Source organism: Crocodylus siamensis, chromosome 9, assembly GCF_052110815.1.
Source record: "Crocodylus siamensis isolate JL-2025a chromosome 9, ASM5211081v1, whole genome shotgun sequence".
In the NCBI taxonomy this organism is placed as follows: domain Eukaryota; kingdom Metazoa; phylum Chordata; order Crocodylia; family Crocodylidae; genus Crocodylus; species Crocodylus siamensis.
The window spans coordinates 4,512,612-4,655,835 of record NC_143403.1 but is presented as its reverse complement, the minus strand read 5'-3'; the positions used below and the strand labels follow the sequence as shown (position 1 = coordinate 4,655,835).

The window sequence follows — 143,224 nt, the reverse complement described above, 5'->3', positions numbered from 1 at the left end:
CATTCCCAATCCTCAGAGTCACTTATTCCTCTAAAATGGAATAATGAATATTTAAAACGTCAGTGGCCTGAAGGATCAACACTTTTGGAAAGACATCAGGAGGCAAAAACTCCAAATTACTTCACTGGGGCTAGGACCATAGATACTTTGGTATGAACCTAACATATGGCTTGTCTGTTTGGGAAGTAGATAGTGCGTAAGTACCATTTGGTTGTGGATGTAATGGAAAGTGCACAGGGAAATAATATGACTAGATGATAGGAGCCATTAACATTGATCAATTAATTAAGGAGGATGCCGCTTCCACTGATTAAACCGAGCTTTTCATGTGAAGAATAAGCCGCTTGTCGGTCTGTTAGCCACTTCCGGTTGTAAAACTTGACTTTGTACTTCGCAGCATCGCCAACAAAGGCAAATCTCTGTAAAACACCTCAAATGTTAATAATCAATGGCCCGACATTGTGTCTTATTCCTTGAAAATTAAGCTCTCGACATGTGTTTGGATCCTAGAACTTCAGCTGCTTCGGCTAATTAGAAAGCTAAAAAAACACGGCTTAATGAATTCAATGCTTGTTTACGTTAAACTGCCAAAGACTTTAGCAATGAAAAAGTGTGATTTGGGGAACATCTGATTACAGGCCATGTGGAATTCCATATGTCAGAAAAGCTGGAAAGCATTTTTATTGAGCTATCGTCTAGAATGTGAATTAATTTCCTACTACCTCATAAGAGCTTCCAAGCAGAGCTGACAAAGGATTTGTCATAATTATTGCTCTGGCCACAATCATGATTATAAATGATACGTGTGTATATTTTGTTTATAACATTTCCAGTTCACAATTAAAACATCCTGCAATTTTCTTTTCTTCTTCAGTGACTGATCATCAAATCTACCATTTGTTTTCAGAATTAATACCTGTCAAATCTTTCTTTTGATTTCCTCTGCCAGAAAAAAAAGGCAAAAGAAAAGAAGTGTTTGAAAAATTTTAATGCGAAAGTGTAAGTATTGATATTGCGGAGACTAATCATACAGCGCTGCAGAAAGTCTGCAGAAACTTTTCTGCACATCATTGCTTCAATTTTTAAGCACTAAAGTCAAGCACCTTTATCCATGTTGCCCATGAATGGTTCCCTTGACTTTTCAGAAAATCACATATGGGAGACCCAAATCCTAGTGCCAGAGACACTTGTACACTAGTGGTTGTATGGACTCACATACCTAAAAGACTAAGTGTTAAATTTTACAAGACTGAGTGTGTTTGCACAGGAAGAACACGCTTCCAAACAGGAGGAAGAAATGGTGCCATGTGACTTACTCGATCAACCACAACTCACCATCATGACTTGAAAGAGAGGATCTTGCATACAAATAGTTGGATGAAATCCTTTGAATTGTTTGCTGATATTTACATGAGCAAAACTGCCATATCAGAGTAATCCCATTAGAGGAAAAACAAGCTAAACTGAATTTTATATGGTGTGAATGCAGGGTAGACTCTGAAGGGGAATTTGGTACTCAAGTAGTGCCTGGATCCCACGGCTCTCTGCTCAACTTGAACATTTCGATAGTGTCCCTGTGCATGCAACATGCATTCACTAGATCATCTTGACAAGAGCAGATTATGTGAAGCACCAGTTAAATGTTTCTCCAAAGCCACAAATAGGTGTTATAGCCCCAGGATCGCTAAGTAGGAATCCCTGATTCACTGTCTAATGAACATACTCTGGTCTCCCATTATTGACACCTGGAATTTGAGTCATCAGCCCTAATTATAAAACCACTTCTGGGAACTAAGCATTTTAAATGGTTCTCAAGACAAGGAGAAAGGGTAGGCTGCCGGGTGGAGCTCATCTTTCCACCTGTGCTTCTTATGAGACCATTTCGTGGCTGTTGGTGATAGCACCCTCCAGTTGGCTCTTTTAATGCCCTTCAATTGAGATGAAACCATTTCTAAGGTTGAATCTCCTTGGCCACACCTCTGACCAGAAGGACACTTTTTGTTTCTGGGTGGCTTATGATGTATGTAGCCATCTGTGTGCCAAGAACCAGACTGAAGATTTCCAGTACTTCCACCCAGAGACCAAAGAGCCCTTATGGATTTTAAACTATACCCTCTAGAGGCAAAAGACCCCATCTTTCATTCTGGATGCTGAGAGCTGTACAGCCCTGTCTGGAGACTAGTGGAAGGCAAGCTAAAAGGGGAAGCATCCCACTAAATATATATGCAGGCATCTTAACAAAGGGTGAGCTAATCTTTTTTTTGCACGGGTCAGCTCTTGAACTATGGGTCCATACCTAGAAGGGTCCATCTGGAGGCCAAGGGGATGACTCCAGACTATTTAGACTCTGAGTCAACAGCCCACCAAAGTAGCGTGGGGAAGGCACAGCAGTTTCTGCAGCTAACAGGACGCCAGGGAGTGATGTGGTTAGCTTCCTATCCAGCTGCCTCGGACTCTCAAGCCCGAATGACCTGGTGCTGGGTCAGCTGAGGGTAGCCTTTGGCATGAGCTTGGTGCTTGCACGCCCACCTCTGGAACCACAGCACGATGCCTTCTCTGCTCTGCTGTAGCTCCCAGCGCATTGCAAGTGAAGGGCCTTACATCTTCAACTAGGTGGCTCCTTCTCATAGGTTTTAAAGTGTGTTCATGTGATCAGTGAACTCGGTTCGCTCTGATTATGTTTGGTCTGGAAGGAGTCCAAGGAGCTCCCACTTGCATTTTGAACCCTGAGGCCCAAACCTTTAAAGTGCCAAGCAGCTCCAAACAGTCATGACCGACTTCAGAAGGAACTGAGGGTTTATGCCACTCTCTGGGTCAGACCGGCAGGCTGAAGGTGTTGCCGCTCTTGGTTCATCGAAGTAGCTGATGGCTGTGAAAAATAAGAAGTTAAAACGACCCTCTGGAGTTTGTCATAAGTATTTAATAGGAGACAGACAAACTGTCTCTGCCTATAAACCTAAGCGAAGGAAAAAATTGATAAAGTGTAATCCAATGTGGCACTATGAAAATTCTATAAATCCACCAAAAGGTCCATTTTTACTGTGTGTGTACGGTAGCCGTATGCCTTTCAAATACATTTTTACTGTTTGATAACATCTCCAGTTCAGTAACTAGAGACAGCCATCCTCTGCTTCTTGGTTAAGGTGGAAGAATAAACACTTCTCCAGCCCTCATCTGAATCACAAGTACCTTCTCTGTTCAAGCCCAGTCACGGAGAGACACAGATGTGATCCGAGTGCTATTATTGCCACAAGTATATTGCATGGGTTAATAAAAGCACTGCGGTGCATAGAAAACTCAGGATCCTAGAAACTACAACTGAAATGGCAGAAGGAATGCCAGTGCTGGTATATCTACCCAAAGGTAGTCCAATAAATATAATAAGTATGCAAAAAACATGTTTTGTCTGTAAATCAACTTCGCATTTTCCAGTCACCGTGTGTGTGTGTGTGTGTGTGTGTGTGTGTGTGTACACGTGTGTGTCAATTTAAAGCTGACTGCTTTGGATGCTGTTCAAACATCCATACATTTTTATCAGGTTTTTTTTTTTTCTTATGAAAGTTAAAAGCCTAATGGGATTGCTGCACAGAGATTGAACAGTTCCAAGGGAGGAAGTAATATAGGATAAAAAGAAGAGTGTTCAATTTCAAAGCCTTCTCGTAGAAAGTTTCAGAAAACCATGAACAGAAAACCCTTACGCTAATCGCACCAACTTACATTATACACATGGAGTCAGAAAAAGCATTTCCCTTTTTTTTTTTTTTTTTAGCACTTGAAGGAAATTAAAATAACATACTTGAAAAGAAGGTTTCGTTTGTGCTTAGTATTGCACGTAGGGGAAGCATGTTTTCAGCTCGCCCTGTTAAAAAAGGCTGGATAGATTTTGGTTCAGATACGATGGGCCAGAGCTGACTCTCCGGATGGATGTCAGTCCCTTACTTTAGACACGTGTGCCATCAGCTCGGGCTTTGGATATTCGGAAACGCTTTTTCATGTCATTATTAAACATCGTCCATGCTCCTTCATCTTCCTGATGCACCGTTGTCCAGAACATCTTTGCTTGATTTGGTGCCTGGGTTTCCCTCTGCAGATGGGACCATCTGCATCGGTTTCCTGACTCTTTGTCCCATCCCCATACGCTTCTGCAAACTTGTAAGCCATTCCAGACAGTTTTCTCTTTGGAGGGCCTGATATTTCTACCTCTCCAAAAAATGGTATCTGATATTTATTTGTACTACTTCACATTTCGCCATTTCCCTACACGGGGAGGGAGAACAGGAGGGGAAGTAAATTGTGTCCTACAGCGGTTTCTGAGATTCTCCGCAGGTGCCAGCATTTGAGAGGGTTGCTTAAAATTGTTCCAGTTATTGTGGCCATTTAATTTTCTGACAAGCAAAACCAGTTGGAACTGCTTTTCAAAATGTGCCTGTCCCTCCTTTGCATCGAAGTGATCAGCAAAGGCAAAACCCTGGCTCTGTCCTCTCCTCTGCTTCTCTTTCTGAGACAGGGAGGAAAGCGGGGGCACTTGGATTGAATTTAGGAAAGTGTCCATCTCATTCGGAGTCCAACGTAGCTGTTAGAAAAACTACAGCCAGGACAATAAGAAGCTTCCCACTTATCACGACCAATGGATGCCCCCCTGGAGTCAGGCTAAGGCAATTAATGAGCCTGGCATTGTGTCCAAAGATGGTCAAGACAAAGGCAGGTCCACACAGTGCCCCTCATTTAAACCAAGGAGGAGGGTAGCTTTAGGGTGCAAACAAATGTCAGCTCCCGCACCACTGCAGCAGGAGAGAGCTGGTTTGGAAGGCAGCCAGAACCCAACCCTCCAAGAAACCAAAAGTCACATAGTAAAACACTGGCAATTTATGTTGTGGTCCACTGGGCATCTCATCCGCCTGGACATGTCTGCAGCAGCCAGGAACCGGGGGAGAGAGCACACTATGGTCGTTCCACATGTGCTGTACCCCAAAAGGGAGGTATCGGGGCTGCCTTAGTGTGCTGCTGGGTTCACCCCACTGAGCACAGCCTGGAGGCCCAGTGTGATCCCAGCGGGCAGCTACCTTACAGCGTCTTTGGGACGAAGCAGGCGTGGGATGCGTTTTGCCGTGGCGTTCCTGCGTATGGTTTTTGGAGGGTGTAGATCTGCTCGTTAGAGTCAATGCCTAGAACTTGTGTGAGATTTGGGCTCTGGCACTGTCATTCTCAGCTGAAAGCTCCTGTTCCTGCAACTCCCTCTTCCCGAAAATGTAGCAAAGACTGAGTTGGTCAAGCCGCAGCTCTGGCTCAAATGCTAGATTACAGGCATGCTTTCTGATTGCACAATGTTATATTTCTTTCCCGGGGTTTTTTTGCTTGGTTTTCCTAGTGTGTTGGTGCTTTATGCCACCTGGCGCTTTACAGATGAATTGATGAGCTTTGTGTTCTGTATCAGCCCAATCCTGAAGGCCTCATTTGCACCCAGGCAAACTCCTGAAACCCCCCTCTGAAATAGCCCATGGGAGATTTGTCTTCCATTGGGGCCCCACTAAAAAACAGACAAAAGCTGTCAAGGTGCAGCATTACGTTGTTAACTATTCTTGTGAAGCGCGTGACTACTGACGTAAAGGCCTTCATATCGCAATGGTAAGGAAGTCAAAAAAAGTTGAATACTGCTCGGAAAGCAGAAGTCGTCCCTTATTATGCTTTGTGGCCTGATTGTGGGAAAACTGCTATTCCCATCCAGCCCATATAAATAGCAAGAAAATATATGCACAAACATGTTTGCTGTATCTGACTTGCAATTACATTCAAATATATTCAGAGGCTTTTTGTGATCATTTTTCTGCAAACAATGCTGTGGGCAGTAGGCACTGGCCTGAATGTTTGCAGACGATCTTTGATTCAACATGTCAATGAGAGTATTTAGGTTGTAAATGCACACCCAGTCTCTGAGTGTGTGCATGCAGCTACTTGATGGGAATGTGACAAGAGGAAATTGAATATAAAGTCGCTGGACAGCCAATAAATCAGGCTTATATCTTCCTTTCTACCTCAGACAGGAAGGAACCCAGCTATTTTTAAAGCTGTGGTCCACGTAGGCTATTTCTTGTGCAAAAGGAACAAGATTTGAAAAGCCCTAAAATTTCATCCCTCCTACATGTCTCTCTCACACTCCCCCCCGCCTCGGAGAGTTGCATGTGCCCAGTAATTTATTGAAGGAGGGTTTCTCTTTATAAAGATATACATGGTGACTGATTGAACTAAATTGTATTTACCGCCTGCTCAAAAGAGCAGTCTGCTTAGGGCAAAATATATTAATAAAAAAAATGTTTCAATCATGGGGACTCTAAAAAAACCAGTCAGGACTGATTCGCAGCCCAGTTGCGATTTGGAAAAAACGTGTTTAAATATGACAAATAAATGGTCTACGACGCATAGTTTGACTAGCAGTCCTGTAAATCTCATACGGTAATACTGCTCCATCTTTGGACAGTTGTAATTCATGTAATCAGTTATTCATACATGACCTCATTAGGGCTGCCTGGTAGAATTAATTCAGTCCAAACAATTCCCCAATGTGAATCTTTGCTGATTAACATTTTCATTTGTCTTCCCTTAACGAGCAAGTTACAGCAGAGGAAGAATTTGGGGGCTCTAAAGTTTCTTTTAAGAAAAAGTTAAACATTCCTGTTCAATTTGCTCTGGCGGGCTTTACGTTACATTGTCCTTAATGTTGCTAATTTGAAAAATAGTCTTGGAATTTTATTTTTTTTTCCTGTTTCTGATAGAGATCCAAGTGCTAATAAGGAGTTAAGTTACGTTTCGTAGTATGGTTTCTTAATTGCCAGTGCTGGCTGTAACTTGAACAGTTTAGAGATTCTGTTGATTATGTCAGCTTAAATATTATTATGTCCAATTCCCTTTGTGATAACCGAAGCTTTTGTTCTAGACCTTTGCACCATGTTCCTATTTTCTTTCAAGTGGGGTACCAAACAAATTGTGTGAATTTGGGATAGAAATGAGAAGTGCAATACCCCTGGGTCTGTCACGCCATTGTGGCTCCTTATAAGCCTGGTCCCTATTTTCCAGTCATTTCAGGGGAGATTTTCAGAGGTACAAATCAGAGGTGAATGCTGATGACTTAACAGCTTTTCAGTAGAAACTGGGCATCTAACTGCCCTTAGTGCTTTTGGAAATTTCTCCCTGTAATACTTTGAAGGTAGGACTTTCCAATAACTTAATGATATTAGACTCACTGGGCACGTCTACACAAGACACAAAATGTGCAGCAGCCTAATGCACATCACAGCAAAAGCTAGTCTACTACACATTGACATCACTAAAATGGTGTGCGCTGGTGCTACTGCACAGTAGTGCCAGTTACTGCTCATTCAGTTAGTACCTACTAAACTTAATGCGCATTAATGCATGTGTAGACATGCCCACTGAGTATCAGGCCTGTTGAGATGTGTTCCTAAATCACTTGGGTGATATTCAAAACCCCACTTTATGTACCTACAGCACCACCGCTATAAAGGCTTCACAGTATTTTCATCATCATCAAGATAGGCCCCCTCACCTGCACTTCTCAGACATGTTAGAAACCCTTTTAAATGAATTAACCCTATCTGGGTAGGTCAGAGATACAGTTGGACCGTGTTAAGTCTCAGTGATGTTGCTGGGATTGAAATAACAGAGGAATAGAAAGTATAAGTGATTTATGTATGCATAAAAGCCTAAGGCTTTTAGATTTAAAGCCACCTCTGAAGACAGGCCACGCACAAGGCCTGAATACTTAAAAGGCTCATGATAAGTCTATGAAGCTACTGGAGATTTAAGCCACAGATCCTGGGATGGATCCCCATGATTTCAATGGAGCTCTAGCAACTTACACCAGTTAGGAATCTGCCTCCACATTTTGAAATGCATTCTTGTGCCAAGGAGATATAATAAGCTTCTCCAGAACGGCAAAATGACAAGTTTGAACCAAGTCAGTGGAGGCGGCCCAGGGTCCGTGTGATCTGGCTCAGATCTTCAGCGTCGTAACCAGTGCGCTGTCTGGCTACCTCCTCGGTGATGGTTGGTCAGCAATATCCCATTTGTACGCTCGCGCCTTGGAAGTGCGTGCAGACAGACGATCTGTTAACTGCAAATCACCAACAGCTTCGCCGGCGGTTTGTTCGTTTTGAAAAATGGTGTCTCTGAAGGTCCAATATCGCCCTTAAGCTGCAGCTATCATTGTCTCATATATCAGCTCATTAAGAATACGGTTCCTCTCGATGGGCTGATTCAGATGATAAGAGACATCAAGTAACAGTCCCTGACAGGAGGAGTGTGGATAATACTGAGCAGTTTGATTGGACTCAGCTGTCATTTCCTCCCGGGTCCGATGCTTTCAGAGGAGTTCAGAATCGGTTCTTGCTGTCATTGCTCATTTTAAAATGTTGCTCACCGGAGTTCAGGGTGCATTTTTTTCTGCCCCCTCCCCTGACGTGAATGCATGGCTGTATCCTCTCCAGCGTCTAAACATCTCTGTGCCCAGAACACGTCCCCTTCAGATTCAAATACGGGGTCCGCGAAAGAAATGTGTTTCTAGTTTTGCTGGTGTCAGATTCGCAGAAATAATCTGAGTCTAAACTTTCCTTCCAGCCGATCCTGCTGTTCTCCGACTCATTTTCCAAAGGACAAGGCTCGACAGCCTTCAAATGTCAAGTTGCTGATTTCCTCCCACGGTATGACAATCTTTTTAATAAAAATGATAAGGACTCCTATTAAAGACTGCAGTCAGCTTCAGATTTCCTTGTCTGGAGTAGGCGGCTGGAGAGAACAAAAGGTACCTTACAGCGCAGGAAATAATATGAACGTTTGAAGGGATCTGTAAGGTTGAGGAATGTCCCTTTGAACGGCAGCCGTTGCACATTTCTAACATTTACATTAAAGAACAATATTTACCTTTACCATGGTATTCGCCATATCGCCTGAACCTAGGGAGCTACCACAAACGTCGTGATAATGTAGCAACGGTGAATGACAAGGGTCTAGCTTTCCTGGGTGCCCATTATATAAGTGTATGGTGGTTTTTTGGCTCCGTGCTATTTTTTGAATGTATTGTGTCTCCTACATCGACCAGAGGAAAGGGTTGATCTTATCACTCATTACACACGCCTGGCAGTCTGGTGACCTGGGGTGAAATGGGAACTTTGCCACTGACACGAGCAGAACCAGGATTTCCCTCCTCATATCGGTCAGCAACTCTGCTGCTGACTTCAGCGTGGCCTTGGTCAAATTATTTCACCGCTCTGTGTCCCTTTTCCCCCACCTGTAGAAGGAGAGAAGCAGTTTACTACTGCAAGAAAAGCAGCTGGAGATCCATGGAGAAATACTGCAAAAGGGTTGAAAGGTTATTTTTATGAAAGAAATATTTTCAGCAAGTGGAACGGACTGCTCTGATGTGAAGAGACTTTTAAGAAGATTGATATTCTCTTCTGAAAGAAAAAAAAAATGTTTGCAAAAATCTTGCTGGTCTAATAAAAGATATCATTTCTACTACGAGGCCTGACTGCCATTCTCTTCGAATGCACCTGTAACGGATGGCCTGGCAAAACACTGGCACTGATTTGCATCAGTCATTGTTTTTCATTGATTTTTTTTTCTCCTAAAGTGTTACAAGGTTTTCATCAGCTGAAAAATTTCTATCACAAGTTCTGTAATCACGGGCCTGATTCTTCTGTCTTTGAAATGAATGGCCATATTCCCAATGCCATAAGTAGAAGCAGGATCAGTTCTCATATAATGGCCTACTTTGTTTTTACTGGTTTATTATTATTATCAGTGACTCCTGTGTTACTGAAAGGTTTATTCATGCTGTCTGCCTGAATTTTTTTTTATTTCTATGCCTTGGGTAGGCGGGTGAGATCACGGAGCTGGCAGTGAGCGTTTAAGTGTTGCTTTTGGACCGCCTTGCACCTTATCAGATTGGATCAGAATATTGCATCTATTTGACAAAGCTGCAGCCATTTTATACACGCAGGGTTGTGCGTTTAGCAGAATCTGAATGGTAATGATCAGAGTATTCCCGCATGGATCTGAACGTGCATTTCATGGGAATAGCCGGAAATGCGTGTTCCTGTCTCTCCGGGCCTGATGCGTTTTGTTACCATGACACAAGGTCTTCGGAGGCATGCTCTCTGCTCAGATTTGGAAAGTGCCTTTTGGATTTAGTAGAACAAGAAGAAAAAGCACGCAACCCAGGAAGTGAAGAAGGAAAGAAGCCAAATTCAATAGCATGCTGTACGGAGCAGCACAACCAGGGCAGCGGTTTGTGCTGCTCTTTTTGCTCCATTTTCCTTGAACTCAAAACAAACTTGGTTAACTCAGACTTGCGAAGAAGAGGGGGAATTCCCCCTTTGGCCCAAATCTAAAATTCAGTGCTAAACTTCTGCCCAAATTCAGAACATTTTGACCAACACTTGTTCTTACCAAGTCCATGGAACAGACATGAAGATCTTGTGGGGGTCTCTTAAAATGAGGTCCTCTGAAAGCTGGAATGAAATGGTTTCCCCTCATTTTTTGCTTCTAAAGATGAGAGGCCTAGACTCATCCAAGGTCACTGTTGGCTTCAGTTGATGGTTGACGCAATACAGCACCCCTCTGCGGCGCTGGGAGCACCCCACCTCCCTGGGGAGCTCCTGACGGCCTCCTCCACCCCTACAGCCTCGCCCGGTCCTCCGGTTCAACAGTAACGAAACAACCATAAGCCAAACGGCTGTAACACAACAACAAGCCTCCTGGCTATAACATGGGAGCTAAGCTCACTTGGCTCTCTTGCAATGGCCTCCCCGTCAGGGTCCTTTCCACCCTTCCCATGCCGTAGCCGCTTGGGCGATCAGGCTGCAACAATCGGCGCTGCTCTGCCTGGCTCTGCTGCAGAGCTCCCGCGCCTCAGGCTGCCAGAAGGGAACTGCTGCTGGGCTTTGGCCGGGCTGTTTATAAAGGCCCGGCCCTGCCCCCTTCTGGTCACGTGACCAGCCTGGCTGCTCCAGCAACCAGCACCCGTGCTGTCTCAGGGAGCTTCAGCGGCCCTTAGTCCTTCCTAGGAACAGGGCACCCAAGTGCTCCTGTGACACACAGGGACTGGCTCGTCGTGCAAGCATCACGCCATTTACCTCGTGTGCCATCACCCGTTTGTCCACGCGCTTGTATCTTACCTGGGTCTATGGACCCCATTCAACGTGACCTCCCACCTTGCAGTTAATTGTTGTGCTTTCTAAACATACGTTAACATCTACTTCTTTTTTTGCTTGTCGTGGGGCACGTAAAAACATGAACTTTAATGTGCATTAGCTTATTTTGATGTGCATTAAAACTGCACCAAAACATTTGCTCTATCGCAAATGTGTATTAAAATAGGCTAGTGCACATTTTTCCAGTACCTCACAATGGACGGGATTTATACACGTACTTTTTTTGGCCCCGTGACATGCTGGAGATCTGCCACTTCGGAGCTGACTCAATTAATGGAGTCTGGTCCGCACACAAGCTGCCGTGCACTGCGCCACGCCACTTGCAATTGTATAAATGGCAAAATATGTGTCAGCATGCAGAAAATGGCGGTGGTGCGCTTTTGAACTAAAGCACCTCCTATGAGTTTAGTTCAAAAGTGCTCTGCTGCCACTTTCTCAACGCTGGTGTGCATTTTGCTACTTATACAACTGCACATGTTGCAGTGCCAGGTGCTTTTTATGCGTGCAGCACTTGTAGGTGTAAAAATGCCCAGAGGTTATAGATTTAATGTGCATTACCTAAAGCACATAAATGAACGTGTCGGCATGCCCATCGTGAATAGGCAAAGGGAGCTGAGAAATTCTCTTTACACTTCTCACCATTTATTGTGTCTGGAGATGAAGCCATTCATGTATTTCAATAAGGAATCCACAAAACATTCAACTTCTGAGGAGGTCGTCAATCTTATAAAGACAATAATGCCATCCCATGAACTCATTTGATTTCTGTTATATGGAAGATCTAGAGATACCATTTCCATCAATGTTCTTTAACAAGTCATACTGTGTTACATAGATGTATGCATGCGTGTTTCCAGACATGTATGAATGGAAATTTATCCAGACCAAATGGATATAATCTGGCCACGAATAAATTCAGGCTGGAAATGAGAGCAGTTGGAGGAGTGAGGTTCCATGACAGTCTTCCAGCAAGCGTATGAGTTATAAAATGAAGCTTGATTAGTTTAAAAGTGGGATTACATGACGTGGTCCATTATGACAGTCAGAAACTAAACTCATTCACCCCAAATATCTACCCCTTACCATCTTGCATTCTTTTGTCCTTGAACAAAAGTGTGAGTGGTTTTTGGTGAGGTTTGTGTGAGATTTAATTTACCAAAGATACAGTATACTATTCAGGCAAGCCCTCCATGAATTCAGGCTATGGTTTCATTTAGATTCACCAGCAAAGCAGGTTTGGGTTAGATTACTATCCGGGGTGAGGAAGGAAAAGAAAACTCAGGTGTTGCAGGAAGCAGGCATGGTTGACTCAGCCATTTGTGCTCTCACCTTGAAACCCTGGTGCAATCCAAGGGTTTTGCATTTCACTTCAGGTTTCCCAGTACGGTTCCATTTCAGCACCCCAAAAAAATATGACGCAAGTGTTTTGCTCTAAGATTATCCAAAACTGCGTGAAAGCAAGACTTGAAACTCTTTTGTACTGTATCTTCCTTGAAATAAAACATGACAATTTGTCCAGATGAAGATGATTTCTTTTTCCATGCTAGAGCATGGAAAATGTGAATGCTTCCACATTTCCGTGCAGAATGAACTATTTCACAAATGTATTTGCGTAGCCTGTATGGTTCCTATCCAGTTCCTACAGACAGTTGTACCAGTGAGCTTGGTGATCTCCACAGACCTACCCCTGCTGAGTAGGAAGATGTTGCTACCCTAGGAGAAAATGCAGATGCTGGGAGATTTTAGGTCTGTATGTTAGGTTCCCCTTACATTTGTAGTACACTTAACGAGGGTAATGGATTTAAAGGGTAGTATCCCTTTAAATTGTTTGTGAGCCCTCTAGTGGCATTGCTTGTATTCGTGGTACAGTGAAACACTGCAGTGCAGATTGTGTGTAGTTACTAAACACAGTTATTTGGACCCTATTTTGCCTCTGGGGTTCCTTCATGCCATACAGCAAAAGGTGAAGCAACACCTTGCCGGGGTCGTTTGACCCCAGTACTCTTTCCTGCCACGGCAGGGGGTCGGACTAGATGATCTGCTCAGGTCCCTTCCAACCCTAGAAACTATGAAACTATGAAACACGCAACCAGAGGCGACACACTTGCAAGCGTGCTTTTGCACGTCTTCGGCTATTTTAGTCCAACCGCTTTTGCAAATTCGTGGTCGAATACCAGTTGACAACAACTAGTCTCTGTGCTCTGTTCGTCTCCGTACCCGGAGCAGCCCGAGGCCCTGGGAACGGGGAGGCTGGAAGCTAAGCAGTGGGTGGCTGGCTGTGTGAAGGAGCATTATTTTTCTGAGTTTTGTTGGTGCCTGTCTGGGTGGGGACGTGAATGGAGAAAAGACTCTGTTTAAACAAACCTCTCGCTAACCTCGGTTGGCTCCCTGTCTCACATGGAAAGGCCGAGAAGTGAACCCGTCCAAGTTACTGGCACTGGTTCCCACCAATCATAGACTTGGAGGTGATTCAGTTGCTTCCCTCCTGGCTGTTCCTGTTGCAAATCACTGAAGTACGTAAGAATTTGGTTTTTAATTTGGCATGTGTAGGAGGAAAAGAATCCCCGAGCTTGGCAGTGCAAACAGGATGATCGCTGTGGGCTCTGTCAAGTGTGACATCTAGTGACCTAAGCCTCCACCCCGGATACGCACAACTTCTATTTCTGACTAGGGCACCGATCCGCCCTGTGGCTCTTGACAAGTCGCATCATCTCTCTGCGGGATGATGAAGGTGCGGGAGGGAGGAGTCTGTCCCTTTATACCCTGCCGAGCCAGATGAACTCTGATGGATATGATTACAGAAGGATGTTGCAATAATTAATGCGTGTGAAGTCTGTAACTCTTGGAGGCAAGCGCTAAACTCAAAGGGTTCGTACAAATAACTTGTCATCTGCGGCCTGAAGCTATGCTAATCAGTGGGAGTTGCCTGTTTACTTTACTGGGTCAGAACTCGGGTCTTCTAGCCCATGTACAGCCGCATAGCCGTCCATCCAAAGTCAGACCGATGGGGAAACTCAGACTTATTTAAAAAATATATATAAGTAGGAATGGAAGGGACTTCAGGGATAGACATTACACACAAACTGGTTTCAGTGATCAGGAATGGGTTTAAACCCGTAACAGAATGGATGTTCAGTGCACATAAACCAGTTTGAACATGGCTGCAACCAGTTTGAGATAAACCTGGTTGAATATAGTATCAGACTTCACTCATTTGGGTCGAACCGGTTGATGCAATGTCTGTCCCAGACCCAGGAGGTCATCTGGTCCACCTGAGGCTTGACTGCTATCTCAGTTATTATGTGGGGCTGGGCCAGTCCATATTTAAAAAGTCACCCCTTGCCCTCTACCAGGAGCACTTAGCCCTATTCCTGGCAAAGAAAAGAAATGTCGGGAAGAGACTGAAAGTACACTTATACCAGCTTTTGAAGTGTTTTATTAATCCCTCCCGTTCCCTCCAGCACAGGTTCATGAACTGACACCCACAGCCCTCTGCAAATGGGAGCTGCATCTCCTGGGAGTTTTGCTGAAGTCTCCAGTGTTGTAGCGACCCAGCAAACAAGCCAGCGCTTGGGAGGAATTGGTTAATATTAATAAATGATAACACCATGTGCATAGTGATGACATGTATTGGGTTCAGACTGGCAGCTACTCTAATGTAGCAATAAAGCAAGGAAACTTCAGAAAAATGACAGCTCTGCTCATTTGACTCCTTCGATGCACAACAGAGAGCCTGCAATGACCCTGGGATCAAGATAGCCGTTTTGGGATGGCCCTGCCTAGGGCATAGCCACAGGCAATGCTCACTCCTGCTTGGTGGTGATAGCAGACTGTGCCCAAAATGCTAGAGGGGGATGTGGCTTCACCTCTTCCCTGTTCCTTGCCACTCCCTGCAGCTGCTGAGAGACCCACGGGATGCATGGAAAATACACTCCCAGAGACCAGCTGCTACACGGAGATGCCTGAAGGCGCTCCCTGCACCCTGTTGCACGCCCAGCACACAGGGGCAAGCTGCTGTGCCAATCTATTAACACAGTGCTTAGCACCATTGAATGTCAATGGGGAAGATTTGTTAATAACCCAATTAAAGCATTCATCCAGCTATGACAAATCCTGTCCAAATATGGCTTGTGTTTCTTTAGTGATTGCTGTTGCCTAAGCCAGTACCGCACCGTGTTACTGCCTGTATAACTGCGTTCTTGTGGTTTGCAGCAGTTCCAGTTAAATCCAAATGCAGCAAAAGCACGACTGAATGCAACGTGACGTAGTCAAGTACTTACATCCCGAGACTGGATCGGGCTTTGTAGCAAAGGACTGGGCTTGATTAAATGACATATGGCCAGGGGATCCTGTGATCGTGTCCTGCCTCTGATCTGGGGGATGGCAGACAAGATGGCTTGGCGATGTTTGATGTCCTTCACGCTGTCCAGGAGGCAATTCAGCTCCTGGGGGAAAACTCATCCCTGTGAAGGGGATCCATGCCCTGAGCAAGGCCTGCTTAAGGTTGTTGGAAAGGTTAAATGGGGCAAGGAGTGTTCGCCATTCTCATACATACCCACTGGAGGGGAATGGATTTGATCTCCTAGCCAACATTTATCACCTAGGGAGCTCAAGGTCAAGCTTGTGCTATTACACAACAGCTCCTCTAGCAGGAAAAGGAGCACAGTTGTGATCACTAAACTCTCACCCCACGCAACCCTCCTGCTAGTGCTCTTTATGATGAGCCTCACTCATATTTTCCTGCTACCTCCTATCTGAAGAGACCATCCAATTCAAACTCCATTACATCAGGTGTTGGGGGCCTTGATAATGAAGATATGAGCTTATCCTTCCTGGTTAAAGACCAGCATTTTATTTGTACTACCCCATGATTCAACTGACAGACCTTTGCAGCTCTGCCAAAAATTGCTTTAATTTATGTTACACCGGTTTTGCATTCCCAGTCTAAGGATTAGCCCCTTGCCTATTTGAAAGGCTGGGCTGTCAGCCTAAGTCATATCATTTAATAGTTGTTTTTTTTAAATCTTCTATCCAGGAATATTAAGCCTTAACACTTGCTCCAATGCATTATTACATATTCCCATGGTCAACTGGCATCAGCGGTTCCCCTGGGTCTAGTGGGCTAACATACACCAGCATGAGCCAAGGAAGTGATGTGGCTAGCATTACACGCAGCTGCTGTTGATACCGCAGCCTGAATCATCGTCAGGTAGCTGGGTACAGTCAGGTCAACTAAACCACTGCCAAAAGCACCTCTAGGGCTGGGCTCAAACCTGCATTTCTGGAGTTATATCAAAATGACTTCCCAGCTTTACCACCACACCCCTTTTTAAATGCCATGCTCTGTGTTTATCTGAAAAGGAGCTAAACCTCAATGCCCTGCCTGCCCCATGTACCACAGGCTAAGGACAAAAGGCATGTGATTGTCACAGCATGGGTGCCACGAGGACAACTGAACAACGCACAATGCCATCGAACACTGCAGATGGGTTGATCCAAGGCCAGTCATAAAGCCTCTTCAGCCATGCAGGCCTGCCAGCATGCCCAGGACCAGTGAAATCTCCCCTGCGTGGGACGGCCTGCCATGCTCCAGCCCATACGGTGGATGATAGGTTCATGTGCGAAAGGAAGGGCTATCTACTGATCCCCCACCCCCTATTAGGAGAGAGGTTTGATTATCCCAATGAACAAATGAGGTCCTCTGCACTCTGTCTTGCCACCTAAGAGACCAGAAATGTTTTGCACAGTTTTGTGACTGCCCTGGGTTGTGCTCTGAAGATGCAGAGTCAGAGCCTCAAGGGATGTAACTCAGCGAGACCACAGAGTCCAAGGATCAGGGATCCCCAGAGTGGGCTGAGCTCTGGCCCAGCGGTTGATTCTTCTGTGGGCAGAAAATGTTTGCTACTGCAACATGAAGGGGAGGCACCAAATCACTCTGGTTATGTTGACGGCGGGTGAAAGGACGCAGCCAAATGCAACCGCGTGAGAACGGAAAGCTCTAGATATAATACTAGGATTGGTGGCATGATCACGGGCGTGTCCGCCCAGTAAGCAGGGACTGCAGGAAGCCCGCTCTAAGTGCAAATCAGGTATGACAGGTACTTGTCAGATAAAGAGGGATTCCTTTTTTTTTTTTAAAGCTTCTGTTTGTTGGTCAGAGTGATTTCCGTCCAGGACGATATCATTGCATCACTGCGGCAAATGGAAAGTCTTAACAAAACCCCAGTGTGCTGTTGGAGTCAACTTCTCCTTTTGAAAGAAACATTGCCTTGTGATCTGGGCACACGAATACAACCAGGGAGATCTGGGTTCAGCTCTGTGCTCTGCTATAAGTTTCCCTGGGCAATTAATTCCACCTCTCTGTGTTTTGGTTTTCCCAAGCATGAAATGGAGGTATTAATGCTTACTTACCACCCAGGGTAAGTGATCTGAGATCCTTGGGCCAAGGTGTTCAGCAGTTCAATCCGTTTCTTTCTATTGCTGTTGGACAGTTTTCTGGTATTGGCAGTCATTGGCAGGCAGTGAAGGAGAGCCAGGGGTAGGTATTGTATGCCTTGAGTAGTAAATACCAGCATATGTACTATGTATGTGTGAAACGTACAGTCTGTATTTGACTTTGATTGCAGGTTCTCCATGGCAGGAACTGTTTTCTTCCTCTCTGAGCATCTGCTGCAGTTTCTGAGCACCCTCAACTCTTGCAAGAAATTGGAAGTCATATACCTGCATTTGAACCAGCATCTCTTTTCTAGGCATCCCTTAAACCGGGGGTGGGAAATTATTTTGGGCAGAGGGCCGCTTACTGAGTTTTGGAAACATGTAAACCTAGTTTCAGAGTTTTAGCAAAGCCATTGAGGGCCGCATGACAGGCAGCCAGAGGCAGATTAATATTTATTTTCTAAATTTTTTAGGGGCCCTGTAGGCCAGATAGAATGGCCTGGAGGGATGCATCTGGCCCATGGGCCACATTTTGCTCACCCCTAAATGCTTAAACATATATTTTCAGTATGTGCTTATGCCTCACGGATGTCAATAAAGCTGCAATCTGTCAGTAAAGATGAAGATTTCAATTACATTTACTTTTAATACATGCTTAAGAGTAGCCCTCAATAGGAACCGATGTAAGCATGTGCCTGAGACCCTTTCTTGACTCCTGGCCTTTGTCAAGGAATAAGTCATTTTCCCTATCTCTGCAAACAATATCTGATTTTTCTATAGGTCTATGCCATGCTAACTTTAATATCCCCTTTAGGTATGTTCTATGCATAGCTGCTTCCACTGATCATTAATAATCTGGATCAACTCTCCTTGTTTCATGCATTCCCAAAGACTCAGACACTTTTTCTCCTACTCCCATAAGGTTAATTATGGTCCCCATAGAAATTCTTCTGGAAACATGTGAACCTGTTTTCAGAGTTTTTAGCAAAGCCTAAAATGCAAATAAGGAGGTGGGGGGGAGGGGACCCCAATGGGCTCATAAGGGAAAATATTGGGATTGCAATGAACCATAGTGTGAATTTTTTTGCTGAGTTCAGTCATTATTTTTATTCAAATTTCTTATATCCCTGGCCATAAATAAGACTCCTGAATAATCTCTAATTTTGGTTCCAGTATCTGCTTCACTTTGATTTAGGAGGGAATATTTGTGATCTGTCAAGATGATTGAGTGTATTTTATGGTGGCCGAATGAAAGATATGAAAGAAAGAATATAACTTTGGAAGAAAGCAACATGCTTTTCTTCAACAGAGGATTTCCTCCATGGAGACATCATCACAGACTGTCAGAAGCTGGGCACATCTCCAAAGGTTAGAGACAGGGCCAAAACATATAATTTCTGCTTTACAGAGGGCCATTTCTGTCTCTGAGCTTTTAAATACTGTCTCACCGCAGCTGTGAAACTCTGAGTTCTCAAAGTGCAGCTGGGAACCATTGTTATTAGTTACCTACAGGATATTTTTTTAATCTATAATCTATCCCAATTACAACTATCAGACGTGTTAGAAATGCATGTCAAAGTGTGCGTGGACTTCAAGCAAAACCTACAGTATGCAGTTTGAAACATATTTCTATGAATAACATTGTCTTCCCCTCTTGCAAAACAGTGAGTGTAGTTCAAAAGCACATGTCTGTGCCTCAAGGAGTCTGAGTTGTTGTGTTATGAATTATTATTATCTGAAGTATTATTTTTATTGCAATACAAAGCACCCAATACCCTGAATTGCTCAGGGACCCAGTGTGTAGGAAGCACATACTCTGTCCTTGTGATTTTATATGTGGAATTTGCAAAACACTGACTCTCCAGGACAGGTTGGACAAATCATTGGGATTTTTAAAGCATCATACACAGACGTGTGGCTTGCACAGGCAAGAGAAGCAGATACAAACAATTTAGTTCATGCACTCAAGTCAGGGTTGTGCATGTGCATGAACTTGAACTGAAACTTGGACTTGTCCATATGTGCCAGGAGTCTAATTCAGCTTCGTTGAGGTCAGTGGAAAGACTCATTGCCTTTCATGGAGCTCCAGACTAGGCCAGCCATGTTCTGTGTGTGCGCTTTAAGATACTGAGTTTGAAAAAGATCGGGCTGACCTATGCACCCCCGTGGTGAGCCCTGTTAGTCTGAAGGCAGACCAGAGTCTCCAACCTGCCTTTATCATGTGCCTGGGTAATGATGGAGCCATTGGCAGAGGCCAGATTTCTTTTTTCCACACATCCACCAAGAAGCCACCCCTGGAGTGAAGGGAATCTCTGCACCAGGGTCCTGCTGCATCCCCCACATGCGGTGGAAACAGCAGTTCAGCTGCATGCAGGTCCCTTCGTGACCTCAGGGAATGGAGAATGCATTTTCCCTTAAACGAATAAGAAGAGAGAGTTTGGAAGGGAAAGCCTGGGCTCTGGTCACAGAATCACAGACAATGAGGGTTGGAAGGGCCCTCAGGAGTCATCTGGTCCAACCTCCTGCTCAAAGCAGGACCAGCCCCAACTACATCATCCCAGCCACGGCTTTGTCCAGCTGAGTTTTGGAAACTTCCAACACCACTCTGGGTAGCCTGCTCCAGTGCTTTACTGCCCTCCCAGGGGGCAAATTCTTCTTAATATCCAACCTCAACTTCCCTTGCTGCAACTGGAGCCCATTGCTCCTTGTCCTGCCATCTGCCCCCCACTGAGACCAGTCCAGCTCCAGCCTCTCTGGAGCCCCCCTGCGGGGAGTTGAAGGCTGCTATTAAGTCCCCTCTCAGTCTCCTCTTCTCTTGGCTAAATAAACCCAGTTCCCTCAGTCTTTCCTCACAAGTCATGCCCCCCAGCCCCCAAGTCATTTTTGTTGCCCCCTGCTAGACTCTCTCCCATTTATCCACATCCTTTCTGCAGTGGGGGGGGACAAAACTGAACACAGGACTCCAGATGCTGTGCTGAATAGAGGGGAATAATTACTTCCCTTGATCTGCTTGCAATGCTCCTGCCAATGCAGCCCACGAGGCCAGTAGTCTTCTTGGCACCAAGGGCACACTGCTGGCTCCTGTTCAGCTTATAGTCCGCCGTCACCCCCAGGTCCTTTCCTGCAGAGCTGCTCCACAGCCAGTCACCCCCAGCCTGTCCCGGTGCATGGGGTTGTCCCTTCCCAAGAGCAGGACTTTGCACTTGTCCTTGTTTAACCTCATGAGATTTCTTTTGGCCCGATCCTCCAATGTGTCCAGGTCACTCTGAATCCTAGCCCTACCCTCCAGCGCATCTACTGCTCCCCCAGCTTGGTGTCACCTGCAGACTTGCTGAGGGTGCGCTCCATGCCATCGTCCGCATCGTTAATGAAGACATTGAACAAAACTGGCCCCAGGACCGACCCCTGGGGCACTCCACTTGATACTGGCTGCCAACTGGACATCGAGCCGTTGATTACTACTCTCTGAGCCCGATGCTCCAGCCAGTTTTCTATCCACCTCACAGTTCATTCATCCAACCCGTATTTCCTTAGCTTGCCTGCAGGAATGCCATGGAAGACTGAATCAAAAGCCTTGCTAAAATCGAGGTACACCACATCTACCGGTCTCCCCACTTCCACAGAGCCAGTCATCTCATCAGAGAAGGCGATCAGGTTGGTCATGCCTGACTTGCCCCCAGTGAATGCATGTTCCTAATCACCTTCTTCTCCTCCAAGTGCTTAGAAATGGATTCCTTGAGGATCTGCTCCATGATATTTCCAGGGACTGAGGTGAGGCCCACTGGTCCATAGTTCCCTAGATCCTCCTCCTTCACTTTCTTAAATAAGGGCACTGTGTTTGCCCTTTTCCAGTCACCCGGGACCTCTCCTGATCACCGTGACTTTTCACAGATGATGGCCAATGGCTCTGCAATCACATCAGCCAACTCCCTCAGCACCCTCAGGTGCATCCCATCCAGCCCCATGGACTTGTACACGTCCAGCTTTTCTAAGTAGTCCCTAACCTCTTCTTTCACCAAAGCAGTAATCTGGAGAAAGCAGGCATCCATCCCACTGCCCTCTTGCATACTAAGCAAGCCCTCAACCATTATGAGCTAATTCCCCACACCCATCAGGTTATGTCCATCTTCAGCCATTTCAGTACAGTACAGTGCTTTAAAGCCTTACATCATTTTCTTTTTGTTTTAAGGGATTTTTTGTTTTTTTGTCAAATGCCTGTAATTTATTACCAAATGTTCCCTCTCTACCTGTTTCAGGGGTGTCGGTTGTAGCCGTGTTGGTCTAAAGACATAGGCAGGCAAGTCCCCCGACACATGAAAGTTCCCAAAGAAGTCCTGCATCTTAGCCACTTACTACTTTCTTGCACATGTCCTTTCCCCCCGAGAGAGAGAGAGGAAATCCTCAGAAACAAGCAGGAAGAATATGCAAAGCATAATAAATTATGGAAGCAACCTATTTCATTAGCAGGCTGGTTGCTAAGCTCCCAGGATAAAACCTGGAGGAGTGATAGTGCCCAAGCGTTGAGGCAGGACTGTGATGGGGTCGAGTTTTGAACTCGGGTGAACCTGAAAGGTTACAAGGACACTGCCATTCGTCATGAGGCACAGAGTGATGGGCAAGTCAAAAGCCCTGATGTAGAGCACATGGCTTTGGGTGAAAAAACAAAAACTCTCTGTGTTTTCCTTTAAAATTCTCCTTGGAATGGGTTTGCAGTGTCAAGAAGCCATTCTCAGTTGCACTGCGGTTGGGTGGACTCGTGTATTTGTATAAGAGAGAAAATAACATCATGATGGTAACTAGCAGCCAGGGTCTATGACCAGCAGCTGTGGTTGTTGCATTTTCCCCTTTACTATGTTACTGGTGACTGGATGGGGCATCTACAGGAAAAAGTTTAATTGGCTGAAAGAGAAAAAATGGAGAGAAAAGATGAGCCTGAAACACATGAGCTATGCAACTAAACATGCCACTTACCTTTGAATGTCTTTTAATCCCACAATTTCCAGCGAGGACTGAGCATTGGTCCCTTCTGGACACTGCAATGCTGTGATGCACTTACTAAATACATGGCTTTCAGGGGAACGTCCATGACCTTTTTTAAAAAATCAGCAAAAAAGACAGCTGCTCCCAGGTTTTGCTTAATGTGATTTTTTTGTGTGTGCGTATCTCAGTCTTCATCTCAACTGAGATTTAAAGGTGTGTTGCTAGATCATCTTCACTAGCTTGATCTGACTAGCCCAGCCAAGAAGAAGCAAGTTGTTCTTTAACGTATGCTAATCTCAATTGCCACCCTGCTAAGGGGCAACACCCTCTGACCTGACTACAATTCATGATTAGTGTGATCTTCCCTGTATGGAGAACTGAAATGCAGGTGCTGAAAGCAAAGCCGGCCAGAAACGTGATTTTGCGGATCTACTGAAGTTCTCCCTTGTTCAGAGCAGGGGCAACAACTGATGGCTGGGAATTAGTGGTCGTAAACAGATAGCAATGGTGTGCAAAGCCTAATAGCAGTGTTTAACTCTGAGCAGGGAGGCAGTGCCAGTCTTTCAGAAAAGCACACTGGGTTTAAAGACAGACAGACAGAGATGCAAGTCACAGACCACGTGTCTGGATTGCAGGTAGCAATGAAAGGAAGTGGCCTACAACATGCTAGGGACGCAACGGCAACCCTGGGGATCCTTCTACGGACAACCAAATTTACTCAAGCTGAAATGGTTAGACTGGCTTCAGATGCTTTGGCAGGATCATCCCTAAGTATGGACAAACTACAGCAATAACGAGCGTGACTGTTGAGTCACCTAAGAGGATCTAATGATCCACCTTTAAACACTTCCCTAGGCAAAGCCTGAGTTTTAAGAATTACAAAGCAGGAGGGACCTGCTCATTTATTTCCATGGTGTGCAAATTAGGAAGCTGCTACCAATTTCAAGCTGTGGTCATCCAGCTTGTAAAGTCTTTGCAAAGGCTTGATCATTCAAAATGTCCCTAAAGTGTTACCCTGCTGTTTCAGTCATTCTTATCAAGTTGAGGCCACACATGGGTTAAAAAAAAAAGCTGGTCCACTTGCAAATACACAGTACGTTTATGAGACTGTGGAGGAGAAACCATCCAGTCTTCTTGTAGAGCCCCTCTGACCAGCCAGAAGCTTTACCAGACAAATCTTTTATTGCACGTTTTACTGCTTGAAGTGTAACAAACCTTGATTGTGTTTCTCTTATGTAAGCTAAGGTTAAAAGAAATTGCTACAATGGACTTGCTGTTTTCTGTTTGTCAAACCCATAAGTCAAACATCTCTGAATTAAGCTAAGAAAATACAAGTCAATCAAAGGTTTGAAGAAGCCAGCACATTGGAAAGGCATGCAAACTAGCAGAAATAGGACCTGTTTTCCAGCTGCAGGTCTGTATCCCATTGTCTGACTAAAGAGGAGGGAGCTCCAGCCTATTCAGCTCCTGTTTTATGTCTGCTGTTAATCCACAGTAATATGAATAAATACAGATTTACAGAGATTTATATTAAGGTAACCTGGAACTTGACCAGATTTTTTTTCTTCCAAAATTACATCATCATTTTGAAGGTTAATCTTAATCTTGAAAATCTTTCCGTCCCAACAGAGTATTATTTAGTATTTATGATATATCGATTGATTATTCCCATGTGTCTTTCTATTTATTGGACACATCTACATGAAATGCTTAATGCGCAGTAGCCTAATATCACTATGCAGTAGCAAGTCAGGCAAAACCTGTGCTAATACGCTATTGCACAGTGGTATTAGGCTACTGCACAGTAAGCGTCACAAAAAAAATGTGCACTGGCACTACTACACAGTAGCACAAATTACTGCACATTTAGTTAGTACTTCATTAAGCGAGTGCTAAATTAAATGAGCAGTATCTACCGTGCCTTAATGAACATGTAGACAAGCGCAGTACAGCTTCTACTTGTAATAACTATTTTCTTCTATGAACATATATGACCTGTTCAGCTTAAAACAATTATGATCTCTAAAGCATCAATTTAAAACAAATGGTCACTCCATTTCCCCACCTGTAAAATGGGGTTAAGTATACTGACCTCCTTTGTAAAGTAATTTTGAGCTCTATTGATGGAAAGTGTTATAAAGGAGCTATTCTGTGTTTGCACTGTTTAATACACTTGGGCGGATCCTCACAGAGGCCCCTGGGTTTTACTAAACAAAGAATCATTGCCAAGCTACAAAAGTTCACGCAGTTACTGTAACCATTGGACCAGTGTCTTGCTAGGTATGTGCTTCATTACCTTGATGATTTGGGGCCAGTCAGAGGAAGGCTTCAGGGTTTTTTTCCCCCTAAGATCACTCATTAAGTCAGTGGCGGAAGTGGAAAAAAGATTGTCCTCCTTTTCTATGCCGTGCAGCCTTCCTTTGCTCCCTTGAATGCACAAGACATTCAGAGGACGTGTTTATGCGATGTGTAAACGGCATGACTCTGAATTCAGTTTATTCGCTCTCTAGAGGCGACAGACACCAGCAGACCTGTCTCCGCCAGCAAACAGCAAAGGAAAGGTCATTTTTAAAGACGTTGGTGGGTGATGTACTTACCACTCGAGGATCTTGCCGATCACCAATGCCCCGATTGTGCCAGGGCCTTGGCTTATACTGTACTTGCACTTAGCACTTTGCAGACTCGAGGTCTTAAAGGAAATATGAGAAAGACGATATAGGATTATTTTAATTCCAAGACATTTAAAAGGCATTCGAAGGCACTCGGATGCCACCGTTACAGCTGTGACATAAGAACCTGGATAGAACAGAACAGGATTATAATGATGATATTCTAGCATTGCATTCATACGCATAACTTCAGGGAATACGATCCCTGTTGATCGCCTATTTACCATATTAATGAACAGAAATACAGCGTGGTGATCGGTATGCTTGCTGAGGCCTGAACAAGCAAAAAGACAGTGCTTGCATTTGCTAAAGATGAAAAGCGTTCCTGAAGCACTGAAAGATCACAAACCTATTACATACATGAAGTCTAATGAGAGGGCTGCGCCAATATAAATACAACTGTTTAACAGTTTATTTTAACTATCCAATGGGAATGGAGTTACTTAAATGGATTCACATTGCCAACTTTTTTTTTCTTTTTTTTTCCTGCATGGTATTTGTTAGAAAATCAGGATTTTCCTTAACTCAATGTCTTGTGGTCTCCTTAGCTTTGTTTCTTAACAGGGTTGTCTTTATGTTAGTTTTCTTTGGCTTCCCAATAGAAGAGTAACAGATTTCTTTTGAAGTTTTTATTGATGAATGAGCTCCTATAAATAACTCTCTGTGGCAGCAGCCTGATCTCAGAGTTTACTCTGGAATAATAGTAGCAACGGGAATGGAGGAAATTTATGGCAGCATGACATGAAATAGTTTAATGGGCTTCATACTGTTTAACTTAATCTTTACAGATGTAAAAACAGAAATACAATTATTTTAACAACTATTATTACATATTGCTTTTCTAATGAAAACACCGACTTAGTAAGCAATTTAAGATACGTAGAGAAGAATTAAGGTGGCCACCTCGCCACGGATTCAGGAACTGGACTCTTGCTACAGCGTGTTTTCAAACATCCATCTGAAGAACTGGAGTGAGCTCAGATATAACGTACGAGGAAAAGGCCCCACACAGGATCCTGCACACGCATGGACTCAAAGCTCTCAGCAGCCCTAAGCGTGCCATGCTCTGGACCCTCGTTCTGCATCGCACTGGTGGATGCAGATGCTCTGAGGAGGAGGAAGGCTGGCGACCTGGAAACCCAGCCTTTCGAGGATCCTTTGTGAGGCAGATGAATCCTCCTGGCGTTAGCAGAACTGGGGATGTTGCATTCAGCATTCCCCTGGGTTTCGTGCATCTTTGTGCAGCCTGTGGAAGACCTTCCTGGAGCTCAGCAGGCTTTGGAGCCATGTCTACATTGCAAGGTTTTTACTATGCCAGGCAGCAGCACCCTCAGGCAGACTGCATTGCTCTGCACAGGTCGCTTCCTCGACTGCAAGCAGCCTAGCCGCATGTCCGCAGCACTGATTAGCGCTCAGCTAATTAGCCAGTCCGAAGCACTGCATGGATGTGGTCACCCTGCTCCCAAATCAGGAGGTGCCACGTGACTCGTTTGAGCGCTTTGCTACTGGACATGATAAATTTACTATCAAGACCAGTCTTAACTACGAACTCTCGCACAATCGGTATCCCACCATCCCTTGAACAAGTGATAGGTGTTATATGGATGCTTCTCGCTGCCTGAGACATCACTGCGGGGCCTCCACCCAGATGTGCCAAAAGCACTTGAGTTGCCCAGGCTTTTTTGTGAGACCCGTATGGCTTTTGAGTGACAAGAAAAGTAGAACCAATGAGTAGATGAAAGCAGACAGACATCCAAGGCCCCAGGCCACTTTCCACCCACTTGGGCCGGGTGCAGCGAAACAAGGGGGAATTTTCAGTTCCTTTCATGAAGTCTTTTCTCTTGTAATGATGATATTGCCTGTGCTTTAAAGAGCTTGAAAAGCAGCAACTACTTAGTAACATTGGGACTGAGGAGTACAGGATGAAGGACTGCAAGGGGTCTTCCTCCCCTGGTGCCCAGGCCTCTGCAGTTGCAGGCTTCCCTGTCCAGTAACCTGTTTCATGAGTGTATTATGCAGCTCTACTGGAAAGCCACTTGGGCTTCTCCTCCCACTACTTCCCTGATGGTTACAGACCTGCTTCTAATTTTATTCTTGTGCCCACATTTTCCTTGAGCTCAAATAGCTCCCCCTCTCCCCGCCGCCCCACATGATTGCCCCCTCATTTTAACTAACGTCCTCCATCATCCAAGGTTTCTTAGATGGGGTCAGAGAGACTGTCAGGCAGGAGGCCTAGGAAACCAGGCACCCAGCTTTGGCATTGGATGGATGACGATCGAGGGAGACCTGCAGATGACTTCTGAGCGCTCCTTTTAGAAAGGAGCAGCATCTCCCTCCCCTTTCCTCCCCCTTTAGCACCTGCTGCTGATTGCAACATGTGTGCAGAGTGCCTGGAGGTTTTGGGCAGACCCTCGAGCCAGCTGTCCATGGCCCCCCATAAGATTATGGATTGCCTTCAGGCACTTTAGCCAGCTCCCTCCCAGCTGAATCGCAGTACAGCATTCGCTACTCATCCTATCAGCATGGTTGAACTGTGGTAGGTCAGGAGCAGGATTTCTCCTGCTTTTTTTCCTACTTGAACCAAATAGGGCAAGACTTATCCTATTTATGAACTGGGGTCAACATTACTGTCACCTCATATGGGTTCAAAAGGTGTCTGTGTACATGCATATGAATGGAAAAGAGTATCACATAATATAGAGGCCTGATATCCCGTGGCTACTTTCTGATGTCTCCATCAATAAAAAAAAGCAGAGTTCAAATACAGAATCCCAAGTGAGTGCTTCTTTCTGTTCTGGGTTTGCTTGGTATTTTAAGGCAACATATAATGAAGTACAATTCAACCTCACTGCAAATTCCTATGTATAACATGCCCCGTTTTTCACAAATCGCAGCAGCAAAGACTAATTATTTCACCATGAAGATGCAGCACATTGACTAACCCTGCAAAGATAACACCCGCTTGTAAGAAAAAAATGTGTCCCGATTGTATAGGAGCTTGTTATAATGAGGTTGTACTGTGTGTACCTCCATGTATGCCCAGCAAAGCAATGCTGACGGTAAGCAAAAAAAAAAAAGAAGAAAAAAATGCAGGACAAAACATGAAAGCTAATCTTGGTCTTTCGTCTGTGAGGTTAGGATGTTATAATTTTCAATTAAGCTGCCTTATTTGGTACTTTGATCATAGTGCAGCTGAATTAGATCACTGTAATGTAAATTAAGTCATCGTCCCACAGCTGAATGCCCTGCGTTTAGCTGTTCCAATAGTGTAAAAAAGAGCCAGAATGAACTAACCTGGGTTTCTGACTGAATCCCTGGGTCCCGCTCAGGTGAGATTCGACTGGATTCTCGGGTGTAAATCAGCATAGCAGTGTTGCACAGTTTCATTGTTACCTTTAAGGGGAATTACACAGCCGCAGCTCAAAACCTGTCAAAGCCCATAGACTTATTCTCACTAACTACAAGCTTTGAGACCCAGTCCACAATGATTTGTGTATCAATACTGCCTATTCATTTAAATATCAGATAATCAGTCCCTGATTTGTAGTCCTGCTACAGGCTTATCAATGTAGGAATCTGCTGTTTGGGTATTTACATTCTTCCAAGCAAAGGCATCTCATTTGGGTTTGAAGAATAATTGTGTTTTAATCATCTCTTAATGGTCCCAAGACATAAAGTAAACCAAACGTAACCAAAACAATTCCCTCGAAGTTATTCCTTCCCTTGGGCTGCCCTGCATTCTCTGTTTCCGATAGACTGCAAGCTTTTCAGAGCATCGTATGTCTGCATATTAGATCTCACAGAGTAACATGCATGTTTTCAGGGCTGGACATGTAATAATAGCGACTAGTGATGCTCTGTTAACGTTCTGCATAAGGCTTCATCACAATAGCTGGCTTCTATCATTGCATTTGTCCTTGAAGTGGCACTGTAATAATGAAATTAGCATAAAAATAATGATTTATTTGGTTCTTTCAAATGTCTATTTATCTGTAATGGGAAGCATACATTATGCACAACGCTTTCCAAGCCTCAGAAGTCGCTCATGCGAGAAATAACTTGCAAATTCTGACTTGATTTCCAAAAATGTGGGAAAGTTTATTTATTTCTCTGCGCATTCCTGATTTGCAGTGTGCTCTCTAAAAATGTCGCTAAGATGCAGGCTGCCCGAGCTCATGCTAAATTTAGCAACTGTATTTTAAATAAACACTCTTTACGCTTTGCTGAAGCTGCCTTTGAAGCTGGGTTAAAACAAATTGCATTTTCATGAACATTAACACTGCTTTACTTTGGAGTAAGCATGCATCCAAATTAGTAATAATGTATTATCCTCTGTAATCTGAAAATGAGATTTAGGGCCTAATTCTGCACTCCCGGAAGGACAATAGTATCGGAGCCCACATGTATTTTCCATGAAACACATTCCACTTCCTTCATTGAAGAAAAGCTATCTTTGAGCCCTTTAGTAAATAGCCCATCCACTCTGTAGGACCTCTGTGCAGTAAATTCACATTGATGCTGAATTTAGCACACGTATGCTGGGAAGGATCTGGCCCATTCTAAAGCACTTCATGATTTGTCTGGATAAAGCACTAAAAATATATTGTTGGGAGCAATTATGCAATGTCCAGCCTGATTAATGACATAACCTATTATTAGCCCCTTTTTTCCATCTGTTACTTCTCTGGTTCTGTGATCTCTTCTTCTTGGTCTTTGGGCTAAATCAGATGTGCTGCCTGTTTAATATCTGATTTTTTTTTTCTTGGGGGTTGGCACCTGGAATAAACGGAGGTATTGAATAGGTCAGGGCAGCTGTTCTAAGTGGATGGGGGCTGCATATCCCCTTAAGCTTCAGCAACAGGCCCCCATCACCATGCCACATCACCCCAAAATGTAAAAGCCATAGGAGGGAGGGAGAGCTGAAAGGCTCTTGTTACTATTGCAGATGGAGAGATGAAAGGAGTGGGAGCCCAGGGGTTGCAAGCCCTCATGGGCTTCATGTGGCCAGTGGGGTGCCAGTTGGGCAGCCCTGGAATAGGTAATAATCTACTCCATCCTGCCCTCTCCTGCCAACCCATGCAATTTATAACCAACCACCTAGGAATTAGCAGAGAATTTCTGGCCTAGAGTTTGAAGAGAGATCTCTTCCTATGCAACCAGGCAGAGAGTCTGTCTTGGGAGAGGCAGGAAAGAAAATAGTCTCTATGGGTTTTGTTTTGTTTTTTAAATAAATAGCAAAAAGTATGATCATATTTCGGTTGTCATCACAATTCCTGTGATTTCACCTTGGAAGGAGGTAGGATAGGCCAGCCATGGGCTCTTCTGACCAAGGGCTCGCACAAAAACAGCTTTGGCCCATACTTAAACACTTCCCGGGGTTGTTTTTAATATGTTATGGGAACTTTATGCGAACGGTCACTCAATGACTGGGAGCCCTACTTGCATGGAATGCAGTTCCCAAATCATTTCAAGGTACCGCTCCGTGCAAATGTAATGCCCCTTATAGAAAACTTGGTTTGGAAAGAAGTTATCCTGTGAGCCAAATGACTACATGTCTAGTGTGTTGTACTGTATACACTCTGTGCTCTCCCACTGGTGAAAAGTATCTGCATAACTCCAAGACATGAAACCTTGATGAGTTGAGCTAGGTCATTCCTACATAGGGGAATGGAGAGGCATATACACCACCCACACTGGCAGTGCCCTATTTATGCTGCATCCGAGAATATTTTTGACTTTTTTTCTCAGTGTTTCAGACTGCAGAGGTTGAAAACCCCATGTTGAAGATTCCACAGATAAGTTAAATAGTAGGTGGTGGATTTGAGCGCCGGCAGCTGCTCCCTTGCTATGAAACAGGTGTGAAATGAGGGCCAGCAAATTCCAGAAGCATGTCAAGATGCTCATTTATATTTGACATTTTTTTGCCCCAAGAGAATGGCAAAACTGTCAACGTGGCTGCTTCTTGGAACAACAATAATGTGTTCAACTAGATGCAAACGTGTGCACTTAAACGCATACTCCTGCATGTGCATTGATGGAGCCTGTGCATTATAGAGTTAGTGTTAGAGCATTATTTGGCTTATAGGTGGCATGTGAAAGGAGTGTACAAATAAATGATTCTTAACACTGGCCATATGTTTCTTTTATGCATATTCTTTCTCAGCGGCAAGCATTGATCAGCTGTCCACTCTCACTCCAAACTGCCACTCAGAATAATTAACCGATTCATTCAGAATGGGCTTAGTTTTGACACAAAAAAGATGTATTGATTTCCAAACTTAGTTAAATTGTTTAAAAATAACAGAGATGCAGTGGTAGCCTTCCTTCTCTCCTAAAATAAAATAAAACAAAACAAAACGACTCTACGAGCTGAGAAAATAAACCGCCGTAGCATATACAAATTAACACCACTCTGAAAAAGGGGTTAGGAATAAAAAAAAGATCTATGGTATGAAATTCTCGTTTCATTTTCAGGCCTGCATAAAACCTATTTACTGTCCACCCTGTCCTAAAGCAAGGAAGTGAGAAAGTCACTCAGCCATATTATTCTTTCTGACAGCCTAGCGGCAAGGGGACAGCCTGCAAAATTGAAAGGCTACCGGTATTAAGCTATTCCACTTCTTTTATCACAACTCACTAGCTTGCGGACCTCATTGCAACAGCATATCGTTGGGAGCAAAACTTCAGCTGGCAAAGTCCAAGCTGCCCTCTACAGACAAGCCATGGGCCACAAAACCCGTCTCTGATGTCTGCAGAGAGCAGGGCTGTTGGTTCAGCCTCCTTGATTCATCTCCATCTGGGTTACCCATGGGAGGAAGGATGGCGATGCCACTAAAGGCTGTTTCCTTACAAAAGGGATTACTGTTTCTTTTCCTTCATGACAAAGAGCACCCTCTCACAGGATGAAAGCCTGGAGCCATGGGACAGGGGAAGCCACCATCCTCCTCTTTCTCCACCCACAGACACGCTATATGCTACAGGGGAAAGCACTGGGATATAGCCTTGTCCCTGCTTCCAAAGTGGTGTCTAAAGGGCTTGTCTGGGAGCTAGATGAGCGCGAAACCAGGGAGTCGGGTGATGGGGACAAGGCTAAAAACCAAGAAATGTGTAAAATTGAATTTGTTTTTCTTTTAATGGGGATGTTTAGGCTGTGCGGGGAGGAGTGTTGTATGTGGATATTCGTAGGCCAGCCTGCAGCCAAAAATTATTCCCCCCACCCGTCCACTTCTGAGCATGAATGCAGTTGCTAGAGGGGTGTTGCCTTGGGGCAAACTGCAGCCTGATTTGGAGCAGTGCCTGTGAGATGGCATCTCTGTGGAGGTGTGCCACGGGAACCAGTTCAGTGTGGGTAAAAAGAAAATCCACAGTGACAAAAGGGGGGTGGGGTTCGGGGTTTTTGTCTTTGTTATTTTTTAAGGAGAGAAAAACCCTTGCAATTCAGAGCAAAAAGACCCAGCCTAGCAACTGTGAGCGCTGCAAAACCTTAGCAAACCAACAGATAGTCTGTCTGCTTGCATCTTTCTCTCGAACATCTGGAGAAAGGATGCTGAACTCAAAGGACATCTAACCTAGGTCCGGTAATAAGCTATGTTCCCACAGATCTCCCTCCCCTGGCAGCCGATAGCAAAAAAACCCACAGACTCCCACTTGCAATAGGATCTGCTTCTCGTCTTGCCCTGCACCCCCTTTCACCCCTGCTCATACGCACGCAAAGTGCCCATTAAGCACACTGGCAGATATATCTGTGTGAGAACTGTGCACGGTTTAAGTGACGTGGCCATATTCCTGACTCTTTGTGCTGCTTCTCGTGAGTGATTTTGCCACCCCGACTCCTGAAAGCCTTTCATGATGTCATCCACAATCCCAGACTAATCGGATCCTCTTCACAAGGTGGCCATTTATTTAATTCGCTACAACACCGGTATCACATTACACAAGTGAACAGCATATTAGACTAATAACCTAGAAAGGAGAAAACATTAACTCTTTCCACTCCAGCCATGGGGCTGCCTGAAACTGGACCAATTTATTATGCTCCTGTAATTCCTTATCCACAGTTTTAAAGTCTCACCTGTGAACCACGAGGTCAATTTAACGCCGCAGCTTTCCAGCGGCCTCAGCCAGCCAGCATTATGTTCGGCAACTCAAATAATATAATGCGGTCAAGTGTGTACCTAAAAGCCCTTTCTTGCAATTCAGCTATGGATATAACAGTGAATTTTCAATCTGGATATGTAAAAATACAAGGGGTTGTACCTGCCTTGGTACGATACGTATGACTAACTGGCTGTCTTAGCTTGCAGACATAGATAAGGTCAGGAATGCCTCCTACAGCTAGTGACTTTCTGTACTTTCCCACATTGGTTAAAATAAGAATTATTGGCCTATTCTGCTCAGCGACTGGATGCCAAGGAGTTAGGACATTTCAAAGGCAACCCAGAGAGTCCTGTGGGAAATGGTAAGGATTTTGAAACAGAGCTTTGTGGAGATAGCCAGGTCTCCGCTAGCCAAAGTGTTTGTTTAAAGTCTGCGCGTGAACGAGAGACAAGCCTTTCAGAGCAGTCACTGGCATCTCGAAGCCCTCTCATTAGCATCTCTCATCTTTTTCCCTTCGAATGCGCTGAGCTGTTCGATGCACGGTTGCACTCCAGAACAACCCCCTTCCGATCACCGCCACACCCCAAACACAGACCCTGGAAATCCAGGGTCTTGCACTTCTAGAAGGCCAGGTTTTTCTTCCCTCAACCCCTCAACATCATCCATAATCAGCTGCATGAACTGAAGATGATTTGGAAAGAATCAGCCATGTCATGGAACAAAATATTTTATTGGATATAGGTTTGGTTTCATAATAAAAACAGATGAATATAGATGCTTGTCAAAGGGCATCTACCCGTTAATATACAAAGCCTCTATTTATGGCAAGAAGACGAAATGCTCCTGACTGTCTATTATGTATCCAGATTAAAAAGAAAAACCTATGAGGAGCTGTTAGCTGCTTTCCTGTTCCCCCTGGATGCCTGTTTGCCTGGTCACATAGGCAGCTCCAAGACCGCTGGTTGCTATTGAGGTCAATTCGCTTTGCCAGAGCTGACCATGGATCCCAGCCATAGGAACTTTGCAGTTTCGCATTGTACATAATTAAGACCAGGAGTGACATCCAGAGCTGATTGCAAGCGAGCAGGACTGTACAGAAGGCAGATTATTTTAACTCACTTTGCTCCTCCGACCTGCCCTCATGCCCTTGGTTTGCTTGAGATGGCTGAGGTGCGTGCAGGCAGCGAGATGTATTGAGTGCAGAGCCACGCACACATGCACGTAACAGGGAGGGGATGCTTTTAAAAAAACCAAGAGACGCAAAGTTGCTGGACCAAACCGGGTCTGAATAGCATCAAACCATAAGCATTGTCACCGACTGGGTTAAAACCAGGTGCATCTTGCCCAGTCTCCTGGGAGGGCAGAGTGACCTGGGCAGGAGCAGGGACTTTTCCTCGCAGTCTGCAGCACTGGAAGTCAGGGACGCTCTAATTCAGAGGGGAATAAAACAAAGCCAAGCCCAGATCATGCAAAACCTCTGCTGTGTGCTGCACTGAGAACAAAAAAAAAAAAAAGGTTTGGGGTTGTTTTTTCAACCTCACAATTCGACATCGGGAGGGGGAGGTTGGAAATGCCCTGAAATCTGACCCTGGAAAGGGCTGAGGATGGAGGTGGGGGGGTCCATGCCCCCTCCGCCAACCCTCCCCCCCTCCCTTCTCCCTGTTTCTTCTACTGGAAATGAAACACCGTCTCGGAAAAGGGCAGCGGGAAGTAGGAGAGGAAGGGGATGCCGAGCTGGTAGAGTCTACCTTGCACCTGGGAGTCGAGGACCAGCGAGGCGTTGAAAGCCGGGCCGAGGCTGGCGGGGGCGAGGCCGGGCAGGCTGCCCCCCGCCCGCGCGTCCTCCTTGCGCAGCGCCGTGCGCCCCAGCAGACTGTCTATGCTGAAGCTGGGCGCCTTGCCGGGGGCTTTCGGGGCGCCGCCGGGCGCGGGGGGCTCGGGGCTGCCCCCCAGGCGCCGGGCCAGCGCCTCCGCGGGGGCGGCGCGGCACCGCTTGGCCGGCTCCGGGGGGCCGGGGGCTTTGGGCTTCCTCTTCCTGCGCCGGTAGTTGCCGTTCTCAAACATGTCGAGGCACTTGGGGTCCAGGGTCCAGTAGCTGCCCTTGCCCGGGCGGCTCTTCTCCCGCGGCACCTTGACGAAGCAGTCGTTGAGCGAGAGGTTGTGGCGGATGCTGTTCTGCCAGCCCTGCTTGTTGTCGTGGTAGAAGGGGAAGCGCTCCATGATGAACTGGTAGATCCCGTTGAGGGTCACCCTCTGGTCCGGAGCCTCCTTGATGGCCATGGCGATGAGGGCGATGTAGCTGTAGGGCGGCTTCTGGGGGGGCTCCTGCCCCGACGGCGCGAAGCCGAGAGCCGCGGGCAGGGCGGCCCGCTCCGCCCCGTACACGTACACCATGGAGGGGCTCAAGCCGGGCAGGGGGCTGCTGTAGAGGTGGCTCATGCTGGCCGCGGCCTCCCCAGACAGGGACAGGGCAAGGGACAAACCTCCCAGGAGTCCACCGGGGAGCAATCTGGGCTCCCGAGCCTGCCTGAGTCGGCTTCTCCCCCTCTCCCAGCTTCATAGCTCCCTCTCTCTCTCTCTCTCTCTTTTTTTTTTTTTAAGTTAAATAATTGTTGTAAGTTTGCTATTATATGTTGACTTAGCGCTGGAAAATAAATTGTCTCCGATAAACAGTCGTTTGTGCTCTCAGCCCACCCACAGTAATTAAAATTTCATTGCTACACCACTCCTGAGCTCGCTCCACGTGTCTCGCGGGGACCAGCCAATGGGTCTCCGGATCCTTCCTTCATCTGTTTAGAGAATTAGGCTGTTGATAAGTCTGCCCACCCACGTCGAATCAAGCTGTGTTTATTTGGAAAAATTTCCGGGCACCCAATATATAAACGCACGGATCTGATGTTTGAAATATCACGTCCACCCTTTGACGCTGCAAGCACACACAGGCGGCCCGGCAGGATGTTCGCTGCTGGAGCCCGGGGAGGGCTGGACTCAAATGGGGGGGTAAAAAAAACCCAGTGATGGGGGTGGAAGGAAGCACTGCAATGTGGCAGAGGGGGTGGGAGGGGTCACTCTGCGCTGCCCTGAAGGAGCCTGGCAGGGGCTGATTTGCTGCGGGCGCATTTTGAGCCTGCAAAGTGCTTCGGAGGGGAAAGGTGTGCGCCTTCCTCTTCTCTGCCGGCTGATGGAGGCAGGTGGATGCTCCCGGCAGGAGCTGGGCCAGGGCCGCGGGCGGTGTGATCCTCCCGGGGTGCCCCTGGGGCTCCTCGACGGGGAGCCCGGGCAGAGGGTTCGCATTTGTGAAGGCAGGCCTGTTGCTTTATATTATGTACTTTCCTGTTTATAACAAGGAGGGGGATTATAACAACTTTACAAGTGCGCGCAGCTGGCCCCTGCTTACATTAGGCATTTGGGATGCCCGGTTTTTTCCCTTCGCACACACGCTCTGGGAGGTTTTTGGTCGGGGTTGGGGTTTTTTTACGTTACTGGCTGATGCAAGGGCTGTCCTGGAGGGGTCCGCATGACCCGGGGCAGGGGGAGGTGTCGCTCCAAGCATCCGGATCCTGGCAAGCCACGGTGGAAACGCGGTGCGCTGGCAGCTCCCGGGCTCTGGATCTGCGCTGGGGGGTCGCCTGCCTCCCCCCGGGAGTGGGGGGGGGGGAGCTGCCAGATCCCTATGCCTCTAGAAAAGGTGTGAGTGCAGGATCGGGGCCTTGGGAAATGCGCAAGGATACGGGAGGGGGAGGGTTTGGTGGGAAAGCCCCCGGGGACCCGGGGGGGGGGTTGCCCCGAGTCCGCAGGGGAAGCTGCCGCCCTGGAGCATCCTCGGAGGGATGTGGCTTTGCAGAGCCAGGCGGGCAAGGTGGCCGCCCCCTCCGCCCCGGCCTCCGCCCACAGGCTGCCCCCGCCCCCGGCGGGGAGAGCCGCCTTTGCGAGCCAGGCCGGCGGGGGAGGAGCTGGGGAGCTCTGGAGCAAGCAAAGCCTCTCGCTGGGGGGCTGGCACAGCCCTTGGAAAGTGACTTCAGTGTGCGCGTGTGTGAAGCAGGCCGGGGGAAGCCGCCCCCCCCCAGCTCCTGGGTGGGGTTTGGGGGAACAGCACCCCCTCCCCAGGGGGGAGCCAGCCCCCCGTCCCGAGGCCAAGGGCACAGCCGCGTGTGCGCACCCGAGCCCGGTGCCAGCCTCAGCAGTGCCGGCGGACGGGGCTGCAGGGGAAGGGGAGGCGCCTTTCGGACATCGGGTCTCATCAGCATCTCTCCGTCAAACATCGTTTCACATAAAACTTCCTTGTAAAGGGGGATCTGCGCAGCGCTGCTCGGCTCCAGCTGCTTGCACTCAGCCGACACCTTATGGACATCTGCGGGGGGGGGCTGGACGCGAGCCGGCCCTTCCCGCGGCTCCTTGCACGGATCTAGATCCCCGCCGAGCCTCGGCGCGATCCTCCCCGGGAGCACGGGTCATTCAAACACCAGATCCCAGCAGATCTGCGAGGATCCCCCCGAAGTGTCTTGCCTTACTTTGGTAAATACCAACAGGAATCCTCCGGGGGGGAGGCAGACCCCAGCCCCGGCCGCCAGCGGCCCAGCTGGCCCTGCCTGAGCAGCCCCCTCGCCCCCTTCTCTGGTTCTTGGCCCGAGACATTCCTGCAGCTCGTTACATTATCTGGGTGGGAGCTGCCTCCTAAGTGTCTGTAACTCGAGACTTTCTAATGACTTGGAAATGACCACAGGCAGAGCCCGGGAGGGGGGGCCGGGGCCAGAGCGACATGCTAGATTTATATAATATACATTGCCTATACAGTGATATCCCAAAACGACGCCTATATGCACGGATTCATCTAGACAGAATATGACTTGATATATGACTATGTATGGACCGTGCGCGTGTGCATAGATCTATTATGGATCACATAGATCTATAGATCGCGTGTGTGTGTGTGTGTGTGTAATATGGATCACATATCTGTGGACCGGATCTCTTTCGCTCACACACATGCGTGTGTATATACACACACATATAAAGTAAGTGTGTGCATATGGATCACATATCTGCATATATTGATCACACGTGGGTGTATATAGCTATGTGCTATACTTTACAATATCGTGTATATATATACTATATTATAAAGTATAGCACATAGCTATATACACCCACGTGTGATCTATATATATATATAGCACATGTATATGCATAAATATGTGTGCATAAATATGCATAAATATATGGCATAAATGTGCATAAATATGTGTACAAATATAAATGCACATGCATGCATAAATGCATATGCATATATATAGCATAGCATGTATATATAGCGTGTGTGTATATATATGTATTGTAAAATAAAATATAGCACAGCTTACACACACGTGCGTGTGCATTATACAGCGGGGATACAGGGTCGCTTGGGGATCTCTGAGGGATGGGGGGGGGGCTATCTCCTGGCTCCCCAGGGCTCGGGCCCCTGCAAGGGGGCGGCTCGGGGGCTGGCTGCCCCCCAGGCGAGGGAGAAGGGCCATGGGGAGGGGAGGGGAGGGGGCTTAGAGGAGCTGCTCTTGCTCCCTCGAGGCGATGGGAAGCTGGGGCACAGGGGCCTGAAGCGATGCAAGCCGCCGGGCTGTGGCCGCAACGGGTGTCTAAAGATGCAGGGGTCTAAAAACAGAGCGCCCCTCGCCAACCCCCCCGCCCCCTTCCTGGAGGCTTCCCAGGCCAAGTGGCCCGGACCAGGGGCTAGTGACCGGGTCCCGTTCCCATGGGCCTGGACGGCTGGCTAAGGGGTGGCCGCCCGCTCTGTGCCACCCTCACCCCCCCTGCAAAGCGGCCTGTGCTGCCTTCAAGAGCCCCTTTCCGCGCGGCATTGCCTCCCCCAGCCTCAGCCTAAAACCCCCAGACCCAGCGGGGTGGGGGAAGAAGCTGCCAGCCCTCCCGTCCTGCGCGGCTGGCAGCGAGGATGCTCACTGGGGAGCCAGGGGGTCCGGATCTGCCCGGGGGTTGCATTTCCCAGGCAAAGCCCTGGCCCGTCGGCTGCTTTGGCAGCAAACCCAGAGGCGGAGCCCAGCCAATTTTGGACACGGGATTTCCCCCCGCCTTGGTTGTGTGACTAATCCCCGAGCCGCGGCGGGGGCAGGGCGGGCGGGATGCGCAGCCCCGGGGGGGCGACCCGTGGGAGGCCCCGATCCTGCCAGGGGCTGGCTCTGCCCCTCTCCGAGGCTGACCCGAGCAGGTGAGGTGGCTGCATAAAGGGAAGGGGAGGGTTGGGGGGTTTTTTGGTGGGGGGGAGCTGGCAAAATCCTGAAAACCTCAATCCCAGGGTTTTAAAATCCCTGGCACTCGAGCCCGCTGCCCCCGGGGCACCAGCAACCTAACTCGCACGGATTTCAGTGCGGCAGGAGCACGCCCTTGTGCATCGACTTGCGAGCCAAACACCCCCTAAAACTCATGCCCTGGACGGAGGAGGGACGTGTGTGCACGTCTGTCCCCAGCAAACCAAGAATCCGGATTAAGGGACCGGCCCATTTAAAGCGTTTTAAGCGGTGCTAGTTTTACCACGGCCCTGCGGCTTGCCTGCCTGGTGTGTGAGCCACCTGTCCTGAGCAGCAAAGGACAAGAGCAACCTCCCTCCCCCTTTCCAATCCAGAAATCATCTCCCCCCTTCACTTTTCACTCAAATCGGGACTAAACGGCGCTTTGCAGCAAACATTGCCGGGAAGAGCACCCCGGACCACGGGAAGCTGGGTGGGGGGGGCAGCTCTTGTTCCCTTTCAATCGTGTGTCTGCAGATGCAAAGACTAGCTCCTCTACGTGACTGCAATCTGCGCTGGGATCTCTCCTGGTCTCAACAACAAAAGCAGAAATCTGGAAGAAGCAGGGAAGCCCGTGGCGTGCTGGAGGGCTGGCAAAAGGCAGCGGTTCAAAAATAAATCAGGCTTGCAAAGGGAGGCGGGGAAGAAAAGGGGATCGTCAGACAGAGACAGTTGCATCCTTCGCACCCAAACCCCTCCGTGCTGGAGGCCTGGGCTTCACCCTCCTTCCCAGGGATGGTGTTCAGCCCAATAACGCGCCTCCTGACCTAAATCCTCCCTTGGCAAACGGCAGAGGCAGACGTCGCGTTGCTGTTTTATCAGCTCTCCCCGTGCAAATGCACAGCCAAGGAGTGCAACATGAGCGCGCAAAAACCGGCTTGCAAGCTTTATCCTGGGCCCCGACCACTGCTCCCATCCCCTCGGCAGCTCAAGGGCTATTCTCGCCCCCCGAGCTGTGTGCAGAGCCCGAGCCCGCGGCAGGGTGGTGGGGAGCAACACCGCTGGGAGCCCACGGATCCCCGCCTTGCGCTGTGCCCCGCACTGGCTGCAGCCCCGGCCCACGGGTGGAAATCAAGGATGAGCGATGGATTGTAATCAGCATCGTGGTCCTCTGGGGATGCGCTTTCCCTGAGGACCCGGCCCCGGCCGGGAAAGCTCGGGGCTGGGACACGGGGCAGGGGAGCGTGGCCCTGCTCTCCCGCCGCCGTGTCCGCTGTCCAGCAAAACGGAGCGGGTGCTGCCTCCCGGGGGGTGGGATGGGCACCCGGACCCGCCTGGGGCTCGTGCAGGCCGGCTGTCCACCCCCTCCACACTGGCCCTAAAAACCAACAGCGACCGACGCTGCCCAGCATCCAGGCAAGAGCCGGAGGTGCCCTGCGCCCCTGAGATGGTGCTCCAGCTCCAGCTCCAGCAAGCCACCTGAGCTGGAAAAGGGGCGTTTTGACCCGCTTTGCTCCCTCACGCACACACACGCACAATGGCAGGTCATTCCCAGCCCGCAACCCATCAGCCCCGCACCTCGAGTGAGCCCTGAGCTCCAGCACCTGATCCCCAGCTGGCTGCTTCTCGGATGCAAAGGGGTGTGGGGGAAGTCCATCAGCAAAAAAGCTGCACAAAGCCAACGAGGGGGGAAAACTAGAGCTCGTGGTATCTGAGCTACCCCCCCCCCCCCCCACACACACACAAACCTTTTCTTTTAAAATGTCTCCTTAGGAGTGTTATTAAGAGCCAAGAGGGACTAAAGCGGCTGGCAACATGGCCGAAAGCTTTATGAGTGTTGTTGAAAATGCAACTCCTGGCCTGTCCCCCCCCGGCCATCGACAGCATCAGTGTCTTCGGCCGGAATAAAGCCGGATCCAAAGCAATTGGGGTAATATGCCCACGACGAATAATATCATTTCCAGCCATCCCTCTGGTTACCCTTTCACCCCAACATATTCGGGGTGGGAGACAGCAGGATTTGTCCTTTCAGGAGCGGTGCATTATATTCTCCTCTTCACCGGGGAGGTGATAATAATACTAATAATGATGATAATAATGATGATAATACTAATAATGATAATAATAATGATGATTATAATGATAATAATAATGATGATTATAATGATAATAATAATGATGATAAGAGCACCGCATGCTTCTTGGCAGTCTGTGCCAGCAAATACAATTGCGGGGGGACTAGTCTAATTTTACTCAAACTTTCTGCAAGCAACGACAACAACAAAAAAACAACAAACCAAACCAAACCAAGCAAGCCCATGGTCAAAACGCTCGGAAAAAGTAGGCCATTTTTAAAATCCTAAATGCTGCGCCTTGGCAACATGCAAGAAAAGAGTGCGATCGCCTTTTTGTATTACTCCAGCCCGTTTGCCTGCTGCGCGTTATAAGAGATGGATAAGCCCTATGAAGAAGGGGAAGGCGGTAGCTTTCAGCGGCCGTTTAGGCGTCCAGCGTAAGAGCTGGGGCTGGGTCTAGGGGAGCAGAAGGCGAACACCGCGCCGTGGAGAGGGGGGTTGGTGGGAGAAACGATTACAAAGGACAAGGCGGCAAAAGCACCCTGCTGTGAATACAGAGGAGTCCCCGAGGAGAGCAGAATCAAAGGGGAACGTGCATTGCCCCGCACAGACGTGCTCTCAGCAGCTTTTTTGTTCCGTTTTAGGCAGAGGCTGTGGCTGCCTGGCAAAACTCAGAGCCCATCACGGGGCCTGCAGCTCGGCTGCTGAAAGGAGCCGGCGAGAAAGGGCGTACAAGAAGTGTCTCAGTCAGGACTCGCCGGGATCCCAGTGACTGTTTCATTCCCAGAACCTGGAGCCGGGGGAAAACCACCTCCCTCCAGCTGCAAGCTGGCAAATCCTCTCGTCTTTGCCAGGCAGTCAGCCACTGCTCCCATGCCAGCAAGTGCCTTCAAACTATGTCCCCCTTTGCAGCTGCCTTATTTTGTCGGCATTCAATTGTGACATGAACACATTAAAAATAATAATAATAATAATAATAATAATAATAATAATAATACCCGTTAAGTCTCCTTTGCATAAAAACCAACGTGTTTCACGTTTCTCTGCCCCAGGAAAGGAAGGGGGGGGGTGCAAAAACACGTACACACACACACATGCGCCAGACTTTGGAGCAGAAAAAACAACATGGATTTATTTTAAGGTAAGTACAATGAAGACCACATAAGACAAACAAACGTGAAGTAGAATAAAAACAAATAGTCCTTAGGAAGGGCCGGGGCGGAATCTATTTTACAAAACATCACACGTCGTAAATAATGGGGGGGGGGAAGTATCAGATACTTCGTCTTTCCCTCTGCCCCCAAATCCACCACCACCAACGACAAAAAGGAAGAATAAATTATCGCCTCGTTCAGTTAAAAAGAAAAAAGCTCTGCATGGAAAAGAAACTCTATGGCGTCATTGTCCAAAAGAAGAAGAAAAAAAGAAGAAGAAACGGCTTGTCATTGATGGTCAGTTAGGAAGGGACGGGCGACGTTAAAAAAAAAAATCCAGTGAACTCAACTTTAAATATTATATTAATGGCTCTGAACATCAGCCTGATTAGAAATCCACACACATTTTTTTTTACAGCACAATAAAGAGCACTTAAAAAATACCCAGGACATATATTTCTATATATATATATATATATATATGTATATATATATATACTTTTTTTCCTTTTTAAAACCGTATAAATGATCGCTGTGTATTGGTCCATAACTTATTTTTGTCTCAGCCCCCTCCCCCCCACCCCTATACTCTAGCATATAAATCTGCCACTCGGCTTAGATAATCATATATATATATATATATATACTTTAAAAGAAATCCCTTCTTTCTCTCTCTCTCTCTGTGTGTGTCTGTCTTTTTCTTTCCTTTTTTAAATTGTTTTTTTTTTTCCTTTTTCAAGTAGAAGTGACTTGTCTGGCTTGGCAAGGAAGGATGGAGGAAGGGGCAGGTCTAGAGCCCTCTCGGGGGCTCCCGGGTGCGCTGGCATCTTCCCGCGGGCTGCTCAGTACTTAGTGCAGTCATAGGAATAGGGGGTGGAGTGGCGGTATATGGAGGGCGCCGATCTATAGGGGATCTGACAGCTCGTGTTGCCGCTCACCTGGTGCTCGCCGAGGCCGGAGCTCTCCAGGCCGAGCCGGTGGGAGTTGAACATGTCCCGCACGGTGGGGAAAGTCTGCTGCTGGGCGCCGAAGGCGTGGCCGGGCAGGTGCGGCAGCTCCGCGCCGTGGTTGAGGTACCACGGGGCGGCCGCCTGCCCGCCGCCCGCGCCCGCGCCCGCGCCCGCGCCGTGGTGGCCCGCGGGCAGCGCGCCGTCCTGCGCCGAGGCCAGGCCCATGGTGCCCAGGGGCGGCGAGGTGCCGTCGGGGTGCTCGGAGAGGCCGTCCTCCAGCGAGGCCAGGTGCGGGGCGCGCTCGCCGGTGTAGAGGCTCATGGCCCGCATGCTGCAGTGGTAGCCGCCGCCCGCGTCCATGCCCTGGCCGCAGGGCTGGCTGTACAGCGGCGGCTGCGGCTGCGCGTAGCCCAGGGGCCCGGCGGGGCCCGGCCGGGGGCTCAGCTCGCCGGGCGGCGAAGTCCGCAGGGTCATGATGTTCTCCACGCTGAAGCCCGACGACAGCCCGTTGGTGGCGGCGTGGGGCTCGGGGCCGGAGCCGTCGGTGGAGGCGGACGGCGTGGAGGCCACGCTGCGGGGGCTGTCCCTCTGCGGGCTCAGCGTCTCCACCTTGGTGATGACCGGCAGGTCGGGCGAGGACGCCTCGCTCTTGATGACCACCTTCTTCTCGGAGGCGGACGAGGAGGAGGAGGAGGACGACGAGGACGGCTCCTTGGGCAGCTCCTTGGGCTGCTCCTTCAGCAGCCTCTCCCGCACCTCCTCCTTCTCCTTCGCCACGTCTTTCTTCTTGAAGCGCCTGCGGCGGCGCAAAAAAGACCCGTTCTCGAACATGTTGTAGGAGTCCGGGTCCAGCGTCCAGTAGCTGCCCTTGCCGGGCTTCTTGTCGTCGCGGGGCACCTTCACGAAGCACTCGTTGAGCGACAAGTTGTGCCGGATGGAGTTCTGCCAGCCCTGCTTGTTCTCCCGGTAGAAAGGGAAGCGCTCCATGATGAACTGGTAAATCCCATTGAGGGTGATCTTCTTGTCCGGCGCGTTTTGGATGGCCATGGTGATGAGCGCGATGTAGCTGTAGGGCGGCTTCACCAGGTCCTTGGGGGCGGCGGGCTGGTGGTGGTGGTAGGGCCCGTAGGAGCGCCCCATGCCCGCGGCGTAGGGCTCGGCGTGGCCCGAGTAGACGCCCATGGGGCTGGCCATGCTGCTGTAAGTCCCCGCGCTCCGGTAGTAGTTCGGCTCGCTCAAGTAGGGCACCACTCCCAGCGCGTTGGGGTCGGAGACGGAGTAGCGAGCCTGCATCCTGGACGAGCCCCCCTCCCCCGAGATGGCAGCCAGGAGGAGGCACCTACCCTCTGCGGAGGCCGGCGACCAGGCTCTCTCCGTTCAGCAGCCGTCAAGCAGCAGCAGCATCCTTCCAGGGGCGCCGGGAGGATTGTGCGGGGCGAGCTGGCTCTCGGGGTGCCTATATAAATTTTTTTGGGGGGGGGGGATGTCCCAGAGGCTGGGAGCGGGGAGGCGGGGAAGGGGAGGGGGGGGAACAAAAGTCTTGCAGAAAAACAAGAAAAACGAAGAAGCAAGGAAGGTTTCTTCTGTCACCTAGGAGAGATCTTGCAAGCCCCTTGCAAACTCAGCATCAAAATAAACTCTCTGGTGGCGGCTGAGTCCGGAGGGCGGGTGTGTGTGTGTGTGTGTGTGTGCGGCAGAGCCCCGCAACGCCAAACTCCCCTTCAAAGGGTTTGGGAAAGTTTCAAAACTTTTCTTGCTGAAGGCGAGTTTTTACTCTCCCCTGGCCACGCCTCCCGCCAGGGCTCGGGACCAATGGGCGAGCGCTCCGAGGCCGCGTCAGCCAATCGCGGGCCAGGGAGAGAATGCGGAATAAGATCGCTGCTTGGAGCGAGATAACACGCAGGGAGCCATCGGGGTTGCTTTTTTTTTTTTTTTTCCTAATTTTTTTTTTTCTTAATCCGAAAAGGGTTTTGTTGGGATTTTTCTTTTTCTTCTGTAAAGGTGTTGGATGCAAAGCAGCGGGTCGCAGCTGAGCCGGGCTGGCCCGTTTCACCCCCTGCAAACGTGCCCCTGGTCCAGCGGACCCGGGCTGCGGCGCACACGCGATGTCCATCCCGGCCTCCCGCCTCCAAACGCAACGACCGAGCCCGGACCAGGGCTGCGCCTCGTTTGCACCGCACCGCACTTCTTTGCCCCGCGTCTCCCGGGCTTTGCTTCGACTCCCCTAATGGGTGCAAGGTGGCACAGGGTGCGAAGCCAGGGTGGGTGGAGGGTGACGACCACCCCCCCCCCCGGTACATGTCCTGGGTGTCCCTGCCCGCTCCAGGAGCCGGACAGCTGGTTTCTCCAGCATTTTTCCCCCAAGGATCAGGGCAATTAAATAAAAAAGACTAGGGGTCGTTTGATTTTATACACAACAATTAAAACATCGAGAAGCAAAGGTGGAGACGGGATTTCTAGCCGTGTGACTCCCCCCACTCCCCTTTGCCCCCCCCCCCGGGTCTCTCTCCCTAATGATTTCATTAGAGGCAATCGGCTCCGGTTAATTAAGGACGCGAGCTGGAGGGGGGCGAGCGCAGGTATTTGGAAAAGCTGCTGGGAAGGGGCCGCCGGCGGCTGCCCAGCAAACCCGAAAGGAGTTTAAAGGAAAAAAAACCCTCTCTTTGGATGTGGATTTTCAAAGGGTGATTTGAAATGCGAAATAACGGATACACAATCGGCTCCACTCTCCTTTTCCTCTCTGCTTCTCTCATTTATTTGCAGGATCTGATTTTGCAAAAGCAGCGCAGTCCGGGGCTTTTCTTCTCGGGGAAATCGGGGCCGGTTGGGGCAGAGCAAAGGCTTCATCGAAAGCAAAGGCGATCTCTTCCCTCCCTGCGACTGGCTAGCAAATGCCCGATCCGCTTGGTGCTATCACACCCGGTTTGCTACGAAGAAATCTCCCCTGATTTGTGGGCTGGTACCCCTGAAAGCTAGGGAGCATCGGGAAAGCGAGGGGGGAAAGTCCGGGAAAGGGGAGCTCGTTCCGTATCCCTTTAAATTAAAATGCACCCTTGGTAACAATAAAATAAAATAAAATAATAACAATAAAAATGGTAATGATGGGAACTTGATTGGGAAATACAAGCTGGGCTCTGGCACCTCATGGTGATGAAGAGGGAAAAAATAAAACAGCCGTGCGTGTGTGGGGGTCATTATAGGAAGCAAATGGCCGGGTGATGTATTTTTTGTTCTGCAAAAGGCGAAGGATTATGACAGGGCTGCCCTTCAAACTAGCGACAGAGAAAGGCGATGGGTTGTGGCTGGAGCTCGCGGGTCTCGGCGTTGGTGCTCGGTGCACGGCGCTGTGCAGAAGACCGGGCTGCCCCAAAGCAGACGCTGAAACACGCAGGGGTGTTTTTTGCACCGAAATCCTGAACAGTTGGAAACGCACCCCGAGAGCTGCAACTGCAAAAGGCTGACCCAGCCGATTTTATTTTAGACGCCTGGAGAGATCGTTTGCTGGAAGTTGCCTCTCAAGAAACTGCCTTGAAATCTTACCTCCCAGGAGCTCACCAAGAGCAGCAAGCCGAGCATTACGCTTCGGCATCTTGCGTTTGGAAAATCGAGGCGAGCTGAAAGAGCACGACTTTCGACTGCAGATAACAACACCTCGAGCCCCAAAGGAGAGGACAAGAGAGAAGTCCTTTCAACCGAAGGAAAAATATCCCCTCTTCCTTGGCAGGGGCTGCTGCTTTCTCTCTTCCCCTGTAGGACTCGGGAGCAATATTGAGCCGACTTACTTGATCAGCAGCTTCTTGCAAATCCAGGGGTATTGTATTTATCCCTTGTGGACAGTCTTTAAAAAAAGCTGGAAACTTCCCGACACGACAAAGGTGGCGGGTGGTGTTGTTATAATGACGATTGGAGTCGCTACTATTAGTGTCATTGTCACTGTTAGCGCTGTTAGCGTTACTATTACTGTCACCGCGCGCGTTTCCTTGCCATTCTGGAGGATGATTTTTTATTTGTGTTTAAGGTGGGAACAACAAGAGCCGTGCAAGCACAGCTCGCGGCGGTGCGTGCTCAGCAGCAGATTTATGGCATTGTTTTGCTACTAAAATGCAGCAAAGCCCGTTGCTCCCGCGGCCGAGGGCAGCTCCGCTCCGGCAGCACCTGATCCCTCTGCTCACTTCGCGGGGTTTGGTGCCCTCCGGAGGATAAGCCGGAGAACTGAAAGTTTGGGGGGGTTTTCCTTTCCAAGGGGAACCCTTGAGTCTGTCCCGGTGTGGAAGTGCGGGTGCTGACACCTCCCGGCTCCCCTCCGGAAGGCAGCCGCCTCCGCTGCGTGTGCGCCCCGGGCTTTCGGTGCTGTGTTAGGACCCCGGGGCTATTTGTTAGCGGGTGAATGGGAGGGACGAGCTTCTCTAAAGAAGTCCGCTTTGCAAGAGGCGATGGAAACCACGGCTGCTGGTTTTTTTGTAATTCTCCGGGATACGTCTTTGCAGTCTCCTTTGCCTGGGGAAGCTGGCAAATAAAGAACATCTTTTTGCCGGGGTCCGGTTGGTTTAACACAAGATATCGCCTCTGCCACACGGACTGCTTCTCCCCGTAGACCGACACGGCTGCAGCCTTTATCCCGGGGGCAGATCCCGCACGTGCACCTGGATAATACTTAGCCTGGTGACTGATGCCACCGACTCGGGACCGTGAAACCTGCATCTGACCCGAGGCCAGTCGGTCACGTCCAACCCCGCCCGCCCTGAGGGACAGCCATCCGGTCATTGCTTCCCAAGCAACGCCGTGCAACTGTCCCCCGTGTACTAGCAACTAAGAGTCGTTTCGCAGCAACCCCGGGCCAACGTGGTCGCAGAAAGATGCTTCTTTTGCATCTTCGTTTGTCTCTGAACCAAATTCTTGACCTGCTTTTGTTGCTATCCTGTCCAGGTCTCAGGGTAGCAGCTGCAGCAGTTCTTCAGTCCCATGTGCCACCGGTGAGATGGATGCATGGACAGATAGATGGATGGATGGATGGATAGATGGGTGGATGGATGGATAGATATTACTTTTCTTCCATCTCCAGGGCAGCTAATAAAGCACATCCTTATTCTTCAGCGTTCATCTTTGGGAATGCTGCAGGAATTCTCTCTTCTTTTGCTGTTCTTAGACTTATTAGGTCCATTTTTGGGGGGCAGACGAGAGAACCGGAGTAAAGTTGTTCCACAAGTGGACCTGGACTTCAAGATCTTATTCAGTCTGTCTCTTTTCCTTCCTCCTCCTCCTCAGATTATTAACATTGCTAAGCAGAATTGCACTTTTCTCCTTCTACCTTCAATGCTCAAACCTGCATAGTTATTACTCTTTACTGAAAATGTTTAGAACATTTAGAAAAAGGGTTGTTTTTTTTTTAATTTTTAGAAATAAAAAAAAAAAACGTTTAAATATTCCTTATCAGAACATTTAAAGCAAACTCAAACACTTCGGTGAAGCCTGCCATATAAGAAGTATAAAATCAAATCATCCCACTTATTAGCATTGTTTTTCAAACAAATATGATGCAACTGCTTTTGAAAGCAAAGAAAAACTTTCCACTGATTTCTGGAGAAATACCGGATTATGGAGTAGTCTTTTTGAGCACATGGGATTTCAAACTTCTGGAATCAGATAATAGCTAAAGAGCAAAAAGATCTTACGTATTAGGGAAGTTCCTGGTTTAAGAACTTGCCCCAAAGTAGTAAGAAGTCCAAGGGCTAGAACATCAGCTATCCGTTGGTTTCTTGAGTTGTGATTTACCCCTCACTGCAGTAACTGAGCCTCTTAAATCTGAAGGCTTCGCCCCGCAAAGTAGAAAAGTGCTAGTTCCCTCATTGCACAACTGGCTGCCCGAGGCTCCAGGAAGCTCAGGGACTTGCCTGAGAAGCATTCAGTGGAGCCGAAGTCCTATGTTACTGCTCTAACCAATGCACCATCCTCATTCTCTTAATATGTGCCATCTCCAAAGGGAAGGTGAGACATGATCCAAGCTGTAGGCACCCACATGAGGAATGTATGCCTATCACAAGGTATCTTTCCAGAGATTATGTGGCTAACAGATTTTTTTATCAGAATGAAAGAGTGGTTGTAAAGCTGCTCTTCAATGGGGCCTTGTCCTAAACTCTTTACAAGGGACATAAAATCATGGGGAATCTGGCCTGAGTAGGAAGGGAAGGTTCCCAACTTCAAGGGCCCAGGCCATATGGGTGGTCTGCTGATGTCTGGATTGAGTCCCTCTAACCTCAGCCACATTCTGCTTTAGTGCAAGGGGTTTCCTAAGTGTATCCTGTTGTAGGGCCTGGGCTGTAGCTGCTCTTACTGAAGTGAATGGAAACCTTATCAGGAACATCAGTGAAAAGCCCAGGTTGACAGCGGTTGTAGCTGTTGGAAAGCATTTCACCAAACGCGTTCACTTAATCCATGTCCAGAAATCACCAGGTGAAGTACACAGGGGAAAGGTTCCAAGTGAGCTCATTTCTTCTACTTGTATTTGTACAGATTTATCCCGGGGAAAGGCTATGCAAAATCAACCGCAGCAGCAAGGAGAACATCCACGTCTTGTTGCCCAGCAATACATCTGTAACTCTTCAGGAAGGGAGCATCCTCATTTGTTCTGCTTTCTGGTTGGCACAGCAACAGTCAGCTCTGACTGCGATGTATATCAGGAGTATCCAAACCAAGCAGATTAGAAACCAAATGCATAGGACAGTCACTGCCCCAACTCCCTTTAACGTCAACCTAGGTTTCATTGTTCCCATGACCTTTCTCTTCCACTCCATTAGACAACATTCACATTCTTGAAACTGGCTTCACAGGGTAATTTTTTAAAAGATTTTAATTCCATACATAATAAATATATATGCTGTTTAAAAAACATTAAATAGTCTATTAACTCTAAGTCAGGATATTGCTCTTCTGAGTATGAAATTCAGTGTCAACTTTATAAATTACTCTATTTGTAACACGCTGGCTTTAAGGGGGAGAATAATTGCTCTGGGATTCATTTTTTTAAATCTGTTTTTTTTTTTTCCAAATACAGCACACAAGCAAAAGAAAGGCCGTGTTATTTCTATAACCTTTTCAGGCTATACTGGGCGCTCAGTTTTAAGCAGACAATCCCCACCTCCTCCCCGCCACCCAGTGCTACCTGCTTTGAAATCAATGGCACAGAATATCTCTTTGTATATGTAATCTGAGGAAGTGTATCACTGTTGTTCACGAGTTTGGGCTGTGCAACCATTTGTATTGTGCCTTTTAAATCTGATCTAATCCCCAACTGCAGACTGCCAAATTATAACATAGCACTTGCCCACCAAAGAAGACATTTCAAAAAAAGAAAATGGAGCCAAGAATATCACATCCAGAAAGTCTCCAGAGGCTACTTAATTTAAATGAAACATTCCACTAAGAGTCCTTATTTGGAATATGGCAAATTCAGTAACGACCCTCTACAGCCTCGACGCCTGGAAAAAGGTCTGTGATCTCCGTCATCCTGCTAGTTTTGAGCATTACACAGCTGCTAGACTTTGGTTACGCTCAGGAGCGGGAAGGGGTTTTAAAGCAGAACAGAACCCCATTGACTTCAACAACATTGAACCGAAATGAAAGATTTCAGGATCGGGCCCAGAAGTTGGTGCGTACATCAGACAAACCCGATACACGTTCCTCTCGCTTTATGCAGGTTCCGTATGTACGAATTCACTCTGATGCGATGACCCTTTTTAAACCAAAAATTCATGATCGGCGAGGTCCATTCACTCTTATGGGATGGGTGCAGTGCATTGTGGGAATGATGTGCACAAAAATATAGTCTGCCGTGTGGATCTGTGCTGCTCGCTCCTTGTCCGTGACACGTTTTAGTTGTTGCCACCCCACTTATGGTAACATTCGCCGCCACCCTGTGCTCGCATGTACTGTCAGCTGTCGGCGAGTCCCAAAACTGTCCTTAAAAGTGGTAGAAACGGGTCTGGGGGTCAGTAGGGCCGAGGTCTTGGAAGGTATCCCCAGTTGTTACATTGTAAAGTGGGTTCCCTTTATGCGAATTCGAGTTATGCGCTGGTTTCCAGGACGGCTGGTATTGCATAAAGCTGCACGCACACTGGTGTGGAAACAAAAAATCAGGAGGAGCTGTGCATGGAGAGCAGCTGAGCTTTTCTTTAATAAAGGATAAGGGACCTGGAACCGGAGCGTGCCTATTTTCTGCCTTTATAAAGATCCCTGGCCCGTCCCTTCTGCACTTTGCACGCTCCCTACCCCTCCTTCCGGGCCCGGCTTTCCAAGCTGAGCAGCGACGTGGAGCTGCTGTTATGTCACACGAGCGTAGCAGAAAAATGGCCTTTTGCTCCGAGAACTGAGCAGGGGGTGTCGATTTGACTCCTGCTGCAGATTGCTCCGTGGATGACCCGGGGGGTAGCACACACCTAGACTCCTGGAGGCCCCATGCTAAATTTTTAGTATGCCCCCCCCTTGGCCAACGATAATGATTATAATCATCATTAGTTTCACCATTTTGGGCAGGGAGCAGAAAGCAGAGCAGCAGATAGGGCAGGGAGCAGACAGCAGAGCAGGAGCACGGGTCCCTGCAGCCTTGAGAGAAGGCGGGGTCAAGCCTGGGCTGGATGCGATGACGTACTAGGGCCCGCTCGGCACCGTTCTTTGCGCACGCGCACGCGCACGCGCGCTCCGCGAGGCCGTTTGTCCTTCCCAAGCCGCCGTAGCCGGTGAGGGCGGGGCGTCCACTGGGCCCCGCATGGAGGCCGCGGGGTGCTCGGGCGCCGGGGAGGCAGGTGGGAGGGGCGCGTAGCAACGGGGCTGTTCTGAGGGGTTGGTTGCCCAGCAACGGGGCTGATGGCATAGGAACGGGGAGCTTGGTGTCCAGCAACGCAGCGTTCTGAGGGGACGGGTTGCTTAGGAACCGGTAGGAGGGCTGGTTGCCATAGCAACGGGGTATTGTGGGGGGGGCTGGGTGCATAGTAACGGGGTGCTCTGAGGGACTGGTTGCCCAACAGTGGAGCGGGTTGCTTAGGAACGGATGGGGGGCTCTGGTTGCCTTAGCAATGACATGTTGCAGGTAGGCTGCTTGCCTAGTGACGGGGCAGGTTGCTTAGGAACGGGTGAGGGGGCTGGTTGCGTTAGCAGCAGGGTGTTGTGGGGGGCTGGGTGCCTAGCAACGGGGTGTGCTGAGGGGTTGCTTGCCCAGCATTGGGGTGGGTTGCTAAGGAACAGATGTTGGGGTGTTGGGGCCACATCCTCACTGCTCCTCCCACCCCTGGCGCAGGCGCCGCCTCCAAGCAGAGCATCCGGGAGAGGATCTGGGCCTACCTGGAGGCGAGCGGCCTGGCCGAGTTCCCGCGGCCCGTGCATCACCGCATCCCCAACTTCAAGGTATCGCACTGCCCTGGTGCTTGCTGCGGGGGTGACGGCTGCCAGGCCGATGCCGGATGCGGGCACAGCCAGGAACGGGCGGAGACGTGTAGTCATGGGCGCGAGAGCTGCCCTTTGCTGGCTCAGCTTTGCTGATCCCTCTCGCCTGTGTCGTGGGCGGCGGGCTCTTCTGCATTGCTTCATCGGGGAACATGCGGCAAAAGACGTCCGTGCCGTTATGCCCATTTTGCAGAGGGGGAAACTGAGGCGTGGCTCACCTCCAGCTTGGCCCTGGACTCGCATCTCCAGGGGTGCTGTGGGGTGCCACCGTGCCCTGCTGCTAAAATAGGGCTGTGTACGTGATATGCAGGGGGAGCTATGATGGACAGTGGTGGCTGCCTCAAAACAGCAGCCCTCATCGCTGGGCAGGGTCGGGGTTGGGGAAGGATTTCATGTCAGAAGTGGCATTTAGTGCACTTACTAAATATTGGAGTATATTCAGGCACTAGGGTCTGTAGCTTTGCGATCATCCTGGCCTTTCATGCGCTTTGTGGATGAGCAGTCAGCTCTATAGCTCTTTCTCTCTGCCAGAGCTCCTGCACAGTGGTCACCCAATGCTGAAGGCTCGATCATGCCTTTAGTTGCGGGAAATAAAGCAAGGACTTCAGTTTCATTGCCCGCAAGACAGCGTGAGATCCCTGTATCTGTTCTGAAAAGTTGTGCTGTTGTTTCATGAAAACAGGGCGCATCTCACGCTGCAGCCAGGCTCCCAGATTTACCAGAATTCAAAATGGCCAGGACTGTTAAAATAAACCCCGATGCCCCCCAGAAGAACGCTCGATTTCTAACACTGGAAGTAAGTGAAGGTATTATTTTTGTTTCTTTTGTTCTCTTCATGCAGGGGTCTCACCAGGCTTGTCAGGCTATCAAAGAGCTTGAAATATTCAACAGAACACGTGAGATTAAAGTAGACCCTGACAAACCATTAGAAGGAGTTCGACTAGCAGCGCTGCAGGTAACCGAATCGTCTCTGCTAGAGCACTATAGGACAACAGTGCTTGAACTGACCACGTCATCCAACGTTTGCATTTTTCTAGCACCTTTGTATAAGAACCTTAAAAATGCTTACCTCCCAGTGTCCAAGTGAGGAAGAGAAATGGGTTTATTTTTTGATATTTTTACAAATGGAAGAATACAGCAAGTTGATCATGGAAACAAGAACAGAACCCAGGAGTTCAGCCTTCTGCTCCAACCACTAGATATATTCCCTCTTCTGTGTGTCAGGTAGCTGTAAGTCATTGGGATACAGTTTTTACTTTACCTTTTTGTGCTTTTAAAGATTGAACTCATTCAGTTCATGAAAGGTATTACTGATGCAGTTGCTTGCTATGAGACAAAACAACACTTGGTGACTCCAGAGGCCTTTTACAGGGCTTTAAACCCCTGTAGATTAGAGAACACAGGAACAAAATGCTGCTCAAAAAGCTGCTGTATTGTGAGTTGTATCAAAATATAAACTTGCAGTCCACGTGTTTTGCCCCAGAAGCCCACAAAATCTGATTTGAAGCTGCAATATAACTTTAAACACAATGTATTTTTTTCAGTAAGTCACATTTTAAAATGCCTAATAGGATCAGTGTGTCACAGAAACTAGATTCCCCAGATCTCCTTTTCTCTCCCCCTGGCGTCCCGTCCTGCCCCCCCATCGCTCCGCCCTGGTTTCACTATAGAGGAAGATTTTTACATTTAAGTTGTTAAGCTGCTACATTTAAGTAAGAGACAATGAGACAGACTTCCCAGATATTAAAACTTATTGGAAAGAATTTGTTTTCAAGCCTTGCACACACAAGAATAAATGTTTCTGTCTTTTTACCCAGAGAAGGTTCAGTCTTTGTGTGCTCAAACACATGAAAGTAAAGATGACTTTCTACCATGTTTAAAGAGAAAAAACTCTTCAGCTGACTTGTAATTCAACTAATGTTTTTTATTTTCACAGGCAAGGAAAACTTTGTTGGTCCCAACACCACGTCTGAGGACAGGTCTGTTCAATCAGATTGTTCCACCTCCGGGAGCAACTAAAGAGATCCTGAGGAAATGTGCTACCTCACAGGTATCAAACATGGGAGAGACTGAACCAAGGGAGGGAAGGGTTGATCTTACATTTGCGGTACAGGGCTGAGGATAAGAACAGCTAGATTAAACCTTCAGCAGCTCTGACGTGCTGCCTTCCTGTATAGAAATAGATATAATTCTCCTTCATTTGTTTTGTTTCTTTTGCCTGTACATTTTTTTTTTTAGGGATGACCTGTCTTTTGCCAGAGGCTGGTATCACAAAGCAGCACAAGGCCCCAGTCTCTAGACACTGTCGTAGTGCCAAATAATAAGAGAGCCAGGTTCCAAAGGGTTCTTGTAACTAAAGCATGGACTCTAATTACATGCATTACAGTGAGCAGCTTTTTGAGATGGCATGCTCCTAAAACTTAAGGGCTGCATCCAGACATGCAGGGGCACATGCTTGCACCAGTGCAAATTACCACAGCACATGACCCTGCACATCCCCTTTGTTGCAGGACAGATTGTCCCACAATGGGTAAATTACCCCTGCCCAGATCCTCCCACCTCTTTAGTTAGGCAGAGCAGTCTTATCTAGTGGCATGGAGCAGCAGGGACACAAATCCAGCAGCATGGAGACCTGGCTGGACAGCCAGGCCTCCATGTGTGCCCAACGCATGTTTGTTGGGCATGTGCCGCGCCATTTTTTCTTCTGGTGGCTTTTTTTTTTTTGGCTACCAAAAAATCCCAGTAACAAACTTTGGCTCTATGCTGCATTTTTGCAGCATGGGGAACGTTTAACATTTGCCACGTGTGTTTTGTGGTGCCACAAACAGGCTTGTGTTGCCACAAATGGCATGTGCTTGCACATCTGGATGTGGCCAAGGAGCCTAATAGATAGTTTCTGCGTTTTCTTGCCTAGCCAGTTTTATGATTTTTTTTTCCCTAAGCCTGAAGGGAAACTTTTATTTCTTTTTTTTTAACTTGTTGCTTAATCTAAGTCATGCATACCTCTGATTGCATGTGAAAGGGCAGATTTTTTACCATCTTGACTCTTAGGAAACAAATTAAGTAACATGCACTTCAACTGATGTGCAAAAAAAAAAAAAGTCCATTCTAAATGTACGTGGTTTCCTGAAGTGTAACACAGTGCTTTGCTGCCCTCTCGTGGTAAAATGTCATATACTATAGCTCCATCAGTAGGTCAGATGAAAAAACAAAGGATTTTCCTATTTCTAGTATCTAAAAATCTAGGTACTATATCTGTCTGACTGTCTATTGAGAGTTACTATGTATAAATGCAGGTTTTTTAGTTAATTGGCCAATCCTGGTTAAAAGTGGGGATAAAAAAAGAGAAAAATGTTAAGACAGTAATCCAAATGCAGATTTCCTTGAATAATTCTGTATATAAATTTGGGATGGAAAACATGTGAAATGCAGAAGTGAACTTCTCCGTTATGTTTATTAATCTATTAGGAGTTTGAATTTTTAACCTATGTTATTCGAAAGAACTTTCTCCTGACCTTCTGCCTAGCCTTATACCAAATTTTTGATCATGTTGTCATGGTGATGCCTGTATTTTCAGACGAACTTGAACTAGCAAATAAAATAGTAAGGCTTATAGAACACCTTGTATTTAGAAAGGATTGTATAAAGAGTCCTCAGCACACTGATGTAAAGTAAACTTTATTCTTTTGATATTATATTTGGAGAGTCAGCCACCAAGTTCTGGTCTCACTGGGCTTTTTTCTATTATTAGCCTCAGCTTAGGATAGAAATCAAGATTCATAACTTGAGTCAATGTGAAGAGGACCCATTCTGTGTTCCACAATCTACAGCCATTTTTAAGAATGAGTTAAAATAGCTCTTATCTTGAGTTTTAATGTAAAATAAAATCTAGTGAAGAGAGAATTAACCATGGTAAAACTCCTACTTCTGGACACCCATGCTGAGATGCCTTGGGGTGATTCATAGGTGTTAATTGCCTGTAGCTCCAGCCCTGGTCTAGTCTACCTCCCTCTCTGATGGCAGAGTTATGCCACCTCTGCTAAATGGAATAAAGCTTTGCTGACTGTCCAGCAACTAGATGAAGATGCAGGTAGATACTCTCACATCTTCTACCGGGTACAGTGGTCCATTCAACAGAGCTAACAGCTGTGTATAAATGTGCATGTGCTCTCTGGATTGGCCATGGCAACTATTGTCCATACCTGCAAAAGGCAAACAATTAGAAACTTAGCCAAAGTCTGTCTAGAACATGTGTGGTAGAGAGAAGCTAATTGTAACAAATAGCTATTATTTTTTGAAAAGTTCTGAGTTTCCATTCATCTGTCCATGACAGAGACGGGCTGAAGGACCGACAGATTGACACCATTATGTCAGAGGTGGTACAAACACCAAAAAAGTTACAAGGAAGGAAAGCAGAAAGTTCAGGCCCCCCTGGAGCCCACATTTATCTTTCCACACAAGCAATATTTTTAGTTCGGTGCTGACTGTCTGGCAGTGGGAGACAGCTGATCCAGAGCCTACTCCTGACACTGCTTCAGAAACGTTTCTGGTATGACCTTAGTGGCTCCATACCTTACTTTCCGCAGCTGAAGTTAATGCTTCCCTCTTTTGCAGAGGCATCATGAGGCTTAATTTAAGAATGTAAAGTGCTTTGAATTCCTCATGTGAATGGGGCCATTTATTATTAAGTATTGTTTGCTGAGATTTCCAACCCTAAGGGCCTCAAGTTAGTTTTTGGAATCCAACTCAGGCTTTCAGCACCTTCAGCTTTCCCACTGAACTATGCCAGAATTGCCTTCTTTTTAGAAGAAAATTATGTTCCAAAATTCTGACTCTGATTTGCTAGTAATTTTCCAGACATCTGATATTTGTCTGTATAGGGAAGGGGCATTTCAGAGCTTGGGCATTTTATTTGCTTTGAGCAACACAGGTTTGATTTTTTTTTTTTTTTTAATTGTTTCACTCAGTCAGGAGCAAGGCCTTACTTGCTACTGTAAGATTGCATGTTTGTTTTTCAGGGGGTAAAGGATTACAGTGTGCCTATAGGCCTGGATGCAAAAGTGAAAGTGGACCTGGTTGTTGTAGGATCAGTAGCTGTCTCTGAAAAAGGTAGGGACAAAGCTTTAATTTTGCTACATATTTTGAGTACAGTCCTTCCTAAGAGAAGACTAGTAGTCTCATCCACCTCCTGAAAACTGGTGTTAACATTGCAAAGCTTTTGCAGGCTCAGGGAAAGGTGTTACAGAACACTAGCTGGTGCAGTTCCCTTTGACTGGGCTCTTCAAGGAGTCTCTGTGTTCTCAGCCGAATGGGTTTGGGGGCCGATCTACTCCCTTGCTATTAGTAATAGTCCCATTGAACAAAGCAGAGATGTGCAGGACATGGACAGCGTGAAAGACTTGAATGGCAGCTGCTTATTCCGTACCTATTTGAGAAAATCAAAAGAAGACCTCAGTGGGCCAACTAACAGCTCAGCACCTTTCATCAGCATTACTATCTCTTTAAAAAAAGGCATTCCTCTTTTTATGTGACCTTGGCTTTCCTCTTTGTATATGAGTTAACTAACACCTATTTTCCAACTCTGCTGTGCAGGTAAGTGCTCACAATTAGCATTGTCTGACAGCAGAACTCTGATTCATTTGAACTTGACTTTTTTTTGAAATGTTGGTTTTTCTCCCCATTGTTCCAAAACTCTTTTTTCCAAACTTCCATCAACTGGAAGCTTTTAGAACTCTATAGCTACTCCGTGAAACCAGCTTTCTTCTTAGTTTCACTGCTAATTCCCAATGCAACGTTTGAGCACAAAAAATGCACGCTTCCAATAGGTCCTTTTGCAGGCTGCCTTTTAACCTGAATGCTACTTCGTTATTACCATGCCTCCTTCTCTGCTGTTCTTTAGTATAATTATCTCTCTTTGTACATTTTAGGCTGGAGAATTGGAAAAGGGGAAGGTTATGCAGACATGGAATATGCAATGATGGTGTCAATGGGAGCAGTCACAGAGGACACACCAGTAGTTACTATCGTTCATGACTGCCAGGTAAATTAATATGTTAATTTTTGAAGGACTCTTGGTAACCGTTCAATAATTTCAGTGCTAGGAGTGTGTCAAGCAGTTGGTACTGCACTTGCTTAGTTGCATAATGATACTGTCTAGAATATAGATCAGGAGTTGGTTTTATCATCTTGCCTTAATGGAGAAAGTTTTGATATGCAGTTTTGGTGGGTTTATCCTAATTTCTTACCATGTTGCTTTCCTTTCTCGTGTTAGGTGGTTGACATACCAGAAGAGCTGCTTGGAGACCATGATTTAACTGTGGATTATATCCTCACTCCAGCGAGAACTATTAAAACCAATTGCAAACGATTAAAACCAAAAGGAATAATATGGCGGAAGGTAAGTTACTTCTGCTGAAACAGAGTTAATACCGAGCCCTTGTCTCTCCTGTATCTCACCAAGTCTTGTGAAATGCTTATCCCTCGAGTTTTCTATGAGATTTACACCTCTCACTGATGGACAGACACTATGTCTAGTGCTGTGAATATTCCTGCAGGTCTTCTTAGTGATGCTGGTGAAATTTGAAAAAGAAAAAGTAACCAGAATGGAAAAGTTAGTGATTTTTCCTCCTCTAGTAACCTTTGAGCAAGTGAAAAAAATGTTCAGTAGACTGTGCAAAATTTCGCTGCCTGTTTCATTTTGAGGCTGTTTCAATTCATTTCAAGCTTGAAACAGGGAAATCAAAACAAAATGAAGGACTTCAAAACAGCCTCAAAACAAAACAAGGGCAATCAAAACATTTTGAGTTTTGAAGCTAAAGCTGGGTTTGCCTGCATGGAAACAGAAAGTAAGGAGAGGGACGGGGAGAGGGAGCTGAAAGCGGAGGAAGTACAACTCTGGTATTAACTGTGACTGTTTGGCTGCCTGAGATGCTGCTGGTGCTACTGTGCTGCTTACTAAGTTATTACCTGTTGTAATTTAAAGTGGTGGACCGAGCTGAGGTGGTAGGAGAGGAGGTGACTTCCACTGAGGCACTACTATGCCTCATGTAGAGGCCCCAGTGCCAGTGAGGGCATGCCTTACACACTCTCACTCACTCACAGTCACATATGTCACAATTTTTGCTTGTCAGCAACCTCAGGTGCAGTTTCCCAGAAAGCCCTGCACCTGTCTCCTTGAAACATGGCAGGCTGCATGCCCTCAGAAGGGGCTACCATCCCTGCTGTTTTCATCCAAATCTGCCAAAAAATGACAAGGTTATAGGCAGTTTCGTGCTTCCCCATTATAGCCTATGGGCGAAACGTCGAAACAGCAAAACAGTTTCGATGAAACGAAACGGAACAGTGCTTTTGAAACTAACGAAACTTGAAACTAAACACTGTCCCGTCAGAACAAAAGTTGAAATGACACGGTGCTTTTTTGCACAGCCCTAGTGTTTAATAAATGGAATTAAAAAAGAACATGATGTCTCACGGTTGTATACATGGTTGTTGCAAAATGATAACTGCAAAAAAAATTGCCTCTGAATCCAAGGTTTCCCATCCTATGGAATTTAGCGTAATATCTAAAGGCCAAGATCTTCAGCTGCTTTCAACTCTCATAGCCCTACTGATGTCTTGGGAACTGTGACAATATAAGCAATATATTTTTATCTCCTGAAAGTTTCTTGAAGTGGATTGTTTGTTTTCTTGAGACAGAGGGCTGTTTGCCAGTCCACCTTGATGGGGAAAGTAAGGGTAAGTTTCATGAGTTAGTGTTTGGGACATTCATTTTTGGATAGCTTGAATTAGTTAGGTGTGGGAATTACTTTATAAGTATGTTAGAGTTCCTGAATAACACAGGAATGGTTTTCCAGATATTTTCATGTGTTAACACGCTGTTCAGACTTGCAAAAAACTAAAAATTGTCCAACAACAGCATACACCCAGTTTCACTGGTGTACTTATGAATGATTTGTGTGAAAATTTATGCTGGAAAGTGATTTAGATTTCAGAACTATAAAAATAGAATTACCAACAAAGTTATCCAGTTAACTTTGCTTGATGCAGGCATGAGCAGAAGTAATATTGTGTGACTTGAGTGATAGCTTGTCCGCTGTCAATAATCAACTGTTGTTCACAGAAGCTAGTCAGGAAATGCTCATAAGTAATGAACCCATTAGTAGAAACCCAGATCTATTGGGAAGTCTTCCGTAAACAGAAAAAGGGCTAAACGAATAAAGACATTTATCTGCAACAAGTTATTCCACTAGTTTTATTTCTGTCTTGAGGACATTTCTGTCCAGGTCAGGATCGAGGTAATAAAAACACCTTTTTATGCTGGTGTGTTTTCACAATTAACGTATTGTTACATTTCAGTTCTCTTATAATGTCATTTAATGTAATTGTTTAAAGGCCCAGCTCTCATGGCCCATCCGTCTTGCCAACTGGGTCTTTGATCACTCTCTTCCTTAGTGTCAGAATTCAACCTCAATAAATTGCCTCACTAACATTTTTCTCTACAACCCTTCACAAGCCAAATCTGCAAAAGTCTCAAGAACACATAATCTCGTGAAGGGTCGCTTTAATCTTTTTGCTGCATTTGACACTGTCCCAGACGAGACCAGTCTGCAGCCAAGTACTGTATCAAAATGGATGTTGTCTTTGCATGACTCCTCTTTTTTTCACTTATCAGAAAGTGAAAGAGGGATTAAATATCAGCTATATACAAGGGCTTGGGACAAAGGGTTGCCTTAATGCATTTCCATATATTTGCATTTACAACCTGATCAGATATATTTAGTAAACCATCGTGCTCTGATTCTCTGTCCTAGGCTGTTCTAATTCTCTTGGTCATGCTCACATGGGGATGCAGTTATTGCTCTTCCCTTTACTCGCTTCGTTTTCTTATTCTGTTCTTACTACAGTGATGACAGTGGTGTGTGTATACATACATTTCAATAAGGATATGACTGTTGTGCGTGTTTTCTCTCTTGCTCTCTTAGGGAAAGAAATATGTGCAGTGGAGTCTTGATATCATAGGTTGCTTCTGTGATTTTTTTTTTGTGTCTTTGCTCTTTATTGTTCCATATAATTTGTTTCTTGGATTCAGTGCGTCTCCTAGCTTTCACCGAACAGCTACAGTTATTGCTGCTCCACTGCAAACATTCCTAATAAAGGGCCTGATAGGCTAGTGATTTTTATTGACTGACAATTGGGTCCCAACTCCATTAAGTTCTGTTATATTATTCCTAACAGTAAAGTTAGAAAAAAAAGGTGGGATGTTTTCAAACCCCCACGCACAACACAAGAGGAAGCTGTTACTTTGTAGGTCTGTAGGAGTTGTCGTATTAGTGGCAAAAAGGGCCCAAAGTTTCCTAATGTCTGAGACTTATTCTCCTAGTCCTCTCAGTAACAGTTACCTAATTTTTCAAATGGTTGGTACACACAGCTCTTTCAGACTTTGAAGAAAGCATAGGTACCGCAAATCTAGCCATTTGGGGCTCTCACCTTTAGGGTACACCTTTAGGAAGAATTAGACACTCTACATGTAATGGGAGCTCTCAGCATTTTACAGATCAAGCCTTTATTCAGATATTTGAAAACCTTTTTCTCAGTTTTAACTTTAAAGGACTCAGCTCTGATAATGAAGGCACTAGTCTGTGTTGAGAGAAGCTGGCAGCTCAGGTCAAAAGGATTTGAACGACAATGGTAAGAGATTGCACTGGACAAAGTGGTTGGGGGCAAGAAAAGAATTGGGGTGAGGAAGAAGATATTGAGGACACAATGTGCTGAAATGCTGTAAATTAGTGACAGGGAGCTGCCATTCCCTACCACACTGTACATCAGCTGCCATGATGAGTTGGAAGTTGAAGAACAGAGAACAAAGGTAATCTGTGCACTTTTGTCCTCCAGGGTAGTGGTCACTGTCCGAGCCACCGCTACCGTTTAAAAGCTAAAAGAACAATGATCTTCAGGATTATTTAATGGGGCACATGCAGAATCATTACCTTGTGATTTCAGAGGCATCCATTTGAGTCAGGGCTGCATGCAGTCTTCTCAGGTGGGAGGTCTAGTTAATCTGCAGGTTTCAAAACTATAGGGCTTTATTTTGGCTTTTTAATGGTGTGTATATGGTTTCTTGACTCCAACTGCAGCCTTTTCTCCTCCTCCAAATCCTGGCTTTACCATCCCATTCTCCTGTCTCTGAGCAAAAAAATAAATTAACTAAGAGATAGTGGCTAAAACAGCTCTGCTATTAGGCAGGATGTTTTGTGAATAGAAGGTAGCTTAACTGCATCCTTAAGCTGTGTGGTGTGTAAATCACCTTGCAAGAAGAGTTCGTCCTTCAGGAACATGCCTGGATCAAGCAAAGACAATGGCTTAAGGGCTTATTTAAAGTAGAGTATGCCTGCTTGCAAACACCGGACTTATGCTAAGCATCGCCGTGGGAGATGTGCTTAATTTAGTGTGAAACTCTTAAGGCAGGTAGTCATTAGCAAACATGCCGTGCTTTCAGCATGGGCTCCTTTGGAAGCTTCTGTGCCAAATAAAGAGCATATGTCTTGAACTATAAATGCGGTGCTCAAGCATGTCTCAGGGTTGCATACCATTTCTTTTAACTGTAGGATAATATAATGTCTTAGATCCTTAACTAGTGTGAACTGGCATCACTGCAGGAATTATGCTGATTTATATCAGCTGGGAAGCTGACATGTTTCTGCCACAAACAGCCTTCAGCAACACCCTGTGACTATGCCTAGGATTTGTTGCAATGAAAAGAAGTATATTTAGTGCACATCTCTGAAAAGGAAGTGTGGAAGAGATGTTGGGATTTTTTTCTCAAATAAGTGGTTGTTTTAAGGGCTTGAGAAGTGCATGTATATGCTTTAATTGTCTAACAGTGTATTGCAGGTACAATCTGATTTATTTCTTCTTTTGCTCATGACACTTTAACGCTGGTGTAGCGTTATTGAGTTTAAAAAAAGCTACTGCTAACGCAAGTGTAAAGAGAATCGTACCCAACCTAACAATGCTAGGTTCATCAGAAATATTTACAGAAATTAATTTGACTTGACTTGGCATTCAGGTTTAGCTTTCCAGAATTTCTCAGTGCCCTTGCAGGCTAATTGGAGCTGCTAGGAGCTGAGTGATTTTTGAAAATGTGGCTATCTATTTAAAGGCAAACTGAGAGCTGTTCTCTGCACAGCTCCTATGGAAATCTAGTCCATTTGCATATGATACGGCTGCATGCATGAAATTAGTATTTTCCCATTACGGTTTTTATGGGCAGCTGAGGCTTTTATCTGTAACTGTACTTGCCACTTAGTTACTATTATTTGGTTGCTTGGGCTATTGATTATATGTTTTGATCCATTGGGAGAGCAGAAAGGTAGACAGTTGTTAAAGCAAAGCACTGTATTTTCTGGCCTATAAGATTATTTTTTTACCATCTAGAAAGGTGATCTAAAATTAGAAAGATATAAAAGGTACATTTTATACGCTGACTTTACTAACAAAAATAATTGAGATCATTGTAATACGAGTTGACCAAAGTTCAATCAAAATCATATTTTAAAAAAATTTCCCACAATGTTATTCCTTTGTGGGGAGGGGGTTACATGCTAGAAAATACGGTAACAGCATAAAGGCTTCCCTGGAAGAAAGAAATGAGGGATCCTTGGTCTCATGTTTAGGGGAGGGGTAACAAATGGCAGAAATTGCTGAGGGACATCCTGCTCTGCGTCAGAAACCGACAGTATGTAAAATCTTCTAGGCAAAATGTACAAAGCCCTCCCTCCTAGCCCAGAGTTACTGGGAAGCGATTTGGTAGGTGAGGGACCAGATTTTGGTCCCAGCATGCTCTGCTGCAAGCCCATCAACCTCGATGGGCTTATTTCTTCCTTCCCCCAGTCTTGCACTGCAAAAGCAATGAGCATTTTGTGCCAAAGCTGCTAAGTGCCGAAGGCTGTTTGGAACCTCACTCCCATTGACTTGACTTGTCTAGGCGGTTTTGTAAGTCCTGCCAGGCACTCATCTGCATCTTTAAGCATCTCTAGGCCTCTGTAAATCTGGCTCTTTCTGCTTAGTCCATCGATGCCATTTCACTGATGAGTTCCAAATGTGGGTTTCTTGAGTCCTGTCTCCAGAGGGACCTGGCAGGCTTCATGAGTTGCCAGCTCCCATAAATATACCCTCAGATTGTGTGCACATATTTGGACATTACTGGCATGTATCTGCAGCTGGCCCATTCCCATTGCTCCGGCTGTGTCTGGGCCATTCCAGTTACACAGGTTTAAAGACATTTGCACCAAACACAAGCAGCTGGCTAAGTGTCCTATATAGGAAGAAGCAGGCCATGTGCTGAGTGCTTGTGTAGTGAGCCTTGTGGGCTGGGAGAGGAGGGAGGGAATGTATCCTCCAGTATGGAAAGAGATGTATGTATAAAATCACCCCTTGGTAGAACTATTTCAGCTTCTTAGCTCCATCTGTGCTAGGGCTGGTGGATCTGTTCAATGCTAGACTGTCTGCTTTTAGTCTCATTTCCCCTCTGGGCAGGCAGTGTTCCCAGATCAGAATGCACTGGTATATATATGTGAAGCCTTGAGAAAGTAAACTCAGCTCCATCCTTAGGATCCAGCACTCACCCCACCCTCTCTATATGGCTTCTCCCTCTCCCCCCATATCAAAGCTGCACTGTCTCTGCGACCAGGGGGACCTGTGTAACTTTGAAAGCAATGCTTGGGTTGCTTCAAAATGCTGTAATAGTTTGCAGTAGTCATAGAAGGGCAAGCACATCTCTAATTTTGCCCAGTAAAATATTTAAAATGTTTTTATTTATCAGGGGACTGACTGCCTAGAAATGGTAGAGACCCTAAGAGAATGAGCTGTTTGGGTGGGATGCTCTGAGTAGTTCATCTGCCAAGATACAGCCACGGTGCTGAATCAGGTGTCTTAAGTGCAGTCTGGATGTTCAGGACTGCATTCAGGGAAACTGGTATTGATGTTCGCCATCCCAGGAACTCCCTGCAGTCCTCCTGCTTCCGATGGAAAAGGAGGGGATTCCCCTTCTGAACATTTTTTCCCTGTAGACCATTGTTTGTATCCTTGCTGCATGTGTATAGGCACCCCAGAGGTCCAACTTCCCCCGTCTCCTGTATCAGACAGTGCCAGAGAGCGGATGCTGGAAGGCAGCATGGGCAGGGTATGGCCACGGTGTTTCCACTGTTCCTCTCCCACTTGCAGCCTCCAGCATTTTAGGTCTAGCCGTAGGAAGGTTAAGTGGCCTAGTCTGGATAGCAAACAAACCTGTGTCAGTCTGAATTGTATCCCAGCCCTGTGTTGTAACTACTGTAGGGGGTGGGGGGAATTAATGAACAAGGAGACAAACCTACAGAGATTTTGGAAGAGGGGGAGAATATTTCAGATTCTCTCCACTTCAGAATAAATCGTTGCAGTCGTCTACAATTTACAACACAAAAGAAGCTTTTGCATGAGTATAATTAGCAACATATTGTCCCACCACAGGAGAATTCTCTTTGTCTGCTGTGTTACAACAAAGCAGAGAGCTCGTTTCCCTGCTCGGCCAGAGACACCCGCCCTCCCCAAAACTGGCTTTGAACAAGTATGTTGAAATCCTAAACCAAATCTCTGGCTCTCATTGGATTATTGACTGAAGAGGCTTGGAGGGGGATTTAGAAGTACAGGACCCCCCTGAGGTCCCACGGAAATCAATAGCGAGACTCCCTGGGACCAAATACGAACAGCACCTGTTCTTTGAGAGAACTCCTTTCACCTTGCTTCCCACACAGGGTGTGAGGGGGCCAGCTGGCAGCCGAACCAGTGTGGGTGGTAACATATGGAGAGCCATTTGAAGACAGACATCTCTTCAGGGTTTTGCCAAGCCCCAGTAAGAAAGGTGGTTTGGGGGTCAGGGTTAGCTGATGTATCTGCAGCTTCATGAACTTTTCATCTCCGCAGGTCTGTGCCATGCTTATTGTCAACCTGAGTGCCAGATCTGCTGGCTAATAGTACAAAAGCTGGAGGGACTATCAGTAGCGTCTACAGAGAGGGTTGAACTAGGGTCTGGGCAGTGCAGGCCTAGCTCATGGAATTAGCTGATGATGAGTTCAGAACATCAACTTTTATTTTTTGTTAAAGAGTTTCTAGGCATTAATGACACAAGGGGCTACATGTAGAGGGCACAGGGCAGCCTTATGCAGAGCTGGCCAGGCTCTCTTCACGTGCAGCACTGGCAGCACAGTGGCTGTGTTAGCCCAGTGCTGTACCTGGGCTACTGGAGTTTGCAAGCTTCTTAGCAAGGATTACCCAGGTGCAACTAGCTTCTCCCTAGGTTTGCAAAGAGCCAAAGAATATCTCTAGCCGCTACTCTGAAACGTCTGCCACCGCCCGGAAGAGTGGGACCCGGTCCGCGCTTGAAGGCTTCTGTTATGGGCGTGCCCGGTGCCACGGTCAATCCTGAAGGGCTTGGGAATTCTTTCCCCGCTACAATGCCCACCCCACTTGCTCAGCCCGTATGATGGGGTTGAGGGTTTGCCCTTGGTAGCATTGATCTTTCTAAATAAAGTTTCTGCACGTATGTTTTTGAGCTAAGTTTAACTGTGGGGTGAAAGAAACCATTACATATGCTCCGTAATAAGATGGGCTTGTTTTTTGGGTACAGGAGTGATTAGTTACATGAGAACAGAAAAATGTTTTTCCTGTTTGGTTTAATTAGCATAGAGCTTGCATTTCACATGGAAACTTGACAGTAGACAACAAATGTTCCTCATTGTTAGCCAGGAAAAACAAAGTAAGATGGCTGCATCCATTAGTTTGATGTCTTATCACCCAGCGATGGAGAGGCTGCTGTCAGCTTCAGCAGCCTGAGTACTTGGCTGAGAGAAACAAGTCTCTCCAAGAACCACCAGAGTAATAACTCATCAAAATCTTAAAATGGCATGTACCTTCCAGAATGCAGAGACTCCCAGAGCCCCAGAGGAAGCACTTGCATCTCTAAACCAGCTGCCAGACTGCATTGGCTTTTAGAAGAATGACTGTACAGCAACACACAAGTTTGCTTGCGTTTAAGGGCCCAATTCCAGCACCTTTACTCTGGGTCGATACCGTATAGAAGAGAGGCAGCCTCTTACAGCTCGTTGTCCCCATTCTGTCATCAGCTCGTCTGTGAGCTATTAGACTGAAATGAGATGAAACCACGCCTGTCTTTGGTTTCAGCCTGCAAGTAAAACATTCAGGTTTGCATGATTGTTACTGAGAAAGCTGCCTCTTCTCTACCAGTTCTCTTGCCACACCTGCTGGGTGCTGGACCCTCTTCCCTTGCTCGTTGAGCTGGGGTCAACAAAAAGGCCTGCTGCCCCTCGAGGGTCTGCTGGAAGGTGGGGGTCCTGCCTGTCCACATGCTTAAAAGGAGCAGCCAAGCGTGAAACGTTCCTTCTCCTCCCAGCCACTGCCAATGTCTTTGCTAAGAGCCAGACCACATTATTTGGGAACTAGGGAACCATCAAGTTTCCCGTCAGTCACGGAGAGCAGCCTGTGGTATCACGGCCAACGCTGGTGGGATTCAGCTGTGAGAGTGGGAGTCTTTCCTGAACAACAGCTTATGAAGCGGTTGGGAGTGTAAGAAGGGAGAACAGGTTGTGTTTTTTAACTCAGGTGCTCCTACAGGTGAGAGAACCCCTTACACACATGCACACACTTGCTTTTAAGGACTAGAGGGAAAGGAAATGCATGGGAACACCCAGGCCATAAGAAAAAGGAGAAGGTGCCTCTAAGGGGGAGATGGGTTGGGAGAAATCATTACCAGTGTTCCTGCTGGGTTCTGAGAGAGTAACAAGGAGCCGTCCAAGCTTTGTATTTGGATTTCGCTCACTTCATTGTATTCGGATCTGCAACCTAACTGTTCCACCAACAACAGGGACGTGTATTATATTCTGAGTCCAGCACCTCTCAGTTTGTTGTCTGTTTTCTGGTGGACCTACAGCATCGTGCAGCCTGCAGAACGAGTGACTAATGTTTATGTTACATGATAACTTCAGAATCAGGCCACCCTTGGGAAGTTTGAATGCTCTGGGCATTTTGATTGATGCTGACAAAATGAGATCAGGGTTGGGTCTGACCAGATGTCTGCGGAGAAGAGAAATCTCAAATGTGCTCATATTTTCATTTTCTCTTAGATCAGCTACGAGATTCTCGGGAAAATCCCCATCCTCAAGAATCTTCGCTACAGAGAGAAGCAGGCAGGGAAAGATGTTACCCTCCAGGACGAACATCCAGATTTTCCAAATGCCAGCATACCAGCAGTGCTAGAGGAGACTGCCAAGACTGAGAACACGAGACCGCACACAGGGACCAGCCCTGCCCACGTTGGACACTGTTCTGCTGGAAATGATTCCTTAAGTGCCAAATCAGATGTGCCTGGTGCATTCACTACTGTGTATGTGGGTAACCTACCTGCGGGCACAAGAGTGAGCGAGTTAAAGAGCACTTTGCGAGAACTCCATGTGACCCCTTTGCGCCTGAATTGGCAGGGAGCGCAGCACAGAGCTTTTCTCGATTACAAGGATAAAGTCGCAGCTGAGAGCGCTGTATCCTTTTTGAAAGGCTTGAGCCTGGGGGGTTGTACTTTGCGAGCTGAGCTGGCCAAGAATCAGAGAAGCAAAGGGCAAGTGGAAATCAACAGAAACCTAGCTCCGCAGGGAAAATAAGTGTGTTTTCATTGTTTAGCAAGGAGTCAACTTCTTTTTTTTTTTTTTTTGTTAAAAGATCTCAGTCCAGGGTCTGATTCTGTAAGCTAAGCAGTAATAAGCACTGGTATGTAAAAAGCCAGCTTTACAAACAGATTGGCCTTACTAATTTGCAGTTCTCACTTACCTTCTCTAGTTATGCAAATACACATGCAAATCAAATATTTGCATATGCTGATGTTAAAATGGCCATTTCTGCCCACAGTTAACATATACGCTTGGGGATGAGCAAGTAGGGTTAGATGTGCTAGGGTGCATATTGATTTATACTCATGTCGTGTTAGACAGTCTGATTGTTGATAGCCTGCATGCAGGTAATTTTAGTCTGATATCTGTGTGCTACTATAGGGGGCCAGCAATGAATGGTACGTGCAAAACTGCTTTTGCAGATTTAGAGGCAAACGTAAAAAATTAAGCCCTGGGGTGCATGGTGCCCAAGGCATCCAAAGTGTAGCTGGGCAGGATTTCTACCCCCCCCCCCACCCCAAAAAAAATCTGACAATGGAAGGAGGCTTGATTTTTGGCTTTGAAGATTCTAATACATTTTTGACAGAAGTGGAATCTTTTCAGGGAAAATGCTTTGTTCTGTTGGAAAGCCTTTTTCCATTAAAAAAAGACATGTTCAAGGAATTTCTTTTTTTTGCCAGTCAATGCCAGTTGACCCCACTGGCATAAGAGCACTCTGACCCTCCCTGGAGTCATGTTCAGAGTTCCTGTACTTTTTCTAAATGTTGTACATCTTATTCTGGGCTGGGAGACAAGACAAACATCACTTACCCTCCAAGCAATTTTAGGTCCCTTTTGCATGTTTGGATAGGTAAGCAGCATGGAATTATTTTTGCAGATACTGGCTGCTCTGATGATTCTCTATACTCACTGTACAGTGAATATAACTCTGATTTAACTGGCCCTACATTAGCATAAAATTGATGTGGGGTACAGGAGAGGCAGGATGTACAAATGCTGTTGGCAACTGATCAAGCATAGAGTTGTTTGAGAAATTACTAAGATAGTAATAAAGCCTATTCGTTCTATGCCTCTATCGCCAGTACAGCATTTCAGTCTTCCTCTGTAACCATGATGTCAGGTATTGATATGGGTTGGTAGTTCCAAGTGTCTCCAGGAAAGTTATTCTTTATATGAAGTGCTAGCTTGAATAATAGGCTTTGCAGACATCCTCCAAAACTCTCTTGTGTAGAGTAAATCAGAATTATGATTGGTTTGGAAAGACTTTATTTTATTCTATATTTTTTAGTTCCTTATTCCTGAAAAACAAGCTGAATTTTGGCTGAACTAGCCTTTCTGAACAGAAGCACTTTTTGCCATTGATCCTGGGCAGAAAGTCAAAATAAACATTTAAATGGATATTTTACTTTTTTGAAAAAAAAGTCTGACTTGGAAACATTTTTCTTTGCCAAAGCATATTGCTAAGTATATTTTAAGCACATTATTATGCCTCAAGGGGAGACCTTTCGTACAGTATTAAAGAAAATGTTCTCAGGGCTATAGTATGTTTGGTGCATAAGGGTTCAAAGAAGACATTGCTTTGACTTTCTGCAGTGAAAACAGGTGTGGCTGCTGAAGAAATAAAATTATACTCTCCAATGATGACTCTCTTCCTCACTCAGAATTATTTTCACTGCTTTAAAGAGTGAATTAAAATCATTACACAGCACTTCTCTCTGGTTTCTTTTTTATGTCAAATTGGGCATTTTAGAATATGAGAGGTGTGTTTAAAGAAATTATGGATGGAGAATTAAAAATAATCTAATACCCTTTTTCCCCAAATTGCTATAAATGGTGTGACTTCAGACCAGTTTATGCTCTCTCGACCTTCTGTAACCCTGTTGGCTTCAGTGAAGATGACTGAATGTAACAGAAAGCTCTGTCCATAAATGCTTCAGAAGTAATCCTTCTCCAAATTGCAGTCAACCACTGCCAACTTTCTTTTTCTGCATTTCTGATTTTGACATCACACTTTAAGTTTGTGGTTGTTCCTTATTCTACCTCATCTACCTGAACATCTGTAGTTACTTTATCTAAAATAGTTGCTGAGTTTTTAATACTTTCTACGTAACAGTTCTGGGGAGGGAAATGTATATATGTGGAATATGTTGTATTATTTTTAAATCTGTATTTGGAAGCATTCTGGGAATTAAGGCTAATTTTAACACTACTTTCAGTAATATGGCAAATCCCTGTTGTTTTGAAAATTACAACCCCCCCCCCCCCCAAAAAAAAAACCAGAATTTAGTTTAGGCTCAGCTTTATTTCAGAACAGAGAAATGTATTTAGAGTTCACCTGCACTTGGCGTTAGTACAGAACTTGTGATGCACACAAATAGCTGTCTTTCTAGGATGTAATATCCAGGTAGTATGTCCTGGCTTCTGCTCTTCTGGCTCGCACAAAGCCTGCAGAGATCCTGCTGTTTGGGTTTTCTTATCTGTGCAGCTGTGCTCCATATCTGCAGCCTATATTCAGTCCATGCCTTAGAAGGTAGGTGTCCATTTATGTGCATCTCTTTTTTTTCAGTCTGTTCCTTGCTTTGTTCTACCATAAGTATTGCAAGATCAGATATTGCAGCAGTTATTGAATTAATAGATTGGCCAGTTGATCCCTAACCAGACCCCAGGCAATCTGTTAACCAGAGTCAGCTAGTGTTAGGTCTGGTTAGTATCAGGAGATAAACAGCCTTTAGTTGAAACATCAGGATCCCACAGATTTAGCTAAGAATGAACAGTATGCAAACTATTCATTCGTTCTGTACATGGAGTGGGATGGGATGATTGTGCAGTTGCTTTGCTGTCCTTCCAACCTTTATGATCTCCATTGTCAAGATGCATAACATTTATGGGACCTTGTCTTTACAAGGAAAGCTGGAGCTGGCATGGGCTTACTAACATGAGAATAAAGCATAGTGAAGACAAAGTAACTAGTACTGATTGCATGAGTTAGAAGGTCAGAGTAACTCCTACCTAGGCCATTTTCATAGTCTCTCTCAGCCTGCTACGATGACTACAGATGGTCGCCTTTTCTCCCACTTTATTGGACCCAAGTTAAGGACATACTGCTTTGTCCTAGTGAAGACAAACCCATAAAGTGTGTTAGGTCAGATACAGATCTTTAATGGCCTGTTCCTGTAAAATCATGAAAATGAGTAATTTGGCCAGAAACAAGATTTTTCCTGCAGATAGCAGCACTTTACTTACTATAAAGCTTAGTCATGGGGCTGTGTTTTATGAATGCAGTACATTTGTTACGCTTGCTGTAACCTACAGAATCCTCTTCAGTTGTATTTCCAACCGGGGCTTGTCCTGCTATCCTTGAAGTGGATAAGAGGTCTGACTTCTAACAGAATTGGGCTAGTTTTGGGGGGACAGCTTTCTCAGTGATTTTGAACATCTCCTGGTTAAAGCAAAAATCCAAATGCAAGGTGCATTAATTACCTTTCAATTTATAACCTCAAGAGGAGGGGTGCATTCAGCAGTCCAGAGCCCACAGCTCTCACCTACATGTGTTTCCCATTTTTCCTTCTCTATGGTGTGGATTCCTACTGCACTATGGCTAAGCCCTACCTGAAGAGGTAACCAGTTTTCATGTTATGAGCTGAATAATTCACACCTCATAAATCTATCTTTTTCAGCTTTTTGCAGACTCAGGCAGGTACCCATTCTCCTTGAGTGACATTTCCTAACTTTCCTTTGGATCCACATGAGCAAGAAACATTAAGATCTTTAGATTATGCTCCCACGGAAAGAGGCTCTCGCCAAGGACTTATGGTACCCTTTTCTGAAACTTAACCTGGGCAGGAATGTACAACATGCTTTATTGACGGTCAGACCATAAGGTTGCCATCCTGAATAGGCTTTGAAGATGAAAAGCTTTAGGGACATGCTATGACGATGCCATTTGCTGTGTATTTGTGACTATAAATCAAAGGACAGGTTATGCTCAGCCAGAGAGGTAGCATATTTTTCATCCACTGTAACTACAGTAATGGGGCAGGATGGTTGCAGTTACTTTCAAATCTCTGCTCTGTGACAGGTTTCCTGCGCCACCTTGGGCAAGTCACTTAGGCCCAGATAGATGGGAGTTGGGCCTTTTCAGATTGGTGATTAGTCTGTGCCCATTCCCCTCCCTTGTCTCAGAGGAACACAGCAATCAATGCATTAAAGATGGTGAACACCTCAGATCTTCCTGCCGGAGGTCATGCTAGCACTTACAAGACATGATCTTTTGCTTAAGGAAAAAATTAAATAATCCACGCTGGTCACAAATGGGGTTTCTTTTCATTTCTTGTCTGCGCAATGGTACAACTGAATGCATTTCACCATATGTGAGGGGAGAGAAAGTTCAGCAGAACAATGAGAAATACCTAAAGCGGAGCCGAAGCCAACATTGCTTAGAAGCAATTAAAAATAAGATCTGTCTATTCTTTCTGCAGCCTGGTGTGTCTCTTGTGTCCTTGCTTGTCATGTGGTTTGGTGCATTCTTTCCAGCTACTTTCATGGTACAAACAAATTAGGCCTTTTTGTATTACTTATGCATGCACTGAGGGCTTCATCCTGTTAGATCCTGAGCGACACCTGGAGCTCTTGAGCACTAACGAGTCAGCTGGACCTTAATGGCAGCGCAGGGTGCAGAGAGCACAGCAGGAGCAAGCCTCGGCCACGGAAGCGACCACCCCAGGTGTTACACCCTGCAAATGGTTTTTCCAAGAAGCATTTCCCCCCTGCTCTGTTCTGTGCTAATTTGCAGGGAAGAGGATCAAAGGAATTGCGGGATCAAACCAGCTGAGCCTCAGACAGAACCGTTCAGCATTAGAAACGTGGTCACTTTGGAGCTGATTTTCTTTTGTCGAGCGATATTAGTCACAGTGTGGTGTGTGGCACTGAAATCCGAGGCACCGTAATCTGCTAACAATAAAATGGAGGTGGCTAGCTGCCACTCAGCACTGAAACTATATGATCATTAGGGTTTTCCTCAAGACATTTACGTCCATGCGTTTCCTGGAATGAGAGCAGGGCCACACAGCTTCAATCCACCGAAAACAAGGAGGAGTAAACAAGGGCTGTTGCTGTGTAGTCTCTGGTGCCTGAGTGACAGGAATGGAGACTGTTTCCCCAGACCAGAAAAACCAACCTTGGCCTGGGTTGGGAAGCTGTGGAAGCCCTGATTCTGTTTCCTGAAGGCAGGCCTCACCCGCAGCGCCCTGCCGACTTAATTGGGGTTATGTGTGGGTCGATTCCTGCAAAGCAGATTCGGGGATCAGGGCGTCATTCTGGGAAGATTTTTCAGGTGAAGTAAATAGCATCATAGGATGGGGGGCCGGAAGGGGCCTCGGGAAGTCATCTCATTCAACCCCACCACTGAAAGCAGAATCATCCCTGTCTAAACCACCCTGGACAAGTGTTTGTCTAAGCCACGGCACCCTGGGCTACCTCGAGTTCCTCTCGAGGGTGCCATGGGGTACCGTGCAATATTCGCCCTGTTCAATAGCTTTCATAGACATCAAGGGCTGGAAGGGACCTTGCGAGATCATCGGGTCCAGCCCCCCGCCATAGGCAGGAAGTCAGCTGGAGTCAGATCACCCCAGCAAGATAAGCGTGCAAGCATTTCTTAAAGGTATCCAGAGTAGGTGCTTGCACCACTTCTGGTGGAGTCTATTCCAGATGCTGGAGACTCAGATGGTAAAGAAGTTTTTCCTTATGTCCAGTCTAAAACGGTCTTCCAGTGTACAAATATGACTCGGAAGATAAATCAGAGATTTCATATAAGAATCCATACTGTCAGAAAGATAATGATCTAATAGTTGACTAAAATATGCCCATGGGATCCAAGGAAGAAGACCATACCCCTTGCTATGGAGGAAGGTCAAAACCCCTACAGTCCATCAAAATGTTGAATTTTTTATGGGTGGGGAATTCAGTTAGTTTTTAAAATTTGGATCGACAAAAGAACAGGAAATGTTGGTCACATTTTTAATTGCAGCGTTTGAAACACTGTAACCACCTTTTTCTCCCAAGCGGAAGTAGGGCAAAAAATGTTTTCATGTTGGGTGATTTCTCCAGTTCATGTTGTTTATCAAGAAGAGCCCCAGTGAGCAGTCACTGGGGCGGAAACATCTGTAACCATGGCCATTGAGACCATGTTAACTAGCAAAATGTACACAACAATCTGCATCACTTATGTTCTGAAAGATTTGATTTCCTCATTGCCACCTATTAACGATAATCTCCCTGACAAGCAAAAGAGCCACTTCCCATCTTTTCATCTATATTGTTCTTGTCATCTATTATAAATATCACAGAGAACTATCCCTTCCCCACACTCACATAGGTAAAAAAACAAAAAACCTCAGGATTTTTCATCTTTCCATCTTCAAAGCACTTAATAAATGTTTAGAGTCATGTATCCTGCCATTGTTCTGTGTATGGACATCTCACAGAAGTCAGTAGGAGAAATGATTTCAGGATATGGTCCTCGCTAATTAATCTTCTTCCAATGGACCTGGTTAGCAATGGCCACATTTTACAGATGGGAGAACTAAGGCTGTTGTAATTGGGCACCGGGGGTAGACTCAGCTGGGGCGGTTATGTGTCGTGCTGCCTATGGAAGTCACTGCTGGAAGTTGGGTACCTAGGTTTCTAGCTGGGTTTCCATTCATGTTGTCATATTTTTTTCTTTTTTGAAAAGGAAAAGTATGGTACACATGGTACTCCTCATGTTTATACATGGTAATTGTATGTGGTGCCTGCACCGCTCCTTTCTGCCCTGTAGATGTTACTACCTCAATGCTGGCAAATAGATTTGCCAGATGCAAGCCTGCTCCTACAACTGAGAACCTCAATGATGTCCTTTGCAAGCCAACTGGGACACAAGGGGCTTTATCAACATGAGCTCCTCTGTGTTTCAATGACACTGCCACGCTAAGGTTTTTTTGATTGAGTGGGCCTTCCTTATGGCATGGACACCTGCCTTCCCAGGGGCTCGCTCCTGATTTCAAATCTTCCCTGTTCAAAATAGAGTCTTGGTTGCACCATGTTGGAAGAGATGGAGCAGCAATAAGCCTGCTCCTACGTGATGGCTGTGACAAGCTTGCTTTCTTCCCTCTGTTTTCATGGAATCAGAGAAAATATAACTGAAAGGGACCTTGGAAGATCATCCACTCCAAACACTTGTCCTAAGGTAAAATCAACTGTACCTAAAACCATCTCTGATACATGTTTGTCTAAGCTGCTCTTCAACCTCCGCAGACAGAGTCCATGACTTCCCTAGGTAATCTCTTTTAGCACTCGACTGCGCTTACAGCTACAAGGTTGTTTTCTACGGTCTTAATCTCCCTTTTTGCAATGCAAACTCACTCTTTCTTGTTCTATCCCCAGCAGACATAGAGACCAACATATAACCCTTGCTTTCTATGGCAACCTTTTATATATTCAAAACTCTTCCCTTGTCTTCCAGCTATCCCCATATGCGCTGCTCGATCTCTTGTCTCCAAGAGCAGGACTTTACACCGAACGGTTTCAAACCTCACCTCCTACCTAGCTTTGCCAGAGCTGTGATAGCTGTAGGTCATTTGGCTCATTCAACCATAATGAAATATGCTGATGACTCAAACTTTGGAAGGGGAGCATGTAAAGAAGCATGTAATAAAAGCAGACTAGGAGCAGCAGCATGCAGTGCAGAGTGGCAGAGGTCTTGTTTGTTTCTTTGTTTTTTGTGGGGGGTTCGCATTCAACTGCTCCAGAAAAAAAGTCTAGGAACCCTAAAACAATTTTGTACTGGGCTACTCCACTTGTGGCTGCAAACATGGCTACTTAGCACCCACCCTATGGACCATGAGAGAGCACTAGCTGATTGGGTTAAGAGAGGAAGAGCTGTGGTTTTTGATATCACAGCATCAGGTATCTGTAAAGACTAATGCGCTCCAACAAAACTGCAGGAAAAAACGTGAGGGGAAAGCTTCATTCATGACCCGACTTGCAAAAGCTGTTGTATTTCTGCACATTAACGCTTGAAAGTCCACTGCTGTCAATTTGGCGTGATGCTGAGCAGCCTGCTAGCATGACTGTCTTAATCTTTTAAAGGAGATTAACCCTCACATTTTAAGCTGAAGGTTACATTTTCAGAAGGTTTCCAGTCATTGTGCTGTTTGGGCTCCCAAATGTAATGTTTTCCACTGCTGAAGGGAGTGATTACTCTGGCAGTTGACATATGGGATCTTTCCTTTACTACCATCTATAAATACAGTCTGAGTGGCAATCCCTGTTTCATGTGAACTCTTGAGACAACAGGTTCCTTCAAAACTTTCCAGGCTTCTTGACATCTCACTTTCCCAGACGAGTTTCTTTGTTTTTGTGGTAACATGCTGTACAAGTTAGGGTTTTGCCTTTTGCTAGATCCTCACAGCCTGATTTGACTGACACGGGCTATTTTTTTAGACTTATTTCCTTCTCTACACCAAAGTGAGGTCAGAATCAGGCCTTCGTTTCATCGGGGACCAGCAGACATCCTGAGTCACGCTGTGTTGTTCCAACATCCAAAGAAGACTGTCTTGCCCTTGTGATAGTCCCTTCCTACATGTTCTTTCCATGACTGCCTTGAAGACAACTGAGGGTCTAGAACAGCCTCCCAGTAGGACAGAAAACCCCAACCTGACTTTCAGATGGAGTTTACAAACAGGATTATAGGACTTGGTTGCTAGTGACACCTGGAGACTAGACTCAGTGACCCAGAAGCCCCACTTCATGCCCATGTTCCTACAGACCCACTTTTGGACCTCAACAACGAATGATCCCCATGATCTTCGTTGCTCTGCAGTGAAGGATCTCCAACTTTTCTGCTTTTGTATTGAGCCAGCCCTGTTATTTGCAGGGAAACTTTAGCTAAATAGCAGGCTTCTGCTTGTTTAAATCCTGTTTGTGAGGAGGATCTGCTTTCATTCTCTCTGTCAGCTCTCAAGCCTTACCCAGGAATGGAGGGTCAGTGGGATTTATGAGTACACACTCGATTCACAAGGGGACTGAAAGGTTGTAGCCGTGTTTGTCTAAGGACATAGGCAGACAAGGTGCTTATTTATTCCCAAAAGCTTGCTAAGAAGAATTCTTCCATTTGAGTTGGTCTAATAAAAGCTATCGTCTTTACCCAAAGAACCTTGTCTGCCAAGGGGACTTAGGTGCCTAGGGGCAGCAAGTACCTCCAGAGCAAGCTGGCTCTTCTGAGGATGCCTAACTTGCTGTTGTACATTCACAAGGTGACCTAAGTCCTGACAGTCTCAAGCTGCTTAGTACCTGTGTCCCAATGGGATGGAAACCCTGGGATGGATGTATTCAGAGCACCTGACACAGAGTCTGGGATGGGGTGGGGTTGCCTTTCCTTCACTGCAGTGCCTAATTCACTTGTCTACGATGTGAGAGATCCAGGTTCAAATCTCTTCTTACCTTCCCATTCAGGAGCCCACCCCTAGCTATTGGGCTGCTGGGTTCTCGGCAGTGGGGCTGGCTCAGGGCTCTTCTGTGTGAGTTGTCCCAGTTTGCAAGGACTAGAGTATGATGGTCCACATCTCCGTGGGGAATCCTGCCCCTGAGCAATAGAGTCAAGCTCTCACTCACTCTTTATCTGCCAGGTTTGGCCATGTAGATGCTACTTGAGACACGTAAATCCCTTTCTGGATCTGGGATGAAGCCCCTTCCAGATGTGGATGTTAAGTCTCTTAGGTGGGTTTTTTTTTTTACTGTTATCTCTCGTCTCTAAAATTTCCCACTGCTACTAACCTCCTTTCAGCTCCACTGGTTGTACCCACGCTGCAGTCAAAAGCGTAGAGTTGGCTGCCAAATATTTCTGGGAAAAATACAAACTGTGCACACTTTAGCTGATTGGGGCTGGGCTGGGATGATGGTGATGAAATTAAATTAAGATGTTTCATTTAATTTTATGTTTTAGGCACCAAAAAGGAAACAGATACTTGGATGCAAAACTAAACGATTTAACCTAATTCCAATTTGGATTTTTTTTTTAATGCAAAAAAGAAATGGACAGTGTCATCCAAACTGACTCATTTTTCCTGAGCGCTTTGGTGAAAGGGAAAAAGCTGCACCTGACGGATGTATTTTGGTGGGAACTGTTTAAAGATTTAGACAAAGAGCTGAGTTGTCTGATGCTTTGATAAAGGGTAAATAACACAGCGCTCAAGCCTCCAGTGAACCCATGGAGCCCTGTTTATATTAAGCCTCTTTCTATTGCTAGCACCGCTGCAGCAGGCTGCGGCTGGAAAGGATAAGTCCGCTTGAAGGGGTATGTTTGGATGGCTTTTCTTGCATGCATGTAGGCAGAAAGCCTTCTGCCTTCCCCTGGTTATTTGAGTCCTTGGTGCTTGCCCTCATTGCGTTTCGTGCTTTTTGTTCTGCTTTGCATGTGGTTGTGCGTGGGCACCGGGTGCTGCTTGTCAACGCATCCTAGAAAAGAGGGACTCCATGAACTAGGTACAGGCCTCTCCCATCATGCGGCCCCTCAGGAGCTGCCCCCAAGAAGGCAGCAGATGGCGCTGTCGCTGTTCTCAGCAGGGCCTGGCAAAGCCGCTTGACCACTTAACTCCTCCGCTGCCGGTGAGTTTGGGGCCTCCTGGAAACGTTGCAGTTCCTAGTGCCTCCTAGATCCGATCCTTCCCCCACCCCACACACACGCCCCTTCTTTCCCTGGTGAGTGCCTGGGATATGTGTGTGTGTGTGTGTGTGTGTGTGTATATATACACACACACACACACAAATATATATGTGTGTGTATATATATGTGTGTGTGTGTGTTTATATATATGTATATGTATATATGTGTGTGTACGTGTATGTGTATATATGTGTGTGTGTGTTTATATATATGTATATGTATATATGTGTGTGTACGTGTATGTGTATATATGTGTGTGTGTTTATATATATGTATATGTATATATGTGTGTGTACGTGTATGTGTATATATGTGTGTGTGTGTTTATATATATGTATGTGTATATATGTGTGTGTGTATATGTGTGTGTGTGTTTATATGTGTGTATGTGTATATATGTGTGTGTGTGTTTATATATATGTATATGTATGTGTGTGTATATGTGTATGCATATGTGTGTGTTTATATATATATGTATATGTATGTATGTGTGTGTATATGTGTATGCATATGTGTGTGTTTATATGTATATGTATATGTATGTGTGTGTATATGTGTATGCATATGTGTGTGTTTATATGTATATGTATATGTATGTGTGTGTATGTGTGTATATGTGTATGCATATGTGTGTGTTTATATATATGTATATGTATGTGTGTGTATATGTGTATATGTGTATGCGTATGTGTGTGTGTTTATATATGTATGTGTATATATGTGTGTGTGTGTGTGTGTATTATATATGTATATATATGTTTGTATGTATGTATGTATGTGTGTGTATATACACACACACGCACACATCACACCTACCCCTCCCAAAGTCTTTTGGATCGATGTCTCAGTTTCGTTCCTTAACTCCCACATAGCAACAGTTCACCCTTTCCCAAAGGCAGTTCTTAAGGTGGGTGAAGAACGGTGGCAAGCGAAGGTGGAAGCCTTCACTGACCTGGTGCAAGATTTAACTCACTGTCTGGCTCAGTTCTTCCTCTGGATTTGCCCCCATTCGAACATGTGTCAGGCCCAGAGGTAGCTACTTCTGCTCGCACAGATTTCCCAGGGAGAATATCAGGCTGTGCGTATCCGAGGCAAGGCTGGACATGGGCCTCTAGGTGATATTTTTGTCATCGAAACCATGGGAGCGTCTCAAATTAAATGTACATGCTAGGCCCAAGTCCCCTCATTGGTTCAAGCTATGGTTGGGGAAATGACTTAAATGATGAGCAATCTTTGTGGCATCCGACCCCACGGTGCTGGAGACATGTGAGTCATATGCTATTTCCAGCTGATCAGCACCCATCTTTCCTGCTTGTACCTGGAAAGAAATTCAGACCCACTAATGTCATTCCCATTCCTAGTATCAAGGATACTATTTGGTACCATCTGGAAGAAAGCACAGTGGAAATGAAAGGGCTCACCCTGAACAGGAGAAGGGTTGGGGATGGAAGAAACCCATAGAGTGCCATCCTGCCCTCTCTGATCATAGGGGGATGAGATGGAGAGCGCACCGTCTGTTTAGACTGTGCTGGCTGGCTTGAGGCATATGTGGTGTCCGTGGTACATGGTGGTTCTGTTTTTCCAGGTTTTTCTCCTCTTCCTTTTTTGGGGGGGTAGGGGGGTGGGGAGTGAACCATACAAACTCTTCCTGGGGAATGGGCCTGGTGAAGACAGGGTGTGCGTCTCGCAAGGTGCTTCTCTCTCCTTCCCCTCTACCCAGGCTTTCCAGGGATTTATTGTGTACACAAAAGGCAAGCCTGAAATGAATCTGGAGGCCGAAAATGAATCTTACAGCGAGATAAGGGGACTTCAAGGAAAAGAACCACTTGGCAGAGTTTGAACTTCTAACCCCTGGATCTTTATCTTTGGCACACCTAGTACAGATATTTGCTTCAGAAGCAAAATCCCTGACCTGAGGTTGTACGTTAAAATATATGTTAACACGGATCAACTCTGGCAGAGCTACTCAGAGAAATGCATTTAGATAGAAAGATGGATGGGTAGAAAGACAGAGAATACTTTAGGGCTGAGATTTCTTTTGGGCCTGTGTAGTTTATTTTAAGTTGTTTCTAAGCTACGTAGATATAAGGGTTGCAGAAATTAATAAATGTATACATATGTTTGTGTGTATGCATGTATAGTGGTGTAGTAAATTATTATAGATAAGTAAATTAGAGTGTATATAGTGTTGTGTGGAGGTATATGTATGGACTGTGCGTGAATGGCTTTTTATTTATTTTTGCACAGGTGTATCTATATCTACCTCTATATTCCAGAAAAGATGTATGGGAGAGGCAAGGGTTTCTTAGGATGATCTCTTTTATTGAACTAACTGGATAGTTTGGATTGAGTTAGACAAGCTTTCAAATGCAAGGCTATCTTCATCAGGTCTTCATAGGAAAGCAATACAGGGCTGGAAAGGACTTTGGCTACGAGTTCATCCAGCTCATCCACCTGTTCTGAAGCAGGATGGTATTTATCTAGCTGCTCCCCCACAAATGTTTGTTTAACCTGGTCTGAAAAAAACTTCTACTGAAGACGATCCCACAGAGAGCTGGTTCCAGGCCTTCGCTGCCCTTGTAGTCAGAAAGACCTTCTTCAAAAGACTGGCTCATAGGAAGGCCTCGCTGTGAATTAAATGGATAACACTGTCTGTTTGTCTGTCTCTCTGTCTGTCTATCTATCTATATGAATATACTGAAAGATTATCTATCTATCTATGAGTATACTAGAAGATATCTATCTATCTATATGAATATACTGAAAGATTATCTATCTATCTATCTATGAGTATACTAGAACATATCTATCTATCTATATGAATATACTGAAAGATTATCTGTCTATTTAGTAGATTAGATCTATCTATTTAGTTTGATAGATAGGCAGGCAGGCAGGTAGATATTGTTATCTATATTTACTCAGATAGATAGGTAGATGGATATTGTTATCTATCTTATCTAGTCTGAATTAAATTGATGACACCCTATCCTAGTCTGGGTAAATATGGATACCGGTATCTGTCGGGGTAGCTATAGATACCAAGAGCTGCCCAGGTCTGTGTATGAATTGCACACCCGGGGAGGTGTGTGCGCGGCTGCGGGTGCAGGGACGGGGCCGCCGCGCCGGGGCCTGCGCCCCCGCTGTGTCTGCGGCGGCAGCGCCGGGCACAGGCGGGGGATGCACGACAAAGCCGCGGGCCAGCGCGGCTGCGGCGGGGGCGGCCGTGCCTGCGCGCCGCGTGCGCCGGGGGAGATGCCCCGCGCCGCCCGCAGCCGGCCGGAGCCGCGGGGGCAGCCCCGGGGCGGGCAGGGGGCCCCGCACTGAGCCGGGCCCGGTGTCAGTACGGGGGGAGCATGTATTATACGTGTGTAAACACTGGAGGATTAGGTAGTGCGTGCGTGTGTAAGCACTGAGGGGTTAGGGACTGACTGTGTCTGAGTGTAAATAGTGGGGGATGATGTGTTTATGTACGTATGAGTTGTGTGTGTCTATGCACACACGCATATATAATACCCCGCGTTTACAGACACTGGGGATTAGGGACTGTGTGTGTCCGGGTGCGTGTAAATGTTGAGGGGATTATATATGTGTGCATCGTGTGTCTATGTAAACACTGGGGGGATTAGGGATTGTGTATTGTGCGTGCGTGCAAACACTGGGGGATTAGGTGCTATACGTGGGTGTATAAATGTTGGGGATCATATATTATATGTGTGCGCGTGTGTAAATCTTGGGGATTATATATTATATATGTGTGCATGTGTAAATCTTGGGGGATTAGGTGTGTTGTTTGTGTCTGTGTGCAGATATCGGGGATTATGTATTATATAGGTGTGCGAGATATACATCTGTGTACACACATATGTACATGTATATGTGTGTCTGTAATATAGGTGTGCGGCAGATTTAGATGTAGGTCTGCGTAGGCGGTGGAGGATGAGGCGTTATATATATGTGCATTATATATGTGCCCGCGTGTGTAAACACGGGGAGGGGGGGATGCTGCATTGTCTCCTATACGCGATGTACGTGTATTACCGCATCATAACATTGCACGATGCGTCCCCCCTAACGCGCGTTACACACAGCAGCAGGATCACAGCGACTAAGATCGCATTGCAGTCATAGGCATCTATGAAAGAGGATCTGTCCCTCCGCTGCTTGCACGCGCACACGCATGCACACACAAGCACACGCAGGCACTTTTTAGGCACAAAATGGACTCTCCCGAGCCGGCCGCTCCTGCTGCAGGAGGCAGCCTGGGGCCGCGGTGGCAGCAGCAATCCCGGTGGATGCGGAGGGTCCTGGGCAGCCCCGCAGCGCCCCCGCCCCGCTGCCCCGCACTGCGCCGGCCCGGTGTAAACACGGGGGTTATGCGTTATCTGTGCCCGCGCGCAGCTCTCCCGCGGGTCCCCGGCGGCCGGGCTCTCCCCCCTGCCCCTTGATTGCTCGTCGTGGGAGGCACTGGGCTCCCAGCCCCCGGCTTGCGCCAGACGAGCCCCGCAGGGACACCCCAACCCGGGACAGGCAGCGGTGTGCGGGGGACACGACCCCTCCATCCATCTGGGGCCGAGCGGGCTCCGAAACCAAGGAGTCCCGCGTGTCCAGCTGGAAAAGAAACAGCTTGGGGAGGGGACCCGGCCGGGAGGAGACAGGGACCAGGAGCTGGTCCAGCGCAGAGGCTCGTCCCCCCGCCGGGCCCGGGCCGGGGTACGCTCCCCGCCGCCTGGCTGCCTCGCTCCCCGCCGCTGCCTTCACCGTCCGTGCAGAGCCCTGCCCCCAGCGATTTATTTCCTCATCTTATAAATAAATTCAAAAGCAAATGGCAAGGGAGGAGGGGAGCGGCAGACTAAAAAGAAGTAGATTTAGATATCTATACATTTATTTACATGATAGAGAGATAGAGAGATAGATAGACAGACAGATAGATGCAAGGGAATAATATAGAATTATATATATATCACATATATAAGGTAATAAATATATAAAGGAATTATATATAGATATATCTATATCTATCTGTACAGATAGATCTATATCTGTCTATATCTAGTACAGATAGATATATCTATATCTAAATCTATCTATATATCCATCTAGCTAGCTAGCTATGCATTTTCTCATCATATCGTATAGAAAGGGAATATATATATAGGGAACTTTTCCTATCGATAGGATATGATATGACGAGAGTATATCACAAGTGGTAAAGGTCTTCCAAAAACATTTTCTGAGCGCTGAGAACAGGAGTTACAGAAACCTGAACAGGAGGAAGAGGGTTTTTTTTCCCCTATCCAAATAAAGATGGGAATATCTATCTATCCTATACACAGAGAGAGAGAGAGAGAGAGAGAGAGAGAAATATAGATATATTATAATGGGAATATATATTCCTATCATATCGTATAGAAAGGCAGCCCTGACTTGGATTTGCTAGGGGAAGCTGAAATCTGATTTTTTTTTTCCGACGGGGTTTTTATGGTGAAGGAATTTCTTGCTGATGAAGATAACAGTCTCCCTATCTATCTCTACGTGTGCACCTCCAGTATTTTTTATGTATTAGTTTAAATATCTCTGTAGAGCAAAGGGACAGCATTTAGACGGGGATAAAGGACTTGCTGGAAACAGCCGCCAAAAACAATAGCAGCGCCTTTCAAATTTGCACTGAGATGTAAATTGGTTATCAAGATTTTCCAGTTAATTATTTCTGAGCGGTGGGGACAGGAGTTATGGAAATCTGAACAGGGGAGTTTGGGGTTTGTTTTTTTCTCTATCCAAATATGTTAGCATCCTAACATCCTACTAGGAGATGGCTTTTAAGCGAATAATACACGATGGAAACCGCGGTTGCTTGATCCAAAGCCCGTTGAAGTCCATAAAGAGACTCCCATAGAGCTGGGATCCGGGGGGCCCTGCTGTGCCCCCCAAAATGGTCACAGACTCTTAACATGTCACTACATATATTATACCGCATGCTATTTTATTTGCTGTTCATACACTTGTGAAGACCATGTACAAATAACATACATGTTTTATTTGGCTTCGATTTTTTTTTTTAAGGACAAAACGTACAAAGGGGCAAAAAAAAAAAAAACTCCCCGTAATTACAATTTTATACAGTGCAGAAGGAAATTAAAATAGGTGTCACCAGTCTGTACAAAGTCAGGCCAAAAAAAAAGTGGGGGAGAGGAGGAGGATGGGGGGTGAGGGCAGTGGGAAAATAGTCCTTCATTATATATATATTTATATAAAACATATGGAGGATTGTCTTTACACAGATCGGCGTTGTTTTAAATTTACAATGGTTAACTAAAAAAAAAAAATCTATATGGCAAATATTGCCAACAAAGTTACACCACTTTAATACTGATCAGCTGAGGCTACTGGTGTCTCGTTTATTAGGAATCAGAAACAAGTAAAAAATAAATAACAGGATGAGCCTTGCTTTTTTTTTTTTTCCTTTTTTCCCCTATTTTCTTGTCTTTCTTTCTTTTTTCAAAGTGCCTTATTCTCTCTGCATAGGGGCGTTATGCAGGCAACAACACAACTCCCTCGGGGAGGTTTTCTTTTTGCCTTACTGCAGAGGGACAAAATATAAAAGGAGATTTTTTGTTTTCCCCTTGGCTAAATCAGGGCATAGAAGTGAAACTAGGAGAAAGTCAGTGGGAAGAGACGTTTCTTCGCCCAGCCCCTCAGTGGCACAGGGGCGCATCTGACACGCAGCAGGAGTTGGGGGGACAGACGGCAAAGGAGGGGGAGGGGGAGGGGGAGTGATGTCCCTGCAAACTGCCCCGGACTTGGCTGGGTGGATGATTGATCCTTCCTCCCAGGCACCGAGAAGGAAAACTTTCCTTTGGCAAAGGCAAGGGGGGGTGGGCCAGGGGTCTCCTCTGGGTCCTGGAGGAGCTTTGTGAGCTCCCACCCCTCCCCCGGCTTCAGCGGGGCGGCGGGATCGCCCTAGCCCTTCCCCGAGCGGGGTCAGGCTCGGGTAAAACAGTTTTGCAAAATGGGGCGGGGGGCATCTCCGGCCTGTTGCTTTCTCTCCCTAATCGCGTTAGAGAGGGGGAAGAAGAGCTCCGGGCCCGCGAATCTGCCGTGCTCGGCCCCGGGGGGAGGCTACACCCGGCTCCCCAGGGGCCCCGGGGGTGGGGGTGGGCGTCAGTTCATCCAGCGGGTCCCCTTGGGCCGGTGGCTGCGATATACCTCATGAGCAAGGACCTCGGGGCAGTCTGTAGCTGGCTTGGAGAGCGGCTCGCGGGCCTGGGGAGGTGCCTGGCCCCCGGAGCGCGGCTGGGTCCTGGGCCCGGCGGTGCGGGGTGGCCCCCGGATCACATCACGCAGGGCTTGATGTCTTGGTAAGTCACTTGCTGGTGGTAGTAGGATCCGCTCCCTGCCGAGTGCATGGAGGAGGAGGCCATGGCGTTGAAGGAGAAGACGAATTCCTTCCTGTCGCACATGCTGGGGGACTGGGAGTGATAGCGCGGGATTCCTGCGGGCACACCAGAGACATCGCGGTTACCGGGATCGGGCGGGGGGATGCGCAGGTGCCCGGCCCCCACCCCCGGCCCAGCCCCACGCAGGAGCGGCGTGGGCCCGCGCCCCGGCCGCGGCAGCAGGCCCCGAGGCCTCCGCTCCCCCGGCTGCTGCCGTCGCCACCGAGGAGCTTCCCCCGGCCTGCGACACCTGCCCCGCAGCCGGTGTGCAGCCCCCGCAAGCGCGGAGCCCCGGCCCCCCACCCAAGGCGCCCGCGGAAGCTCTGCGGAGCCGGCCCTGCCTCGGCGCCGCTGCGAGTCGGCCTGGGAAGCCCCGATCCCCCCCGCCACCCCGCCAGCCGTCAGGCTGGCTCCAAACCCGCAAGCCAGCCCACGAAAGCAAGGACTGCCCGGGGGTGAGCGTGCCCCCGGCCCAGCGGGGCACCGCGGTTACAGCGCGGATCCTGGCGTTGGGCTCCCCGCAGCGCCGGACCGAGCAGCGCGGGGGAAGCACGCCGGAGGATCCGCGGGGGACCAGGGGGAGCCCCCGGGCCGAGCCGAGGCCGAGGGGTGCCTTCGCCGGCAGCACCAGCCTCCCGGCCGGAGCGGCGCGCAGCCGGGGGCATCTCCCTGCTGCCGGCTGCGAAGGCAGGGGCCGATGTCCGGGGCTGCGAGCAGCCCGGCGCGGCCGGCGCAGGGGGCAGGGGAGCGGAGGGAGACCCGCGGCTGGTGGGCCCGGCCCCGGCCCCTGCTTCTCCACCGGGACAGGCCTCTCGGCGCTGCTCGGCGGCGGGCAAGGCGCAAGCGGGGCCGCCACAGCCCGGGGCCGCCCGGCGGAGCGCGAGGCCGGGCTGCGGGGCCCCTCCGCGGGCGCGTCGTCGGAGCGGCGGGCAGGCCCTGGCCCGGCTGCGCCCCGGCGCTTGCACACGTGGGCCTTGGTTTTCTGCATGCGAGTCGCACGCGGTGGCTTGCGCACACGTGCCTCGACCGCTTGCACGCGGGTGTGCACGCGGGTGCTTCGATTCACCGCACGTGTAATGTACCCGATCGCTTGCACACCCGCGCCTCGAGCAGCTACGTACCCGATCGCCTGCGCGCGTGTGCCTCGATTCACTATGCACGCTCGTGCCTCGATCAGCTACGTACCCGATCGCTCGCACGCGCGTGCCTCGATTCACTATGCACACTCGTGCCTCGAGCAGCTACGTACCCGATCGCTTGCACGCGTGTGCCTCGATTCACTATGCACACTCGTGCCTGGATCAGCTACATACCCGATCGCCTGCATGCGTGTGCCTCGATTCACTATGCACACTCGTGCCTCGATCAGCTGCATACCCGATCGCTTGCACGCGCGTGCCTTGATTCACTATGCACACCCGTGCCTGGATCAGCTACGTACCCGATCGCCTGCATGCGTGTGCCTCGATTCACTATGCACACTCGTGCCTCGATCAGCTACATACCCGATCGCTTGCACGCGCGTGCCTTGATTCACTATGCACACCCGTGCCTGGATCAGCTACGTACCCGATCGCCTGCACGCGTGTACCTCGATTCACTATGCACACCCGTGCCTGGATCAGCTACATACCCGATCGCCTGCATGCGTGTGCCTCGATTCACTATGCACACTCGTGCCTCGATCAGCTACGTACCTGATCGCTTGCACGCGCGTGCCTCGATTCACTATGCACACTCGTGCCTCGATCAGCTACGTACCCGATCGCTTGCACGCGCGTGCCTCGATTCACTATGCACACCCGTGCCTCGATCAGCTACGTACCCGATCGCCTGCACGCGCGTGCCTCGATTCACTATGCACACCCGTGCCTCGATCAGCTACGTACCCGATCGCCTGCACGCGCGTGCCTCGATTCACTACGCACACCCGCGCCTGGATCAGCTACGTACCCGAGCGCCTGCACGCGCGTGCCTCGGCTCCCCGCGCGTGCAACAGACCCGACAGCTTGCACGCGCGTGCCCCGACCAGTGCCCGGGGCAGGCCCGGCCGCTGGGGTGGGGTGCGCACGTGGGCGGCCCGCTCCGCGCACCCGTGCCTGGGCGGGCACACGCGCGTGCCCGGGCGGGCTCACCTTGCAGCTCGGCGGCGGCGCTGTGGCTGTTCTGGTGCAGGTAGCTCTGGTCCAGGGAGTGCGTGGACAGGCCGGAGGGGAGCGCGTTGGCCGCGGGGTTGCAGGGCGACAGCGGCTGCTGCTTGATGTAGGAGGCGCCGCTGTTGAGGGCGGCCGAGGCGGGGGGCGCCCAGGCGGGGGCCGAGCTGGGGTAGACCGAGTGCGGCTCCATCACGCCGCCGCCCGCCAGCAGCGGCGAGGCGGGCACCGAGCCGTCGGGGTGCGGGTAGTCGGCGCCGGCCGAGCTGCCCATGTAGGAGTGCGCGGCGTTGGCGGGCAGGTGGGGCACGGAGTGTCCCGCCAGCCCCATGCTGTCCACGTTGGCCGGCAGGTGCCCGTTCATCATGCCCAGGCCGCCCTCCAGCGCCAGGCTGTTGGGCGGGCAGGAGATGGCGCCGGCCGAGCCCTGGAAGCCGTAGCCGTCGGGGAGGTGGTTGAAGCCCAGGCCGTTCATCATGCTGTACATGGGCTTCAGCGCCTGGCATTTCCTCCTGAAGCCCCGCGGGCGGCGGCGGAACGAGCCCTCCTCGAACATGAACTCGCTGGCCGGGTCGATGGTCCAGTAGTGGCCCTTGCCCGGGCGGCCCAGCCCCTTGGGCAGCTTGATGAAGCACTCGTTGAGCGAGAGGTTGTGGCGCACCGAGTTCTTCCAGCCCTGGTAGGAGCCGCGGAAGAAGGGGAAGCGGCTCTGCAGGAACTGGTAGATCTCGCTCAGCGTCAGGCGCTTGGAGGGCGAGCTCTGGATGGCCATGACGATGAGCGCGATGTAGGAGTAGGGCGGCTTCTCCGGCCGCCGGATGCCCGCGTTGCTCTTCTTGGCCTTGGGGCCCGCGCCGCCGCCGCCGCCGCCGCCGCCGCCGCCGCTGCTGGAGGGGGCGGCGGGGCCGGCCGCCGGCGCGCCCGGCTCCATGGGCTGCTGCTGCTTGTCGGACATGGGGCCGGGCTCCGCGGTCATGGGCAGCCCGCCGCGCTCCCGGCCCCTAGACCCAGGCGCGCTGCGGCTCCGCGCGGCTCCGGCGCGGCGGCTGCTGCCGGCAGCTGCGTCTCATGGCAGCGGGGCGGGAGTCTGCCCCCGGCCGCCGCGCTCGCCTTTCACTTTATCTCGTGTCCGCGGCGTCTGGCGGCTCCCGGCGCTCAGACGTAAGCAGCCCGAGGAGATCCCCGCCCTCCGCGGCGCCCCTGCCCTGCCCTGCGCGCACACGCGCGCACGCACACGCGCGCACGCACACGCGCGCCGCCCTCCCCTGCCGCTCCGCCGCCGCCGGGCGCTTCCAGGGGCCTTCCCCCTCCGCCCGGCCTGCCCCAAACGAAAGGCTGAGCCCTCCGCGGCCGGGCGGGTTTATATTTGGGAGGGGGGGGGCATTGACGTGGCCCGGGGGGTGTGTGTGTGTGTAGGGGGGGCAGCCTCTCCTCCCCTCGCCGCTTGTCCTGGGGGGAGGGGGCCAACGCCACCCTCCTGCCCCCTCCTGACGATGCCACTTAACTCTAAGGGCGGGGGGGGGGGGATGTGTGCAGGGATTTAAAGGAAACGCACAGCAAAAACAGCAGGATCCTCCAGCGAGCAGCGGCGAAGCGAAAGTCGCCAGGCGGGGCCGGGGGCCGGGGGCCGGGGGCCGGGGGAGGGCTGGGCACAGCAGCGCGGCGGGCAGGCAGAGGGCGAGCCGGGGGGGAGCCGGGGGGGCATGGGCTTTGCCCTCCTCAGCCCCTCGCCGAGCCCGCGGCTGCAGGCTGCGGGGCCGGCCCGGAGCGGGGGCAGGATGTTTACACAGCCCAATGTAAACACCGGCGCCGGGCTCCTTGAATAAAAAGAAATCGGCGAAAAAGGGCTCAGCCGGCCCCTGCCTGCCTCTCCCAGCACGGGCCTGGCCCCTCTTTGAGTGTGTGTGTGTGTGTGCGTGTGTGCGCGTGCCCCCCCCCCGGCTTGTTCAGACGCGGGGGGGTTGCGGTTGCTGTTCTGTCAATACGTCGCGCTGCTTTCATTGATCGGATCCGGAGTGAACACACGAGCGCAGACGCGCGCAGGCTGGAAGCGACCCGCCGTCGGGGGGGTGGGGGAGGTGGGGGGGGCTGCGGCTTCTTCAGCCCAGGAAGGGGGAAAATGATGCCGGAGCGTCTCTCTATCAGCCGCGCCGTCCCGCACCCGCCGGGGTAAGTGCCTCTCGCCTCTTGTCGCCTTCTTCCCCGGCGCGCGTGGGCAGGTTTTGGAGGACGAGAGGGGTGCGTGTGGTCTCTGGGTGTGTGCATGTATGTGCTCGGTGTGTGTGTGCGCTCTCTGCACACGTGAGTGTGCGTGTATGTGCATGTGCATGTGCTCTCTGTTTGTCTTCTGTATGTGCATGTCGGTGCGTGCGTGTGTTCCCCGTGTGCTGGGTGTGTTATGTGCGTCTGTGCTCCCTGTGTAAGTGCTTGGTGTGTGTAGGTGTGTCGATGTGCTCTGTGTGTGTGTGTGTGTGTGCATGGGTGTGAATATGTCCTCTGTGTGGGGGGGGGGAGGTGGGGGGTTATATTCTCAATGTTCACCTCTAGGAACCGAGCAGATGCACCGGCTCCTCCAATGTTATCTCGTCATGATGGGGGGAGGAAAAGCAAAGCCCCCCACCCCCCAGCCAAGGAGAAATGAGCCCAGCCGAGCCAGCCCTGCTGCTGCCTCTCTCCCAGCGAGCCCCGCCGGGACAGCAGGAGGGTCTCCCCTCACTGCCACCCCACCCCCTTCCTCCCCAGATTTGCTTTTAAAGGTCGGATGATAATTTAATACCTTTTTACAAGAAAGATAGATGCCCATCGGGTTTCCAGCACACGCACAAAAACAAAACAAAACAAAAAAATCCCTCTTATTTGCAAGCAATCGTGACTAGCCGTCAGGGCGCCTGACACGTTTGTGATACCACCGGCAGGGATTCAGCAGCCAGATCTTCCTCGGCTGCCCCCTCCAGCTCCCTTTGCAAGCCCGGGAAGCAACCGGCAGCGTGTTGCAAAGCCAGCGGCACGTCTCCCCCCGCCCGGGCAAGAGCTGCGCGTGGGACCGAGCCCCACGGGCGGGCGTGGGGAGGGCTGGGGCGCCTGGCCTTGCAACGCAGCGGGCTTTCAAGGACGAGACGAAGCGTGGATGAAGCCCGTGCTCCAGTGGGGAGGCGGCCGCTGCTGTTTCCCGGCCAAGCTCCCCCCTTAAGCTGCTAGCCGGAAGGCAAACGCCTTGCCACCTAGGAAAGAGTGGGGTTTAGGGCCTGGGATACAGCAGCCTTCACACCTACAATGCTTTGCGGGGTGTCTCCTTGTATAGCATCCTCCCAATTCAGCTAGAGGAAGACTAGGAAATATCCGCCACCCCAGAGTGCGGGTCCCATCAACGCGCTGAAAGCCGGCGGGTTAAAACCAGAGGGAAAGCGAAAAAGGAAAATAAAATGAAAGGGCAACGCAGGGGAGGTGAGTGGTGCGTCCTGCACTGTCCACAATTAAAAACCAAACCAAACCAAACCAAAACGCACATCCCCTGTCTTCAGCAAGTGATCGGGTCCCGCTGTAATAGATGCTCTCACCGTTGTCACGGGGGAAGTAGCTCCTGGGTCAGGTTTTTATAGCATTTTCCCCGCAGTCCTACCTACCCCGGGTTCCTCTGTTTTGCCACATGGACAAATGTGTTATGGCTGGAATTACCCTTTTCGTGTGTGTATCGGTAGATAGATAGACAGACAGATAGATACAGGGTGTACATATCTATCTATAATTATATCTATATACAGGGTGTACATTATCTATCTATCTATCTATCTATCTATCTATCTATCTATCTATCTATCTATCTGTAGATAGATAGATAAATGATATATAGATACAGATATCAGTGTGTGCATATCTATATCTATCTACCCTATTTATAGATAGATGGATTATTTCTTTATTTATAAAATAACTTGATTGGTAACCGTCCGCTGGTTTCCGAGAAAGAAATCCCCAAAATATAGGAAAAAGCTTGGGGGCAGGGGGGCAGGGGGAGAACCTTCCTCCCTCCCCAAATTATTGATGTAAAATCCCGAAGTATAAGCAGTGGCTGCAGCCTGCATCGAAGCTAAAAGCTGGGAGGCAATTTGCACGCAGAAGTCACCCAGCTACTGTACCAGCAAAATAATTAGCTCCAGCGGTCAGGTCCCTTTTGGAAGAGTTTTTAATGAAACCGTGTTCTTTAGGGTAAACGAACACGGTGTGTGTGTGTGTGTGTGTGTGTGTGTGTACACATCTCAAGAAACAAAATTGCAGGAGCTGGTACATCTGCTCGGTTCCTAGTCACGGGGTGGGGTGAGGAGCAAAGACCTCATCAGCAACGATGAAATCAGCCCAGTCACTTTTGGGAGTGTGAATATTTTCTTTCCCATCTCTTTTATCTAGTAACCAATACAGATGTCGGGGCTGGGGAGGTTTATCCGTGTGCCATCTTCATTACGTATATGAATGAAGATATATATATACATAGATATACATATACAGATACAGAGAGAGAGAGAGAAAAAAAAATGAAGATGGCACACGAAATGAAGGCGCCTGTATTTTATAGGTCTGGCGGGGCGGGGGGCAGGAGAAGTGATGGTGTTTCATGCATCGACTTAGCTGTGCAGTGGGGCAGGGCAGAGGTGGGGAGCAGGGGCCGGCCCAGGCCCCCCGTCTCTCTCAAACGGGAGAGCAGGGCAGGGAGGGCCCGTCCCCTCCAGACATCATTCACCCCAGTGCTGCTCCTCGACTCCTTAGGGCTCCTAGAGCAAGAGGGCTGAAGGGACTCAGGAGGTCACCTGAGCAGCACCAGCCCCACCTAAAATCATAAGTGCTGGGGGGCGGGAGGATTTTTTTTTTCACATTAAAAAAAAAAAATCATAATCTTGCTGGGGGGAATCTCCTGGGAGGTTTTAGACAGAGCCAGATCTCCCAGCTCTGAAAATGGGTTATTGCCAAAGCACTGCCCCTTCCCCTTCGTTTGAAGGGGGGGAAAAAGGGGGAAAGCGGCGGTGTTTTGTGTAAAAATAGACAAATCCGCGCTCTCTTCCTTTTCCTGGGCCGAAGGTATTTTTACTAGCTAATTGCTTAAGTGAACTAGACCCTGCAACAAGCCGGCCTGTAATCCGAGGCTGGAAATGTATATAGGTGGTATTGTGAGAAGCGGGCTCTGCACTGGGGTGCTCCTTCGCAGAGAGGCCCGGCGTGTTTATGCGAGCGCAGACCACCCATGCAGAGGGCAGCAGCGACGTGCGGCTATCTCCCCCTGCCCCTGCTTTTCATTAACACCAGGGGCTTCAGGCCAGCCCCTCGGCTTCTCGTCTGCCCCCTCCCCCCTTTGGCAGGCGAGTCTCCTGCCTCCTCGCCCAAAATCTACCCCCCCCCCATTGCAAATTGATCCTTAAAGGTGGACACAAGGGAGGAGGAGGCCCCTGGTGCAAGGGGTGCGGGCACGGCCTGGCTGCCCCCCCGCCCCCCTCCTTCCCAAGCTTTGTCACAAGGGGTTCAAGGAGCCTGGGAAAAGCAGTGCACGCGTCCACACTGCGGGGACTAGCCACGACCTGCTCCGGGTGCACAGCCAGAGGCTCCATGCACCTCGGAAAGGCACCGCCGCCCCGTCGGGGATCCCAGAGCACAGCCCCGCAGCACACACGTGCGTGCGACACCCACGCGTGGGCACGGGCGTGACGTCCGCGAGCGCGCGCGGGAAGCAACAGCCCTGGAGGAGCAGGTTCCTTGGTTGTCCCGGAGTAAGGAGTTAGGCCCATTTCTGCGCCCCCGAGCGCCCCTGGAGCCGTGCCCGGCCCTGGCCCTGTCTGCTGAGGCCAGGGGGAGGGGGGCATCCCGCGTGGATGCCATCTCGCGCGTGCTCGCCCCAAAACACGCGCACTTTCCGCGACGCCCTGCAATGAAGTGTTTGCCACCGTTACAGCACAGCTCTCCCGGGCGGTGCCCGCAGCAGGGACCAGGTCCTCGCAGGGCCTTGGCTGCGCGCTTCCCGCAGAGGCGATTTAAAATCCCCCGTGTCTTTATATCCCGGCGCACGGGGACTCCCCTTCGCGCCCCAGCCGCCGGGGCTGCAGCAGAGGCCGGCCCCGGGCCGCTTCGCCACGGGCCTGCCAAAAAACTAAAGGCGGCTTGCACCGGGGGGTGGTGCGGGCACCCTCGGCTCGCACCCCGGGGCAGGACCGCAGCTCCGCCTGGCCTGGGGGCGGGGGGGCCGTGGTCAGGTCCCCCTCCCTGAGGCCCTCGAGGAGCCAGAGCACTGCGCGCGCAGAGCGCCTCGCGCAGTGCGCGCGCACCGCGCCGCCGGGCTGAGCGGGAATAGGAGCAAAACGCCCAGAAAAAGGAGCCGTGTTGGGGGGTCCCTGAGAAAGCAAGCGAGCCAGAGACGGGCTGCGAGGTCCCCGAGGAAGCAACGCCGCCTGGCCGCGTCGTGCCCGACCCCGGCGCGCCTCCCCCGGGGCAGGGTCGCGCCTGGAAAGGCCGTGCGGAGGCCACGACACTGCTGCAGATCCACAGCAATCCCTGCCACGAAAATCGTGCGGGGTGGGGCGGAGTGAAGGCAAACCAGCCCCGGGGCCGCCGGCAGACGGGGACTCCCGGCCGGGCGCCCCTTCCCACCGCCACATGTTGCTCGCATTCACTTGCCCCTCTCGTTTGTTTGCACCGCAGTGGCCCCCGAGCCGTGGGCCGTGCCCCAGGCCCCAGGCAGCGCGCAGGGCCGGGCCGGGCCGGGCGGGTTTGCATCTCGGGGAGCTGCGCGCGGCGGGAAGTGGCTGTGCTTGCTGCGGGGTGGTCAGCAGAGGATCCCCCCGGCCCCCTGGAAGAAGCCGACACCGCTTTGCGGTTGACCAAAAGCCCTGATTTCTAGTTACGCTCTGCGACCCCCGAAGAAAACCCTGATTGGATTTATCCGGGGCTCGGCGGGGGAGGGGGCGGCCGCGCCGGAAAAGGCCAGACAGCGAGGGGCTGAAGGGCCTTTTTTCTCCACCCCCCCATATTAAATACTTTCCCCCGGATCTAGGAAAGCCTTGCAAGCACTGCGGGGAGGCAGACGAGCCGCGGGCTCCAGGAGCTGCAGCTCCAGCCCGTCTCGGGGGGCGAAAGCGGAGCCCACCGGGGTGCCCCGACCTCCAGTCACTGGATCCATGCCCCCCACGAAGCATCGAGGTGTTTTGGAGAACCGCCCCCCCCCCCCCCCCCCCCGCCACCCCCAGCAGTGCCCGGGCTCGCCAGCCCGCAGCGCCTCCCGGTGCGCTGAGCTCCGCATCGCCGCGTTGGCGACCTGGCCCGGCTCAGCCACCTGCTCGGGGACAGCTCTCGCGGTCTCCGGGGCACATCGCCGCTTTGCACCGGCGGCACGGGGGGGGACACCAGCCCGGCCTTCCCCCGGGGCTCTGCAAGCGCCCCTCCCGTGTCCTGCGCGTCGTGTGTCCGCTAAATTGCACCGAAATAAGCCCCGCACGAGCAGTTTCTCCCGGGAACAGCCCTGGGGGCCTCTGGGCATGTTATCCCTGATCCGTGGGCTGCAGTAAAGGATATTTCGGAAAGGATCCGCACGTGGCTGCTTGCCTTTATTTCGCCCCCTCATTAAAAATCGCCGCCCCCTCTTTTTTTTTCAAGCCAATTTCATAAGAAAAGCAGGACTAAAGCAGTCCGTATTAGAGATGAGTTTCTACCGGCGTGTGTGTGTGTGTGTGGGGGGGGGCGGGATTTGGGGCCAGATCCCCGGGTCTGAAGCCGAGCAGAAGTAGCCTTAGCTGCAGTGAGGGGTCTGCTTCCTTGGGCAGAGAGGATCGGGGCCTCTGGTCCAAGCAAATCAAGGGCAAGGCTTTTGTTGGATTCAGTGGGGCCGAAATTGGGATTGGGATTATGCACACACTCACACACACACACTCGCACATAGAGAGAGGGAGGGAGGAAGTATCGCGGTGCCCAGATCTATTTAAGTTCATTGACTGTAGTTTACTCAGCCAATTAATACTGGAGGCAAAGCCGTGCTTTCCCCCCGTTTCCATAGCGCGGCTCACATTTAAGCTACACACCAAACAGTAAGTGGGTGTCTCCGAGTTTGTATCTACTGTATAAACACTGGAAATCACTTTTGATCCATAGGAAAATGCAATTTTCTCATCTCACTCTTCTTTCTTTAAGCGGGGGGGGGGGGGGAACAACCACCCTGTTTTGATTGGAAACTGTCCCAGCACCGGCACCTCCAAAATTAATTGTAAAGTGGCTTTGTGGGGAGGTAGGGGATGTCTTTATTTTTATTGCCAAGAATTGGTAGCCCAAGGAGAGGTTCACGTGGAGAGACTGAAAAAAGAAGGAGAAAAAAAACCCCTTTGGAGGCTTGGTTCAAGAGCTGTAAAACACTGAAGCGATGTTGAATCCGAATCAAAACGTGCGGCCCTGGGCGCGCCCCGCGCAGGGCCCGGCCTGGGCTGGCCGCCACCCGGCCCTTTCGGGCACACGAAGAGAGGGAACATCTCGTCTGGCATGTGCTGTTGAGGAACCAGAACAGGAGCCTCGGAAAGCGGTCCCTCGTTAAGAGCCGGTTCTTATTAGCGCCGGGATTCGCCATTCTCCCCCGCCCGGACCCTGCCCGCGGTTGCGGGCGCGGGGATCCGGGCAGGGCTGCACCGCGCTGCAGGCACAGGGAGGCACAAAGGGCAGGTCTCCCCGGGGTCGCACGCTGCGCGGTAGCGAAGCAATTTCTCCGCGGGGCTTTTCTAGCGATGGGGTCGGATGAATTCAGCTCTCCCCGTGGGTGCATGTGCTCCTTGGGAAGCGGGTGCGCTCGCGCGGAGCAGGGGGAGGAAAGCTCTGCACAAACTCATTGCAGACGCCAAGTCCAGACCGATTCAATTTTTTCTCTCGGTCCCGTTACTCTCTGAAGTGTCTAAGAGTGGCAGCAAAACACCCCCGGTGCCCGCCTCCTCCGCAAACGCATTTCCAGTTACATCGATACTTTTCTGAAGCTTAATCCGATTAAAATTGGCAAATCAAAGAGAAATGCGAAATTTAATTCTAGCGTGGCTTGTCTCATCAGAAAGCCCTGGGAACAAACCGCCTTGAATAATGAAATGTCAGTTTATAGTATACCTGCAGGGCACGAGGGCTCGGAGCCAATGATCCCTTTAACTATTTTTTTCTTTGCACCACGTTTATTTTATTTTATTTTTTACATTCTGGATAAACTTAGATTAAATGTGTGTGTGTGTGTGTGTAGCGAGAGAGAGATCTACCTATACAGATACATAGTTCTCTGTGTATATATATATTTATATATGTGTGTGTGTGTACACACACACACATATATATATACATATATATACAGATGTATACAGTTCTCTGTATATATGTGTATACATATATACATATATTCGTATACACATATATCTAAATAATTTAATTTAAGCGTATCCAGAACGTAAGGAAAAATAAACGTGATGCAAAGAAAAAATAGTTAAAGGGATCATTCCCTCCAGGTTCTTGTATAGATAGATAGATAGATAGATTATCTACAGATAGATAGATAGATATCAATTTATATCTATATCTATTCCAAGGGGTGAAATATGTTCAGGGAAGATGCAGATATCGATATAGAGCTATTCCCCGAACATATTTCCCCCCTTGGATAAAGCCCCATGTTTTAAAGGCATTAATTCCCAGCCTCTGAGCCCGTCAGGAAACGTATCCATTGAAAGAGGACTGCCTGGCTGAGGCTCTACTATCTTCCCCCTCCCTGAAACATTTCCACAAACAGGGTTTACCCCGAGTTGTCGTCTCCGTGCGGCCAGAACCGCTCCAGCTTTCACTGCCTGCCTGGAGATGATTCATGTACGAACCCCTGAGCTCTTCCCCCGGCGCAAGTCCTGCCGGTGTACTTTAGGTGCATGGACACACAGCCAAGCGCGGTCCCCTGATATCCTTACAACGATAATTAACACCTCGGACTATCGTGTGCCTCTCTATCCACTGATGTCGCCTCTATGCAGACATCCGTACACTAAAACCATATAGTGACGCATGTCTTGCATTAGAAAGCCTCACTTTATCCCACACTACACAGCTGGTCCAAAACCCGCATCGGGACAAGATGCCCTATTCCGAGCGAGGACGATATGGTGCCTGGATATGGAGGAATTAGTATCACGAGCTGCTTGAATAGGCAGATGCCCACCTTGCCTCCCCCCCATGCCGCATGCCCAGGTGTGCCAGGCTGAGCTCTCGGGACTCAAGGCACAAGCACGTGTCAGGTCCCGTGGTTTCCCCCGCTCACATCCCTCCTAGACCCTGGAGGGACACGAGCAGCTCCCCGTTGCTCGCTGGCCCTTGGTTTAGGTGGCACCCCCATCTAAGAGGCACCGCACCTCATGGCACTGGGGAGGAGAGGCGAAGCTGAGGCAAGTCCTGTGGGACGACTAGAAATGACCCTGAACCTCGCGGGCTGGGGAAACCGTTGTTTGCAGCCTCCCGGAGCGAGACTAGAAATTACAGGCAGACAAATTGCACCGATTTATTGCACGCCCGGCAGCAATGTCAGATGCTTAAAACCAGATCTAGCTCCCCCAGCACCTGGGGGCACTAAACGCTCCTGATGGACTGTCAAGTGGTATCAAGTGCTCCGATTAAACCCGATACACACGTGCTACGAAATTAGCGCCGGCGGATCGGAAAGCGGCATTAGGTTGGCGCTGGGGAGTCGCAGACAGACGTTAAGCTAAAGAAACGGGTTCTCTGAACCACCCCCCCAGCTCCAGGTTAGGGATAGAGATTTCCCCCTCCCTAGCGACGGGCGTTTGATTCAGCTATTGGAAGAAAACGGGAGAGCGTCCCTATTTTGGTAGATACCTGCATAGGTAGGTAGGTTGGCAGATAGACAAGCAGGTGGTACATGGGGGCGGATGGAGGGAGGTAAAGAGATAGGTAGGCTGAGGGGGCATCTGGGGAAACGCATATTCTTGCTGGGATGAATGCCCTTGCAAGGAGGGAGGATGGGGGTGCGGAAGGAGTTGGGGGTGGCGGGAAGCTCTCGAGTGAAAAGGCGACTTCCCCCAAACCGGTTCTGCTGCTAGCGGCGTGGGTGTCTCTAGGGCAGCGAGCCGCTTCTCTGCCTGCCTAGCCACCGCTCCTGGGGGGGCAGAGGGACCCCCATAGGTGCTGGGGTTAACCCGCTCGCCCTCCAGCTAACCCGAGCTGCCAGCCGTGCGAGCGCACCTCCCAGCCTGACAAGTAAAAAGCGGACGAGGCGGGCGATCATCTTGCCTGGAGACACACCTGGATGCATCACCCCCGGGCTGTGTCTTGGAGACCTCTGCAGCAGGAGGTTTCTCACGCCTTCGTTATGTGAGAGCCAAACCAGCAGCGAAAATTAGCTTTTAACCCGAGTTCTCCTTAAAAAAAGAAAGGAAGAGCCCAACGGAGGCAGTGAGAAGGACAGGTCATGTCCCCCAACATATTGTGCGCCTTGACCGGAGAGTCCCGGACTTGATGTTAGATGCACATCTAGATCCAGCTCCGCGGCGAGCAGGACCTGTTTCCATCTCGGGGAACAGCATTTAAATGCACATTATATAATATATCAAGCGTTAGGTAGGATTATGTGCGCACACATATACTCGGCTCTACATCATGTGACATGTATCTAAAAATGTACCCCTCTCTCTCTCATATATATGCATTATATATACTGATATATTCATACATATATGTGAATACGTATATATAAATGTAGTCACATATTTGTATAAATATAGCAATATATAAAAATACATCTAATGTATGCATATGTATGTATGAATGTATCAATATATGAAATACATATAATGTATTCACATATATGTATGAATATATCAATATATAAAAATACATCTAATGTATTCATATATATGCACGAATATATCAATATATAAAATATATACAATGTATTCACATTTATGTATTACTATATCAATATATAAAAATACATCTCATGTATTCATATATATGTATGAATATATCAATATATAAAAATACATCTAATGTATTCACATATGTGTATGAATATATCAATATATGAAATACATATAATGTATTCACATATGTGTATGAATATATCAATATATAAAAATACATCTAATGTATTCATATATGTATTAATATATCAATGTATAAAATATATATGATGTATTCACATGTATTAATATATCAATATATAAAAATACATCTCATGTATTCACATATATGTATTAATATATCAATATATGAAATACATATAATGTATTCACATATGTGTATGAATATATCAATATATGAAATGCATATAATGTATTCATATATGTATTAATATATCAATATATGAAATGCATATAATGTATTCACGTATGTGTATTAATATATCAATATATAAAATACAATGTGTTTACATATATGTATTAATATATAACTATATAAAATGTAACATCAACTTACACATATAAATATAGTCATACTCTCTATGTATGGACATACGTGCACACACTCATATCTATACACTCCGCTCTCTCTCGTGTGATCTGTACATAAAGTATAGAGAGAGAGGCACGTTTTTAGAGACACGTCACATGATGGAGAGCTGAGCGCTAATGGTTAATGTCCATCACAGCTAGGATGCTCCGGTCAATGCACAGATAGATACACACGCACGCACGCACGCGCACACACGCACGCACCCATATTCATTCACTCGCTAAGCCCGGCTAATACGCTTGCTGAAAGCCCCGAGCTGGTCTCTACGTTGACTTCGCTGGCTTAGTAGGTGGCCGTGTATATTTTGGTTGAAGTAGTGTTTATGTTAATGAAAAAGGATGAGATTACAAACAGAGCACTGCGCGCCCTGGATGTTGCTGCCGGCTCGCTCTGAGCTGTGTACTTCCAACCTAATCAGGTCTGGGAGCAAATATGATTTCTGTGTTTTTAGCAGAAACACATTTGCATTCTTTGGGGCAGGAGATTTAGATGTGTATATGTGTGCGTGTGTATATGTATGGGGGGGGGGGGCTGCTTTGATTCAAGCTGGGCACGAAGCTGGCCGTGGGGCTCCCCCGGGCTTTTCAAGAAATGGCATTTGCAAAAGCCGCCACTACCTACCTAAGTAAGTAACGGTGCCCGGGAGGGATGCTCTTAGGCGGGCAGCCCCCGGGACACAGGAGCACGGGCCCGATCCTGCCGCCCTAACACGGGGCACGGCGCCGGGGCGGACACGCGTTGGCCGAAACGCGGCCGGGAGCCCCCGGCGCGCAGCGTGCGGCCCCCTCACCGTCATTTGCAGCGACTTCCCAAACGCAGCCGTGGCGCGGAGGTTTCCGTCCCACCCCCGTCCCTGCCGGGCCGTGACCGAACCTGGGCTGCGGGAGCGGGAGCGGGAGCGGGACCCGCGCAGCCGGCCGGCGGCTTCCCGCCGCTCCCGCGCCGCGCCCCGCTGCCCGCGCTACAAAGCCGGCCCCCCGCGCAAACAAGCCCCGCTTGAAGAGGAGATTAGCAGCAGTGGGGGCAGGAGAGTGAAACTTTAGCAGGGAAGAATTTAACCGAACAAAACCCAAACAGAGGGAAGAAGAGCGGGGCAAAAGGGAGAGAGAAAGAGAAAGAAAACTCTAGACAAAACTCGCCCCGCGAGGAGAGAGAATTGCTTTGCGTGGGGGACTAGACCGCGGGTTCCTGAGGGCAAGGATGAGAGCAACAGTGTCTTTGCTTTGTTCCACTTGCTAAGAGCCCAGATCCTTCCAGGCAAAAATGACCCTGTCCTCTTGGGCTGCGGGGGTCCTTGGAAACAGTATCTTCAGGTAGGACTAAGAATTCAACATAATATAACATAATATAATATAATATAATATAATGCAGTGCAATGCAGTGCAATGCAATACAATACCATGCAACGCAGCGCGGCGCAATGCAAGACCGTACAGTACAGTGCAACGCAATGCCAACAAGTTCTTTTGTTCGTTTCTGGTATCTGGAACTAAGTTTGCTGCTCGAAAATAGCACTCCAGCTTTGCAATAATACCAATGCATCACATTTTATTCATAATAAAAAAAAAGGCAGTGGGGACAGAATTGTTTGGAAACTGGTAGGATTTGACAAAAAATACAGTGAAGACACGTGGGCCTAAGTCTGGAAAGCCAAGCACTTCCAATGACTTCAGGCTCCCTGGAGAAGGTGGACTCTCTTGCTTCACTTTAATTTGCGTTTTGAAGCATTTCGACCGCAGGGGACCTGTCATTTCGCCCCCTAAATCAATACTTCCTCCAGTTAAATTCGAGGAGGGATGGAGTTAAAGCAGGACCTGCGGCAAAGCCTCAAGAAAAAGCTCAGATCCAAGCAGGATTTCTCTGCAATGAATGCTCCCTGCCTTCAGGTGCTCCAGTCCACGCTTGCTGTTTGTGCCCGCATTTATTTCAGGGTGTTTAAGCTTGTGGACAGTATAATTAGGCGAAGAAATTCCCCCTGAATTGCAAAATCTTTACACTCAGGCTTGGGATCTAATAAGGGATCCCCAACACCCCCCACCCACCCACTTCCACCCTTCCTATCCCATCCCACCCAGTCCTAGCCGCAGCATCCAAGGGGCTGTGCACCAGCCAGGCAGGGAGAGGCAAGAGTAGATGAAAGTGGTGTCACATTAATGTCAACTGACAACTCCAGCCCACACAGCCTTGATGGCTCATATTAATCTTGCCAATTCGTCTGTCAGCACGTGGCTAATCCCTAAATAGCCTTCAACAGGTGCTTCATGCTTCCACCTCCTCCTTGTCCCCTGCCCACCCCCAACCTACCCAAAGTTCACTTAGATGGTGACAGTGACTTTCTCCTGTTGAGCCCTGATGTACATCTGTATTTAAAACAAGTCTTTGAAGATATTATTTAGTCTGGGCAGGGGATGCTGTGGCTCCCCTGATGCCTAGTCATGCGTGGGAGAGGAAACCGTTGAGGGGTCACCTGGGTGCAACTTGCACTCTGGTTTTTCAAGCACAGATTCCCACCCCACCCTTTTTTTTGGCACGGATGTTTCTTTGGATGAGCAGTCACTGCCCATCTGTTGCCTCCTGGAGTGAGAGCCAATAACGCTTTAACTAAAGATGCTGAAGCTTGGTCACAGGAGCCAGGGACTTCCATTTCCAGTGCTTTGTCTGGATCCCAGTCCCCTGCTCTCCATATCGGTGCTGGGCAAAATCCACACATTGCTGCCTGCTTCCCAGAAGCAGCTGGAAATACTCTCCTAAATCAATCTGCCCCGAAGACCCTCCATCTTCAAGCCCTTTGGTTTTGACAAAGAGATTACAATAAAAAGATCTTAACTAAAGTTTTAGCTGGGGAAGCCATGTGATCCCCTGTGCAATTTTATCCTACAATTAAACTCGGGGTCAAATATTTTCTTCACTACGTTATCAGAAAATCCACCGGCTTATTATAGTGTATATTTAGCCATAAAGTACCGGTTGTATTGAGTGGAAGATTAAAATTATTGCGTTGCAGGGCACAATCTTTCTAGCACTGTTATTTAGCACAGTAGTCTTAAATACAGGTTTTTACATAGAGGCAGCCTTATTAACTACTAAAACTGAATCCAGATTGCTTTCTTCTTTCTACAAGGACAGGAAAAAAAGAAAAACAAGTTTTATTTCAGCTTGGCAACTTTGCTACATTAAACGGTTCACACGTACTTTTTAAACACTTTGCATCGCAGCACCCGCCTGTTGCAACTTATCTGGAAAATGCTAGAGTTTGTGAGGATTAATTTGACAAAGCTGGCTTCAGTCTCCAAGACAGCTGCTGGTATTTAAAAGCCCAGATTGACTGGGAAGTTTTTTTTTTTTCCCCAACACTGAGCACTGGAAAAGTCACCTGTGAGTGTTGCATCTCTCTACAGGTTAATTAAGTCCCTGGGGAATGTGTCCATTAACTTATCAGAGGGGTCTGCATCATTCATTTATAAGAGTCTTTGGATCAGATCTTAACAGTCCTGAAAAAAAAGGGCCCTTCACCATTGCAAGTCCTTTCTATCCATCTTAACCTGAATGTCTGCTCAGCTGACAGGCCTGTTTTTGTCAAGCCACTAGTCCATTAAAATGATGCCATTAATCCTTGTATGCTGCACTCGACCTACAAACTGAGGACAGGCTACGTAGCATGTCAGGAAATGACTAGCAGCCCCTCATGATGCAAATATTTGGACGAAGGAAAGGTAGGAAGGATTGTCCAAATGTTTACAAAAGCCTGTTGCTATCTTAAAGGATTTATAACTGACGTGTCATCTCTGCCCCCACGCGGCTTCTCTAGCAGGTGCCTCCAGTTTCAGCACGACACACGGTACGTGCGTGTTGTGCGAAGGGGAGACGGGAGGGCGGTGGTTCCCGGTTGTGGGAGCCCTCTCCAACTGCCGGTGAACATGGCCAAGATCTTGTTCCCGTTGGAGTCAACGGCACAAACTCCTCTAGACATCCAGGGCTCTTGGACAAGGCCCAATGCCGATGTCAGTCACTCACGGCCCCTGCTTCTAATTAAAACCATGACCCGTGTATTTAAAACCCCCTTAAATGAATGTGGTTTGTTATAATTCTAGCCAAAAAATTAGCGTTGGGCCTAGCCACTCATTTTGCAAGCTTTATAGTGTAATATACACATATCACCACAGAAATGTTTTAAATGTTACCCCATAGAGCTTTACCTTTTTAAGGGACGTATGAGAATGACATCTGTTTTGCTTTACAGAGATATGATACTGATATGTCTATGCGATCATTGACATCACAGGTGATGTTCAGGACTATGAAGGCGACAAGATACAGTCCTTGCCCTGAAGAAGCATGGTCAGCACTAAGTCAAGCCAGAATAACGAAGAATAACCGCCTCTGGGCAGCAGCAGAGATGAGAGTAGAAAGTAAGTTCCCTGACTTAGGAGAAGGTTGTTCGGTTTTTTACCTCCAGAGCAACTGTTTAGCTAGAAACCTATTTTAAATCTATCCACACTGTTATTACTGCCATCACCATAACGCAAGCGTTGTGAAAGCAGATCAAACCAGCGGTCCATCGCATCCGATGTCCGCCGGTCCCCTCCGTTTCAAAGGTATGCGGAGTCTTGCATCTAGCCTGCCAAATGAGAAAAACCAGCATAAAATTGGAGTCACTTTTATTTTGCCTTAGAAACACTAACATCTTTATCAAGTGGAGCCCTGAAAATGCTGTGCTTTTCTTAGTAACACGCCGCAATCTGTATCTGCTGTAGAAAAGCCTTTAATTCATTACAGCCCTGTACTACCAGCATTTGCTGACTGCTCAGATGGGCGAATACAATGGCTCTATTGTTTTGTCTGGGGAGAGTGCATGATTGCTCACTCTTGGATAAACTGTATGTTTTCTATTTATTATCTGGTTTATTTCAATAACTTTTCTAAGGTCAGTGTAAGGCTTTTCTTTTTTTGGTCCTCATTGCACTGAAGGGAAGATAGCTGAACTGTAAAGGCCACTGTCCAAACGATGATTTTTATTTATGAAAAAGGGGCATTCCTCTTAAGAAGGGGGCATCGTACGGACTTTCGGAAGGAAGAGGGCAAAGATTTTTCTCTTCAATGCACTTGTGCTTCATGCAGGAACTAACTTGGCTTCAGTGCCAATCCTCAAGGGAACCTTAAATATGGAGCACGGCCCACACCTTTATAATCCTTCAGGCTCACTTGGCTTTGTCTGTCCTGGCAACTCCTAGTCAGTAAGCAATATTCTTATTCTCACAGGCTCCAGCCATCATCTGCTGGACTCCAGGACGCCAAGCGGTGATGGCATCTCCTAACCATGCAACCTGTTTGCGCAAAGGAAACACTGACGTCAAAGGGAGCGTGCGGGATTTCGGCGAGGGCAGGTGCAAGCTGGCTTGTCACGGAGGTAGAGTTCGCTGCGGCTCGGCCTGCGCTGCAAGCGGGGCCGCGTTTGTGTAAACACGTATGACGCTCTCCTCGGCCTTCGCTGTAACAAGATGTGGCCGCGTTGCGCCTACCCCAAAGCTTTCCGCAGGCCGACCGTGCTATAGATGTAGAGGCACAAGCATGTCTCAGCCCCGGGCGTGGTATTGTATTGCAGCGATTGGCACCCAGAGGGGATGTGGTGTGGGGCTGGGAGAGCCTCCATGCTCCGAGCTCCCAGCCCTCGGTGCATGGGGGGGGGGGGGGGGGGGGATCAGATAACACTGTGGCATTGTTTTCCCTATTCCCCAGGCCCCGTGGAAGGCTCTGTGGGCACCATGTGGCGAGAGCACCAGGGACAAGGAAAGCTGCAGAGGAAGTGGGGAGGTGAGGGTGGTAGGCAGATACACATCATTCTCTCACCTAATTGCCTGGCCCAATTCCCCAGGGAGGGATAATATAGGCCCCCAGCTATGTAATCTTTCCACACCGCCAGCTCTCTGCGCTGGGAACAAAAGCCCTGTTGAGAGCCAAGTATGTTAATGGATTACAAAGTTCGAAGTGCTGTGGAGGACAGGAACGGTTCCAAAAAACACAAGGACTTAGGCCATGTCTATACAGTAAACCTACCCTGCGCCTCTCACGCTGCTCTGGACAGGCTGCTTCTGAAACTGGAACCGGTACAGCCACCGTCCTGAGGCGCTTCACGCCAGCTAATTAGCACCGCTGAGTGACGGGGGGCAATGTACCCCACCCCGTGCTAATTAGCCAACTGGGGTTTGGGGGGCAGCCCGGCTGGAGCATCACAGTCTGCCTGCGGGAGCTGCTGTCAGGCATGTTAAGCGTGCCAGGTAGACATAACCGCAGACACCTCAAGTGGGATGTCAAGGCAAAGACTGATCCCCCTGCTCAGCTGCTGCCCTAGCGAGGCCGAAACGGAGTAGACAGGAGATGAAGATGCAATCCTCTCAAGCAGAGGAGGGACCTGAACTCCAGCCCCCTAAGTGAGTGCTCCACCCACGAGGGGACTGAAGAAATGGACCCTGGGCGGGTGTCCAACACCATCCCAGCCCCCACCTGCTCTCCCCACTCTGGCATTTTCGAAGGGAAAAGCAAGCCCTGCTTTATTCCTGGAAGCAAGGAGCAGGTTCAGGGCTGTAGATCATTTGTGGATGGGGGTGTTGACCTGCAGCCCTGAGTGGGGCAGGTCTCAGGCCTCCTGGGTGCCTTCATCATTGCCTTCACTCCAAGCAGCTGTGCTTTGGGCACGCTGACTCCTTTTGGCTCCCTGATCCCCATCCTGGTTGGTTTGGCCTATCCTGAGGGGCCTAATTCACCTCACACCCTGTATCAGGAGCTTGGATGCCGCCTCCTAAGACACCTCAGACTTAGGAGCTGGGTGTGCAACACTTTATTGATTCTCTCCTGATCTTACACACCTTAATCATCCTATTGAAGCCAACTCTCCTGATCTTACACACTTTACCAACACTTTACTCAACTCTCCTGATCTTACACACCTTCATTGTCCTATTGAAGCCAGCTCTCCTGATCTTACACACTTTACCAACACCTTACTCAACTCTCCCGATCTTACACACTTTACCAACACTTGACTCAACGCTCCTGATCTTACACACCTTCATCGTCCTATTGAAGCCAGCTCTCCTGATCTTACACGCTTTACCAACACCTTACTCAACTCTCCTGATTTTACACACCTTCATCGTCCTATTGAAGCCAGCTCTCCTGATCTTACACATTTTAACCAATACCTTACTCAACTCTTCTGATCTTACCCACTTTAACCAATACCTTACTCAACTCTCCTGATCTTACACACCTTCCTCGTCCTATTGAAGCCAACGCTCCTGATCTTACACACTTTACTCAACATCTTACACAACCTTCTTGATCTTACACACCTTAATCATCCTGTTGAGGCCAATCAGAGTAACACAAGGTTAGTGGGATTGCCCCCAAATGGTGTAAAGGGCCTACTAGTTCCCACTCCGCGTAGTCCAAATCTGAAAATGAGGCAATACACTTGTTGTGGGAAAGCCCGGAGCACACCCCGATAACTGTTCTGGGCTCACACAGCACCGCTCCACAGCAGTTATGGTGCCTTGTTTCAGGAGCTGGGGTGCAGCATGGCGGGGGCATGGTGATCAGCACCCCTTGCTCATCACAGCAGCACTGTAGATATACCCCAGGCCAGGATGAATTCCCCAGAGTTGGACTCAGAGTGTGTGGGGATGCCCGTGGTTTGGAGCAAGGTGGTGGGTTTGAGCAATTTTTATTCCCTGGGATTTTCATGGCTAATTTTCCCTAGACCACATAGTATTTCAGAGCCAAATTCGTGCCTCTGTTTCCCACATCCTGGGCCTGTATTTTATACCCTGGGATTCTGCGGAGGGGTGATGTGAGTATCACCCCATCTCTCACGCATGATCCCTCACCCCACGACCTAGCACTGGGCCGTGCACAGAGACTTCCATAAGGGCAGGAGAGAAAGGGATAAAATGGAAAGGGGACCGCTCCAGGAGGCAGCTGCAGCTGTACTGTTGGGAGATTTTTGGGTTGCAGATCTGGACCTTACAATTGCCAGAGGAGCTCTATGTACTAGAAGCACTAAAGTCTCTCAGTAGGGGAAAGGGGGAGTATCTTTATCAGAAGGGAAGGGATGGAAAACCGAGTCTGAAATGAGCACAAATATAAACCTGGATGCTGCTCACTCCCAGTAGTGGATAAAGGAGTATTTCTCCATGTCATTTGTCACATGTTCTGCCAGGAAACGATCCTTGGTGGGATGAACAGCCAAGGTGCAGTCCTTATCCACGCATAAACCATTTTTGTCCTCCTGGAAAATGTGTGCCTTGGGATGAGGTCAAGAATGATTTCAGCTGAAGTTGCTCTGGAAGTTTCTTTTAATTTTTGCTTTCACTTGCTTGGAAAGGCCAAGGAACATGCTTCTCCCTCCCCCAAAATAATCCATGTGGGAAGCCATTGGACAAAATGCCTGCGTATACGGGCTTCACGAACAGATCGTGTGCCGCGTGGATCTGCACTGTGGCGGGTTGGAAACATTTGAAACGTGTTTTCGTGGAGCAAAATTTCAATTAAAAAGTTGTAAAAAATCATCCACATTTTCCTTGCAGAATGCTAAACTTTCGTTTAAGTGAAAACAGCATCCTTTGCATTTTCATTTTCTCAAAAAACAAACTGGACCTTTCTTTTCTTTCTTACTTTTTGGGTTTTTTTTTAAGGAATGCAGACACTTCTTGGGATCACTTTTATTGACTCAAGATTTTTCTACCAAGTTTTTTACTGAAACTTTCTGACCAGCTCTCTTTTTTTTTGTTTACACAGGGGGAAGAGGTTATTAGTTTATTTGCAAGCAAGAGTGAATGGGAAGGGAAAGGGAAATAAGTGGGAAAAGGCCAATGGGTGCTGATTCATACATGAAGGAACACAAAGGATGGTTCAGGGGCTATCAAGAGACTATCCTAAGTCTTAAGAACGGTACCTTCAATCCTTTGCTCTCCCAAGCACTTCTTGAGTGACCTTGGTCAAGTCCTTTAACCTTTCCAAATGGAAAGCAGAAGTAAGAGAGCCTCCTAGGGCTGTCATAGTGATGAGAAGGTGAAGGATCCTGAGGTGCTCAGACTCAGTGGCCATAAAACCAGGAGAAATATATTCCCTGAAGGCTGTCAGGCAAGTTTCAGACCAGCCTCTGGGCCAACACAGCTGATAAGTTCACTTCTTATTGATCCGTCGTTTAGACTTTCATGGGTGCACAGAGCAGAGATTAGCATGCCTTCTTCCCATGTTTTTCCAGCGCCATGCGACTTCTGTCACTGTAGATCACATATTTTAATAACAATATTTGAAAATAAAGGTTCGCTATAAATACAGGTGTGGCTTCTTTCTCTTCAAAACAGTTGCTAAAGTTTGTATGATTTTAAGATTAAAAAAAATAAGGAAGAAAAAATCAAAGAGGTGGTGATAGGCTATTCTCTGCTGTGCAGAGGGCACAGACAAAAAGTAATGGTCTTAAAGTGCAAGAAAGGAAACTGAGGTTAGATGCCAGAAAGAACTTGCTAATGATGTGGGTGGTAACTAAAACAGATTTGCTGTGGCATTTCTGTCATTAGAAGTGTTGAAGAGCAAGTTAGATAAACACCTGGACGGTTCGGTTTGGACAGGCATGATCCGGCCTCGAGCTGGAGGGTGAGATTCATGGGGAGCCCAAATTTTATATCTCTTTATATTTGGATCTGGTGTGAGTTGCCCAATTACCTTGATGAACCAGGTCTTCCACCTTGCCGAGCATAAATACCTTAAAAGCTCTGGGCCTTAGTGGCTAAGTTTTTGCAGCCAAGTTGGAGCATTTTGATGGAGGCCAATTTCATGCCTTACAAGATCAAGAAATGTTCATTGAACTAATATTAGTTTCATGGAACCATGCTTATTTAATTACCTTACACAGCTATGGTATTTGCTAGCTACTTGATTATCGCATGAGGTAATATGCTTACAGAAGGTTTCCTTGATTTAGTTAATCATTTCATGGATGCATCATATTAAAAAGTATAAAACAAATTGTTTCCATAAAACCGGCAAATGATTTCATGTCACAGGTTGGTGAAAACATCTGTACTTGTTCCCACTGACTGAATGTGAAGAATTAATGATCATCCTCTGCGGAGCTCAGTTTCAGTTCTACTGTGCACAAGAAGGAAGAAGATGTTAACGCTTTATTATTTGTAATCCTACCACTAAAACAATTTCCTCTCTTCTTTACAGATTTTTGGCCAACGACCTACTGGGCTATCACCGCCATCTTTTCTTGCTCCAAAGGGATTTCACGCATGGTATCCTCTGTTTATAGACCTTCTCTAAGGATCTTCTACAATGCAGCAAAAGCTGGCAACAAGGTCCCTTCTAGCCCTAATATCTATGAAACCTATGAAACTCTGTGATACACACATATGTACAGATTGACCAAAATGCCCAACTTTGAGCCTGATGCTATCGTCAATGCAAAAGATGAGCTGATCTACATCGACGCTCCGCGTCTTTATTCACTCCAGACAATTGAAGGGAACGAGACTCCAGGTTTATTCACCAGTGTGATGCTGCTGTTTCCACTGTAGCTCATGTTAGACTTGAACTACTGGTAGGGATTCAGCTGCTACTCAATAAATAAATATCCCTGGTAGGGATTGCAAGACCCCTTAAATTATACTCCTCAGACATGCATATCTCGTGTGGGCCTGGGGAGATCCTTGTCCAAAGGGGCACTGACCAGGCTGGGCAACTAAACTTTTGGGTGCCAGGCAGACAAACCCAGACTCTTTACTGCATAGCCTTTGTTGGGAAGAGCAGCGTACAAATTATATAAATAAAGCAGTAAACACGTACTGATGCAGAAGGCAATGCCATAAATAATATAGAAGGAGGATGCTGGCAACTTAGTCCAGCCCACGTGTGAGGAGATACACACCTAAGTAATTGGTAAAATGTTGTAAATGTCTCTTCTATAAGTTTAATGGTGATGGTGGAGTGAACTGACACAAGGAGCATTTAACCAATATAGGAATCATGGCTTAATATGCCAGCCGAGTGCTCCTAACTTCACGCATGTATAATGCCAGAACTAGATAGTAAAATATCCCGTAAGTGAAACCGGCTACACTGATAAAAGCACAGATGTAAATGCACCTATGCTAGGGTTTACCTGCCCTGCTGCGTCAGTCAAGCATCCACCTCTTCACACCCCTGACCATTACATGTTTGCAAGGCAGACTCAGCCTTTTTTCCCCACCTATCTTTCCTCTCAGCAATCTGATGGTAGAGAAGACCCCGGGTCACAGGTACCCATTGATATCCCTCTTGTTCTCAGTTGCCTTCAGCAAGCACCAGTTTTTGCAACTGGGAATTTGCAAAACTGGGAATTTTTGCAACACAAGGGGCACGTCTGCATGTCTCCCTATGGCACACTATGGCAACGTAGTCATTATGTGGGTCTACACGTGATCGCCGGCTGTGTCACTGTAGCACTGCGCTCTCCCAGCAGAGCAACAACAGAGCGGCAAAATCGAACTGTGTGCCGCTTGCATGGTGCAGTAGCCGACCGTACCTTGCCGTGCGTTAGTACTTCCAACTGGAGGTACCAGAGCACAGCGCTGCACAGCGACATGGAGACATGTCCAGGATGTAGGCATGACAAACACACATCTTGACACACGTTGTTTCTAGGCTCTTAGTAGCTTGTATGTATATATACTCATGCATTAGTATACAACTTGCTGCCTGCTAGATTTTGTTAGTTTAATTGCACTGACGTGAATGTTCCCCTTTTTGACTTTTTGTTTAGTGTGGAAATAAATTATCTTGTCCACTTTCAATCGCTCCGATTTGTTGCTGTGAATGCTGACCAGATCACCTAATGCAATCGCGAAGTGACGCTTTACATTTAACTCATCACACATCTAAGCAGCTCAATCCATTTCACATATATTCCCTATTTTATCCCTGCAATGGTACCATGGGCAGTTAAGAGCTATCACAGCCAGTTTATAGATGTGGAAACAGAGGCACAGACACATTCTGGACTACATACTGGGGGAAAAAGTCTCCAGTTTTGTGCACTCCCAGTCCCTGGAGAGAGAGAGAGACAGAAAAAGGCTCAGATGGGATGGCATGGATATAATAATGTAGTACTCTAACACACTGTCTTTCATTCAGGTGCCTTAAAGTCTTTTATAAACACCAGTTGCAAGTAGGTAAGGATCATTATCTCATCTTATAGGTGGGTCAGCTGAGGAGTAAACGCTAGGACCAAAGAAACAGACTGACATTCACACTTGGGAAAAAGTCTCTCAGGATCCTTCTCCCATGCCCAGATTGAAAAGTACCATATTTTCTTGCAGACAAGGTTCTTTGGGTGAATATATCTTGCATATATATAATGCAGCCGGGAATACAATACGCACCTTGGGTCTGAAAGGTAGATTGTAGTAACGAATAAAACCCTTCCTTCAGGTAAGTAACTGAGTATCAGCATGCTCCTTCACCAGCTCCCTGTGGATTGCTGCAGATTTTACTTCTGGTTTTACCCAGTAAATGGCAGAACCTGCTCTTGCCATATTTCTCACATCTAAAGCAAACCTATATTTCCAGAAGCAATTTGTGAAGGAAAGGGGTGCATTTTGTATGCGAGGAAATATGGTACTGTCGAGCAGATGGTCACTAAGGAGATTTTAAGCAAGCAAGCACTACCCCAAACCAATAGACAGATCCCTTTTGGAAGCTTTTTGAGCAAAGGTTCAGCACAGCGATATTTCACAGTACTTTTACTCTGCAGAGTTGATCTGATTTCAGTTCAGTCCCTGGTACAATAGTTACCCAGCCTGCTAAAGTGAAATTCATAATAAGTCTGTGGCTAGCTCTTTCCTTGATAATTTCTGTTCCCTCCATTTGTTTATCTCAAGGGCTGAGCTTTGTTCCAGGCTCAAAACCAAAAGTCTTTCTACCCTGTTCTCTACTTAACTTGTTGCAGTTGTAACGAAATAAATCTCTGGAAAGAGCAAACCTTCCCTTCCTCTCTGCTGTTTCATGCAATCGCAAACCCCAGGGAAGAAAAATAGATTGCATGCTTAGCTCACCAAATCATGGATGTTACCACATTTACTTTTGCAGTCCGCTGTTCAAATGAAAATGTGCCCATTCCCCTGGAAGTGTCTTGACTAGCACCAACTTCTTAGCCAAGAGCATCAGCTCATGATCCCCAATTCTGGAATTCAGACTAGTCCTAGGAAAGCAGCAACAAAACCCATTCCCTGGAGCCAGAATCAACTCCAGGTCAGTAATTCTACATAAACACGGGTGCCCTGCGTGGTCTAAAAGCAGGGCAAAGCCCTTCCAACCCCTGGGCTCCTGGTTTTGCACCTAACTCGAGTCCGTTGTGACAGCATATTGGCATTACATGAAACTTGTTGATGATCTTGGTGAAATGAGCTGTGCGTGAGGGAGGAGGGAGAAAATGCCCAGCCTATACCCATTCCCAGTGGAAAAAATAGGCGCTATTGGAGTCCACATTTCCGTTGCCACCTGAGCTTGTCGGTCTTACATCAGTGACTGCATGGGGATGGAGAGTGAGCTGTGGTCTCATCCCTAGCGATACTCCCTCTCGCACAGAGCTGTTCCATGTGGTCAAGGCACGGCACAAGGGGAGCATGTGTTGCCTTAGATAACATTGCAGATCGCTCGTCGTGGTTGGGGTTTTCCCATCTGCCTTTCTTCGCTGGCTGTGAAGTGCCGTGAGTGCTGTAGTGTGAACCTCCTTTTTTGCATCAATCGGGTCTCATGCTACTTCTACACAAGTGTCTCGGGGGGAGCTTTGTATTCTTCTCCTGTTCTACGGAGGGTGCATCCAAACAAGATGCAACCATTTCATATCAACTTAGATTTTAAACCGATATCATGGAACTAGTGCAAACCTCATGTACACACTCTCGGCATAAGAATAGGTTGGGGTTTTTTTATTTAACATAGTTATAGGGACAAGTTACTGTGAGGCAAAGGCGAGTAGTATGCGAAAGGTAGCTACCATAGGTAGGTAGCTGCCTGTGCCATAGTAAATGCAGGCCAACCAAATTTACCCTTATTTCTCTGCAGGCTGAGCTGCTACAGGTTGGCTTCTTTGCCACGGGATAAGACCATACGGGTACATGACCTTCTGGGAAGCCCTGTCCTTTTTGCCTCGCTTTCGCCAGTTTGTGCGCCCATGCCCTCAGTCAATGGGAGCAGGGTGAAGTTCAGCTAAAAATAGGTGCCCATAAACTGAAATAAGAGTGATGACCTTTGGGTGTGAATAGGTTTAATGACTGATTTAACTCCTCTTGGTGCAGCTTAGCTCAACCAGATCCCCAGCTGATATAAACTGGTCTGACTTAAATCCATCAGCTGAGCATCTGCCCTTTGGGTTCTTAACCCCTGGGAATAAATTAAGGAGGAAAAAAAATGGAGGACTACAGAGGCATGAGCTGCATTCATCTTGTGGATTAGTTCTTTCATTCCAGCTCTTCGCTCTGGAGAGATGAGCTGGAGCTTTTTTTTTTTTTTTTTTTTTTTTAAGTGGTATTTGCACATTCTAAGCAATTTTGACAGTTACTATTGAGGAAAGTGTAATTAGATGCTTTGAAAACTGGAAGAAATTAACTCCAACCACAGACCATCAGTCAGATTATTATTTAATAATACTTCCCAAATGTGCAAAGTACTTAGTTTTAGAATAACAGGAAAAAAAGAATAACTTTCTACTGAGGGCTAAAATGTTGCCCAGAAGAAACATGAATCATTGGTGTCCTTCCTTCCAAGGGTGATTAAGGAGGTGACCAGTTTCTCCCACTTTGCCCATTTCACGGGGCGTGGAATTAGGAGTCCACCCTTCTGCCGAGGCCGATAACGAGCCCTGCTGCTCTTAGCGCTGCTAAAGAGACATAGACGGTGCCTCTCTGCTGGGAAGTTTGTCACGAACCTTAAATCCCGTCTGGCTTTCGCGGCTGGAAAGCAGTTAACGGTAAGAAGCGGGCCCGAGGTGCCAGACCTGGGTAACAGAAGAGGTCCTGCCATTTCCAACATGCCACGGAAACCACTAAGAAATTGCTGTTTTCCTTCTTCTACAGCACCAGCCAGGCTTGTTGACTCACTTGTAGCTACAGGAGGCCTGGCTAGAAAGAGATCATTGTGATTCCTGTCTGTTTCCTTCCTCACTACAAAAGAGTCCATTCATCGGGGCTAATTTTGAAAGGAGGGCAAGGGATATCGCTCCCATGAACTGGATCTGAACACTTCAACCACAATTTAGGAGGCCAGAGCCAGGCCTCTGAGGCCCTGTTCAACCTGGTGAAAGACTTTTTTTTTTAATTGAATGGAAGCATGGATTTGATTCTGAACAGAAAAGATCTTTCCTGACACATTTCAAAATGGTTAAGATGCCAAAGCATGTCCTTGGAGCGCGAGCTCGGGCCTATGAAAACAGGAACGAAACGATATTATTCTCCAGGCCAATGGGCATTCGCATTTCACCAGGGGGCGAGCAAAATTACCCTGCCTCTGAAATGGTGAGACGCTGACTTCTTTCCAAGATTGCATGAAGATGGGCTTTTTCGTCCTTTCTTTAAAAAAAAAAGAAAAAGAAAAAAGAAATGAATACGTGATCCCTGATTCATATAACCGCTAGTCTTTGTGGAGCACAACTGGGAATGTCTGTGTGTGGGAAGATCTACAATGTAATTGCTTTCAGCAGAATATCACTGCACTATGTAATTAAAATATAAGAGGTTGCCAGTTTCAAAAATTTTAAGTGATTTCATCTGCATTCGGGTGATTACGTCCCTCTGAGCTGCTTACTCTAAAATGATACTTCTATTTTCAGTGCACAAAATGGTTCCCAGGGAAGGAGGGGCGGGGGGAAGCGAAAAAGATGTTACAGTTTTGCTAGAAACAGGCAGTTGCAGTGTCCAAGAAACCATCTCGAGATTAACGTCCAGGCGGTGCGCGGCTGAATGCGCGCGGCGCTTTGCTGGGAGTGCCGCTGATGAAAGCAATGCCCAATTTCAGAGATGGAGTGGAGGGCTGAGAGAAAGAGAGGAAAGGAGGAGCCGGGGGGACAAAAGACCAACAGAAAAATCTGACACCTCCTAAATCAAAGTGACAATTTCAGCACAGTGTTTACATACGGTGGTAAAAATAAATTGTCTGAGACTGATTGTACGCACATGTCACTTGCTATGCAACGTGGATTTCCCTGAGTATCGGAAACTTAATCCGAGGAAACACATGACAATTAAAATCAATATCAGCATCAAAGGGACAGGATCAGCCACACGGCTATTTTCTCTGGGGGATGGAAGAAGTGAAAGCAGCAACCAGGAAGGGTTGCGGGGCCGAAAGGCGTGCCTCTAGCGCACGCGCGCACGCACAAATGCACGTGCCCCGCTGGGAGAGTTGTTTCTGAGGCAGCCGCTGAATAGGAACAAGAACAAAAGTGGTTTACTTTGCCCCTGGGCTTTGCAAAAAGGCACTCGAAAGGCTTTGCCCTGGTACAGCATCCCGGAGGCAGAGCTGGCTAGGTCCATGCCCTCGATGGTACCAATGCATGGGGCAATGGCAGTGGTTGGGCAGCTGCTATTTTCGTGGCTTCTCGAAGCTGGCGAAGGGCTGATGCCACCTCTGCCCTTGCTGTCTTGTTTGGTTTATACGGTCTTCAGGGCAGGAGGAGCCCCTTAATGCAGTGTTTGCACAAGGCCTGTTCCCTACGCAATAGCCATCTCAGGGGCATCCTCTTAGTGCTGCTGCATTGCAGACCCTTGGAGGTGAACATTATTAGCCCAGTTTCCAGGCAAGAAATGGAAGCGTTACATCTGAGAGCACAACCAAAGTCCTCCAAACATCAGTCCTGGGTGTGAGCCGCAGAACTCGCTCTCTTTCCTATGCTTTCATAAAGGCCTGGGCGTTTCAACAGGGTAAAAACTTGTGGAGACACCATTAAGTCTTTCAGTTATCGGGACCTTCGAGGGGACCCCAGAGATATCGATGTCCTGCATTTCCAGCTGCCTTCCCTGACAGATGCTGGATGAGGCCTTTCATTTGTGAAGAAAAGCAGCCTTCTCCGAAATCGAGGGCATGCCTTCTTTCATGGCGAAATCGCAGGCCGGATCGCTCCCTGCAGTGGCACTGAACCCTATCCCAAAAGCAGCAATTTTCGGTGGAATTAATCTGTCCCTAAAGCTTTTATTTCTTAAGCTGTCCCTTGCTTTGGGCTATTATTTAGCGATGGCTGCTCTGTGTCCTCCTGCGGCTACTCTCCAGAGAGAGTCCGGCCCCTTGTTTAAAGAGCTGCACATGACAACATAATGGAAGGTTAGGGATCATTAAAAAAAAGCTGGCAGGGGAATGGATGTGACCACGTATCATTATCTCGAGTAGCGTTCGGGCATATGCGCTTGTTTTAGCCAATTACTCTACCTGAAACTGCAGCGGGGGCTGCGTTTTAAGAAACGTTGAGCCTCCCCAGCAGCAATTAAAATGATTGCTCAGCACCTTTGAAGGAGCACCATGTCCTTTGAGTCCTCCTGGAGAACAGTTTTGAGCCAGAGGGTGAAGATGCATGTAACGCGGCCCAGACAATCTGTGGGATGTTAAACGGTGTTAAATCCCGAACATCCTGAGAGCGTTCACACCTTAAGGGTTAATACTGTTTCTTGCCTGCCCACCTCTGACTTGCCACTAGAGGGCTGGTGAGCAGGGGCATGGCTAGGGGGCTCCATCCCTGCTCTGGGTGGGAAGCGGGGCTGGGAGTGGTGCATTCTGGGATGCTGGAGGACTGCAGATTGCTCATGGATTGCAGTGAAGCAGACTGAAGTTACCCTAACACGAGCTAGGTAGCACGGCCTTGAGTTAATCTTAAATGGCACAACTTTCGAGATGCTCGGAAGGCACTGGGGAAGAGTTAACGAGCTTGAACATGCCGATGCTCGCATTTTAAGTGCCCTTAGTATGGTCTAAGCATACCATGTAATTTCACCCTAAATCATACTGAGTGATGTGGGAGTTATGCTTTCCGCAGTTACCGAATTGTAAGAGCCGTAGAACAAAGAAGTGAGCTTCCCAGGGAGGTTGTGTAATCTCCTTCATCGGCTGTTTCCAAGAAGAGGCTGGATAAGCAACTATCTGGGATGTTTTTGGAGCAGTGCATCCTACATCTTTGCAGGGGGCTGGATAGGGAGACCCATGACATCCCTTCTAATCCTATGGTGCTGTCTTGTCTCTAGGAAAACAGTTGGGAAAATGGCTTAACGCTGTTTTCCTTCATACCGTTTTTTGCGGTAAGCCATTTTCCCAGCTGTTTTCCTAGAGACAAGACAGCACCATAGGATTCATGGTCAGGGAAAACCACCCGAATGCAGCATGTGAAGCAGGTGACAGGACACATCTGTGATGAAGACCCCCTAGCCAAAGGGGGTCTAGCCCATTTCCCAGTGATATCTTGATGTTACTTGTTGTAACATCAGTGAGTACAGACTCCAGCTATAGGTTATCTGTAAATGCACTTGAAGCCACAACCATTCTTGGTATAATTCAATGCTCGGAGGAATTCGACTGGCATACCTCCACCGACTTCACTGGAACCGTGTTGCTTTATCTTTGCTGGGGGTGCAACCTATTCACTCAAAGCGCTTCTAATCCCAGTTATTTCTCAGCATCTTCCATCTTGGTATCGTGCCGTATTCTCTGCCTGACTCAAGAGAGGGCTGCACAGAGTCACTAGCAGTTAAAGGTACGTCTGGCATGCGGTGTTTTGATCGAAATGAGCAATATAATGAGACAAGGACGATAGCATCACTGTTATAATTGTAATGAGTCACAAATGCTATTTTGATGGTTTTCTTTGAAAGAAATACACAAAAACCCAACCAATTTAATTAAAGATCTCCTTGTCTTTGTAATCAGCGCAGCCACAAATGAAGGCAAAACGGCTTTCATGTGGCAGAACGCATAAGTAGCTTTCCCATAAAAAAAGAGAAAACAACATTTTTAAAAGTTTGTTTGTAACAATGCTGGAACGCAAGATGAAGGCACATACTTGCCCCATGTGAGAAAATGAGTGTGATTAACTTGGATCCTTTATGGTTTGGGCATACTTGCATGATCTCCAAGGCGCATTAGTACAGCGACTGGTTGCAAACACGGAAAGAAAGCAACTCTCAAGTAACAGAAACATGCGCCTGTTAGTAATGTCCATGGCCAGCCTAGTTATTACTATCTGAATGAACCTAGCAGAGGTCCAGTTGACATTAAGATCCTAAAGGCATAGGCACAGGGCAAGAGGCAGCCCCACCCTGAATCGCTTGCTAGCTAAATAGCCCATGCAGCATTGTGGGAAGCAGGGACATGGCATGCAAACTAAGAGGAGGTTGCAAAAAGACACAGGCTAAAGATCCAGATCCTGGAGTCTTTCAAGAAACTCAGCTTTCATTTTTTTAAGGTAAGTTTTTCGCCCTTATGATTGCAAACCCTGCCTTGAAAATGTGCAGAGGGGTGAACAAGGCCATGATATCTACCCCAGTCTGGCCAGGGCTGGGAGGAACAGCTCTGAGAGGTGTTCCCATGCTTAAAAACCCACCACTGGGGAGCCAGGTACTGATACTATGTTAGCCAAGGGAGGAATTCAACCACAGGGACAATCCTGCGCCGGTGAACCAGTGGTTCAGTTGCCTTCACCAGGCCCTCCAAGCACAGTGCCCAACGATAGGGCCTACATTTGATGTGTACAGAAAAGACACAATTAAAAAAGAAATGGCGATTCTTACATTTTTTTTAGAAGTTTTCAATATTTTATTTTGGCTGAAAATTGTTGGGGAAGGGAGTAAAAAGAAGCAAAAACAAGTCGGGGCACATTGCCCCTCCATACTTGTCCCTCAGGAGGGTTTCCTGATGCTACCTTGATTCTGCCATGTGAATGAGTTGTTTCCACGTGTATAAGGGGTAAATCCATGCCTTCCTTAGCAGAAGGGGGAAATATATTTCAGTTCCACCAATCCAGATGGAACAGACACAGGTTTAAAAGAGCACAGTAAATAATCATGCTATTTTTTGCAGGTCTGGGAGTAGGGAGATTTCCAAACTGACACCCAGCTCGTCACTTCTATAGGGTGCTTCTATACGGAGCTGGTTATGCATTTGCCTTGCATTAGAAAGCCATTTCTGAGACTAGGGCCCAGTTGTGGAAACAAATTTCCGAGGCAGCTGAGATGTTTAAACTGAAGAGCTAGGGTGGGTCACTCAGCAAATTATTATTATTTCTGGAAAACAATATGTGTGCCGGAGTTACTTTATGGAGAAAGTGAGAACTGTTAATTATGCACCACACGGGTCTCGGAGACGCTCTCTCCCTACAAGCCACATGGAATTCATTTGCTGGAAGGATCTGGAAATATTGTTAGGCTTAAAGTGGTGGAAATATCTGGTGCTTCCCCTACACCACGTCAACATCAATATTAATGATAGGACCCCAAATTGGCATGGAAACTTCAGACCTCATTGCAAGAACAGAGAGATCCAGAGAGGACAAGTCCATCCGTTTTAGCCTCAAGACCCCTGTGTGCCACTTCATGATGTTGCATGTTCCAGGGAAGGGGACGACGTAGAAGATGAAAGGGTGATCCAGCTCCTGGTGAAGATTTTCAGAGCATTTTCGGGTGCCCGGCTTGGATCTCCTGATTCCCTAGAAGGGAGATTCCCTTGGAGGTGTCTCAAGTTGCACACTCAACCTTGGAGACCTCTAGTAGCTCCAGTCATGGAGCCATCACCATTGCAGCCTTGGCTTTTCTACTCAGGGAGCTGTGATTTCTTTTTTAGTGCTGTCGTACCCAAGCCTCGGGCCAGGCCCCTACCGTGCTAGGTGCTGTGCAGATACCAACCGGAGATCTGTGTTGCTTCCAGCCAGGCACAACCCCAGAAATTGGTGGAAGGAGACAGGTGGAGGACCGCAGAGAAACTGCAAGTCAACACTGCCAACTATGCAGGGCAGTGGTCTGACTTCCCAAGGCCTCTCATTTGTTAGCCGGGGGTAATTAGCTTCTCCGCCACTTATGCATTTGCTAGACGACCCTCACAAAAGTTGCAGATTTGCATGCCGGCTGCTGAAAAGCCAACTGGTGCATCCACCTTAGGGGGGACTAGGGGGAAAGGCTGTTGTCATCACTTCTTGGCTGATTGAACGGGCTTTGAATCATGCCCACGGTGCTGAAGCTACATGGCTTTTTAGTCTCTCGCGAGGCTAGTCAGCCTGTCTCTTTGAGCCCTTGGCTTCGGGAGAGCCCTGAGAACTAGCCCGGATGGAAATGAAGGAGCCTTCCCCCCTCTACCACCACCTACATCTGCTGTACATTTGCATTTCAGAAATTAGAGAACTTAGTTATGCGGAATTACATAGCAACTGGGCTAGGGCTGGGGTATGGAACTGATTGGGTATTCAACCTAAATAAGAGGAGTTTAAAGATCTTTCCAGGAAATTGAGTGGAACACCCAAACTGACATTCAGTATTAAATATTATATTTGTGTAGTTGTTCCTTCTAGTCCTTTGGCATTTCACATCTGGGAGCACGATTTAGACATGCAGAAACTGAATACCTGCTTGGAATTATGCTCATCAGAGCTCAGAAATTAAAATATTACTGTGTGCACCGCGAGCCAGTCCGCGTATAAAGGTAGGGCTATTAAAATATGATTAGCGGAGCCATATCTGGTCTCAGACATGTCATACACCATTAAGGTTGAGAAGACTTTGATGCAAATGCTATTGGCAAAGCCTCCTGCCTGATCAGCAGCAAGACGTTGAGGAATGTGCTTTGCAAATTATTTCCCCACGCACTAGGGAAAGAGGGGTCTTGCCTTGTCCCAGCTCCCTGGGGGGATGTCCTGGACCACTTGAAGCATCCCCTCCCGCTAACATCCCGAGAATAAACCTGCCTTCTCGCTGCAAGGCTCCTTCCTGCTTCAACTGCATGCGACCTGATCACCGTCACCCCAGGGAAAAGCTCCTTACCCAGCCCCTCAGTCCCATTTAGCTGGTCTTTTCTTAATTTTATTTTAGCACAATGGGTGGCTCTTGTGCTCTGCTTCATCCTCACCAGAAAGGTACAGCTCATGCCTGACAGCCAGCAGCAAATGCAAAGTGCTTCTTACAGCAAATGGCAATAAAATAGATATCATTAAAACACGGGCTTGGGGGTTTCCCCCTCCTCCCTTTCCTTGCAAATCATGTGTCACGTCTCTAAGTCCTCCGTGAACTTCGTGGGTGGTCGCAATAGCTTCATTTTTTTTTCCATGCTGGCAAAAAAAAAGAGGCTGTAAGGACTGGAGCTTGTTGTTATGTTAGGGGAGTTTCCCCCATTTCTTGCATTTTGCTGATTTAAAAAAAAAAAAAAAAAAAGAATATCTGTCCCTCCTAATGAGCCAGATTCATGCATTAATGCAGACAGAAGTGACAAGTTTTGCTTGATCGATGGGCAAGTTATAGCCATAAGTGCAGCTCTGCATTGGGCACCTTTGAGCTGCTGCATTCAGAGCCACTGCTTGAAAATCCTTTTTTGCAGGGCACTTTGCAGGAAGGGAACAGCTGAGACTATGGTTCAAGTCCAGAGAGAGGGAATTGAAGGCAGGGGTTTGCCAAGCAGAATCGCTGCTGGGCTTTGAGTGATCACCCAGGAGTGCTGTAAGAGCCACCCCCAACACCCCAAGGAGGCATCTCAAAGCGGGAAGGGTTAGGGTTACCCCAGACCAGGCTCCCAGGACCTGCTCCCAGGTCCGTGTCCCATTTGCAAGATGCAGCTGCCTGGGGAGACCTGATGGGCCTGCTTTGAGTAGGGGGTTGGCTGTGACCTCCTTTTCTAGGGCTTGATGACCTCCGCCTCAGCATCTGGAGCCCCATCCACCTCCCTGCAGCTCTGCTTGAGCCTCTGCTGGACAGAGGGATGCACCGCTCTGCACCCGCAGCGACCCGACCCGACCCGCCCAGCGCAGTGCACACCCAGCCCCGCAGCCCCTCCACCCACCCACCTTTACCCATCTAGACAGACAGTGTTTGTATAGCTATCAGACATGTAAATAGCTAGCTTGATCGATCTACCATCTAGATATAGATAGATCCAGATCTACAGATACATCGATAGATAAATGTGTGTAGATACAAATCTAGATACAGATATGTACACACTGTGTATATAGATATATAGATATTGATATACGTATCTACCTATTTATAGATAGATAGATAGATAGATAGATATTGGCATCTATCTATCTATATGAATATCTGTGTCTATATATGTGCATGTATGTATATTCATATATACATGCACACCTGTGTGCGGGTTTATGTGTGTATGTGTATACACATATATACACATTTATATATTTACACGTATACACATATATATACATACACACAAAGAGATGGATGGATACTCTCTATATATCCATCTGCCTAATATACACAAACACACATGCATACACATGTTGGTTAAACAACGTGTGTGTGTGTGTGTCTGTCTCAGTGTATATGTATACATTTATATATGTAATATACAATTACGTGTGTGTATATTTATTTATTTATATACACACATGCGCAGTTATATATATACAACATATACAACATACCAACATACACAATTTATACATACACACACATACATATATATGTATATGTATATTAATAAATACACATTTGTGGGTATGTATATACGAACGTGTGTGTATGTATCTATATCCATACACACACCTATTCATACACACACACAGATAGATTGACAGATACTCTCTATATATCGATCTATATAATATTCACAAACACATGTGTGTGTATACATTGGTGGGTGTGCACCTATTTATATGAATACACACACACACACACACGCATCCATGCATATACAGGTAGTTATAGATACATATATATAACTGTATCTATCTGTATATACACCGGAATGTGTATATAGATGTGTATGTTCATATATAAGGATACATACATATACGTGTGCATGTATATACAAGTATGTGTATGTGTGTATGTATGCATCTATACATACAGACCCATGCATGTATGTACACACGCACAGATAGACGGCTCAATAGTCTCTCTATCTCGCTCTGTCTCTGTGATCCACATAACAAACAAGGCTGTGTGTCTGTGTGTCCAGGCTGAAGGTCCCTAGAGCTGGAGCGCACCAGTCCGTGGGATGGGATGGGATGGGATGGGGTGGGATGGGGTGTGTGCGGGGAGCAGCGTGTTTCTCCCCCACAAACTCAGTCACAGTGTGGGGTGTGGGGCAGGGAGCCGGGGTGCCTGGTGCTGCCCACTCCCTGCCGCTGGCAGCGCTTGCATCGGCTACCTTTGTGTCTGAGCCACGCTGCAATTCCCCCCAGGAAAGCCCACCAGCTCCATCAGCTTCTGCAGGGGCTTGGGTTTTGTCCCAGGCACCACCCTGGGAGCCGGCTTGGGGGCAATTGGCTCAGAGGCTGCAGGACTGGAGCGCTGGAAAGACCCGGGACCCCTCCACCGCACGTCTGTCTGTGCCCTGACGCACATTAAAACTAGGAGGCAGGAGGGAGCTTTGCCGTGGGAGCTCTGGCTGCTTGGGGGAATAAAGGGCACCTGAATCCTGCCCCTGCCTTAAGCTAGATCTCTGCGTGCCTCAGTTTCCCCATTGCTGAATGGGGCCTGGCGTCCAGAAGGCATTTGGAACCGGCATCCAGAAGGCAGGTGCAGGAAGGGACTGGACAGACTGCTGGAGAAAAAAGGCATCGGTAGCTATTAAGCAGGGCAAGTAGGGATACAGCCTCCGAATGAGGACCTCCTACACCCTTCAGTGCTGGAAGCTGCAAGTGAGAGCGGAGCCGGGAAATAAATCCTGGTCGTGCCCAGTTCACGCTGCTCTGTGATGCTGGAGGCATCCATGGCAGTTCTTATGTTTTTAACTGAACACCATGGGGATGGCAGGTTTAGGCCAGATTAACACCTCCTGCGTACACACACAGGCCCAGGGCACAGAGTCCCCCCGAGAAGGCTAGCTCGCCCCCGCCCAGGATTTACACTGGTCCCAGCTTGCCCTGCCAGCGGCGTCCAAGCCCCTGATGGCAGGGCGTGCGGGAGGCCTGGCGAGCCCTGCCCACCCTTCACAAACCCAATGATAAAATGATGAGCTTGGCCATCTGGAGACTCATAGTGCTGCCCCGAGCACTGGCCTGGGCCTGGGAATCTCCGTTAGGACTTGGTCCTTTCTGCATCCAGCCTGGTGTTTTGGGTAGAGTGGCTCTTAACCACTGTACATCCCTGGGGTGGGGGCGGGGGGCGCAGAGAGTAACTAGTTTTCCTGGGAGGATGAGGCCTGGTAGGTAACCTGAGGCAGGAGGGCAGGGAAGGGATGGGGAAGGAGAAGTAGATGTAGGAGATTCAAATGGAAACAGGCTAATCACGGGATGAGCTATTATCTCCCTCGCAGCAGAGTTCTCAGGAGATTGCAGCGTGTGTGTGTGCCTGAGATAACCCCATTGTGTGCACGTGTGTGTGTGTGCATGCGTGCACGTGCACATCTGCATGTGTGTGAGGACATAGCTCCATCGTGTGCTTGTGTGCATGTCAGGAGATAATACCAGTGCGTGTGTATCAGGCGATAATGCCATTGAGTGTGAGTGTGTGTGTGTATCAAGAGATAACTCCATCAAGGTCAGTGGGTATGTGTGCATGTAGGTAACTCCAAGGGGGGGGGTGATATTTGCTGTCCTCTCCCTGGGCTGCAAATATCCACTGGCTTCTAGATCCAGGAGCTGAACTCTAATGGTCTCTGCACTCGCAGGAATAAACAGCTCCTGGCTATAAGATAGGGGTTTGGCTCCTTCATAGCCTTGAGTTCTTTCACATGCCTCTCCCTCGGCATCCCCTAAGTACCTCTAAAGACTGTTTAGACTGGTCAGCATCACCCTCCATTCAGCTCTCCCTCTAAACAATTTGGACTCCAGGGGTGGGTTTTTTTGAACGCCTGTATTCTCCAGGGGCAGATTTCACACCTCCTCATCCTGCACTTGGGAGCTGGTGCAACAACACCCTCCCACCCCCCCAAAAAAACAAACAAAACCCAACCTCCCCTGGAAGACCTGACACTGTTTAGGAAAAGCCACAGACAATTAGAGAAAAATCAGCTTCCCATGTGTGCTGATAAGGGCTATGCCTGGAGGGATTATTTATTCCAGAAGCCTGACAATAATCTGCAACGTACACCCTGACGACTCTCCTCGCACTCCTTGGCAAATGCAGGGAAACAGCAAAGCCTACAGGAAGGCCTGGCCGGGAGCAGAGTATACATTGCTGGTAAGACTCGACTTGACAAGATCCATGAGTAGCCCAGCATGGGTTTGGGTAGAAGGGGAGAGATGAATGCAGCTCGAACAACACTTGCAAGGTGTCGATCTTGGAACCGAACGTCACAAGGGGAGAAGGGATAAGAGCCTTTATTGTCATCCGGAAAGAGGTAGGTATCTTTCTTGCCTTCTTTTTTCAATCTATATTTAGCTAAATCTTTCAGACGTAGCCTGTGGATTCCTACCCTAACATCTGCTGTTCCCCTCTTCCTTCGTTAATTTATTGCAGTTCACTTTAGTGCTAAGGACAGTTTATGGAAAAAAACACCTGCTTTCTCTGCTCCCAGAGCAAGGATGGAATTTGCTCCGACTCTGGATCCTTAATAAATGTGGCTGAAACCAGCGGATGATTCATAGCGTGGCTCTTGCACACATGCATTATGTTAGGGGCCTGTCAGTTGCTATGCCCCATTGCTAAGACGGAGGCCCACAACTTTGAGCAGAGCCCATTTATACACTTCACTTGGTTTACAACATGCCAGAGAGAAATGCTCCGAGTGAGGCCGAGGCGAAGTTGCATTAGGACAGGAAGGCATAACACAGGCACACTCAGCGAAAGGGAAACTAATGGAAAAGAGGGTCAGAGACGCCAGGGTCCAGCGAACATCTCTCAACTTTATCCACAACATCTTGCCAGCTATAGATGTGCTACATCCCAGCTTGGCCCTTGCTCCCTTCCCTGGCCCCCTACACCTTATATGCACTGATCTCAGCTTTGTCCTTGCTCTCCTTATTTTTTTTTAAAGCAGTACAGCCTCTTGGCCCTTTGACATGGATTCCTGGCTCTGTTTCTGTCATTATAAAAGATTGTCTTTCCATGATCAAGCTTTCACTCATGGCTGTTTGTCAAGAAAGTAAAAAAATAAAATAAAATAAAATAAAATAAAATGGAAATTGTTGGCAATGAACAGTAGATAAAACCTGGACAGAATTTCAAGCTCATATTTGAAAACTGATAGCCAGCGCTCATGTAGCACGCAAGGACCCCACACATTGCAAACAGATCCTTGGAGAGAGCACCGGAGAGCCTGCAGCTCGCCGCTCGCTCAGCTGAGGGCTTTTGCCCCTCTTTAAACAACTCAGAGATCATCTCGCGCAGGCATCACGCACTGTTATGTCAACAGAGGGAAGGATCTTTGCTGGCTCCTATGCATTAAGAAAGAAAAAGGGGAGGCGGTGGGAGGGTTATAACTAATCTAGTAACCTTTCCTTTTAGTGTTTAATAGAACCTAAGTCTGTTTACAATAAAATGGAGTGATATTTTTCATCCTTCCAAATGGAACAAGGGTTATATAAACAGAGTAACCTCAGACACAGCAAACACCTGTCGAAGGAAATTGATTTTAAAGGTGGGGGGAAGAAATCGAGACCTTTTGTTGACTTCTGGTCAAGTTCAAGTTGAAGAGTATGGCTGATCAGGGGAGGTACTGATAAGGAGAGCGTTAGTAGCAAATGCCTATTTTTTGCCAGCAAGGCAGATGATCAGAGCTGGTTTTTGCGGCACTAGAAACACAGCGGGTCTACGCTGTATACGCTCCTACACCAAATCCTTCAAATGGCTTCCCTCTACAGGGTCCTGGCTCCGGGCGTGAGCCCCCGAAATGGGGAGGAATGGCTTCACCTGCCGGAGAACGGTTTCTTCCTTTTTTCTTTCCTCCGCTAGAGTTTGTAGGAGGCTCTGAAATGTGTGGGTATAGGAGCCTGCCCAATGCGCGTGGTTGTGATTTGTTTCTTCACTCATGTAATCGTGTCCTCTTTATCCATACAAAGGTGCCGTTGGTTTCTGAATCCTGAACTACTGCCCATGTGGAAGAAGGGATGTAGCCACTGCTATAATGCTTCCCTGCACCTTCCTGTGATTCCCTGGGATACCAGATCCATGTGTAACACCCTGCCGCAGGGCACTAACCGCTGCCAGTGGTGATTTGTGCAACCCCGGGGCACCAGCTAGACCCGTCCTTTTGGGATCCTTTGGGCTAACGAGGAACCTCGGGATCCCGGTGCGGGGATACCCCCTGTAGCAGCGCTTTGACAGACCAGGTAGCTATTTGCAAGATTTATTATTTACAATATATATAGATATATAGATATATACAATATATATAGATACATCTGAATTTATATTCAGCTATTTACACACACCCATATATTTATATGCGTATATGTACACCGCAATCTATTCTACGGTTTAATTCATAATTCAACTTATGAACATCATAAGTTATATTAATACTAATGAACATCAATGCTTATAAACAGGTAACTTTGTAATGACATATATACACGCATAGGTAGGTGATCACGCCCCGGGTAGAGCGACAGTAGATCTATTCCCCATACAGTAAGGCAACCTTATGTGCATCCAAAACCCCAAAGAAACAAAACAGAGATATCCCATCTTTGTGTGAAAGGATGCAGTCCCAGTAGGTCTGATGTAGACACCCAGAACAACAGTCTTTCACTTGACTACCGTAGTCATGAAGTCATAGTTCAGGCAAGCGTAATCAGTCAGGTGTGGGTGTGACGGGAGCTCCCTCCATGGCCCAGGGCTGCACGCCTGCTGCTGCTGGTGCCCTTGCTCGGCCTCCTGAAACCCATCAATGAGCTCCTCCTCCCCTACAACACCCCTTTGTGCCCCTCAGACAGGGCTGGTGGCTCTACTTTCCTGGTTGCTCACTCCCGTGGCCGGACTCTGCTCAATTCCCTCGCTCACGCGGCAGGTGGCTCGGCGCCTGCAGCATCCGCACTCCCAGCGAGATCCCTGCAGCAGCCCCGCAGCCGTTTTCTTTCCCTTCCCTCAGCTTCCCCAAGCATCCCCCCCAAAAGGCCAAGCTCCTGCACCTGCTCTTCGCATCTAGCCCATCCTGGCTGCAGGGACCCTGTTGCCAGACTGTGAAGGCAGAATTGCTGCCATCATTTTGTTCTGGTGTCCTTGGGGGGGAACAAAATCTCCCAGGCTCAGCTGGGTTTCAGGACACCCCCTCCAGGTGAATATCCCTTCTGTTGCAGTCCGTTACATGTGGGCTAGGGACAGAACGAGCAGCCGCATTTTCCCCTCTCACCAGCTCACTGGGGAAGAATGAGAGGAGCACCTGCAGCTTGCAGTTTTGTGCAAAACACTGTGCAAAATCCCTGCGAGGGCCGATTCTCACCCGCCAGAGCCAGACAAAGGAGAAAGTCTTCCCGGCAGATGGCCTGGGCTTTTGGCAGCATCTCCAAGTCTTCATGGATCTTGAGAAACTGCTGGGTATCGGTGCCAAGAGGGGCCTGGAGTTGAAGAACAGCAGGAGTTGGAGAAGAGCAGGACTTTGGGCATTACCAGAGCTGCGGGTGAGAACACCTGCCGGCCAGGCCTGTGTTTTTGTAAGTGCTACAAAAAAAAAAAAGAAAAAGAAAAGAAAAGAAAAGAAAACATTCAGCAGCATGAATGGGCAGTTGGGAACTGCATTCTCCAGAAGAACAGAGATTACGTGGCATCTAGTATAATCGTTCACTAACAGAGATGCTGCCTTCCCCTGGCCACTTCAGAGTGCATGTGGTGGTGAGCGAGCGTTGCATCCAAAGGCTTCAACACGAGCAAGATCTGCAAGCACGGTTCTAGTTCCTGGCGAGGAAGTCCTGGGGTTCCCATCCTCGCTTCCCTCTGGGAGCAACAAATATAAAGCCCCAAGTCCAAATAAACTCCCTGAAGATACCTAACTCCAAGGCTAGGTACAGACAGTCAAAAAGTCCAAGGCTGAATCGATTCAGTCTTTGCAGGTTAGTCTAAACTGCACAGATTAAATTGAAGCAGAAGAGAACAGAGATTTCACTTTAATTCAGGCAATGCAGCCACATGCCTGCAGTGGCTCAGGCCAGAAGCTGGGGGAGCTAGAGCATGGCTCTCTGCCTGTGTGTTCACTTCCTCTTCCTGCTGCCCCTGAGGGCTCTGGGATTTGCAGTCCAGAATTACAGCCGCAGGACTCTGCAGGGTGGCTCACTTCCTCTTCCTGCTTCCAGGTGCCTCTGGGATTTGCAGTCCACAGTTGCAGCCAGCAGTAAGTCTGAGCAGGGGGAGGGGTGTTTAACCCCATTCCCTGGCTCCAGACCCCAGCCAAAGTTTGCCTGGTGGGGGGTAGTTTCCCCACCACCCCTTGCAGACTGTGCTGCATCCCCAGCCAGGCTTGTCCTCCCCCTGCATCCAGCCCTCATTGCTCCAACCAGGAAGCAGAGGGGCGGGGTCAGCCCTGCTCCTTAGAGCAGATAAGACAGCCCAGCCTAGCCCAGGGCTGCAAAATGTTGGGGGACTCTGATTTAACTTGACCCAGGAAGGGGTCTGGGATAAAAGTTTTATAAACTGATTTGACCCAAATCAGTTCAGTCTGATACTACATTTCACCAGGTTTATCTTGAGCCAGTTTCAGCCATTTTGAAACTGGTTTATGTGCACTGAGCTTCTGTTCTGTTACAGGTTTAAACTAGTTTCTCATCACTCAAGCTGGTTTATGTACAACTTTTGTTCCTAGCCCAAGTGAGTCAGGCAAGGTGGCTCGGTGACAGTTTTCTTGTTCTTTTAGTTCAGCCAAAATTTGATGCAAGCCTGGAGCAAACAAGAGCAGCCTCAGGGCTGCTGTAAGTTATGCCTGGCATCCTGCAAGCGGCTGTTGTGGCAGCTGGTCACTATGCTGGAGGCTGGGCAGTGGCCCGCTGGAAGGACAAATAAGCTAGTGTCAAGCCATAGGATGTCCCCTTATGTGGGGAGAGTCCTCAGCTGAACAGATGTGCAATAGGAAGAATTATCATTAGGTAGATACAGCATTGTTTGAACAGACACAAGCAAGGAGTAACTTTAAATCACTGCACCGCAGTCAGCAGGGCAGGGTGTCTCCGGCGGGGCTTGCAAGGCTGTCCTTGGCCTGGTGCTGTACTGGTCTGGTGCTATTTTGCATTTTTAGTACCAGCTTCAATGCAGGAATAGGGAGCTTCCTGATCACATTTGCAAATAACACAAAACTGAAAGGGGGAGATAGACTTAGCGTTCAAACGGATACAGATAAACTGGGAATCTGGGCCACAGGCAACAGCATGAAATTCAGCGCAGACAAATGGTGATACCCCTAGGGAAGGAAAACTAAAGGCTCCGAGGCTGAAGGAGAGAGAGGATGCTGAGGTTGTGATCCACCATCATCCCCAGATCCTGGCCAGCTAGAGTCGGCGACTGGGATGCTGTTACAGAAAAAAACAGATGTAATTCTGGGCGGCATTAACAGTAGTATTGCTTGAAAGGGATGGGAGGCGATAAACCCCTTTGGGCAGGGGGCTGGACTCGATGATCTCCCGAGGTCCCTTCCAGCCCTAATGTCTATGAAATCTATGAAATAGCCCTTGGTTTGGTGCTGGTTAGACCTCAGCTGGAGCCCGGCCTCAAGATCCGGGCACTGTATCTCAAGAAAGACGCCGAGAAAGGAAAGGTGGGGTTGGCAGCAAGCCCTTTGAGGAGAGGCTGAGAGAGCTAGGCATGCTTAGCATGAAGACAAGGAGATTTAGGGGAGATGCAATAGTTTTCAAATATCTGAGAAGCTGCTATAAAGAAGAGGGAGAACAATTGTTCATGTTGATTGGCAATGGGTTTAAAGGTCAGCTAAGCTGATTCACAGTAAATCTCAGCAAAAGACTTGCTAATAGTCAGAAGAGCAGGATAAAGGAAGGAGCGGCTGAGGGAAGCTGTGAACTATCCTCTAATGACCCCTGGGTCAGTTTGGAGGCTTGGACTAGATGAGCCCCTGGGTCTTTCCAACTCCATGAGTCTAACTACCCTGGCAAAGCTGCTGCCAATTCCTTCTACTCCTCCAGATCCTTCTTTTTCCCCTTGAGGTCTGCTGACAGCTTGCAAGCCAACACCAATTTGAATTTTAAAAGGGTTATTTTGAATTCCAGGATAATTTCATCTTCATTAACCCCTACAAGAAAAAAACAACTCTATAGTTTCCAGCAAACTAGATGGCAGATTTCTCAGTTTGTGGAAATGAGCATAGCTCCATAGACACGTGTTAGATGGTAGCAATTAAAGATCTCGCCCTACATTTCTGTTGCTCATGTTTCTGCTTCCTGGTGGGCCTCCCATAAGCAGAGCTGTAGTAGGTTCCAGTCAGGCACAAAATACTTATTTAAATCACGTCAGAGAGGGGAAATATATGATTGCAGATGACAAGTTGACATCACAGGACTGCTCAGGGAGAGCTGCTGTTGGCACCCAGAGAAAGATGTTGCCCCCCGATGCGCGTGTCATTTTAATTCTTTTTAAAGGTGCGTGCAAATATTCTTTTCACCTGCAATTAGAGAGGCCCCTTTGCTTTGGCCAGCTGGCCTGGGTTCTGTACAATGGTTTTGACAGGCTGTGTATAATGTCATGTTCTATATTTGAAGCCACGTTCCAAGTTCGGAAATCCAACAGGGCGTATAGGAGTCAGCTCCGATGAAAGATGTTCTTTTTTAGGTTGAATTGACGTGTCCTCCCATCGTTGCAGCTGGGATTTAAAGCAGGTTTTGGACCTGATGTCTAGGGTCCTTTGGACTTTAGTGAATCCAACTGCTTGCTCAAAAACCTCTGGGAAAAAATCAGACCCTTAAACAGAAGGCTTTTAATGTATAGGACACAAGCACTACATAGTAAGTCACAGCTGTACTATTCAGTGTAGGCATGGGGGCTAGCAAAACTGGCCTCCTTTCTTGACTAGTCCTTACATGCACACATAAAATCAAAACCAGAGTTGATTACGAGGTAGTGAAGGCCAGCAAGTGCCTTGACTGAAATGCTATTTTTGCATCTTGGTGTTGCTATAAATACATTTCACACTCGGCATCTCTGAGCTTTCCCAATACAGATGCTATATACAATTGGCAAATGTGCACAAGGGGGTTGAAGCACAGAAATTGAAGACGAAAAAAACATTGATCTGTCTCCTGCCAATATAAGAACAGCCTCTGTGTGCAAATAGCTCAGGGATGTTCTCATTGGTCATCGAGCCAGGAATATATATGACGTGTGAGCACCGAGGGGCATCAAAATTGCAAAGCTCTGGGCATCCCTGCCGCTGCCTGTTCGTAATGTTTGCTTTTTCCCGGTGACACCATCCCGCGGTCACCGGAGTGGCATCTACACGGCCGTGGCAGCTGGAATGTGATCAGACTACCAGCCTCAAAGGTAAGGACCAGCCCTTTCCCTCTTCGACACCAAGTTGCCCAATGCGTAGGACAAAAGCAAGTGAAAACCAAATAAGACTTGCAATGGTGCCTGCCACTGTATCTTAGACATGCTTTGCACTCGCATGCTTCATCTTTTATTGCCCTTACTATTTCTTGCTCTATGAAATTGCTTGTGCTCATGTTGAAAGGGAGCCAGACAATCACAGAGCTGTTAGTTTTCAAGAAAACGAGAAAAGCTTAATGTTTCATCTCTAAATCCATGAATAAGCCTTTGGCCACTCATACCTTAATATAGTCTGGAAATGTTTTCAACTTCTTCACAGTGTTCCAGCAACAGCCAGGCACCATCTCTCCATAGTGACTCATCCACATTCATTACAAAAACACGCACACAGTTCAGTGCTCTTCAGAGTTGTTTCAGCCCAAAAATAGAGAGAGGCCTCGGCCAGAATTGCCAGATTCTCACCTTGCAGCTCTCTCTCGAAGATCAAAACGCCAGCGGCCTGATTCTTTTGCCTCTGTTTAGATAGCTTTGTGTCATTTTAGCCACACAAAACATCTGGGAGGCCAGCTTCCCCAGCTCCCCTGCCGAGTCCCTTCATGCAAGGAAAACACAGCAGTAGCATCGAATCAGAACAGAAACTGCGTGGCGCTCACATCACAGCTCCCGTCCAAAGGGCAGTGAAATGCAGCCATTTCCTCTCTCCCATCCAGAGACGCAGGGCAGTGTAGGGCTTCCTTGAAATTCCTGGCTGCTGGGATGAATGCTGAGAGCTGTGGGTGGGAGAATGGTTCAGATTTGGTTTTCAAGATCCCGAGTTCGCAGATGGTTATGGAGCTACAGGACTACAGGCTAATCCTCCTTCCGATGGCTTTCGCAGTGTGGTGAACTCCTCCGACTTTGCAATGGTCACCGATACGAGTAGGAATGCAACACAGCCCGTGAAATCTGGATTTAGTCTGGGCCTTCTTGTAATAAAGATTTCACGCCCTTAGTATTGATAGTATTGATATTATCCAGTACTGATCTTGGACCAGAAGAACCATGTCGTTCTCTCTTTCACAACCCATCCGAGCTCCCGACATCCTGCTCAAGAGCATTCAATTAGGATTGACACTATACAATCCTAATATATACCCATCCTAAAGAAGGCTCAGAGATGCTGAGCGTGAAATGTATTTATCCTGAGCTTTTGGATAGTTATCTATTAACCTGTTGGCACTAAGTATGATGTCTGCCACTTGCTTCCAGTTCTAATGCATCCTTAGTTTTCAAGAACTTTCAAAGATCAGAGCTTTCTCCAATTTATTAGTTCCTTGCATTTTAATACTTGTATTCAGAGAAACTAAGGGCTGAAAGGGACCTCGAAAGATCATTGAGTCCAACCCCCCTCCTCTCTGGGCAGGAATACTGCTAAGATCAAGTGATCCCAGCAAGGCGTCTGTCCAGGCTCCTCTTGAAGACGTCCAAGGTTGGGGACTGCACCCCTTCTTTAGGAAGTTTATTCCAGATTTTGGTCACCCTTACCATAAAGAAGTTTTTCCTTACATCCAACTTGAAAACATCCTCTGAGAGTTTATGGGCATTGCTCCTTATCCTCCTCTGGGGCACCCTAGTGAACAGTTTTCTCCCCGGCTCTCGATATTCACCCTTTACATACTTATAGATGGCTACCAAGCCCCCCCTCGGTCTTCTCTTTCCCAGGGTGAACAGTCTTTCCTCATAAGGTTTGTCCTCCAGGCCCTTAATCATTCCTGTGGCCCTTTTCTGGACCCTTTCCAGATTCTCCACATCTTTTTTTGAAGTGCATCGTCCAAAACTGGGCACAGTCCTCCAGCTGGGGTGTCACCAACACCAAGTAGAGAGGAAGTATCACTTTCTTAGCCCTGCTTGCAACACATCGGCTAATGCATCCCAGTATGCTATTAGCTCTGTTGAATATGGCATTGCACTGGTGGCTCATGTTCCTTCTGTGATCAACCATAACCTAAGATACTGCGCAATAATGGTGCACATGTGGACGTGCCCACAGCAGCAGCAAATTAATATGTCAAATTAGTATAAACAGCAAATTGATATTAGCTACATCATCCTTTTGGTATGATTTATTCCTTGATCCATATGAAGCCAAGAGGGAGATACTAATTAAGAATCCATGACCTTGTACAGTTTTAATTAAGTCAGTTCAATTAATAAAGGAACACCCTTCAGTGCTATCTGGGGCAAACAGCTAGTGGACAGCTTGTTACCTGTCTTTTGGTTGAATTCAGTGCTGTCAAGCATCTTTCACTGACTGCATTGTGCTGATGTATTGTTGCAAACCCTACATAACACTGCTGTGTCCCAAATCAAGCATTAAGGTCTGATTCTGAGTATTCAAGTGTTAAGGTCTACACGTAGATGTCCTGAAGGATTTATCGAATTGGATCAGAAAGCCCAATTCTACTGAAATCAATTGTCCAAGTCTTGAGCTTGTGTCTATCATTGGCATTCCACTGAAGTTAGTGAAATTATGCCCATGTAGTCCATATTTTAGTGATTTACCTCAATGATTTCAGTCACTCACTGCAATGGGAATAAATGGGGGATCAATATAACTTATGCTTAATCTCAAAACAGTTAAGCAATAAACTGTTTTCTTGTCATTTGCAACTTCACCTGGGCCTACTCATGACTGTAAGCCCAACACCTCATGGTATGTGCCTGCAGGGCTAGCAATGCTGTGAGTATAACAATATGTTAAAACTGTAAACCTTAAAAGTCTTTTTTCATTAATTTTAATATTTCATCATTCCATGGCACGTCTGAGAGCTGGATTCCTCTCTAATCAGAAACTAGCTGTAGTGGAGAACGAAAAAGCAACCACTTCCTGGAATATAAATGAACAGTCTTCCATCAGTCATAATTAAAACACAATTCCACAGTTTCTTAAAATAGTACTGGAGAAAATTGCCAGAGTACAGTGGACCACTATGAAAGAAAAGTACTTGGACAACTTTGCTTTCCAAGTCCCCATTGCATGAGCGTAAGACATTCAAAAGCATGACTTATATAGAATTGCTTTCTTGCCATAATGAATGATTACCCTATAATTGCAACTAGAAGTGTCTAAAAAGCTTAAGAGGCACAAACTGCTGTCAGACACCTAAAATATGCACTGAACCCCATCCTCTCTCTTGTGCAATTAATATATCACTGACAGAATTGTTTCCTAAATAACGACAAGAAATCTTACAATTGCATTTGACTGCTGCAGTATTTTAAGGTGTGAGGGACACCACTCCTAATTCTATGGGTAAATAAAAACGAATGCCTCATCCTCTGCATGCCTTACAAAAAGCAAAGTAAATGGGGTTAGGGACCTAGCAAAATATTTTGAAGGACAGTAGAGCTCCCAAGAAACTCACAAGGAGAATTTTATTGGGTTTCTTCCTCCTTACATGCTTGGGGACCCACAGAAGAGGCAGGGGCTTGTCTGGCTGGGCATCTAAGCAGGGCTCTGATTTGGGCTGTAACTTAGCATCATGCCACACCACAAGCTCTTCTCAGATGCTCCAGAATCCAAACTTTCATTTACTTCAAGGAAATTTCTAACCCTTCTGATTAAGAAGGAAAGCCAAATTCACGCAGTGAGCCAATTGCCAAGGATGTGGTGACGTGTGCCTGACTCCGCTGGCAGCCTGAAGTAATGACCAGGCGAACTCCAAATCGCCTCTTCCTCGTCACTGCAATGTCAGTTGCATCCTTCAGTGTCAACGGCATCTACAGTTACATCCTTCAGTGACGATCGAGACTTATAAGAAAGGGGAGGAATATATATTCTCAACGTTAACAGTATCTGTCATGAGTGGCTGCTCATTTCAGCCTCAGGAACAAGTGTCCCTTGAGTATAACACTACTCATTTCTTTCTTCATCCAAGAAGGTGGTAAGTCCATGGAGACCCTAGCAGGTCATCTGAGCCTCGTGGAGGAGAGGGCCACACCAGGGTCCTAAAGCAATTAGTATTATTTTATCGATGTGAGTTGACATGGCCTCTTTTAGGTATGTGTAGGGACTTCTAATGGGATCTACTGAGGGACTGGTCAAGCAATGCAACTAGGAAAGTTTTTCCTAAAATATATTTTAAGATTAGTTAACTTGGACATGCCTCCACCGCAACCAAAATATCCCCAGGGTCAAACAGAAATAATACAGCCTACACATGCTTTAAACTCCTAAATGGAGCGTTCCAGTCTGGGGAGGCAACTTTTCAAAGGATCTCTCTGAATCCGTTTCATTCGGCCTGCTCAGCAAATAGCTTTCTGTGGTTGAAAGGAGGAAATATTTAAGCACTACATTCTCCTCTGTGGAGTGCACAGGGACAAATCTATCAAAATCTACAACAAGGAGCTGAGACCTCTCCCAATTATTAGGTCTAAAAGGGCACAGGAAGATTTTTAATAAAAAAGGATGGTTGAACAGTGATGTCTGTTTTTCATAATTGCTCAGCGCTCCCAAGACAGCCGTTCAGCCATCTTGAAAATCAATGTTTTGATGACCTTTGAACCCTCTTTTCCTGTTGAGTGTCTCTCCTACAGGTTGCTCCCCAGGATGAAAACAATAAAAGCAAATATATAACAGTAGAGGCCTGAGGTTAATGTCTTTAACAAGATAATGTTACTTAAGGGAACTGTAAACCACATCATTCCTAAATTCCATTTGTTCTTTGCAGTCTCAGATACGTTATGAAACCATATGTGTGTGTGTGTGTGTGTGTGTATATGCGTGTGTGTGTGCACGTTTGTGTGTGGGCAGCCTGCATTTTTTACAGTAATAAGGCAGAGTTTGCATGTAGCCTCTTCGATCCTCATATATGGGATTATCATTCTGGTAACAGTGTTATTCAAGGTGCTTAATATTTGTAATAAATGACCCTTTATGGCAGCCACGACATAACCACGTTCTGGTTCCACTGGGAACCTTTTAACTGGTGTATGAGTCCATTGCTAAAAAAATCAAAGTTACTGTAATTAATTTTACCAAGCTTTGATATACATCCAATTACATACAAATAAATATTTGTGTGTGTGTGTATATACATTGTCTTTTGATACTATATCTATATGTATGTATATTTGTGTGTGTATACATATATATGTATGTATCTATGTGTGTGCATGTATATGTATACATATATATCTATATGTGTGTGTGTATGTATATATGTATGTATGTATATGTGTGTGTGTATGGTATGTATATATCTATACTTAATATAACTTTTGATACCAAATATCTAGATAGATAGATAGATAGACAGATATTTGGTATCAAAAGGCAATTCATTGCAACTAAAACTAGCTTATCACCTTAATACTGCCACCATAAAAGAACTTCTTAAAATTATTTCAAGCTATTTCCCTTAAACACATAGGAACGCAAGAAAAAATCCACAAGGAGATCAATGATCCGTCAGTGTAAAAACTGGTCCACTTACACTCTCAGAGAATTTGGCCTAAGAAAGGTCCACATGCTTCTGCACAGAAGGAATTTTTGCTATGATATACAAGCCCAATTCTGATGACAGATATGCCACTGAAATTCAGTTGGCATCAGTGCTGGAAGTGCGAGCACAGTGACGTGTGTATCTGTCTTGATTTTTATGTACACAGTACACAGAAATGGCTGCAGACCAAAAGGCAAGAGGTCAGTTTATTTAACTTTATGTAAACTGCAATATTATAAATTTTGGAAGCAAAACCGAAACCCAATTCTACAGGAAAGATTCTGGGGCTCATCTAGAGACGTCTCTGGGTGCTGTCCTCCGCTGAGATCCATCATCACCATTCAAATGAATTAAAAGGCGTCACGCTTCAGCTCAGACTTATTGACTCCGACAGCAGCGGCACACTGCACAGGGGTGCCAATGACAGCTGCACGTGACCCCATCTCTCAAATCTACGTACAGACCCTAAAGACATGTCTGCTCTGCATCAGGTTGTGGCAGGGAGGGCTGCCCTGAAAACATGCCTCTCTGCTCATCTCTATTTTGCATCTACCCCATATGAAAATAAAAAGCATGGGACTGCTATTAGAGAGGGGCTGGGCATATCCAGCTTGGCCTTATGGAGTCTGGCTGAGGCTGAGACCGGTGCTGAAAAAGTGACTACTGGACATTTACCATCATGTGCAGAGCAGGGATGCACAAGCAGGCATGTTTTCATGGCAGTACACCACGGCCAGTCTGACAGCATCAGCTTGCCCAAATTAAAGAGCATCCATGTCACCTAGAGGATTAAGACCTTATTCCCCTTTAAAACCCTCACACGGTTTGGAAACATTTAGCCAAAGGTCATCCGATTTTTGCTTAGGGCATTTCCACACCTGTATGCTGCTGTTCAGACAAATAGCATGCTTGTGTCATCAGGAAACATGCAACCTAAAGTCTGCCATGGATGTCAGGAAGCAGGAGAGGTTACCTTAACTAGGAGACTTTGTGAAAGGGTCAGTATGGAAAATGGGAGGTTCTATTTTGAAATGCATTTGGGGAAAAAATTCCTTGACAGAGTCAAAACTGGAAACTCTTTTTTTTCAGGATCCCTGCCTCCACTCCAGTACAGCTCCCACTGCCTTGTGAGCTGGAATTGCTCCTTAACCGAGATTATTATTTAGACTTGCATTACAGTACCTTGTAGAAGTTCCACATGTGACAGCGACTCATTGCTAAGCCGGTAGCCCTCGACCTTTTTAGACTCAAGGCACCACTTGGAAAATGCCAGCTCCTAGCTTGCACTCCGTTTTGGACTACAGAGATATAATAGAGCACTTCTTCTGTTGCAGAGAGCTCAGCAACACGCCCAAATATTTTATAAGAAAGGAGAGGAACATATA

General features: G+C 47.7%; 4 protein-coding genes and 1 long non-coding RNA gene across 9 annotated transcripts; 2 read left to right on the top strand and 3 right to left on the bottom strand.

Annotated features, from left to right (window-relative positions):
• Positions 1-34,108: 34,108 nt before the first annotated feature.
• Positions 34,109-36,354, bottom strand: FOXL1 (forkhead box L1). Of its 3 annotated transcripts, none has more exons than XM_090062615.1 (2): positions 35,155-36,354; positions 34,110-34,898 (listed from the first exon to the last, which is right to left on the bottom strand). In XM_090062615.1, exons 1-2 carry the CDS (start codon positions 35,843-35,845, stop codon positions 34,834-34,836), a joined length of 756 nt encoding a protein of 251 aa, XP_089918741.1. In that variant the 5' UTR covers positions 35,846-36,354; the 3' UTR covers positions 34,110-34,833. The 3 variants fall into 3 exon arrangements, with proteins under 3 accessions (XP_089918740.1, XP_089918741.1, XP_089918742.1); XM_090062616.1 differs by having other exon boundaries at positions 34,110-34,833; XM_090062614.1 differs by having other exon boundaries at positions 34,109-36,353.
• A 6,478-nt stretch (positions 36,355-42,832) lies between these two features.
• On the bottom strand, positions 42,833-45,571 carry FOXC2 (forkhead box C2). Its single transcript, XM_090062485.1, has one exon. The coding sequence runs from the start codon at positions 45,115-45,117 to the stop codon at positions 43,717-43,719; it is 1,401 nt and encodes a 466-aa protein (XP_089918611.1). The 5' UTR covers positions 45,118-45,571; the 3' UTR covers positions 42,833-43,716.
• A 6,995-nt stretch (positions 45,572-52,566) lies between these two features.
• MTHFSD (methenyltetrahydrofolate synthetase domain containing) lies at positions 52,567-71,676 on the top strand. Of its 3 annotated transcripts, none has more exons than XM_090063218.1 (8): positions 52,567-52,622; positions 53,114-53,220; positions 54,101-54,214; positions 55,196-55,309; positions 58,278-58,368; positions 59,187-59,299; positions 59,531-59,656; positions 69,432-71,676. In XM_090063218.1, the coding sequence occupies exons 1-8, from the start codon at positions 52,586-52,588 to the stop codon at positions 69,960-69,962; spliced, it is 1,233 nt and encodes a 410-aa protein (XP_089919344.1). In that variant the 5' UTR covers positions 52,567-52,585; the 3' UTR covers positions 69,963-71,676. The 3 variants fall into 3 exon arrangements, with proteins under 3 accessions (XP_089919344.1, XP_089919345.1, XP_089919346.1); XM_090063219.1 differs by lacking the exon at positions 54,101-54,214 and adding an exon at positions 53,942-54,055; XM_090063220.1 differs by lacking the exons at positions 52,567-52,622; positions 54,101-54,214 and adding exons at positions 52,633-52,753; positions 53,942-54,055.
• Positions 71,677-87,051: 15,375 nt separating this feature from the next.
• On the bottom strand, positions 87,052-91,367 carry FOXF1 (forkhead box F1). The gene is made up of 2 exons (XM_090062572.1): positions 90,239-91,367; positions 87,052-88,159 (listed from the first exon to the last, which is right to left on the bottom strand). Exons 1-2 carry the CDS (start codon positions 91,230-91,232, stop codon positions 87,999-88,001), a joined length of 1,155 nt encoding a protein of 384 aa, XP_089918698.1. The 5' UTR covers positions 91,233-91,367; the 3' UTR covers positions 87,052-87,998.
• Positions 91,368-106,113: 14,746 nt separating this feature from the next.
• On the top strand, positions 106,114-114,530 carry LOC149857063 (uncharacterized). The gene is made up of 3 exons (XR_016444235.1): positions 106,114-107,163; positions 108,014-108,161; positions 112,985-114,530. It is a non-coding gene; the product is annotated as an uncharacterized LOC149857063 (long non-coding RNA).
• Positions 114,531-143,224: the final 28,694 nt, after the last annotated feature.

Coding starts and splice junctions, on each gene's coding strand:
- FOXL1 (XM_090062614.1), bottom strand. CDS start 35,845: ATGAGCCACCTCTACAGCAGCCCCCTGCCCGGCTTGAGCCCCTCCATG.
- FOXC2 (XM_090062485.1), bottom strand. CDS start 45,117: ATGCAGGCTCGCTACTCCGTCTCCGACCCCAACGCGCTGGGAGTGGTG.
- MTHFSD (XM_090063218.1), top strand. CDS start 52,586: ATGGAGGCCGCGGGGTGCTCGGGCGCCGGGGAGGCAG. Junction 53,221..54,100: donor ACCGCATCCCCAACTTCAAG/GTATCGCACTGC, acceptor CTCTTCATGCAG/GGGTCTCACCAGGCTTGTCA. Junction 55,310..58,277: donor GGAAATGTGCTACCTCACAG/GTATCAAACATG, acceptor TTTGTTTTTCAG/GGGGTAAAGGATTACAGTGT.
- FOXF1 (XM_090062572.1), bottom strand. CDS start 91,232: ATGACCGCGGAGCCCGGCCCCATGTCCGACAAGCAGCAGCAGCCCATG. Junction 88,160..90,238: donor CGCCGCCGCCGAGCTGCAAG/GTGAGCCCGCCC, acceptor GTGTGCCCGCAG/GAATCCCGCGCTATCACTCC.